We start from the raw sequence: 144179 nt of genomic DNA, 5'->3' as shown, positions 1-144179 counted from the left end.
AGGGATCTGTACTTTCAGGGAGCTCCTTTTCTTCAAGGTGTACAGAACAGTCTGGCCGCAAATGTGAAAAATGACACTCTGTCCAGGTTCTTTTTTTTTAAGTCAGTTTATTGAGGTATAATTTATAGATAGTAAAATTCAGCATTTTTTGTATATAGTTCTGAGTTGGTTTTTTTTTTTAAGATTTTATTTATTTATTTGACAGAGACACAGTGAGAGAGGGAACACAAGCAGGAGGAGTGGGAGAGGGAGAAGCGAAGCAGGCTTCCCGCAGAGCAGGGAGCCCAATGTGGGGCTCAATCCCAAGACCCTGGGATCATGACCTGAGCCGAAGGTAGATGCTTAAAGACTGAGCCACCCAGGCGCCCCTATAGTTCTGAGTTTTGACAGAATGTTACCATTACCACAATTAGATGTAGAATAGTTCCATCACCCAAGACATCATCTCATGTTCCATGTGGTCAGTACATGTTGTGTGTTTATCAGTAGTGTGTTCCTTTTCACTGGGTAGTTTTTCATTTTATGGATGTATCCTGGTTTGTTTACACAGTTTAAGAACATTTGGGTTATTTGCAAGTTTTGGCAGTTTTGAATAAAACCTCTGTAAACATTCATGAATGGGTTTTTGTGTGAACATAAGTTTTCATTTCTCTTGGGTGGTGGTCATGCTGATTAATATGATAAGTCTGTCTACTTTTAACATTATTAACATTATAACATTATATTAACATATAAACTGCCAACCTCTTTTCCATACAGTCTGCACCATTTTTTTTTTTTAAAGATTTTATTTATTTATTTGACAGAGCGAGAGAGCACAAGCAGGGGGAACAGTAGAGGGAGAGGGAGAAGCAGACTCCCCACCGAGCAGGGAGCCTGATGTGGGGCTCGATCCCAGGACCCCGGGATCATGACCCGAGCCGAAGGCAGACGCTTAACCATCTGAGCCACCCAGGCGCCCCGAGTCTGCACCATTTTTGCATCTTCTTTATCTTTCATCAGTCGATGGACATTTGGGCTCTCCATAGTTTGGCTATTGTTGATAATGTTGCTATAAACATCGGGGTGCATGTACCCCTTCAAATCTATGTTTTTGTATCCTTTGGGTAAATACCTAGGAATGCAGTTGCTGGATTGTAGGGTAGCTCTATTTTTAACTTTTTGAGGAACAATCCATACCTTTTTCCAGAGTGGCTGCACCAGTTTACATTCCCACCAACAGGGCAAGAGGGATTCCTTTCTCTGCATCCTCGCCAACACTTGTTGTTTCTTGTATTGTTAACTTTAGCCATTCTGACCAGTGTGAAGTGGTATCTCATTGCGGTTTTGATTTGTATTTCCCTGATAATGTTGAGCATTTTTTCATGTCATCTCCTCCCATTCTGTGGGCTGTCTTTTAGTTTGCTGTGCAGAAGCTTTTTATCTTGATGAAGTCGCAATAGTTCATTTTTGCTTTTGTTTCCCTTGCCTCCAGTGTCTAGTAAGAAGTTGCTGTGGCCAATGTCAAAGAGGTTGCTGCCTGTGTTCTCCTGTAGGATTTTGATGATTTCCTGTCACACATGTAGGTCTTTCATTCATTTTAAATTTATTTTTGTGTGTGGTGTAAGAAAGTGGCCCAGTTTCATTCTTCTGCATGTTGCTGTCCAGTCTTCCCAATACCATTTGTTGAAGAGACTGTCTTTTTTCCATTGAATATTCTTTTCTGCTTTGTCAAGGATTGACTATAGAGTTGAGGGTCCTTTTCTGGGTTTTCTATTCTGTTCCATTGATCTATATGTCTGTTTTTGTGCCAGTAGCCTGTCTTGATTACAGCTTTGTAATATAGCTTGAAATCAGGAATCATGATACCTCCAGTTTTGTTTCCTTTTCAGGATTGCTTAGGCTATTCAGGGTCCTTTGTGGTTCCAGACAAATTTTAGGATTGTTCTAGCACTGTGAAAAACGCTGGTGGTGTTTTGATTGGAATTGCATTAAATGTGTAGATTGCCTTGGGTAGTATAGACATTTTAACAATGCTTGTTCTTCCAATCCAGGAGCATGGGATACTTTTCCATTTTTTGTGTCCTCTTCAATTTCTTTCATAAGTGTTCTATAGTTTTCAGAGTACAGATCTTTTAACTTTTGGTTAGGTTTATTCCCAGGTATCCTATTGGTTTTGGTGCAATTCTAAATGGGATCAATTCCTTTATTTCTTTTTCTGCTGCTTCATTATTGATGTATAGAAATGCAATAGATTTCTGTACACTAATTTTTATATCCTGTGACTTTGCCGAATTCTGTAGTTTTTGGTTTTTTTAAGACCTTCTAATGGATGTGTCATAGTGTCTCATTATAACTTTAATTTTTATCATAAATTGTAACTCATTTAATTTTTATTTCCCCAATGTCCAGTGATGTTAAGCATCTTTTTATATGTTCATTTGCTATCTTTGGTGAAATGAATAAACTTTTGCCCACTCCCTAATTGGATTGTTTATTTTCTTATTGAGTCTTGGGAGAAATATATATATATATTCATGTGTGTATATGTGTATGTTTGAGTCCAAAGTCTTGAGGACTGGAAACACATCTGGGGGCAAGAAAAAATAGGTGTCTCATTTTAAGTAGTGAGACCAAATTCACCCTACCTTCACCTTTGTATTCTCTCTGGCCTCCGTGGATAGGATGATATCTATCTACACTGGTGAGGGGTGAGGATGAGGGTGATCTTTACTCAGTCTACTTGGAATCATTAATCTCTTCTGGAAACACCCTCCTAGATATTCCCCCCAAATAATATTTTACCAGCCATTTGGGCATTTTTAAGCCCAGTCAAGTTGACGCTTAAAATTAACCATCACAGCTACCAGAGACATAGTTGACCTCTGTGACTGTCCCTGTCTGATAATTCCAATATCTGGGTCATCTCTAAGACTGATTCTATTGTTTGCCTTGCTCTTTACCATGGATTATTTTTCCTTATTCATTTTGTGTGTTTCATAATTTTTTTTATTTATTACCAAACATAAAGTTGAGAACAGTATACACTGAAATAAATAGTATTTATGCACAGAAAAGTTATACCCTTTCTTCTAGGCCATTAGTGCGCGTGATGGGGAGGGGAGATTCACTTAGTTTAGTCAGGAGTTGAGCTGGGTTTGGGTTTTGGTTGTTGCGATGGTGACCTTGGGTTCACCATCAGCTTCAAAATTCTCTGGACTTACTGGTATTTAGGGTGGGTATCCTTTCAAGAAAGGGTGTCTCTCCGTGTATCTCTTTCATTCTTAGTGTCCCTTCCCTATGTCTTACAATGAGTCTTTCTCCAAGCCCTTGCTCCTTCTCTCATGGTTGAGTGCTGTTGCTTTGCAGTTGGTGCTGTCTACCCTGCTGGGGAGAAGGAGTGGGATTCTCTGGTGTTCTGACTCAGCCTCAGTCTTAGGCACAATTTGTGTCCCTAGTTTGGTTGGGGGGTGGGGGGGGTTGTGTAGTGGATTTCTCAGTGATCCTGCCTCCCTCCCTGCAACATTAGGAAGTCCCTAATGGTCTGGGTCCAGGTCAGTTTCCTGCCCTACCCCCACCCCCAGGAGCACACAGTTTTATTTCTCTTCCATTTCCCCAGCTACAGTCTGCCTTCCTTTGTGCTCTAGAAAGGCCAGGGTTCGTGTTCCTTTCCCAGTGGCATAAGGCCTTCGTTCTTAGTGGGGGAGGATGCAGGGCAGACTTTGCATCTTTCCCATCAAGGAGCTTCTCTCTCCTCCAGGCCTGCCCCACTGAGGAGGTTTAGTCCAATCGTTTGCACTGACACCACTCTTCCTCATGAGTGCTTGGTGGAGATCCAAGGAGAAGAGCGGTCAGTAAGTACAAATATTCCCTGTGTCTTCACTCCTAAGAGTTCTGTACTCTCACACACTCAGCCCACGCTCAGACTTTAGCAATTCATTTTTTTAAAAAATGTAACTAAATTCTTATTACTCATTGTTCCCTCAAAAGTCAGTGTTTGTGTCCCTTTTGTCCTGGAAGTAGTCTTTCATTAGATTTTAAGTTAGATGTTTGGTCTGTGGCCCCAGTTTCTGGTAAGTTAAGCAACAGTTAGCATTTTGTAGATCATCTGGATTTTTCTTGTTTCTGTGGGAGTAATAATATTCCTGTAGCTAAATACATCCTAGGCTGAAGTTAGAAGTCCTCTGGGGTTTATGTTAAAGGATATAAAAGTGTTTTAGGGAGACAAGACCCTTGAACCAGAGAAGAAAATCCTGTTTTTGTTGTTGTTGTTGTTGTTGTTAAATTTATTTATTTATTTTGAGGGAGAGAGAGTGGGAGAAGGGGCAGAGGCAGAGGGAGAGAGAGGATCCCAAGCAGACGCCCTGCGGAGCAGAGCTGAGGGGAGGCTAGATCCCATGACCCCGAGATTATGACCTGAGCTGAAACCCAGAGTTGGACACTGAGCCACCCAGGAGTCCCAGAAGACCCTAATTTAAAGAAAACCCATGCTCAGTGAGCTGACTGAACACTGTCTACAACTAAAAGTAAGTAATTGTGTGCTTTCTTCCTTTTTGATGGAGGAAGATGATGGCATTAAATGAGACTAAGAGAAGTTTTGCTCAGAATGTAAATTTGAGACTGTACACTAATTTCTAACTGAAAACAGTATATTTATCTAAATTAATGGACAGTATATTATAGTAAGTGCTAGGACAGGGGTTCTTAATCTTTCTTTTTGTGTGTGTGTGCCATAGAACCCTTTCATGATCTCTGAACCTTTTCTGTTATTAAATGTTATTAAATGCATGAATTAAAACATATAGGACTTCAAAGAAAACCATTTATATTGAATTACAGTTTTCAAAGTATTTCAAAGTCTGACATAGACCTATATGCCCTTCTATTTACCACATTAAATAAAAATACCTACTGTTAGGTCTAATAACTACAATTTCAAAGTAGTAACGAGAGTAAATGCTGGTTCATGATATCTGCAACAACTGTGATACGATACGAAATATTTGTGATTTCTAATCATTTGAATGTTAGATATCGCTAATACTATGGCACTATTATCTATTCAAAAAAATTTTAATGCTGAATTTTAGTGAGACACTAGTGAAAATAAAATTTAATCTTTTTTCCCAGCTAAGGTCACACCCTCCTTTGATTCTTAGCTATGGATCCCCCAAGGGAATGCTGGATTAAACAGTCTCTGTGCTGAAGCAGAGAACCATCAAAAGAAATCCGAGGTAAATCTAGCACTGTATGCTAACTCTGCTGGAATTAAAATTTAAAATAAAAAAGCAATCAGAGGTAGAGGGAGGAAAGTCAGAGAAGGGCTTTAGAGAGATTCCAGGTGGAGGTCACAACATCTATAAAAATACACAGTTGAGGATGAGTGTAGTACATTCAGAGAACTGAAAGTAATTTTGTATTTTGGAACACAACTGTTAACTACTACTAGTTACCTTTTACTGAGAACTTTTTAGATGCAGAGTACTGTGTTAAGTATATTAAAAACACTTTCATGTAATTAAGTCCTCACAATACCTCTTTGAGATAAACATACTTGATTCCCATTTTACAGATGAGGAAACTGGGCCCCAAAGCTTTTTAAATAACTTTCCTAAGGTCAAGTAGCTCATATGTTGCCAAGCATCTATTTAAACTTAAATCTCTTTCATCCAAAGCTCACAAAGGGCTTTGGGTGTGTCTTTGTCTCTGTGGGAAGGAGGCCTTTCAGTCTGGAAATGCTCCGGGATGAAGTCTTGGGGGCCATACTAAGTGTAGATTATATAGTGAAAACAAACTTTCCAGCTTCATCTCCTGCCTCCTCACATGTTCCTTAGCCACCCTGTACCACAGTCATCCCCAAACATAACTTGATTTTGCTACCTTTATGCTTTGTACCTGCTTCTTTCTCTGCCTTGCATGCCCTCCTTCCAGGTATGTCTGTGTCTCTTGGTTAACTAGAACTCAGACTTTGTGGTGAGCTCCTCTCTAGCCCACAAATGTAGATGCCATCCGTGTTTAAGAAAGCTTTCTAGAGGCAGGTGGGGGAGAAAGCAGGGTAAAGGCATTCCTAACAAGAAAAGAGAATACAATATGGAGTACAAGCAGCAAAGGGTAAAATGTTTTTAAAGCTGTCTTCTCGGTCAGGAAAAAAAAAAAAAAAGTGGCATCCAAAGAGGAATCAAGAGGAAAATTAGATGGTTTACTGCCTGTATAACAAGATTGTTGAGCTTACTGAAAAAATAAAAGTGGTGTATGCTCACCAAAAAGACTACCACTTCTTGAACAATTCTGCCTGGGGGTTCGTTCAGCCTACATAATATGTTTATAATGTTTGATTCCTTTGCATCTCTAATCTTAAATTGTTAAATACCAAACAAGAAAGTTAGTTTTAAAATCCTTTCTCCAACCACTTTTATAAATTTGAAACTTACAAAATCAGTAAGTATTGGTATTTATGCTTTATGGAAAATCCTTTTATCAAAAATCCATTTAACCAATATTTAATGAGAACCCTTAAAATGTGCCAGGCACTGTGGGAAGTCCTACACAGAGGTTGCAAATTTGCATCTCACAGTCATGTTTTATGTGCTCCAGATTTTTAAGAATATAAAAAATTCAAGAGATTTCACATAATTATCTGGATTTTGTATAAACAAATAATAGATTTTGAAGTAAATAATATTTACCCCCTTCCTAAAAAGAGCATGCTCCTTCTGTCAAGTTACCAGAATGCAGGATTGAGTCAATTTAGTCTATATTGAGCTGTGTCTGGGCTTTGTTACAGCTTTACCTTGTCAGTTCATCATTGGCTTTAAAATTTTGAGAGTAACGTCAGAGCTTTCTCTCCAATAGAGCTTGGATCTGATCATGCGCAAGACTCCACAGATCCCTTCATGCTTCAGAAACCAGCCACCAAATTTCTAGTTCATGATGCTAGCTTCTTTGACTCTCTGGGGATTTCACATCTTCCATATCCATTTGTCTATTTACGGACACTTAGGTTGCTTCCACAACTTGGCTACTGTAAATAATACTACAATAATCATAGGGGTGCATATATCTTTTTGAATTAGTGATTTTGTTTTCTTTGGCTAAATACACAGTAGTGCAGTTACTAGATCATATGGTATTTCTATTTTTTAAAGATTTATTTATTTTAGAGAGCAGGGGGAGGGGCAGAAGGAGAGGGAGAGCAAATTCTCAAGCAGACTCCCTGCTGAGCACAGAGCCCGACACAGGGCTCAGTCCTGGGACCCTGAGATTATGACCTGAGCCAAAATCAAGAGTCGGCTGCTTAACCAAATGAGCCACCTAAGCACCCTGGTATTTCTATTTTTTTTTTAAAGATTTATTTATTTGTTTTGAGAGAGAGAGAGAGAGAGAGTACATGAGACGGGGGAGGATTAGAGGGAGAAGCAGGCTCCTCGCTGAGCAGGGAGCCCGATGCGGGACTCGATCCGGGGACTCCAGGATTACGACCTGAGCTGAAGGCAGTCACTTAACAGACTGAACCACCCAGGTGCCCTGGTATTTCTATTTTTAATGTTTTGAAGAACTTCCATACTGTCCTCCACAGTGGCTATGCAAGCTTTTATTCCCACCACAGTATGAGGATTCCTTTTTTCCCACATCCTCTCCAACACTTATTTTTTGTCTTTTTGATTCTAGCCATTCCGACAGGTATAAGGTGATATTTCACTGTGGTTTTGATAGACTTTCCCTGATGATTAGTGATGTTGAGCATCTTTTCAAGTATCTGTTGGCCAACTGTATGTCTTCTCTTCAAGTTATCTGTCCCCTTTTTATAAAGATTAATTTATTTTAGAGTGTGTGTGCACGTGAGTAGGGGGAGGGGCAGAGGGAGAGAATCCTCAAGTGGACTCCCTGCTGAGTGCGTATCCAGATGTGGGGTGGATCTCATGACCCATGAGACCATGAACTGAGCCAAAACCAAGAGTGGGATGCTCAACCGATTGAGCCACCCAGGTGCCACTCATCTGCCTATTTTTTAATTGGATTATTTGTTTTTCAGATCATTTGAATATCTTGCTACTTGAGCTCTCTACTCAAGGAAGTTACACGTATGTATATTATCTGTTTTTTTTCCTGATTGTTAGAATAATAGTGTGGTTTTTGCCACTTGTTACATTCTGTAGAAACAGAAGTCTTTATTGACTTATTAAAATATTACTTAATTGTGGCATATTTCACATATTATATAATCTACCCATTCCAAGTGTACAGTTGAACCCTCTTTCAAACTACATATATCCACCCATCACCCCTAGAAACCCTGCCTTCGTGATTTGTTGTAACTGAGAGGAGTGTCATAACCCTGAGGAGTATGTTTAAAACATGGCAAATGGTTGGTAAACATTATCCCAAAGGCAAAAGACTGTGCAGTGTGCAGTTAGAAAAGGCCCCTGGATCTGTCCCTCTTTTGCAATCTTATAATTATTTCCTCCTAGCTGCCTTCCTGCCCTCAGACCTCCTCCATTTCAACCTACTTTTTTTTCTGTCTGTGTACAATTACCATAAATCAGTCTTAGAAGAGTCTCATCATCCCAAGATGACCTTTCATGCCCATTTGCTGTTAACCACCCTTCCCATCTCATCCTCATTCCCAGCCCAGCAGCCACTACAGTAGTTTCTGTCTCTATAGCTTTGCCTTTTCTAGACATTTCAAATTTTTTCATATTGCAAGTGGAATCATGCAGTACAGTAGTCTCCTGTGTCTGCCTTCTTTCACTGAGCATAGTAGCTTTGAGTTTCATCCAGAGCCTAGTATATATAAGTAGTTCATTCCTTTTTATTGCTGAATACCATTTACTTACATAGATATGCCACATCCTCCAGTTAACAGACATTCAGGTTTCCTCCAGTTTGGACTTACTGTGAATAAGGCTGCTATGGACATTTGTTCACAAATCCTTGCATGGCTCATTGAATTTTTAGTAATACCTCTTTGTTTTATCATCATTGGTCACTCAACTATAGCAACTGTGGTCTGTAGGCCAAGAAATGGCCCACAGCTTGTTTTTTCAAATAAAATTTTATTGGAACACAGCCCAGCATATGTCTACATATGTGTCCACATTGCAGTACAACAGCAGAATCGAATACTTGTGAGAGAGACACTCAGGCCTGCAAAGCCTTGGATATATACCATCTGGCTCTTTATTGAAAAATAAACTCACCCTGCTCTATAGCTTATAAAGTGAATCTTTAATTTATCACAGTCTATTTTCTAATAATATACTGCTTCATGATTAATGTAGGAACTATTCAGCAGTATAATTCTATTTACTCTCTACTACCTTTGTGCTCCTGTGATCATATAGTTTTATTTCTATTTCTGCTACAAATTCCACAATACATAATATATACATATATATTTTAGGTTGCATTTCTTAGGAGAACCCTGACTAACACACTCTGTATGTTGTGTGTCTTTTTGGGGGGCTGTTAAAAGATTTCTCATCTTCACTTCTCAACAGTTTGATTCTGATATGCCTGGTTGAAGAAGTCTTTGTTTTGTTGTTGGGGTTCATCGAGCTTCTTAGATCTGTGTTTTGGAAATTTCTCAGTCATCATTTCTCCAGATATAGTTACTGCCCCATTATCTCTTTTCCTTTTTTAGGCCTCTAGTTACTTGTATCCTAGACCAGTCGATATTGCCTCACAGATCTTAAGATGTTCTCTTGGAGTTTTTTGCTTTCTTATTTTGGTTTTTTTATTTTGTGTAATTGCTATTGGCTTGTCTTCAAGTTTGCTGTTATTCTTCTGAGTCCAGTCTGCTATAATTCCAATAAAATTTTCATGTCTGCAATTTTTTCATTTTTAACATTTTCTTCTAAGTTCCATCAAAATAATTGGTTATCTTTAGTAATTTTTATCTCTCTGCTGATATTCCCATATCTATTCATGTTGTCCAATTTTTCCACTAGATTTTAACATCTTTGTCATGGTTGTGTTAAAATATCTGTCTACTGATTCCAACAAACAGACTTTGAGTCTTCCTTATGGGACTTGTAATTTTTGACTCTGTGTCAGATATTTTGTATAAACAAATAGTAGATTTTGAAGTAAATAATATTTACCCACTCCCTAAAAAGAGCATGCTCCTTCTGTCAAGTTACCAGCATGCAGGATTGAGTCAATTTAGTCTATATTGAGCTGTGTCTGGACTTTATTATAGCTTTACCTTGTCATTTCATCACTGGTTTTAAAATTTTTGAGGGTAGGGTCAGAGGTTTCTTTCCAATAGACCTTGGATCATATCATGCATAAGACTCCACAGATCTCTTCATGCTTCAGAAACCAGCCACCAAATTTCTAGTTCATGTTGCTAGCTTCTTTGACTCTCTGGGAATTTCTATTTGTTCTCTAGTCTTACTCTTGGATTATTGCATCTTCATAGAATCTTCTACATCCAGGGTCCTTGTGTCTAGCTTTTGGAGAGCACTGCAGTACACTAGATCAGTGCAGCCTCAAGTGCTTTGGAGGCATTTCTCTCAGTCTTCCCCTGTCTCACCAGCCCCCTCATTTGGGCAGGCCACGGCAACGATGAAGGCTTGGACTGCCTCCAAGTAATGTGGCTCAGCTTTCCTACCCTTTCCACAGCTTCAGCAGGCCTTGCGTGTCTCGAAAAGAATCTCTCTCAGCCTTGCTCCTAAATCTCAAGCATAATGTTAGTAAGAACAGATGTCCTAGACTTCCTCCTGGTCTTAGAATGCATTCTGTCTTGCTCTGTTAAGTATGATGCTAATATAGTTTAGATGACAACAAAGCTGACGTATATCAGAATTTGTAACACACATCTAAACAAAACTTAGAAGGAAATTTACCTTGAATACACTTAAAAGGAAAAGTTTTAATTAGATAACTCTTGAGCTTAAGAAACCAGAGGAGACACTCCCAATAAGCAAGTCAGAAAAAAAAAAAATCAATAAATTAGAGAACCAAAAAGCAATAATGAGTGTATGGTTTTATTCTGACACCAAATATGTCATTTTCCTACATACCAATCTATTCTCCAATACCAGCTAGGTGTCTAACAATTCAGTTCTATCACTAATTGTCCAGAGTTAGCACAGACCCCACAGGTTAAGCCCTGCCTCACAAGACAGCCCCCGTATCACATACTACTTGCAAGTCTCAGGGGCCATCTGTATTTCTGACCAACCAGTATCTAAAAATAAAAATGATAATTAAAGATTTTCTTCTAAGCAAGCACTAGACATAGATGGTTTTGCAAGTGACAGTTATCAGACTTTTATGTAAGAGATTATCCTATCTTACACAAGTTGTTTCAGAAAACAAAGGAAAAACCTGCAATTTATCCTATGAAGCCTTATACCAAAGCTGATAAAGACAGTACAATAAAAGAAAATTACTGGCTTATTTAACTTAGGAACATACATATGGAAATCCTAAGTGAAACATTAGCCAAATCTATCAGTATAGAGATAAATAAAATACCTGTACCGGTGATAAGTAACTGTTCAGGGTATCAGAATCCAACTTGATTAGGAATATTAAATAAAACCCTGTATGTGGCCTCATGTTGGTTTTACAAGGGTTATTTTCAACTTAGGGCACCTTGCCAACAGGTGAGTTCTATGCAGTCACCTTTCCAGGTGTGCTATTGGTGCCTTTCCTCTCAGGGTGCATGTGCTGGTTTATGGAACTCATAATCTCAGACCCAATGCCCCTTATTTGTCAATGTTTGCAGCAAGTGTGGTACAATTTGCCTTGTTGTTTCTACCAAGTTCTTCTTGTATTTTCTTTTTTCCCCTGAAAGGTTGATTGCACAAACATTGAGAATCATGTGTAACACCTCTTTGTGAGCATATTCCTAAGGGTAAGATGTGTAATAGTTTAAAAGAAAATTCCTTAATGAGAAAAGATAAAAACTACTATATAATATAGAAAAAAATGCCTTGGCAGGTTATATTCCCAAAATGAATTTTAAGTATTGAAGGAATTGTGTCTATTTTAATGGTATTTGGTATGATTATAGTAGAAATGGGTGTTATTTTGATGCTAAAAATATTTAAAGTATCGGGGGTGGGAGGGAGGGGGTGGCTGGGTGATAGACATTGGGGAAGATATGTGCTACGGTGAGCGCTGTGAATTGTGTAAGACTGTTGAATCACAGATCTGAAACAAATAACGCAACATATTTTAAGAAAAAAGAAAAAGAAGAAGATAGCAGGAGAGGAAGAATGAAGGGGAGTAAGTCAGAGGGGGAGACAAACCAGGAGAGATGATGGACTCTGAAAAACAAACTGAGGTTTCTAGAGGGGAGGAGGGTAGGGGGATGGGTTAGCCTGGTGATGGGTATTAAAGAGGGCACGTTCTGCATGGAGCACTGGGTGTTATGAACAAACAATGAATCATGGAACACTACACCAAAACAAATTATGTAATATATGGTGATTAACATAACAATAAAAAAATTAAAAAAAATATTTAAAGTATCTTCCTATTGAAATTAATAGTAACTGTATTACTTAATGAGAGTTCACTTTTATAATTCGGGTTTAAAAAAAAAAAGATAAATTCCCCTTTAAGGTGAAGTAATTTTGACCTTGGGACCAAATGTGGTTCGTTTTAGGCTCTTTATTAAAAAAAAAGTGGTGCATATTTTCATAGATTCACAGAAGTATTTGATAAGGTTATTTATGTTTATTTATAATAGCTATTTATGATAAAAACTCTCAAAAAAACTAGAAATAGAAAAGAGCATTTATCTTTTCAAAAAAACTATCTGCCAAAAATTCTGCAGCAGTCATTTTACTTAACAGTGGAAATTTAGAAATAGTTCTTTTAAGATATGGAAATGATAAGGATGACCACTGTCATCCCAGGCCAGAACATAAAGGTGAGAATTTAAAAATATAAGAGCTTGACAAGACACAAACTGTCATTATTTGCAGACCATAGGATATCTTCATTTAACCTAGCAAATTGAGAGATTTTGCTCTGAAATACTAACCAATAGATATAAACACGGGGTCAAAGGTTATGCACATATGAAATTTTACTAGAAGTTCCCAAATTGTTCTCCTAAAATTGTCACTTATATCAGCAGTGTATAAATGCTCCTTTATGTCAAATATTTGTCAAATTATAATTTTTATAATTCTAAGTTTGATATATATGGTAAGTGTGACATCTCTGTCACTTTGATTTCAGTTTTCACTTACTTGGTAACTAATAATGTTAAGCATCTTTTCACATATATTAACCATTCAAGTATCATCTTATATGAATTGACTATTCATGTCTTTTCCCTGTTTCTCTGTTTGATTGTCTACTTCTTTGCTTTGGAAAACATTCTTAATGAGCTTTGGGAAAAATTCTTTGACTTTATTGAGTGGACATATAGTTTATGCCTTGCATTTTTACTTTGTTTTAGATTATCTTTTGTTGCATTGAAATTAAAAATTTTAATAGGGTCCAAGATGGCAACATCGCAAGACCCTGAATTTACCTCCTCCATGAACACACTTAATCTACACTTACACATAGAGCAATTATTCCTGAAGAAGAACTGAGGGCTGACTGAACAGCTTCTGCATAACAAAGGATAGAGGCACCACATAGAGAACAAGCAGGAGAGAGAAAGACATGACAACAATGGAACCCCACTCCCAGATGCTGCAAGCTGTGGTGGAGAGGGATGGTACTGAGGGACCGGGAGCAGATTCCTCTGCCCTGGAGAACAGAAAAAAAGTTGTGGTTTAAATGTGCAACTAAAATATAAAAGAATAAACTCTCCACCCAGTGGGGGAAGGGTAGGAAGTGCTGGTAAGCACCACTGTTTACATTCCCCCTCCACTTTGATAGCACACATAGGAGCAGGCCTGCCCCTAGCTGGTCTGTCCCTTCAGTGAGTCCCAGGCCCCTGGTCCACACCAGCCCCAGATGCCCTGGGACCCAGGAAAAAAAAAAGCCACAGCTAAAAACAGCAACTAGAATATAAAGGAACCAGCCTCTAATTCTGCTGCAGAGGAATTGCTGGAATGCTCTTCACGGTTGGAGGGGCAGGCAAGTGCCATTGCTTACATTTCTCTTCCACCTTGATATACAGATGGAAGTCTGCCATCTCAGCCAGCCCCAAGACCATAGACCACACCAGCCTCAGCCATCCCCCAAGGAGGCCCCAGAAGGCAGCCCAGCACTACATGCCCCAGGACACCCCTGCACAGTGCCACCACAGCCTCAGCCATTTCACCAAAGCAACACAGATACAGAGCATCTTGGAACACCCCAGGCCTGTATATGTTTCAGCTACAGTTGTCCCACCAGAGCCCCCCATGTGCAGAGTTCCCCAAGACCTTCTGGCCCCCACACACCTCTGCTGCAGCTGTTCCACCAGGCGGCAACCTGCACAGAGTGCCCCTGGACCCCCTGGTCCATGCTGACTTGAGCTCCAGGCATTCTGTCAGGCACCCCCCAAGTTGAGCACACCGGGGCCACCCAGTCCATACTTGCTTTAGCTCCAGCTGCCCTGCCAGTGTGCCCCTTACATGGAGCATCCCAGGACTTACCCAGCCCCTGCCTGCTTCACTTCAGCTGTCCCACCAGGGTGCCTTCTGTGCAGAGACCCCTGGGCCTTCCAGGCCATACCCATGTTAGCTCCAGCCACCCAACCATGGCAGCCCCAGTGTAGAATATCCCAGGGCTCCCAACCCGTGCTGTCTATAATCCCAGCCAGCCAGCCAAGCCACCAGGTACACACAGTCTATGCAGGGGATATTCTTGCACAAGGCCGTTTCTTCAAATCTAGAAGAAGCAGCTGTTTTGTCCAACTCGGGGGGGGGGGGGGGAGGGACCCACAGGAATTTAAACAAAGGGGACAGAGGAATATGTTCCAAATGAAAGAACAAGACAAAACCTCAGAAGAAGAACTAAACAAAATGAAGACAAGCAACCTATCAGAAAAACAATCCAAAGTAATGGTCATAAAGACAAGAGTGGATGAACTCAGTGGGAACTTCAACAAAGAGAGAAAATATTAAAAACAAATCAACGTGAATAAATAACTGAAATGAAAAATATGCTAGAGGGAATCATTAGCAGATTAGAGGATGCAGAAGAGCAGATCAGTGGTCCAGACAAGGTAATGGAAAGCACCCAAGCTGAACAACAAAAAGAAAAAAGGATAAAAAAATTTGATGACAGGTTAAGAGATCTCTGAGACAACATCAGCTGTACCAACATTTTTGCATTTTAAGGTCCCATAAGAAGAAGAGACCAAGAAAAGGGCGGAAAACTTACTTGAAGAAATAATAGCTGACAACTTCCCTAACCTGGCAAAGAAACAGACATCTGGGTCCAAGAAGCAGAGAGCTCCAAAGAAGATGAACCCTAAGAGGTCCACACCAACACACATAACATTTAAAATTTCAAAGATTAAAGATAAAGAGAGAATCTTAGCAACAGGAGAAAAATAAATTGTTATATACTAGGGAAACTCCATAAGGCTATGAGCTGATTTTTCAACAGAAATTTTGTATGCCAGGGCACCTGGGTGGCTCAGTCGGTTGAGCATCTGCCTTCAGCTCGGGTCATGATCTCCGGTTCCTAGGATTGAGCCCCACATCGGGCTCCCTTCTCAGTGGGGAGTCTGCTTCTCCCTCTCCCTCTGCTGCTCCTCCTGCTTGTGCTCTCTCATGCATGCACTCTTTCTCTCTCTCTCTCTCAAATGAATAAATAAAACCTTAAAAAAAATTTTTTTTGTATACCAGAAGAAAGTGCTATGATCTATTCAAACTGCTGAAAAAGATAAAACCTACAATCAAGAATACTCTAACTGGCAAGATTACTGTTCAGAATGGAAGGAGATATAAAGCGTTTGCCAGACAAACAAAGGTTAAAGAGGTTCATCACCAGTAAAATAGCCTTAAAAATATAAAAGGGACTTCTTTAAGTGGAAAAGAAAAGGCCAGATCTAGAAGTAAGAAAATTATGAAAAACACTCTCATGAGCTAAAGTAAACCTACAATAAAGGTAGTAAATCAATCACTTATAAAGCAGATTAAAAGACCAAAGTAGCAAAGTAAACCTAATTAAGGAACTCACAAAATAAAAAGATATAAAATACAACATCATATATATAAAACAGAGAGTAAAATAATTTTTATAATGTGAACAAATTAATCAACATGAATTTAATATACACTGCTATATGTTTAGGATATTATGTATCAACTTCATGGTAACCACGAACCAAAAATCTATAACAGATACATGATAAAGAGAAGGGAATCCAAGTATAGCACTGAAGAAAGCCATCAAACCATGAAGGAAGAGAGCAAGAAAAGAGAAAAACTACATAAACAACCAGAAAACAATTAAGAAAATGGAAGTCATCACATTACCTATCAGTAATTACTTTAAATGTAAATGGTTTAAAAGCTCAGATCTAAAGAAATAGGGTAGCTGAATGGATAAAAAAAAAAAAACAAGACCCATCTATACGCTGTCTACAAGAGACTCACTTCACACCTAAAGACACAGACAAAGTGAAGGTATGGAAAACACATTCCATGTAAATATAAGTGGGGGGGGAAAGCTGAAATTGTAATACTTAGACAAAATAAATTTTAAAACAAAGGCTATAACAAAATCAAAGAGCATTACATAATTATAAAAGGATCAGTCCAACAGGATATAACAATTGTAAATACCAGTGTACCCAAAATAGAATCACCTAAATACATAAATATTAGCAGACATAAAGGGAGAAATTGACAGTGATACAATACTAGTAAGTAACTTTAACATAGTACTTACATCAATGGGAAGATCACACACACAGAAAATCAGTAAGAAAACAGTGGCTTTAAATAGCACATCAGACCAGATCACTTAGTAGATAGATACAGAACATTCCATCCAAAAAGAGCAGAATACACATTTTTTTTCAAGTGCACATGGAACATTCTTCAGAATAGATCACAAGTCAGGCCACAGAACAAGTTTCAATAAATTTAAGAAGATTGAAATCCTATCAAGCATCTTTTCCAAACACAATGGTATGAAACTATGTCAGTTATAAGGAAAAAAACTGTATAAGTGTGTGTGTAGATAGATAGATACCTGTATTTATATATACACACAATGGAGTGTTAGTTATAAAAAAGAATGAGATCTTGCTATTTGCAACAACACTGGATGGGCCTATGAAGGTATTATGCTAAGTAAAATAAGTCAGAGAAAGACACCCTGTGGTTTCACTTACATGTGGAATATAAAAAGGAAAATAAACAACATAAAACAGAAACAGACTAATTTATGGAACAATCTACTGGTTCCCAAAGGGAAGGCTACAGTGGGAATGGGTGAAATAGGTGAAGGGGATTAAGAGGCAAACTTCCAGTTATAAATAAGTCATGGGGATAAGTACAGCATAGTCACCATAGTCAATAATGTTGTAATAACGCTGTATAGTGACAGATAGTAACTACACTTACCATGGTGAGCACAGTGTAATGTATGGAACTGTTGAATCCCTATATTGTACGCTTGAAGTTAATATAACATTGTATGTTAACTGTACTTCAGTAAAAAATAGAAAAAGAGAATGCCAGGCATGTCAACAACTTAAAAAAGATCACTGATCCTAGATCATCACAACAAATATAGTAATAATGAAAACATTTAAAATATTGGAGAATTACCAAAATGTGACCTAGAGACACAATGTGAGCAAATGCTGTTGAAATCACAGCACTAATAAACTTGCTTGCCACAGGGTTGCCACAAAACTTTAATTTGTAAAAAAAAAAAAAATTAAAAGCAAAGCACAATAAAAAATTTTAAATATAAACATTAATATTCATTAGTTTGTGTTTTTGTTTTAGTGGGTTTTTTTTTCTTTTTTGTCTTTACGAAATCATTTCATACTACAAGGTCACAAATATGTTCTTTTACATTCTCTCCTAAAACTTTTAAAGTTTGGCTTTTCACAATTTAGTAATGAACCTACCTGGAATTTGCATAATGTGGTGTAGGAATCTTATGGTATTTTCCCTCCAGTATGAGCAATCATTTATGAATTGTGCATCCTTTCTGCCAATTTGCAATGACACCTTCTTATTTATCAAACTTTCTTAGTAAGTTGGTTTATGGGCTTTTTATTCTATCATGGTGGTCAATTTGTTTATAGCTGTGCAAATGCCACACGGTCTTAATTATAATTGCTTTTTAATAAATTGATGTCTGGCAGGATAGGCCCTTTATTTTTATCTTTTTCTGCAGATTTGGTTATTTTTGTCCTTGTTGCTCTTCTATATAATAATTAGAATCAGCTTATAAAGGTCTAATAGAATTTGGGGGAGAATTACAATCTTTCTAAACCTTCCTACTGATAAACATGACATACTATTCCATGTATTCCTGCCTTTTATGTCCTTTAACATTTTATAATGTTGTCCCTAAGAATCTTTTATATCTTGTGTTAATTTTATGTGTTACTTTCAATACAGTTTTTACTAATATATTTTCAGTTAGTCTTTGTTACTGCTTTAGAATACAACTGATTTTTATACGTGGATTAATTTCCTAGGGCTACCATAACAAAGTACCACAAACTGTGGCTAAAACAACCTAAATTTAGTCCCTCATAGTTTTGGAAGCCAGGAGCCTGAAATCAAGGTGTCAGAAAGGCCACGTTCCCTCTGAAGACTTAAGGGAAGAATCCTTGTTTGCCTCTCTCATCTTATAGTGACCCCCGGCATTCCTTGCCTTGTGGCAACGTAACTCCAATCTCTACTTCCATCTTCACAGGATCTCCTTTCTGTGTCGCCTTGTCTTTTTTGAAGACATCAGTCATTGACTTTGGGACATCACCTAAACTGAGAATGATCTCATCTTGAGATCCTTAATGAACTACCTCCGCAAAGACCCTATTTCCAAACAAGGTCACCATCTGAGATTCCAGGTGGATGTCAATTTTGGGGAGACAAAACTCAACTCATAATCTTATATCAAACAATTTGACCAAACTTTATTACTTCTAATAATTTGTGGATTTATCTATGTGGACTTTTATGTTATGAAACAGAAAATTTTCTGATTTGTCTCTTCTGTCATTTTTTCCCCCCTTTTTAGGTCTTCTTTCTTTTGCTACACTCCAGGAAAATGTTGAATAAAAGTTGTGGTGACAAACAATTTTAATTTCTTCCTAACTAGTGTAAATTCTTCTAAAATTTTACAAGTAAGCATAATGTATTGGATGTAGGATTTTAAATAAATATCCTTTATTATACTAATCAAGTTTCTATTTCTAGTTTACTGAGAGGTTTTTACATTGTTTTATTTTTTAATTATAAACGAGTCCTGCATTTTATTGACATTTTTTCAGCATCAAGTGAAAGGTTCACCTTTCCTTCATCTAAATGTTAATGTGGTTGTCAGGGAGGAAAAACTGTTCCTCTATTCCCTCCTGCTTAGTAACGGGAGTCCTGTGAATTACACTGACAAAAGACAGAGTAACATGAAGAAAAAAAGGTTTATATAAGTGCATATGGAAGCCAACAAAAAAGTAGCTGTCTTATTAAATGTTTAAAGTTGGAGGCTTATCCATCTAATTTACTAGGGAAGAGGGAGGAGGGAGAAAAGCTCTTGGGGAAGAACAAATAGAGACAAAAAATAGAGACAAAAAAAGACAATCTGTTTTTTTTAGAAGAACAAGTAGGATATAAGAAAGTTTATGATAAAGTTGGTTTATGCAGGTGCCATTGGTCGTTTTCATGGCCATGAAACTCCCAGAGGGACATTTATGGTAGCCTCCTTTCCCAGAAGTTGCTGCTCTTCGGCAGATAAGGGATGTTCCAAGAAGGCTTCTATCCGCATCTACTGAATGTCAAATGTCTTCGGCTTAAAATAAGCTCTGTATGAACCCTTGGGTTCTGAGTTGGGTCCCTCATGGCAAAATACGATGGACGTCCATCGTTGTCTTCCTGGGACAAAATGAAGCCATGATGGTTTTCTTCCCCCATATATTACGGAATTCAATTGAGTAGTCATCTATTTAGGATTATTCAGCTCTGTCCTGTGGTAAAATTAATTTTTCCTTTCTTTACTTTCCTCACAAAATAGTGTGAGGAATTTTCAGCCTTTTTTTTTTTTTTAAAGATTTTACTTATTTGACAGAGTGATAGCAAGAGCAGGAACACAAGCAAGGGGAGTGGGAGAGGGAGGAGAAGCAGGCTTCCCGCCAAGCAGGGAGCCCGATGCGGGGCTCGATCCCAGGACCCTGGGATCATGACCTGAGCTGAAGGCAGACGCTTAACGACTGAGCCACCCAGGCACCCCTCAGCCTTTTTTTTAATTTCTAAATAGTTTATATAACATAGGTAAAAAGAGTAGAAATCAGGCAAAACTTGTGCTTTGTCGTACACGTTGGAGAGTTTTTTTTAATGAATTTATATTCTTTAATGTACTTCAAATTTTTTAATAAATTTAATTTTTTAAAGGTTTTATTTGGGAGAGAGAGAGAAAGAGAGCATGAGCGGGGGGGGGCAGAAGGAGAGGGAGAAGCAGGCTCTCTCTGGAGCAGGGAGCCTGATGTGGGATTCAATCCCAGGACCCTGAAATCATGACCTGAGCTGAAGGCAGACACTTACTGGACTGAGCCACCCAGGCACCCCTAATAAATTTAATTTTTTAAAACAGTTTTTGGTTTACAGAAAAATGGGGAAGATAGTAGAGTTCCCAAATACTTTTGCATTCTTGTATTATTAACATATTATCATCAAACATTTATATTATGGTATAAACATATATGTAGTATATATTACTATGATAACACATTTGCTATGGTATATTGTTATAATTAATGAGCCAATATTGATACATGGTCATTAACTAGGAACTATATTCAGATTTCTTTAGTTTTTAATCTAATGTCCCTTTTTCTGTTCCAAGATCCTGTGTTACATTTAGCTGACATGTCTTTTTAAATTCCTTTTGGCTATAATAGTTTTTCAGACTTCACTTGTTTTTGATGACATGATTTTGAAGAGTACTGATCAGGTATTTCACATAAAATGTTTAGCAATTGGGATTTATCTGGTATTTTTCTCATGGTTAGGTTGAAGTGATGGGTTTGGAGAAGACTACAGAGGTGAAGTGTCATTTTTATCACTGTATATCAAGGGTACATCTTATCAGTATGATTTGTCACTATCGATGTTGCCTTGGTCACCTGGCTGAGGATCTTTGTCAGCTTTCTCTCCTGTCCGGTTACTCTTCCTGCCCCACCGCTGTTCCATATTCTTTCGAAGAAAGGTATTATGCATAGAATAATTACGTTTTTTGAGTTTATTTCTTCTCCCATCAATTTTATTGTCATATATTTTGAAAATAGTTTCTGTCTCATGCTTTGCAAATGTATAGATATAGTTATTTTAGTATTCTCATGATTTCAAAAGTCTTTGTGCCAGCTATAGTAAACCCTTTTTTATTCCCCAAATTATTTGTATATTTTCCCTTTCTATTGATCACATTTATTGGAAAGTTGCACACTTTCTAGTTTTGTTCTAAGAATTAGCTTTTTATTCTGTTGGTTATTACTTCTTTGTTTTAGCTCCTTTTAACACCTGCTATTTTACTTACGATTCCCTTACTTTAAGTTCACCATGCTATTCCTTTACTATTCCTGACATGGACATTTAGCTCATTTGGTCTTAATTCTTACTGCTATTTGATAGCTATATTTACAGTTATAAATTTCCCTCTCAGTATAATTTGGTGGCATTCTACATCATTTGATAAAGGGAATCTCATTAAAATTCGCTGTCAAAATCTTGTGATTTCATTGTGATTTACATTTAAATAATGAATTTAACAGTTGTTGACGTTATCCTTGTGAGCCAGTACGTGGTCTATTTTTTTTTTTATTTTCGCATGTACTTGAAAGTAATGTAGTCTCTGCTGGTTTGTTTGGATTTTACCTTGCCTTCCTGGAATTCTTCTGGATGTCGACCTATTTATTCCTTTGCTCTGTATGTTTTAACTTGTCTTTCCATATTTTTTCAACTCTTTTTTTTTTAAATTTTTTATCATAACAGTTAATCATCATACATTACATCATTAGTTTCTGATGTAGTGTTCCATGATTCACCGCCTGTGCACAACACCCAGTGCTCCATGCAGAACGTGCCTTCTTTAATACCCACCACCAGCTAACCCATCCTCCCACCCCCCTCACCTCTACACCCCTCAGTTTGCTTCTCAGGGTCCATTGTCTCTCATGGTTCATCTCCTCCTCCGATTTCCCCCCCTTCATTCCCACAACCTGCTATCTTCCTCTTTTTTTTTTTTTCTTAACATATATTGCATTATTTGTTTCAGAGGTACAGATCTGTGATTCAACAGTCTTGCACAATTCACAGCACTCACCATAGCACATGCCCTGCCCAATGTCTATCACCCAGCCACCACATCCCTCCCACCACCCACCACTCCAGCAACCCTCAGTTTGTTTCCTGAGATTAAGAATTCCTCATATCAGTGAGGTCATAGGATACATGTCTTTCTCTGATTGACTTATTTCACTCAGCATAACACGAGTTCTATCCACATCGATGAAAATGGCAAGATCTCATTCCTTTTGATGGCTGCATAATATTCCAGAGTGTGTGTGTCTGTGTGTGTGTGTGTGTGCGTGTGTGTGTGTGTCTGGGTGTGTGTATATATACCACGTCTTCTTTATCCATCCATCTGTTGATGGACATCTTGGCTCTTTCCACAGTTTGGCTATTGTAGATATTGCTGCTATAAACATCGGGGTGCATGTACCCCTTTGGATCCCTAGATTTGTATCTTTGTGGTAAATACCCAGTAGTGCAATTGCTGGATCATATAGTAGCTCTATTTTCAACTTTTTGAGGACCCTCCCTACTGTTTTCCAGAGTGGTTGCACCAGCTTGCATTCCCACCAAGAGTGTAGGAGGGTTCCCCTTTCTCCACATCCCCGCCAACATCTGTCGTTTCCTGACTTGTTAATTCTAGCCATTCTGACTGGTGTGAGGTGGTATCTCATTGAGGTTTTGATTTGGATTTCCCTGAGGCCGAGCGACGTTGAGCACTTTTTCATGTGTCTGTTGGCCATTTGGATGTCTTCTCTGGAAAAATGTCTGTTCATGTCGTCTGCCCATTTCTTGATTGGATCATTTCTTCTTTGGGTGTTGAATTGGATAAGTTCTTTAAGGATTTTGGATACTAGCCCTTTATCTGATATGTCATTGGCAAATATTTTCTCCCATTCTGTCGGTTGTCTTTTGGTTTTGTGGACTGTTTCTTTTGCTGTGCAAAAGCCTTTTATCTTGATGAAATCCCAATAGTTCATTTTTACCCTTGCTTCCCTTGCCTTTGGTGATCTTTCTAGGAAGAAGTTGCTGTGGCTAAGGTCAAAGAGTTTGCTGCCTGTGTTCTCCTTTAGGACTTTGACGGACTCCTGTCTCACATTGAGGTCTTTCAACCATTTGGAGTCCATTTTTGTGTGTGGTGTAAGGAAATGGTCCAGTTTCATTCTTCTGCATGTGACTGTCCAATTTTCCCAAAACCATTTGTTGAAGAGACTGTCTTTTTGCCATTGGACATTTTTCCTGCTTTGTCGAAGATTAGTGGACCATAGAGTTGAGGGTCCATTTCTGGGCTCTCGATTCTGTTCCATTGATCTATGTGTCTGTTTTTGTGCCACTATCATACTATCTTGACGATGACAGCTTTGTAATAGAGCTGGAAGTCCAGAATTGTGATGCTGCTAGCTTTGCTTTTCTTTTTCAACATTCTTCTGGCCATTTGGGGTCTTTTCTGGTTCCATACAAATTTGAGGACAATTTGTTCCATTTCTTTGAAAAAAGTGGATGGTATTTTGATGGGGATTGCATTGAATGTGTAGATTACTCTAGGTAGCATTGACATTTTCACAACGTTTGTTCTTCCAATCCATGAGCATGAAACGTTTTTCCATTTCTTTGTGTCTTCTTCAATTTCTTTCATGAGTATTTTATAGTTTTCTGAGTACAGATCCTTTGCCTCTTTGGTTAGATTTATTCCTAGGTAGCTTATGGTTTTGGGTGCAATTGTAAATGGGATCGACCCCTTAATTTCGTTGTCTTCTGTCTTATAGTTGGTGTATAGGAATGCCACTGATTTCTGTGCATTGATTTTATACCCTGCCACTTTACTGAATTCCTGTGAGTTCTAGCAGTTTTGGGGTGGAGTCTTTTGGGTTTTCCACATAAAGTATCATATCATCTGCACACAGTGAGAGTTTGACTTCTTCTTTGCCGATTTGGATGCCTTTGATTTCTTTTTCTTTTCTGATTGCTGTGGCTAGGACTTCTAATACTATGTTGAATAGCAGTGGTGAGAGTGGACATCCCTGCCGCGTTCCTGACCTTAGGGGAAAGGCTCTCAGCTTTTCCCCAATGAGAATGATATTTGCTGTAGGTTTTTCATAGATGGCTTTTATGATATTGAGGTATGTACCCTCTATCCCTATACTCTGAAGAGTTTTGATCAAGAAAGGATGCTGTACTTTGTCAAATGCTTTTTCTGCATCTAGTGAGAGGATCATATGATTCTTGTTCTTTCTTTTGTTAATGTATTGCATCACGTTGATTGATTTGCGAATGTTGAACCAACCTTGCAGCCCAGGGATAAATCCCACTTGGTTGTGATGAATAATCCTTTTAATGTACTGTTGGATCCTATTGGTTATTATTTTGGCGAGAATTTTTGCATCCATGTTTATCAAGGATATTGGTCTGTAATTCTCCTTTTTGATGGGGTCTTTGTCCTGTTTGGGGATCAAGGTAATGGTGGCCTCATAAAACGAGTTTGGAAGTTTTCCATTTCTATTTTTTGGAACAGTTTCAGAAGAATAGGTTTTAATTCTTCTTGAAATGTTTGGTAGAATTCCCCTGGGAAGCCATCTGGCACTGGGCTTTTGTTAGTTGGGAGATGTTTGATGACTGCTTCAATTTCCTTAGTGGTTATAGGTCTGTTCAGGTTTTCTATTTCTTCCTGGTTCCGTTTTGGTAGTTGATACATCTCTAGGAATGCATCCATTTCTTCCAGGTTATGTAATTTGCTGCCATAGAGTTGCTCATGATATGTTCTTATACTTGTTTGTATTTCTTTGGTGTTGGTTGTGATCTCTCCTCTTCCATTCATGCTTTTGTTGATTTCAGTCCTTTCTCTTTTCTCTTTGATAAGTCTGGCCAGGGGTTTATCAATCTTGTTAATTCTTTCAAAGAACCAGCTCCTAGTTTCGTTGATCTGTTCTACTGTTCTTTTGGTTTCTAGTTCATTGATTTCTGCTCTGATCTTTATTATTTCTCTTCTCCTGCTGGGATTAGGACTTTATTTGCTGTTCTTTCTCCAGCTCCTTTAGGTGTAGGGTAAGGTTGTGTATTTGAGAATGTTCTTTTTCTTGAGAAAGGCTTGTATTGCTATGTACTTTCCTCTCAGGACTGCCTTTGCTGCATCCCAAAGATTTTGGACAGTTGTGTTTTCATTTTCATTGGTTTTCATGAATTTTTAAAATTCTTCTTTAATTTCCTGGTTGACCCATTCATTCTTTAGTAGGATGCTCTTTAGCCTCCATGTATTTGAGTTCTTTCCGACTTTCCTCTTCTGATTGAGTTCTAGTTTCAAAGCATTGTGGTCTGAAAATATGCACGGAATGATCCCAGTCTTTTGGTACCGGTTGAGACCTGATTTGTGACCTAGGATGGGATCTATTCTGGAGAATGTTCCATGGGCACTAGAGAAGAATGTGTATTCCGTTGCTTTGGGATGGAATGTTCTGAATATGTCTGTAAAGTCCATTTGGTCCAATGTGTCATTTCAAGTCTTTATTAACTTGTTGAACTTTTGCTTAGATGATCTGTCCATTTCAGTCAGGGGGGTGTTAATGTCCCCCACTATTATTGTATTGTCAATGTGTTTCTTTGCTTTTGTTATTAATTGCCTTATATAATTGGCTGCTCCCGTGTTAGGGGCATAAATATTTACAACTGTTACATCTTCTTGTTGGATAGACCCTTTAAGTAGGATATAGTGTCCTTCCTCATCTCTTATCACAGTCTTTGTTTTAAAATCTAATTGTCTGATATAAGGATTGCCACCCCAGCTTTCTTTTGGTGTCCAGTAGCATGGTAAATGGTTTTCCACCCCCTCACTTTCAATCTGGAGGTGTCTTTGGTTCTAAAATGAGTCTCTTTCAGTGTCTTGTTTTTGAATCCAATCTGATAGCCTGTGTCTTTTGATTGGGGCATTTAGCCCATTTACATTCAGGGTAACTATTGAAAGATATGAATTTAGTGCCATTGTATTGCCTGTAAGGTGACACTTACTGTATACTGTCTGTGTTCCTTTCTGATCTATGCTGCTTTTAGGATCTCTCTCTGCTTAGAGGGCCCCTTTCAATATTTCTTGGAGGGCTGGTTTCGTGTTTGCAAATTCCTTTAGTTTTTGTTTGTCCTGGAAGCTTTTTCTCTCTCCTTCTATTTTCCATGAGAGCCTAGCTGGATATAGTATTCTTGGCTGCATATTTTTCTCGTTTAGTGCTCTGAAGATATCTTGCCAATCCTTTCTCGCCTGCCAGGTCTCTGTGGATAGGTCTGTTGCCAATCTAATGTTTCTACCATTGTAGGTTACATATCTCTTCTCCTGAGCTGCTTTCAGGTTTTTCTCTTTGTGTCTGAGACTCGTAAGTTTTACTGTTTGATGTCGGGGTATTGACCTATTTTTACTGATTTTGAGAGGGGGTTCTCTGTGCCTCCTGGATTTTGATGCCTGTTTCCTTCCCCACATTAGGGAAGTTCTCTGCTATAATTTGCTCCAGTGTACCTTCTGCCCTTCTCTCTCTTTCTTCTTCTTCTGGGATCCCAGTTATTCTAATGTTGTTTCATCTTATGGTATCACTTATCTCTCGAATTCTGCCCTCGTGATCCTGTAGTTGTTTATCTCTCTTTTTCTCAGCCTCTTTATTTTCCATCATTTGGTCTTCTATATCCCTGATTCTCTCTTCTGCCTCATTTATCCTAGCAGTTAGCACCCCCATTTTTTATTGCACCTCATTAATAGCCTTTTTGATTTCGACTTGGTTAGATTTTAGTTCTTTTATTTCTCCAGAAAGGTTTCTCTAATAACTTCCATGCTTTTTTCAAGCCCAGCTAGTATCTTTAAAGTCATGATTCTGAACTCTAGGTCCAACATCATACTAATGTCCATATTGAGTAGGTCCCTGGCAGACAGTACTACCTCTTGTTCTTTTTGTTGAGGTGATTTTTTCCATCTTGTCATTTTGTCCAGAGGAGACTAGATGAATGAGAGAACAAAATGCTAACAGGGTAACAATATCCCCAGAAAATATACTCTAAACAAATCAGAAAAGATGGGAAGCCAGGGGAAAAGAAAGGGAAAGAAAGAAAAAAGAAAAAGAAAAAGATAAAAACAAACAAAAACAGAACAAAAAAAAAGAATATGATCACATATGATCAGGCTGGTGCATAGATCAGTGTCACACACTAGATTTTGGGTGTATTTTCGTCTGTTAGAAGAAAGCACCTCCCAAATTTTTAAAGAAAGAAAAACATATATGTACACAAATAAGGGTTGATACGATGAAGGGATGCAATATGACTGTAAAGATGCAAATTATAAAAAATTTTATAAAAGGAATTGATAAGAAGTTGTTTGAAAAATGAAAGAAGAGGTTTTAAAAAGGAAGGGAGAGAATGTGATTAGGCAGGAGACTAGAACAAAGCCATACACTAGAGATTTAGGTTATATTTTGATCTGTTAGAAGAAACTGTATCTCAAAATTTTAAAGAGAGAACAACTTATATATATATATATGCCAAAAATAAGGGTAACTACTTTGAAGGGATAGAATATGACTCTAAAAATGAAAAATAAACATGTTTTTTAAAAACGGAATGATAAGTTGTTGGTTGAAAAAGGGAAAAAGAAAAATTCAAAAAAAAGGAGAGTTAAAAACAATTAACTTTGAAAAACTAAAGAATCATGGTAAAAAAGCCATGAATTCTATGTGCAGTATTCCCCTAGCGCTGGAGTTCAGTTCTCATTGATCAGTAAATTTGGTCTTGGCTGACTCTTCTTGCTGATTTTCTGGGGGAGGGGCCTGTTGCTGTGGTTCCCAAATGTCTTTGCCGGAGGCGGAATTGACCCTCCCTTGTTGGTCCGGGCTAAGGAATCTGCTTGGGTTTGTTCTCAGGAGCTTTTGTTCCCTGCAAGCTCTCGGTACAGCTTTGGAGGACGAGAGTGAAAATGGTGACCTCCCAATCTCCGCCCAGAGGAGCTGAGAACTCGGGGCCCCGCTCCTCAGTGTGCCCCCAGAGAAAAGCAGTCAATCACTCCTGTCTCCCCGGTCTCTGGCCGCACTCCGTGCTCACCCGGCCTGTGACCGAGCGTTTCTATCTCTGGCACCCGACCCCGTGTGGAGTCTCCAAACCCAGCAGATCCCTGCAGTGCGCTGCCGCGCGGCTCCTCCCAGGGGAGGAAGGGGAGTCTCCCCGGATCTGCCGCCTGTTGGGTCCCTGCTGGAGGAGCAGTGGCCCGACTGGGCTGCGGATCACAGTTTATGGCAACCCTGAGCTGAGAGCCCGCGCCTCAGCTCGGTCTCTGCAGCCGGCTTCCCTGCTCTGATCCCTGGGAGCTCTGCCGCACTCAGGCACCCCCGGTCTTCCTGTGACCCCCAGGGTCCTGAGACCACACTGTCCCACGAGGGTTTCCCCTGCCCCCCTCCCCCCCCAGCTTAGCCACTGGAGTGATGTCCCTCAGCGGAGCTGACTTCTAAAAGGTCCGATTTTGTGCTCCGCAGCTCTAGCACTTGCCAGAAGCGGGAGACGGAGGCCCCCTCCCCCATCGTCTATCCTCCCAAATATCGCCTCTGATTCACTTCTCCGCACGTCCTCCCTTCCAGTATGTGGTCGCTTTTCTGTTCAGAGAGTTGTTGCTATTCTTTTCTTTGATCTCCTGTTGAGTTCGTAGGTGTTCAGAATGGTTTGATTGCTATCCAGCTGAATACCTGAGACCAGAGGAAATCCAGGTCTCTTACTCCTCCGCCATCTTGCTCCGCCCTCCTCTTCTTCATATTTCTTAATCACCAAAACTTTTCAAGACGTCATTGTCTTTCCTTTAAAAAAATACATTCATCTGACTGGAAGGGAGCATGTGTAGGAAAGGTTTATTACATCCCTATCCCTATGCATACGTCAGTATGTAGCCAGCATGCTCACAAAAGCACTGAAAGAGCTGAAAATAATGTAAAATTTTATACTGTCATTTTCTACAGTTGGCATGATGCTTAAGGGTATGAATTCTAGATCCAGATGCCCTGCGAGCAAAATCTGGCTTCTCCCTGTCCTATCTGGGTAATCACGGGCAAGTTACATAACTACTGTCCCTCTAAGTTTCTTCATCTGTAAAACTGAGAGGAAAATAGTAGCCACCTGGTAAAATGAAGTAATATATACAATGCCTTTAGAATTGTTTGTTACATAGGTGAGTCCTCTTTGGTGTAACCTATCATCCGTATTATCATTACATGAAAAGAGAGATTCCAGGAGCAAGACAATGACTTTGCATCAGTTAGAAATAATACTTAAAAGCACAGGCTGTGTTGTCTAATGTACATAGCCTGTGCACTTAGAAGCTATGGCCTTTGGCATGTTACTTATTTTCTGTGCCTCATTTTCCTCATCCAGCTACAAATAATATTATCTGGTGGTTGTTATGAAGACTAAGTGAGATAATCGTTATCAAATACTTAACACATGTTGCCCAGTGAACAAGAGCGACTGCAGCTGTGTCCCATGTCCAAGTTGGGGCTGGAATCCAGTGGCTAGAATGCTAGTCCAGTTGCTCTGTTTACTAAACCAAGGATGCACCAGTAATAATACAGAATTCACTAGTAGATCTTAGCACTATTAACTGGCAAACTGTGACTGCCTGCCTACTGGGTCCTGGGTCCTGGCTGTCATCACTGAGAATAGTGCACCCTCTGTGGCTCCATTATGACCTTTCTGACATGATATCACTCTTGTGATCTCAAACTTAGAAGGTCAGCTGATCCTCCCAATAAAAAGAGAAAATAGGGGACTTGTCTCCAAGAAATAGGTAGAATTCCCAACAAAAGGGGGAGAGTTGTAAATTATGACCTCTGAACTCCTCCAGACCTCAGTTTCCTCATCTATAAAATTCAGGGTCCGATGGTAATCTTTAGCATCACTTTCTATAACAGTGAGTCTCTTAGGCTATAGAAAGCACAGAATTTAATGAGTTACCTCCTTCTTTGTCTAACCTTTTAAATTGTAGCAAAATGTCTGTTGCACATTTTCTTAAAAGTTAAATTTTATAGCAGGCTTTGTAAAAGGAAATTGAAGTAAATTAGAAGCAGAATGAAGACAATGATACTGCCATTTTCCTTCAACTAATGCTCCAGAGTCTATTTTCAAATGCTGTGGGTGAAAACTTTAAATGTAGCCCTTTACTTCAAAGATGGCACTTGTTACAAAGCATTAATAATCCTTTTCTACATATTTTCCTCAGAACTTCTAACTACAAAGCAGCTGGCCCCAATAGTCTGATAAAGGCCTAATTTATAGGATGAAAAGTGGAAGGACTTAATTTTATTCATATTATACTCATATTTTCATGAGTTCTAAGATTGAGTAGACAGTTTTCATAAGAATTGGGAGCAACTTCAAATTGAGGTGCAGATTCTGTCACTAACTGTGTAATCTTGAACAGGTCATTTCATCTCTTGATTTTCTACAACATGACAATTAAGTGTATGTGTGTGTGTGTGTGTGTGTGTGTGTGTGTGTGTGTGTGTGTGTAGCAGTTGGTTTCACTTTCCACAGTTTGAGTTACTGTCAATGACAGCCTGGAAGCAGATCATCCTCCTAACTGAGGATGTCAGAAGGTCAGTAGTAGCCTCAGTCAATGTCACAGTGCCTACATCACTCACTTCAATTCATCTCATCACGTAGGCATTTTATCATCTCACATCATCACAGAAAAAGGATGTGTCCAGTACAAGAAGATATTTTCAGAGCGATCACATTTACATAACTTTATTGCAGTATATTGTTATAATGGTTCTATTTTATTTTCATTGTTAATCTCTTACTTTGCCTGATTTATAAATTAAATTTTATCATAAGTATGTATATATAGGAAAAAACATTGTGTGTGTGTATATATATACACACACACACCCTATATATATATATATACCCTATACACACACACACACATACATACATATATATATTTTGCTATCTGCATTTTCAGACATCCACTGGGGCTCTTAGAATGTATCCTGAATGGATAAGGAGGACTAGTGTGTGTGTGTGTGTGTGTGTGTGTGTGTGTGTGTGTGTGTGTGTGTGTATAGAGGGAGAGGAGCATGATTTGAGGTATATGAATATATCTAAATAAATGCTTTGTAAACTATGAAGCCCTTCACAAATGAATAGTAATACCATTATAGATGAGATGCTCAGTAACGTTCTAAGCATATGTAAAGGAAACACAAAAGTATAGAATATAATTCCAAGGATGCCAGAGTGGCTCAGGTCATGATCCCAGGGTCCTGGGATGGAGTCCCCCATTGGGCTCCCTGCTCAGGGGGAAGCCTGCTTCTCCCTCTGCCTGCCACTCCTCCTGCTTGTGCCCACTCACTCTCTCTCTGATAAATGAATAAAATCTTATATATATATATATGTATATATATATATATATATATATATATATATATACATACACACACACACACACACACACACATACATACATACATACATATATATAATTCCAGTCTTAGGGAAACTTAGAGTATTTGGAGAAATAGGTTTACTTGGTTTTTTTAAAATGTAAAAACACTAATTAGTACTTTATCTATCCTCAAGCTATTAAGCTCACAAGATGTACAAAATAATACCTAAAAAGTTAACTACATCATGCTCCAATGAAGTTGCTTCAGTGATTACCATCCCCACTCAATTTGCTTCTACGTGATTCTACAAGGGAGCATATATAACTTCTTATCTGTAGAACACTTTGGATTATTCAAATAATTTTCACAACTATTCCTTCATTTAAGCCTATAATCAGTCATGATTAACTTATTATAAACACCAAAACTTTTCTTCTGTCTTTATGATCTTTATAACTTTATACTTGTTTCATTTTGGGATTGCCTATTTGTCATCAGCACGGAAGTCAGTGGATCTACATGAATCTGGAAAACTTCAACACCAACTTGCTGTGGACTTGGACGAGAAGATCAACATCCAGTGGCAAAAACATGGTTACCCTTTGGTTGGCTCATTGAGCTATTCAGTGAAAGAAATTGAGTACATCGCACGAGTCATTGACAGAACTGGAGGAGGAAGAAACATTATCGTTGTAATTTCTCTGGGCCAGCATTTCAGACCCTTCCCCATTGATGTTTTTATCCGAAGGACCCTCAATATCCACAAAGCTGTTCAGCGTCTTCTTCTGAGAAGCCCAGACACTATGGTTATTATCAAGGCAGAAAACATCAGGGAGATGCACGGTGATGTGGAAAGATTCAGTGACTTTCATGGTTATGTCCAGTATCTTGCCATTAAGGATATTTTTCAAGACCTCAGTTGGGCATCATTGATGCCTGGGATATAACAATTGCATATGGCACAAATAATGTCCACCCACCTCACTCTGTAGTCAGAAATCAAGTTAGTATATTGCTAAAGTATATTTGCTAGATAACACCTCTGAAATCCATTCACTTAATTAAAAACATTTATAAAGTGTTTGCTATCATGCCAGTTCCTATATTTGGCTCTGAACTCCCAATTAGCATGAGAGAATCTGCACTATGGCTAATCCATAAACCACCAATTCAACCAAATAAATTATTTCTAATTGGGCCTCCACTTAAAAATAAAAACTAAAAGTGCCCATGAAAAGGACCTACACTTCTTGATCAGAGTCCTGCTACTCTTAACAAATGAGAAGTCAAGACCTAATGGTTAAAAGTTGTCTCTGGTTCATGGAAATCCAGTGCAATAAAGTTATTCTAAAATATTTGGAGAAAGCAGTCCCATTTTCTTGTTTCTGCTGCTAAAGACAAGCTCAAGATGATTTCCAAGTGGCAAGAGCAGTCCTGTAAGGCAGTTCTCCATGTCCGCAGTCCTAGCGGAGCAACAAAATTCTAAGCAAGGCTCCCTGGATACTGAAAATCTCTGACTTTTCTCTCCCTGTAAGAACTCCCACTGCTGGAAGCTAATCTGATTTGATAGAATTTATCTTCCAGGAATACAGAACAATACAGGTAAAGACACAGTTCCCTAGAATTCAAGAAGCTGAGCTTCAGTCCTTTTGTTGACAGTAATTTTACAACTTTGGATAAAGCACTTCAGATCTCTGGGCCTATTTCCCAAAATAAGGACTCAGTTTAAGACTTGTGATTTTTTTTCAAACCTTGGTCTGTGCAGATCTGGGTGCTGTAGGTGGTACTTCAGGTACTGCCTGGAGGGCAGGACTTGGGTGCCTGGTGGGCAGGGTACAAGTTCTGCCGCACATTTCAGCCAAGCTATCAGCCAGGTTAACCTATAGGTGTGTTGAACTTGTGGGAGGGCTTTTGATTTGAAGAGAGCTCCACTGCTTAAAACATGTTGGAAAACCATGATGTAGATAATCAACAACATTGGTTTCTCTTATCTACACATGTAGGTTAACATTTTAATCTCTTTCTCTTGCATTTTAACAGACCTTCCCAAAACTTGACCAAACAAGAATGATTGATAGAATTTCAGTTGAAAGAGGCAGTATAATTATTATAAAACAATTTGGCATCCTATTCTTCCTTAATTTTTCACTCTAAACCATGCCCCAGATGCCACCGGGCCTCTGACCTACTCTTGATGCTTCTAAGAAAGAACAATTATAATAGAAACATAATCTATTTATCCAGTTTCCTCTGGGTAAGGGATAATAAATTTTCTACTTATTTGCCATGTTCACGGTTCAGTGCCCAGTAAACATTCAGATGGTCAAAAAATATTATGTGCCAGGAACTGTTCTAGTCTTTAGAGATAAAGTGGTCAAAAAGACACATGAATTCTCTGCCATCAAAGAATTTACACTGTAATAAAAAAGATAAAGATATAAATTCCAACCTGCTAAAGTAGTATCAACAAAGTGTATGATGTAATATAGCGGGCAGTGATGGCATGCTGGTGATGGAGGTGACAAGTATAGTTGAGAAGGCATCCCAGAGAGGAAGGCATTTCAAATGAGATCAAATTAGTGGAAAGGAGTCATCCATGAGAGAAAGAGACAGAAAAAAATGACGATTGCAAAACCTCTGAGATATGATGGGGCTTGGTTTATTTAAGGAACAGGAGATCATTATGCCTGGAGTATTGTCAATGCAGGAAATATGGAGGGAGGAATTAGAGGAAGGCAGGGGCCAGATCATGTATGGCCTGTGTGGCCTACGGCAAGGAGTTTGAATTTTATCCTATTTACAATGGGAAGGCAGTCGAGGGAGGAGAAAATAGAAGGAGTGGGAGGATAAGAGGAGGAGAGTGCAAGGGAGGGAGGGACTGGTTACCTGAACCAGGGCATCACTCTAGACTCTTGTAGTTGCTAAGGTCAGAATGAACAAGAGTTGTGAAACCAAGGAAACCCAGCACAGCATGTGTTCTGTTAATGAAGTGACTTTCCATGACCACTCTTCAGCTGGGGTGAGATGGATAAGGGGCATTGGAGGTCTTGCTAAAGGGACAGATTTTTTAAAAAGACACACAGAGGGCTATAATTTTAGAACAGAGACTAAAAATTAGAATGTGTCCTAGAGTTTTTAAGAAAAGAAAGAGAAATATGTTTTTATATATCCCAAGAGATGTATAAATGTATAAATCCTAAGAGAAAGTATAGGCTCAGATAGGATCATACATCCAGAATAGCTCTCAGAAGTTAGCACTTCTGGTTCTTCCAAAACCTGAATCATCATAAACACAGAGGTAACAGTCTCTATGTCTCCTTGACATTTGGCTTGGTCATTTCCCGTCTGAGATGATTGCCAAGTGTGTACACAGCAAATGCAAGTTGGTTTTCTAACAGGAGGAAAAAGTGAAAACACCTGGCACTCAGCCTTTTGGGCAGGATGGATTCTTACAGATGGATAAATACTCCTAAAAGAAACAAAGAGGTAAATGTTTCCAAGGAAAACCATTATCAAGAGGCAAGGACGTTAAAAAATATACTGAGAAGAAACTAAGAAGGTGAGTGTTTTTTACATAAATGAGGATCTTGCCAAGGAGAATGTTTCAAAAACTGGTATATTCTACATATCAGGTATTGCTGAATTCCTGCAGTTATGATTTCTCGTCATTGTATCACTCTGGATCCAATTAGAAGGTAGAAACCACACTGTGAACTAAACCAAGGAAGTCTCATAGAATTATTAAACCCTTGATAAAGGAGTGATTGTAATATATAAGGAAACCATGTGGTACACTTATGGTAGAGGGAGGGAATCCAAGGAAGGAGCAACATGGAAGGGGCCCTCCCAAGGCAGAGGGTCAGACCGTGTTGGTGAAAGTAGCAGAGGTTGATGGTTGGTCCAGGCCACAGCTGGTGTGCAGTTGCTGGGCAAGCAAAAAACATCCTCTGTGGTGTGGGCAGGGTGCAGCTGATTGGCAAGCAGGGGCACGGGCATGCAGAGGGGGCGGGAACTTGGGACGCAGGCAAACTCTGCAAGAGGCCTGCCGAGGGAATGGGTGCCCAAGCAAACAGTGAGGCCTTCCCAGGCAGGAAGCTTTGTAGTGACTTTTCCCTGTTGCAAAGGCCAGGGAATATTATCACTAGTCCAGGACAAGGCTGCAAGGTCACCAAATCATGGACAGGTTAGATGGGAGGAGCTCCACCAGATAGCCCCATACCCACAACACCAACCCACTGCAGAGCCACTGGACAAAGCAGCACAGCTCCTTCCTCCTGTAATGTCCCTCCAGTGCCCTCTACTGAGAACATTTGACAATGTGCAGAAGAGATGCCTAAGAGAATTCGGTCCATTATTTCAGAGAATATATTGAAGGGTGAGTTTGGAGCTGAGAGACAATAAGTTAACTGTTATAGTCATCAGCCTACTCCTTTTTACTGGGTCATTTCTTTAGGAAACAAGACCATGCTCTAATAATACTCTATATCTTTAAAAAAATTTAAAACATATATCTAAAAAACTCTATAGATCCCTGATATTACATTTCTCTTCAGTTACTGTCACACATCTCCCCTTTGAACAAAACCTTCTTGAAAATGTGATTCTATATTCACTGTCCTCATTGCCTCCTATTCTCTGTTACAACACATTCCACATTGGCTTATGTTCTCTGCTGCACCTGTTAAGGTCACCTTTGTGTTGTCAAATATAATGGCCACTTGTCTGTGTTCATCCAATTCAGCCTCTCGGTGGCATTTAAGTTGAATATGCCTTCTTTATTCAGACCCTCACTTTCCTTTGTGTGACATGACTCTTTCAGTGTTTTCCTCTTGCCTGCCTAGAGACTTCTTTCCCCTCTCCTTTCGCCATTCTACCTCTGCTACTTGGCCTCTACATTTGGAATACCCTGGGGTTCAATCCTATTCACCTGCTTTGCTCTATAGTCTCGTTCTGGGTGATATCCACCCTTTGATTTAAATACCGCCTATAGTTTCACTGACTTCTAAATATTTGGCTCCAACTCTGATCTCTCTATTGCATTTAGGAATTGCATATCCAATTGCCTACTTAACTCTCTATGTTCCTGTCTAGGCGGTGTCTCAAACTCACCATGATGAAAGTAGAATTCTTGATTTATATTCCAAAACACATTTGTCCCTAGTCTTCTCCAATTCAAAAAATGTTAGCAAGACCCACACAGTAGCCAGGAGCTATCCTTTATTCATCCATTTCTTTCCAAGTCCTGCCATATTTTCTAATATGTAGACAATCTCTCTCCTCTACTTTCATTCCTGCCATCCTGATTCAGGCTATACCTCCTCTCTCCCAGAGGTAGGCAACAACTGGTGTTTCTGCTTATAATCTTGAAACCTCTGTAAGACATTCTCTACACAGCAGCCAGACTGATCTTTTGAAACTGCAAATTGGATTATTTCACACCCTTAGATAAAAATCTTTCAGTGGATTCTAAATTCTAAATCCAGCCTCAGGGCAAGTGTCTCCTAAGAGATAATTCTTCCTGACCACACAATCTAGATGTAGGTCCCTCCATCTCGCTTTATCTTTATCATGTTCCCTTTTTATGTGACTATGTATCACTATCCAAGATGATCTCATTAAGTTAGTTTTACATGTGATTTTTACCTGTTCTACTTAATGCTAGATTCTAAGCTCCCTAACTGTAAGGGTCTTGTGTTGTTCACTAGTTGTTTTACCCACAGGATCTAGAAAATGCCCAGAATGTATTGGTTCATTCTGTACATGTTGAATAAAATAAAGACTCTTCTTACATTTGCCAGGGAGAAAGCTAGATGCAACCGTGGCTAACAGTCACCTGTTTGGAATTACAGAGCCCTTTATGTGTAGAATGGCATGGCATGTAGTAAGGACATGTTCTCTCTCAGGAGAACATATCCGTGATTATTACAGAAAGACTCCAAGATTCATCCAGTCTGCAAAAGCCCATGAGATGTGTATCACAAAGTATTTTCATGTTATAACTCAGAAATGAAAAATTTAGGGACGAAGATTATAGTTTTCATTATTACCTATCGATGACTGAAGTTTTAAAAGAGAACAGAGAGTACGGGCACATGTTAATAGTTGTATCTTTGTGTTGCCAGGAAAGATTTGCTCTTTTGGAACATGAACAATGATACTGATCCACGTGCCTCCTGCAAAGGGCTTGGCACACTTAGAAAAACAAGGAAGAAAAAGATTTGGTCTCTGACCAGAAAGTATTTATAATCCAACTAAAGAGATAAACTTGTATAGAAATAACTTAGAAATGAAACCAGGGGCCTGCCTGCATAGCCTAAACTTCTAGATCTCATACTAAATTAGGCTCTAAAAGTGTCCCTTTGATGGGTTTCCCACTTCCAGAACTAGGTAAGGATCATATTGACTATATATTCCTGCCTTAAATCCATCATCCAAGCTGTTCCTTTTTAATGGGTAGAAAACCCTTCCTAGCATTCTCTAATTAAAGAGAACTGTCCTCCTTCAACTCCCAGATCTATATAGGTATACTCAACCACGCCCTCTCCTGTGCACTCATGGCACTATTTTCATATGACTGTAATGTAATATTGTATTAGAAATAATTCTATATGTGTCTGATAACATAACATGGAAACTAAATCACATATTTCATGAGGACAGGGAATATATCTTTATCACTTATAAACAATGCCAGAGCTTCAGCGCTGAGAGACCATCCATGGATTCCCAGTTACTTCCAAGTCTGCATCTGCAGGCAATGCAGTACATGATTGAGACTAAATAAATGAATGGTTAAATAAGTAACTTATATGACTCATGGGGATAAAGCAAACTTTCAGATAAAGCTTCCCTAGAGAGAAAGGATTAATGACAGGAAATATGACTCCCTCTCTTATCTGCCTTCAACTGTACTGCCTTCTGTATTAAAGGTCTGTTGTTTCTGCCCTGACCAATACTCCCCCCTTCTAGTAACAGAGCCCCTCTTTTCCTAGAGAACTGCACTTACTCCACTTTATAGCATCCTGATGGAACTGTCAACCATGTGGTTCTGCCTCTCTTTGGATCCTACTCATCCCTTAAAGCACTGTCCCCCACGCTTAAGTGGTTGGTCCTAGCAGAGTCTACCAGAGTGTTATTTTTGGAGTTTTTTCTGTGATCTATAAATTCTGGATCTCTCACTGAGAGATCTTGAACACTGAAGACCACGTATGGCTTAAGTTTTTGGGACTACAGTGTGAAAAGGATCAGTCTGAGAATGGATCCAAGGAAAGAGGACAGTAGACCTAGAGGCTTAGAGAGTTGGCTTACCTTATTTGACCCCCTAGATGAGTCATTCAGTTTCCTTTCTCTTTTTCCTTCAGCTGTCATGGAAACTACTAGCATGAGTTGGAAACTACAACTGGAAGAGTCCTGGATAATGTGTTTCTGTAAGGTCAACTTGCCCCTGGAGAGTAATAGAGATTGCAGATGCAGTTGTAAAAGTCATTACAAACCATAGAAAATCAGCAGAATTCAACAGTCCTAGGATCTGTGATTGATACTGAAAAAAATTTTCTGGATGCCCTGATGGGCAGTAGTTGAAATGATAGTATTTCTGTCTTTTGCTGTGAATCTTCTTGAAGTAAGGTGGACACAAAGAGTTTGTATGGAGACTGAATGGTTTTATTTCACATATTTCTCCCGAAACAAATAATGAAAGAAACAGATTAAGGGAACTACCAAGTGCCTGCATATGTTTTTACGCTTAATCCTCACAAACCCTAAGAAATTTGTGCTATTAATATCCCACTTTATAGAGGACTAAATTCAGCCTATAGATGAGTAGAAAGTTAAAAAATTGTCCAGGATCCTAAAGCCAGTCTATGAGAAACTTTTGTTTATCAGTATCTAGTGATAAAAGATAAGTAACTCACAATATAAAGGAATAACAAGATGGTAACAGTAGAAAGTAGGAAGCTGATGATAAATAAGAAAAGCTATGGAATTTATTCAAAATGGTGGACTTGGCACACACTGTAGCCTTCCCTCTAAAATAAGTCCACAGAAATGTCTGGAAGGAGATTTATAAAACTTCATTGCCATGACAGAAAAGAAGAATTTCCTTAAAACAGAGAATGTGAGAAAATCCAAAGACTAATATCAGAAGGGATGAGATTAAACTTGAAAACTCCTGTCCAAGACGAATTTGTGTCTGGACTGCCACAAAAGTTTCATATGCCAGGATCAGGAGAGAGCCCTGAGAAGATTGTAGTCTCCTAAGTGTGCAGTAATAGCATTATATCTAAAAACCAATGTGTATACCTTAATTTAAAAATAATTTATTGCTAATTTTCCAATGAATCATAATCACTGATCATGGATTACCATAACAAATATGATAATGAAAAAGTTTGAAATATTGCAAGAATTACCAAAATGTGACAGAGACACAAGGTGGGCAAATGCTATTGAAAAAAAAAATGGCACCGATAGATTGCTTGATGCAGGGTTGCTACAAACCATCAATTTGTAAAACAAAGCAAAACAAAAATGCAGTACCTGCAAAGCACAATAAAGTAAGGTATGTCTCTACAAGTAGGCCAGTAGTGAATCTCAAATTCAAAGATGAATATATAACCAAAACTTACCAATCATTTGAAAAAGGTGAATATTTGAAAGAAAAAGCATCAAGCACAACAATGAGAAGAAATTTGCAAGTCAAGGAAGCATTAAGTTACATTGGACATAAAATATAATTCGTCTCTGGAGTGACATGAGAAGATAATTGCAGCCATACTTAGCTAGGTATTTGCTAAACTAAATGTGTGATAGATGAAATAAAGGAAAACTTGAAGGACACACTGAAAATCAAAATGAGAACAATACACTGGGTAAGACGAAATATTAATTCAAGAATTCATCCAGAATATAGAATAAAACAAAAATGAGATCAAAATTGTGAACGGAAAGTTAGCAGGTATTAGTTCTCAGATTTAAAGGGTCATGAGCCATTAAAAGTGCCAAGCAAGATAAAAAGATTTGCATAAATTTCATAAGACCAAGGATAAAGAGAAAATTTTTAAAAATTCCAGGATATTAACTTTGATATCTGATATTTCATCAGCCACATTAGATGCAAGAAGGAAATAGTGTCTTCAAAGCTATGAGACTAATTATTTTTCATCTTCTAATTCTATACCACATAAACTTAACTATTTGTGGAGGCAAAACAAAAACCCGTTCAGTGTTATGTTGCCCCTTTCTGAAAGCACTAAAGATTTTACAAGATGAGAAATCACTTTAGTAGATAGGAGTAGATTTTAGAACTAATATTGTTGAGGAAAACAGGAGCATGACAATATTGCTATAATTGTGAGCTAATATGTAATATATAAAATATTTAAACTTAAATAGCCAACATATAGTACATCATTAGTTTTTGATATAATGTTCAATGATTCATTAGTTGTGTCAACACCCCGTGCTCATCATATCACGTGCCTTCCTTATTGCCCATCACCCAGTTACCCCATCCCCCCCCACCTCCCTTTCCACAACCCTCAGTTTGTTTCCCGGAGTCAAGAGTCTCAAATGTAAAACTTATTCTTAAGCATAAAGATTAGTATTACGGGTGGTGATGATAGTAGTTGATAATCGCTGAGTTTTAAAAAGTGTAAAACACGGTTCTAAATATTATACATGTATTAATTGATTTAATCTTCCTAACAATCCTGTGAGCTATACACCTGGAAAATGATAATACTGAGGCACGGAAAAGATGAATAATTTGCCATTTGTCACAGAGCTAGTAGGTGGTAGAGCCAGGATGTGAACGTATAAATAACACTGAGATTCCAGATGATATTAACATGTGTCATGTACTAACTGAACTGTGTCTCTCCCAATTCATATGTTGAAGTCCCAACCCTCAGTACTTCAGAAGATAAACATACTTGGAAATAAGGTCTTTAAAGAGGTTATTAAGATGAGGACTTTTGTGTAGGGCTCTAATCCAATAGAACTGCTGTCCTCATAGGAAAAGGAAGAGACACCAGGGAGGCACGTGCACAGAGGAAAGCATGTGAGGACACACCACAAGAAGGGGACCATTTGCAAGCCAAAGAGAGGGGCCTCAGAAGAAACCAAACTTGCCAACGTTATGATCTTGGATTTACAGCCTCCAGAACTGTGAGAAAATAAATTTCTGTTGTTTACACCACTCAGTCTGTAGTATTTTGTTATGGTAGCTCTAGCAAACTAATACTGATTTGAGTGATAACAGTGTAGCAATAGAAAAATTTTACATGCTAGTAATTTCTAGATGCATCTTTTAAGGTAGAAATTTAAGCTTACTGTTTTTTTTTAATTAAAAGCAACTCATAAATGTCTAATTTTAAACCAGAAAAGGCAAAAATGTAACAAAGGAAACACGTTTTTAAAAAGGAAAATGAGAAGAAAGAAACCAACCTGGAAATTGGATTTACAAAGTAAGATAGTAGAACAAAGTCCGTATATATCAGTGATCATACTATATTTAAAAGTAAAATTCCTAATCAAAAGACCGTTCAGCTTAAAATAAAAGACTAAGCATACACTTAACATGCAACTCAGGAATCACCTTCCTGGACATTTATCTCAGGGAAAGGAAAATTTATGTTCACATAAAAACCTGTACACAATTGTTCATAGCAGCCTTATTTGCTATACACCAAGCTTGGAAACAATTAAACGTTCCTCAGTAGGTGAATGGTCATGCAAACTGCAGTACATCCATACAATCGAATGCTATTGGCAATACAAAAGTGTTATATGCAACTGATAATTTATTGAAAACTACCCCTGAAACTAATGATGTACTATCAGTTGGCTAATTGAATTTAAATTTAAAAAAATACGAAGGAGCAAACTATTGGTATATACAACAGCTTGGATGGATCTCTATGCTATAAATAAGTGAAAAAGCCAATCTCGAAATATATATGGTATAATTCCATTTATGTAACATCTTTGAAATGACAAAATTATAGACAGAATGGATTCGTGATTACCAGAAGTTAGGAATGGTGGGAGGAGAGGATGGGTGTGACTACAGAGGGCTAGATGAGGGAGATGTTTGTGGTACTGGAACAGTTCTGTATCTTGGTTGTAGTGGTAGTTACACAAATTTATATGTGGGATAGAATGATAGAGAACTATACCCATGCATTGTACCAAAGTCAAATTTCTGGTTTTGCTCTTGTACTATAGAGTTATGTAAATTGTAACCATTGGGGAAAACTAGATGATGAGCACAGAGGATCTCTCTGTACTATCTTTGCAACTTCCTGTGAATCTGAATTTTAAGTGCAAGGCACTGTTCTAAATATTGTAATGTATTAATTTAATCCTCATCGCAATCTTATGAGCTGCATACCTGGAAACTAATCATAGTAAGGCACTGATAAATTGGGTGGTTTGTTTTTTTCTCTGTAAAGTGAACAATGGCACTCGGTAAACATGTAAAAAAACATTTCTTCATTGAATAAATGCCATTAGACAATTATAATCTTGAATAACTAGAGGAATTAAAAACAAAGTTGAAATAAATACTAGATAAAATAATATATACAGAAGGAGATAATGGGAGCCAAGCATTTCTTTGCATAAAGGGAGCAGCAAAAGATAAAGATCAATTTTAAGATTTGTTAAATATGCATATTAAAATTTTTAATTCATAAACTGGATATACATACCTATATATATGATTAAACTTCCAAAACTATAAAGGGGAGGGAACGAGAAAAAGTATAATCATCAAAATATAAGAAGATAAGCCAGAGAGTGGCAGAAAATATTTTCAAGAGACATATGAGTATTATCCAAAATATACAAATAATTCTTAAAATAACGCAAAAAAATGGGCAAAAGACTTGATCACTTGCCTCACTAAAGATACACAAATGGCAAATAAGCGTATGAAAAGATGCTCAACCTCCTATATTAGGAAACTGAAAATTATAACAAGAATGAGATATCACAACATACTATTAGAATGGCCAAAATCCAACACATTGGCCATACCAAATGCTGGGGAAGATGTGGAGCAACAGGAACTCTCATTCATTGCTGGTCAGAATGCAAAATGGTACAGCCACTTTGGAAAATAGTTCAGTAGTTACTTAGAAGACTAAACATCCTCTTACCATATGATCTGGGAATTACGCTCCTTGATATTTCCCCAAATGATCTGAAAACTTATGTACACACAAAAACCTGCACATGGAGGTTTGTAATGGCTTTATTCATAACTGCCAAAACTTGGAAGCAGACAAGATGACCTTCAGTAGGTGAATGGATAAACTGTGGTACATCCAGACACTAAAATTTTATTCAGAGCTGAAAAGAAATGAGCTATCAAACCATGACAAGACATGGAGGAAACTTAAGTGCATAATACTGTTAAGTGGAAGAAGCCAGTCTGAAAAGTCTACATACTATACAATTCCAACTACATGACTTTCTGGAAAAGGCGTACTGAGGCAGTAAAAAAAAAAAAAAAAAAAAAAATCAATGGTTACTAGGAGTTAGGAAGGAACGAATAGGTGAAGCACAGGGGATATTTAAGGCAGTGAAACTATCTTGCATAATAGTATAATTGTGAGTACATATTGTTATACAATTGTCAAAACCCAGAGAATGGGTGGAGCAAGATGGTGGAGGAGTAGCAGACCTAGATTTCGTCTGGTCCCAGGAATTCAGTTGAATAGGGATCAAACCATTCTGAATACCTACGAACTCAACAGGAGATCGAAGAGGAGAGTAGCAACAACTCTCTGAACAGAGAAGCGACCACTTACTGGAAGGTAGGACGTGTGGAGAAGTGAATCCGAGGCGATATTCGGGAGGATAGACGGCGGGGGAGGGGGCCTCCATCGGCCGCTTCCGGCAAGTGCTAGAGCCGCGGAGCACAAAATCGGAACTTTTAGAAGTCGGCTCCGCGGAGGGACGTCGCTCCAGTGGCTAAGCGGGGGTGGAACCCTCGCGGGACAGTGCGGTCTCAGGACCCTCGGGGTCACAGGAAGACTGGGGGTGCCTGAGTGTGACAGAGCTCCCAGGGATCGGAGCAGGGAAGCCGGCTGCAGAGACGGAGCCGAAGCGCGGGCTCTCGGCTCGGGGTTGCCATAAACTGTGATCCGCGGCCCAGTCGGGCCACTGCTCCTCCAGCAGGGACCCAACAAGCGGCAGAGCCGGGGAGACTCCCCTTCCTCCCCCGGGAGGAGCGGCGCGGGAGCGCACCGCAGGGATCTGCTGGGTTTGGAGACACCACACGGGGTCGGGTCCCAGAGAAAGAAACGCTCGGTCACAGGGGTCACAGGCCGGGTGAGCACGGAGTGCGGCCAGAGACCAGGGAGAAGGGAGTGACTGCTTTTCTCTGGGGGTGCACTGAGGAGCGGGGCCCCGAGTTCTCAGCTCCTCCGGGCAGAGATTGGGAGGCCACCATTTTCACCCTGGTCCTCCAAAGCTGTACCGAGAGCTTGCAGGGAACAAAAGCTCCTGAGAGCAAACCCGAGCAGCTTGCTTAACCCGGACCAGCAAGGGCGGGGCAATTCCGCCTCCAGCAAAGACATCTGGGAACCACGGCAACAGGCCCTTCCCCCAGAAGATCAGCAGGAACAGCCAGCAAGCCAAGACCAAGTTTACCGATCAAGGAGAACGGGAGAACTCCAGCGCTAGGGGAATACTGCACATAGAATTCATGGCTTTTTTTTACCATAATTCATTAGTTTTTCAAAGGTAATTTTTTAACTGTTTTTTGAATTTTCCTTTTTCCCTTTTTCAACCAGCATCTTATCAATCCCTGTTTTAAAAAAAACATTTTTTATTTTTCATTTTTAGAGTCATATTTTATCCCTCCATAGTAGTTACCCTTATTTTTGGCATATATATATAAGTTGTTCTCTCTTTAAAATTTTGAGATACAGTTTCTTCTAACAAATCAAAATATACCCTAAATCACTAATGGATGGCTTTGTTCTAGTCTCCTGCCTGATCACATTCTCTCCCTTTTTTCTTTTTTTTTAAATCTTCTTTCTTTTTAAAAACATCTTATCAATTCCTTTTATAAAATCTTTTATAATTTTCATCTTTACAGTCATCTTCCATCCCTTCATTGTATCAACCCATATTTTTTGTACATATATGTCTTTCTTCCTTTAAAATTTTGGAGACACTTTTTTCTAACAGACCAAATACGCCCAAAATCTAGTGTGTGGCACTGATCTATGCACTAGCCTGATCATATTTGATCATATTCTGCTTTTTTTGTATTGTTCTGTTTTTGTTTTTATCTTTTTTTAATCCTTTTTTTTCTCTTTCTTTTTTCTTTCCTTCCCTTTCTTTTCCCTTGGTTTCAGGTCTTTTCTGATTTGTATACAGTATATTTGCTGGGGACGTTGTTAACCTGTGAGCATTTTGTTCTCTCATTCATCTATTCTCCTCTGGACAAAATGACAAGACGAAAAAAATCACCTCAGCCCAAAGAAAAAGAGGTAGTACCGTCAGCCAGGGACCTACTCAATACGGACATTAGTACGATGTCAGACCTAGAGTTCAGAATCATGACTTTAAAGATACTAGCTGGGCTTGAAAAAAGCGTGGAAGTTATTAGAGAAACCCTTTCTGGAGAAATAAAAGAACTACAATCTAACCAAGTCGAAATCAAAAAGGCTATTGATGAGGTGCAATCAAAAATGGGGGCACTCACTGCTAGGATAAATGAGGCAGAAGAGAGAATCAGCGATATAGAAGACCAAATGATGGAAAATAAAGAGGCTGAGAAAAAGAGAGAGAACCAACTACAGGATCACGAGGGCAGAATTCGAGAGATAAGTGATACGATAAGACAAAACAACATTAGAATAATTGGGATCCCAGAAGACGAAGAAAGAGAAAGTGGCAGAAGGTATATTGGAGCAAATAATAGCAGAGAACTTCCCTAATGTGAGGAAGGAAACAGGCATCAAAATCCAGGAGGCACAGAGAACCCCTTTCAAAATCAATAAAAATAGGTCAACACCCCGACAACTAAGAGTAAAACTTACGAGTCTCAGAGACAAAGAGAAAATCCTCAAAGCAGCTCGGGAGAAGAGATATGTAACCTACAATGGTAGAAATATTAGATTGGCAACAGACCTATCCACAGAGACCTGGCAGGCGAGAAAGGACTGGCAAGATATCTTCAGAGCACTAAACGAGAAAAATATGCAGCCAAAAATACTATATCTAGCTAGGCTGTCATGGAAAATAGAAGGAGAGATAAAAAGCTTCCAGGACAAACAAAAACTAAAGGAATTTGCAAACACGAAACCAGCCCTCCAAGAAATATTGAAAGGGGTCCTCTAAGCAAAGAGAGAGCCTAAAAGCAGCATAGATCAGAAAGGAACACAGACAATATACAGTAACAGTCACCTTACAGGCAATACAATGGCACTAAATTGATACCTTTCAATAGTTACCCTAAATGTAAATGGGCTCAATGTCCCAATCAAAAGACACAGGCTATCAGATTGGATTCAAAAACAGGACCCATCAATATGCTGTCTGCAAGAGACTCATTTTAGACTTAAAGACACCCCCACATTGAAAGTGAGGGGGTGGAAAACCATTTACCATGCTAATGGACACCAAAAGAAAGCTGGGGTGGCAATCCTTATATCAGAAAAATTAGATTTTAAAACAAAGACTGTAATAAAAGAAGAGGAAGGACACTATATCCTACTTAAAGGGTCTATCCAACAAGAAGATCTAACAATTGTAAATATCTATGCCCCTAACATGGGAGCAGCCAATTATATAAGGCAATTAATAACAAAAGCAAAGAAACACATTGACAACAATACAATAATAGTGGGGGACTTTAACACCCCCCTGACTGAAATGGACAGATCATCTAAGCAAAAGATCAACAAGGAAATAAAGACTTTAAATGACACACTGGACCAAATGGACTTTACAGACATATTCAGAACATTCCATCCCAAAGCAACAGAATACACATTCTTCTCTAGTGCCCATGGAACATTCTCCAGAATTGATCCCATCCTAGGTCACAAATCAGGTCTCAACCGGTACCAAAAGACTGGGATCATTCCGTGCATATTTTCAGACCACAATGCTTTGAAACTAGAACTCAACCACAAGAGGAAAGTCGGAAAGAACTCAAATACATGGAGGCTAAAGAGCATCCTACTAAAGAATGAATGGGTCAACCAAGAAATCAAAGAAGAATTAAAAAAATTCATGGAAACCAATGAAAATGAAAACACAACTGTCAAAATCTTTGCGATGCAGCAAAGGCAGCCCTAAGAGGAAAGTATATAGCAATACAAGCCTTTCTCAAGAAACAAGAAAGTTCTCAAATACACAACCTAACCTTACACCTACAGGAGCTGGAGAAAGAACAGCAAATAAAGCCTAAACCCAGCAGGAGAAGAGAAATCATAAAGATCAGAGCAGAAATCAATGAACTAGAAACCAAAAGAACAGTAGAACTGATCAACGAAACTAGGAGCTGGTTAACAAGATTGATAAGCCCCTGGCCAGACTTATCAAAAAGAAAAGAGAAATGACCCAAATCAACAAAATCATGAATGAAAGAGGAGAGATCACAACCAACACCAAAGAAATACAAACAATTATAAGAACATATTATGAGCAACTCTATGCCAGCAAATTAGATAACCTGGAAGAAATGGGTGCATTCCTAGAGATGTATCAACTACCAAAATGGAACCAGGAAGAAATAGAAAACCTGAACAGACCTATAACCACTAAGGAAATTGAAGCAGTCATCAAAAATCTCCCAAGAAACAAAATCCCAGGGCCAGATGGCTTCCCAGGGGAATTCTATCAGACATTTAAAGAAGAATTAATATGTATTCTCCTGAAACTGTTCCAAAAAATAGAAATGGAAGGAAAACTTCCAAACTCATTTAACGAGGCCACCATTACCTTGATCCCAAAACCAGACAAAGACCCCATCAAAAAGAATTACAGACCAATATCCTTGATGAACATGGATGCAAAAATTCTCACCAAAATACTAGCCAATAGGATCCAACAGTACATTAAAAGGATTATTCACCACGACCAAGTGGGATTTATCCCTGGGCTGCAAGGCTGGTCCAACATCCGCAAATCAATCAACGTGATGCAATACACGAACAAAAGAAAGAGCAAGAATCATATGATCCTCTCAATAGATGCAGAAAAAGCATTTGACAAAGTACAGCATCCTTTCTTGATCAAAACTCTTCAGAGTACAGGGATAGAGGGTACATACCTCAATATCATAAAAGCCATCTATGAAAAACCTACAGCGAATATCATTCTCAATGGGGAAAAGCTGAGAGCTTTTCCCCTAAGGTCAGGAACGCGGCAGGGATGTCCACTCTCACCACTGCTATTCAACGTAGTATTAGAAGTCCTAGCCACAGCAATCAGACAACAAAAAGAAACCAAAGGCATCCAAATCGGCAAAGAGGAAGTCAAACTCCCACTGTGTGCAGATGTTATGATACTGTATGTGGAAAACCCAAGACTCCACCCCAAAACTGCTAGAACTCATACAGGAATTCAGTAAAGTAGCAGGATATAAAATCAATGCACAGAAATCCGTGGCGTTCCTATACAGCAACAACAAGACAGAAGAGAGACAAATCAAGGAGTCGATCCCATTTACAATTGCACCCAAAACCAGAAGATACCTAGGAATAAATTTAACCAAAGAGGCAAAGGATCTGTACACAGAAAACTATAAAATACTCATGAAAGAAATTGAAGAAGACATAAAGAAATGGAAAAATGTTCCATGCTCATGGATTGGGAGAACTAACACTGTGAAGATATCAATGCTACCTAGAGCAATCTACACATTCAATGCAATCCCCATCAAAATACCATCCACTTTTTTCAAAGAAATGGAACAAATCATCCTCAAATTTGTATGGAAGCAGAAGAGACCTCGAATAGCCAGAGGAATGTTGAAAAAGAAAAGCAAAGCTGGCGGCATCACAATTCCGGACTTCCAGCTGTATTACAAAGCTGTCATCATCAAGACAGTATGGTACTGGCACAAAAACAGACACATAGATCAATGGAACAGAATCGAGAGCCAAGAAATGGACCCTCAACTCTGTGGTCAACTTATCTTTGACAAAGCAGGAAAGAATGTCCAATGGCAAAAAGTCTCTTCAACAAATGGTGTTGGGAAAATTGGACAGCCACATGCAGAAGAATGAAACTGGACCATTTCCTTACACCACACACACAAATAGACTCCAAATGGTTGAAAGACCTAAACGTGAGACAGGAGTCCATCAAAATCCTAAGGGAGAACACAGGTAGCAAACTCTTCGACCTCAGCTGCAACAACTTCTTCCTAGAAACATCGCCAAAGGCAAGGGCAGCAAGGGCAAAAATGAACTATTGGAATTTCATCAAGATAAAACGCTTTTGCACAGCAAAAGAAACAGTCCACAAAACCAAAAGACAATCAACAGAATGGGAGAAAATATTTGCAAATGACCTATCAGATAAAGGGCTAGTATCCAAAATCTATAAAGAACTTATCCAACTCAACACCCAAAGAAGAAATGATCCAATCCAGAAATGGGCAGAAGACACGAACAGACATTTTTCCAAAGAAGACATCCAAATGGCCAACAGACACATGAAAAAGTGCTCAACGTCGCTCGGCATCAGGGAAATCCAAATCAAAACCTCAATGAGATACCACCTCACACCCGTCAGAATGGCGAAAATTAACAAGTCAGGGAACGACAGATGTTGGCGGGGATGTGGAGAAAGGGGAACCCTCCTACACTCTTGGTGGGAATGTAAGCTGGTGCAACCCCTCTGGAAAACAGTATGGAGGTTCCTCAAACAGTTGAAAATAGAGCTACCATACAATCCACAATTGCACTACTGGGTATTTACCCCAAAGATACAAATGTAGGGATCCGAAGGGGTACGTGCACCCCAATGTTTATAGCAGCAGTGTCCACAATAGCCAAACTGTGGAAAGAGCCAAGATGTCCATCGACAGATGAATGGATAAAGAAGATGTGGTATATATACACAATGGAATATTATGCAGCCATCAAAAGGAATGAGATCTTGCCATTTGCAACGACGTGGATGGAACTGGAGGGTGTTATGCTGAGTGAAATAAGTCAATCAGAGAAAGACATGTATCATATGACCTCGCTGATATGAGGAATTCTTAATCTCAGGAAACAAACTGAGGGTTGCTGGAGTGGTGGGGGGTGGGAGGGATGGGGTGGCTGGGTGATAGACAGTGGGGAGGCTATGTGCTATGGTGAGCACTGTGAATTGTGCAAGACTGTTGAATCACAGATTTGTACTTCTGTAACAAATAATGCAACATATGTTAAGAAAAAAGAAAAAGAAGAAGATAGCAGGAGGGGAAGAATGAATGGGAGTAAGTCAGAGGGGGAGATGAACCATGAGACGATGGACTCTGAAAAACAAACTGAGGGTTCTAGAGGGGAGGAGCGTAGGGGGATGGGTTAGCCTGGTGATGGGTATTAAAGAGGGCACATTCTGCATGGAGCACTGGGTGTTATGCACAAACAATGAATCATGGAACACTACATCAAAAACTAATGATGTAATATATGGTGATTAACATAACAATAAAAAAATTAAAAAAAAACAGAGAATATATGATACCCAAAATGAACTTAACATAAACTATGGACTTTGGATGCTAATCATGTGTCCATGTAGGTTCATTGATTGTAACAAATGTGCCACTCCACTGCATGATGTTGACAGGAGAGACTGAATGAGGGGGATGAGGGAGGAAATCTCTGTACTTTCCAATCAGTTTTGTGAACCTGAAAATGCTCTTAAAGTCTATTTTAAAAAGAAATCATTCCAGTAAGAGGACAGGAAAAAAGGTGTGTGGGGAGTGGGGAGGAAGAACATGGTAAATATAAAGCAAAAAAAGAAGATGGTAGAAATAAATTCAAACATATCCATAATCAAAGTGACTTTAAGTGGACCAAATTCTCCTTAATGTTAAATACCTGTGATTTATAAATTAGAATTTAAAAAATTTAAATCCCTCTTTAAGCTGTTCAAAAGATACATCTAAAACATTATGTCACAAAAAGGTTGAAGGTCGAGGAATGGGAAAATAGTAAATATAAACAAAAGGGATGCTGTAATATCAATTTTAATATAAAACAACTCTTGGGAGAGCATAATGACTAATTAATTTTTCTATTCCGTAACAGCTTCTTCTACTTAGACCATATTCCTGGATCAAGAACCAAGAGTAGTACATCTCCATTCTGAATCTGGCACCTGAAAGGTGAGTCACCAGAAGGGTATATTGTCCTCAGGGAATGTCTAGGCATAGGAATACCATGCCTGGGAAGGCAAATAAACCTCTGGGTAGGATATGTTCTAAGAATAAGTTTGTTAATGCCATAAAGATTATAACCTTAGGACAACTAGATTATGAAATTCTTAAGATCAAGGATAGTGTTTTATTATTCATGTTTGAATCACTAGCACTTAAAACATTAAAGGTATAAGACAAATGTTGGGTGAATAAATTAGTGAATTAATGTATCATGTATATTATGATTTAGTTCTTCATTATCATGCACATACCTGAATTATCAATACAGTAAATGTTGCTGTAGCTTATGCCAAAGGCCCTATAATATGCAAAAGGGCTATCAGGATATCAGAATGCTCAGATAAACCCTGTCCTCGCTTCTCATGCTCCCTTGTGAAGACTTTTCTACTGTAACCTCCTGGCCTATGGTGTATTTCTACCACCTCTTTTCTTGCATAGCCTTTCCTTTACAGCTGTGATTCTCAAAGTGTGGTCCACAGACATACATATACAGTCCACATGCCAGCCCATTGACTGCTTTTACTGGTCCTCATCAAGATATATACAGAAATTGAGAGTAAGCATTTGAAACATTCTAGACAGTTTCAATTACCATGACAGTTATGCAGATTTTTATTGTATTTTCCAAAGTCATGGTAGCTGACAGTTTGGAAATAAGTAAATAACTTGTCTTTCAGCACAGATAGTTCAAGAGGCCTTCTGCCAGGGCTGTTGGCAGAATATAAGTCACTTGGGATCTTCAAAACTAAATCTTAGGAATTGGCACAGGGTTTAGGCATCCAGGCATAAAAAGACAAATGAAGTGGGAGTTATGTTTCAGAGCTAATGTAATAGTCACATGACAAAACCGAAGGTGTTAGGAGGGAAGGGCCTGAAACACAGAAGAGCCCCCTCAGCAGAGATATGAATTGCACCCCCTTTCCCTATCCTACAGAGCAAATAGTCCTTCCTGTTTTATTATCTGAACCACCCATCATTTCTCAACAACCCACCATTTTTCTGCATGGTGTTCACCAACAATGTGTCCTAAGTGGAGTTATCTTCAGACCCCAGGTTTTTAGAGCAATGGCTACACATAAAGTAGAGCCACCGTGGTATTTTCACACTATGACCACAAGGACTTAGGTATCTTAAAGCTAAGAAATTTCTATTCCAATAATTTCTGGCCACATATGGGGAGAGATACAAAGAGTCTCAAAGATTTTCTGGGACCCATCCAGTTAGCAGAGCCTGTAGAATTCTGTCACCATCCAATTGCACTATTCTTTATTGCCTTTTCAAATTTATGCCCTGGTTAATCATAAACCAAGTGACAATGAATACAGATAGATGAAAATAAATGTCTTCAGGGACAATAAAAAATAAGTTCTGTACAGCCACAAGAGACAGTTAAGAACCCAGGTACTTTTCCAACTATCCAGATGAAGAAATCATTAAAACAGGTGAGTAAGCAAAACTATAAAGACTTCACTATCTCTAATCTTGCCTGTGGTGAGTAGGGGAGAGAAAAAGCAAAGCAGAAGAAATTAGAAAGACTGTGTCCATGCCAAAATCTTTTTTTGAGTAAGAGAAAGGAAGGAAAAAAGGGGAAAGTTCAGAAGAAAAATGTAGTAAACAAAAATGATTGCAAGAGCCTCTCTTCATGACAAGAACAGGCTAAGTTGTCCTGACATGGCATGAAAATAAAATATTTTTCTAATAACCACTGATCCAAAATACCCAGTGCTCCATGGAGAACAAGCATTTATACAGTCACTCCACCTAACATCTAGCTGGAGAAAGAAAGATGTCAAAAATACCTGCTTACAGCTGATAATATTTTTCGCCTTGTTTCATGTGTTACATTGACTGGGTGGAAAAATGTATAAATATGTCACAGGAATTTGGAATGTGGGAGAGATCAATGTGGTCTAGAATTATTCTGGAAAGATTTCTGTAGAGTTGGGTCCTAAAGTGGGGAAGACTGCCTATCAAGTTTGGATTGGTCCAGGGCAAGCCATCCCAGGTGGGAAGTAGGGTGTGTTAAAAAGTCAAAAAGCAAGATAATTCTTTTGATTTGTGGTCTTTGAATATGTAAGTATCCTTATACTGTATTTTATGTGTATGTTTTTAATTCATATAAATAATTTTGTGATAAATACTATGTCTTTCTTCACTTAGCAATGTGTTGAGCAACCCTCCGTGTTGTATGTAAATGTAAGTTGCTTCTGACTGCTGTATCATGTCCCACATTACACATCCACTGCATATGTCTTAACCATTTCATAATACGTACTATAGTCCATCTAATTCCCTACAATGACCCACACAGATATACAGGAAACTGAAATAAAATTTTGAAAGTGATTTTTTTTTCATGGACCTGACTGAAAAGTCTTCTGATATACTCAAATTGGATTGCTTGGACTTAGGACATAGGTATATACAATTTCAGAAAAAGAAACTACCATATTACTTTCAAACTTTATTATACTCATTGGTGCACTCACCAAGAGTACAACAGACTTATATATAAAAATGCAATATATATTATGACCCAGTTGGGTTTAAGTGAGCAAGGTAGTGCAGTTTAGCTTTAGAAAACATTTAAAGATAAAGGAGAGGCATCATATAACCACCTCAATAATCAGAAAAAAAGCCTATGACAAAATTCAATCTCCATTAATTCAACTTCCATTAAACACTTAGCAAACTGGTTTTTAGAAGATAGCTTCCCTTTTTATTAAAGGATACATGACATACAATGTTATATTAGTTTCACATGTACAACATAGTGCTTCAACAATCATGTACATTACACAGTGCTCACCGCAATAAGTGGTGACCATCTGTCACCATACAAAGTTATTACATTATTGATAGTCTCTATGCTGTACTCAACATCCTTGGGACCTACTCATTTTATAACTGGAAGTTTGGACTTTATAAACCCATTCATCTATTTCACACCTCTCCCCCACATTCCTCCCTTCTGGCAACCACCAGTTTCTCCTCTGTATTTATAATTCTGTTTCGTTTGTTCATTTGCTTTGTTTTTTGGACTCCATATATGAGTGCAAATACATATTTGTCTTTCTCTGTGTGACTTATTTCACTTAGTACAATACCCTTTAGGTCTATCCATGTTGTCATGAATGGTAAGATCTCATTGGTAATATTCCATTGTTTGTGTATATGTGTACCACATCTTCTGTATCTATTCATCTATCAATGGATGCTTTGGTTGCTTCCATATTTTGGGTATTGTAAATAATGCTACAATAAACATAAGGGTGCATATATCTTTTTGAATTAGTTTCTTCATTTTCTTAAAGTAAATACCCAGTAGCAGAATTATTAAATCATATGGTATTTTTATTTTTAACTTTTGAGTAATCTTTATACTGTTTTGTAGAGTGACTGCACCAGTTTACATTCCCTCCAACAATGTATGAGCTTTCCTTTTTCTCCACATCCTTACCAACACTTGTTACTTCTTGTTGATACCAGCAATTCTGACAGGTGTAAGGTGATATCTCATTGTGGTTTTGATTTGTATTTTCTTGATAATTAGTGATGTCGAGCATCTCTTCATATGTCTGTTGGCCATCTGTATGTCTTCTTTGGACAAAGTGTCTATTCATGTCCTCTGCCCAATTTTAATCAGATTATAGGGATGTTTTGCTATTGTACGAGTTCTTTATATGTTTTGTACATTAACTTCTTATTAGATACTATCATTTGCAAATATTTTCTCATATCCAATTTGTTGCCATTTTTGTTTTGTTGATGGTTTCTTTCAATGTTCAAAAGCTTTGTATTTTGATGTAATCCCAATAGTTTATTTTTGCTTTTGTTTCCCTTGCCTAGGAGATATATCTAGAAAAATGTTGCTAAGGTCAAGGTCCAAGAGATTACTGCCTATGTTTTCTATTAGGTGTTTTATGGGTTCAGGCATGTCTTTAAACCATTTTGAGTTTATGTTTGTGAATAAAGAAAGTGGTCCAGTGTGATTCTGTCCAGTTATTGAAAAGATATCTTTTTCTCACTGTAAATTCTTGCCTCCCTTGTCATAGATCAATTGACCATATAAGAGTAGATTTATTTCTGGGCTCTCTGTTCCATTGATCTATGTATCTGTTTTTGTGTCAGTACCATACTGTTTTGATTACTATTCCCTTGTAGTAGCATTTGAACCTGGGATTGTGATACCTCCAGCTTTATTCTTCTTTCTCAATGTTGTTTTGGCTATTCAGGTCTTCTGTGGTTCCATACAAATTTAGGATTATTTGTTCTAGTTCTGTGAAGAGTACTATTGCTATTTGGTAGGAATTGCGTTGAATCTATAAAATGCTTTGGGTAGTATGGACATTTTAATGATACTAACTTTTCCAATCTATGAGCATGGTATATCCTTCCATTTGGTTTTGTCATCTTCAATTTCTTTCATCAATGTCTTATATAGTTTTCAGAGTATAGGTCTTTCACCTCCTTGGCTAAATTTATACCTCGGTATTTTACTCAATTTTTATTATTAATTAATTATTATTATCTTGATGCATTTATAAATAGGATTGTTTTGATTTCTTTTTTTGGCTACTTTATTATTAGTTTATGAAAATATAAGAGACTTACATATTTAATTTTGTATCCTGAAACTTTACTTAGTTCTTACAGTTTTTTTGGTGGAGTCTTTAGGGTTTTCTCTATATAATATCTTGTCATCTGCAAATAGTGACAGTTTTACTTCTTCTGAGAAGAGAGTTTCCTTAATAGAAAGCATTTAAAACAGCAAATATCATACATCAAACATTATGTGTTTAACCAAATACAGGAAAATTTGAAATTAACAATGGGAACAAGTCAGAGCTGCCCAATATGGCCACTTCTAATTATCTTTGTTCTGGATGTGTACTGAAACAAATACACTATAAAAATAACAAAGCACAGTAGCTGGGAGTAAAGAGGGGGTGGAATTGACTGGGAAATGGGACAAGGGAACTTTTTGGGGTAATAGTAAAATTTTATATATTGACTCATTTTTTTATTAGTTTCAGAGGTAGAATTTAGTGATTCATCAGTTGCCTGTAACACCCAGTGCTCATTACATCAAGTGCTCTCCTTAATGCCCATCACCCAGTTATCCCTTCCCCCCACCCACCTCCCCTCAAGCAACCCTCAGTTTGATTCCTAGAGTTCAGCATCTCTTATGGTTTGCCTCTCTATTTTCATCTTATTTTATTTTTCTTTCCCTTCCCCTATGTTCATCTGTTTTGTTACTTAAATTCCACATATGAGTGAAATCGTATGGTATTTGTCTTTCTCTGACTTATACACAAGTGTATACATTTGTTAATGCTCATAAAACATTCACTTAGAATGAACAAACTTATTCTTACTGCATACAGGTTATACCTGAAAGTTACAGAAAAACACCTATTATAATTCCTAAGCAATACCTCAGCAATAACTGTACCAGGTAACAATAGTAATGATGGAAAAAAGACTGCAAATTGAAAAGATACTTAATAGTAGTTGTAGGCAGGCTGAACTGCTAGGGGGAAAAAACTCCCAAAATATGATAACTCAAACAGGATAGGGGTTTGTTTCTCTCTCATGTAATTGTTCAGGCAGGTACTGCTCCTTGAGGTCATCTGGGAAGCCAGGTATCCATCATGGAAGCTCTATCACTCATTACCAGTGGTCTTAACCTAAGGCCAACGGACACCCAAATGGTCCAATAGACAGAATTTAGGAAGTCTGTAAACTTTAATGGGACAAAATATATCTTTATGTTCACTAGCTTCTAAATGAAGTTTAGTAATCTCTTTAATTTTAAATAATGACAACAAATCATAGTGGCATTGACAGTACCTGTGGCCCAGTCACCAATTGAAATCACAGATATTTTCATATCACAATTCAGTTATTACAGAATCTGGAAATATCACACAACATCATTTTTAAATTATTATAAAATATTAGACTTGGTTGCTAAATATTATTTGGTGTGTTAGTAAAGACTTGCTATACAACTATATAATGAATTAGATTATTTAAAATGTTGATAACTGTACTTCAACAGAATTTTTGTTATAATTCTATACATTTTATGTATTTAAAAACATTATCTGCAGAAGAAGTCCAAGGGTTTCATTAGACTGCCAAAGGGGCCCATGTTACAAAGAAGTTTTAAGAACACCCCTGTTAGGATATTTTCATCTCCCCCATGGTCAAAGCCAGGCTGCTGCCCTATTCAGTTTGCATAAAGTAGGAAGAGAAAAGAGAGCATGGAGGAGCCATATCATGGCCTTAAGGGAAAGGCCAGGGTATGGCACACATCCCCTTTGTCTGTATTCCACTTCAGACAACTCAGTCCCATGGCCACACCCAAACACAGTGGAGGCTGGGAAACACAAATATTGTGCTTTTCATGGTGTCAGAGAGGAAAAAGTTTTCCTCAACCCTCCTTGAGTCACTGATTTCATGTGAAAATTAAACTGACAGAGTAACAGAACAACATATACATTTCACTGAATTTTTATTAGTACGTGGGAGTCTTCACAAGAGAATGAACACCCAAAGAAGTAACCAGAAGAGAAAACTTTGACATCTTTTAGACAATAAATTTGTGAAGACATAGGCATTTGGGCTAGTGCTAGTTGAACTAGGGCTAGGTACTTATCTCCCTTAACTAGTTAACTTCTTTAACTTCCTAATTGAGGTAAGTAAGAGTTAGTTCAACAGGTTTGTTTGCAGAATACTCTGGTGCCATCTCTGGGCTCTTAAGTCTATTGCCAGTAAAATAAGGGTTGGGTTGGGTTTTTTGGGTTTTTTGTTTGTTTGTGGGTTTTGTTTTGTTTTGTTTTGCATTTACTGTTTCTTAATTGCCTGCAGCTCAAAATAATTTTTATGTGAAAGAGGCAAATTTGGGGGTGACATTCTATTTCCTTCATAGGCACTGTGATAGGGCACTAGGCATGCAACCCTAAGATAAACATTCCATTACTTAGCTACCTTTCTGTTATTAGTGATGAAAGGGACAACTATGGTCCCTGCACATTGACTCAGTTATGTCCGAGGATGACTTAGTATAAACATAAGGGAATTAAATGAGTCAAAGACAGTGACCAGTTTTCTGATTAGTGATCATTCACAAAGAGAGGAAGAGGAAAAAAACAGAAGAACAGAAAATATTCCACTGGACAAGTTGACTTTGAGATTTCTGTGAGCTGTAGTGTACCGATAAACCTGCTCTCTGAGGAGTAAGGGTTAGGAGAAACACCTGTTCACAGCATTTGCTGATTCCCATCATATAAATCTACCCATCATGACCACTTTAAAGCTACCAAGATGATATCATGGCACAAGGAGTTGGAAAAGATGAGCACAATAAACTCTCACAAGCTAGTATGAGCGAGTGTACCTCTGCTGGTGAGGGTGAGGACTTACAAGTGGAGACATTCTGAAGAAATTTGCATATGCAGAGCTCAGGTTTAGGAGTAGAATTGGTGAAATGTTGATTTGGGAATCAATAAAATTATCTAGCAATAAGGTTCTTTTTAAATAACAGCAAAAAAAGAGAGCCTGGGTCGTTCAGTCAGTTAAGTGTCTGACTCGGTCTGGGGCTCTGTGCGGGGCTGGGTGTGGAGCCTGCTTGAGAGTCTCTCCCCTCTCCCCTCCTCCACTCTTTTCTCTCTCTCCCTCCTTCCCTCCCTCCCTCTCTTTCTCTCTCTCTCTCTAAAAAACAAAAACCCTAACAACAACAACAAAAGACAAAGGGCCCAAAATGGAGTCGTTTATGCTAATCCCCATGTCAGGGAACCAATACTTAAAGTTTCAGCTCTCCCAGAAATGAAATCTTAAATGATTCAGTTAGTACTCACCTGATCAGCACTTAGGTAATCTGCCTAAAAGACCCTTGCCATCTCTGAAAGAAAGGTAACCTTGCAAAAACCAAACTTCTTTTTTGCCTAGTATAGTAACTTCCTGTTCCCACTCCTTTCTGTTTATAAAAGTTTTTCATTTTCTATACCTCTTCCTGCAAGATTCAAATTAATTTTTGCTCAAATAAACTCAAATATTTAATATGTCTCAGTTTACCTTTAACAGTTTTAGTATCAGAAGAGGGAATTGAATGAGACCCCTGACAGCCCTCAGGAGCAATGAGCAACCAAGCAAACCCCTTGAACTTACTGCTTTCTCGCCTCTGAAGGCTGTAGGTAAGTCCTTTTCTCATCCTAGCTCTGCAGTTTTTTGTTCTAAGCTTTCAGACTTTGAGCATTTCTTTCTCCAGACTGGTTTCAGAAACTGGCCAGAGTTGAACTGGCTCTGACTTAGGAACTGAACTGTGTCTGGGGCTGGACAGCATACAACTTAAACTAGACTGGGTCTAGTGTGAGGTCTTAGGTGAATAAAATTTTGTTTTAAGGCTGAACAAACAGGTTAACCTTATCAGAATCATTTGAAATTGCAGTGGCCACAATGGAGAACTTTTAACCTATATAAACTGGATTTAGAAGGTACCCTAGGAAAAAAGGAGTCTCAGGGAAGCACTCACCATAAAGGGTAGAGAGAAAATTATTTTTCTTCTAAGTTTCTGGTAACCAGAATGAGACCTGCTGGGACATCCTACTTCCTCCAGATCCTGCAGATGGAATCCTGAGAAAACTAGCAGAATCTGACAAAGGGTAATTCTTATCAGAGGCAGCTCTCCCAGATCTCTACCTATGGTGCCGTATTGAGAGTAAAGGCTAAAATTTCACATTATCTCTTCTTTTTCAGATTCAGATTTACAGGTAAAAAACATTCATAAGAATTAGATCTTGAGTTATGACTTACGAATTTGCTTTTCAGTACCCACTAGTTGTATATATTTTCTCTTTCAGAGAAAGCTACTGACTTCTTGTTTATCTCATTTTGTGTCCTGAGAACTTGGTTTGACAACCATGAGGTTGAGGGCCCCATAAATATGGCTGGATAGAAATGTGAGTCACACCCCACTTTCAGCTAGATATGGCTGAATAGAGATGTGGGTTGTATTCCATTTGCTGCTAGGGTCCTACCGACAATTTCAGCTCTCAGAGGAACTGTCTGTCTGTCTTTTGGTTATCTTTTGGTCTTGGGAAAGTAGTATATTTTGTACCCTCTTTGGGGACATGTCTTGTGTCTATGAAATTCTTTAATACTGCCAGGAATATTTACTGTTTGTCCTCGAAGAAACCTGGCAAGATACTCACAAGGATTTCTCTTAAGTAGCTTTTTGGTCAAAAGTTTGTCAAATTGGCAGCTGCTAGAGCCTGAGAGGAACTTTTTTAAAGACCTTCTTCCCTATGCTAAGATGAAACTATGTCCCCAGAGGGAAAGAAAAATATTCTGAAACTTTTGTGGGAAGACTTACTAAACCATTCCCAAGACAAACAGCTCTAAATCTAGAACATAGGAATCTTTTTATTTCCATCTTATCATTCAGGTTGCAACCCAATTCTTTGAGGAATTAAAAATAACTGTCCTAAAAATTGAGGACAACTTGTACAACTCATCTTACAAGTTGAGTTTTTACAGAACAGAAAAGCCTACCTATCCTTTTTACCAGTCTGCAAACCTCCCCTATTTATCTCAAAAGGCTTGTAGATATTGTAAAAATTCTGGTCTTAGGAAACAAAAGTCCTTCTTGGAGGAACTTTCATTTTTTTGTGTGTGCCTTTGAGATATAAATATTCTACCCTGTTTTCTCTCAGAAAGAGAGAGGGCCAACTCTTTGAAATGAAGACTTCAGAGAAGTAATTTTTATCAGAAGGAAAAAAAGAAAATGAAAGGCTTTTGGGACCTAAGCAAATAAAAAAAATCTTAAAAATCTTCAACACAAATAGTGAAAAGTTTAAGCCATCTGGGCAATTAACCTGAACTTATTCCATCTGCCAGAAACATAATTTGGATCCAACTTTTCAAAAATAAACTAGTGCGTTTTACATTATCACACCTGTCTTATGGTTAAAATTTTAAAACAAAAGCTATAAGATCTATGTTTGTATCTTTCTGTACACTTATGTATGTCTGTTACATACACATAGGAATGTATTTATGTTATATAGATGTGTGACTTTTTTTAACCTCTGGATGATATTACCAAAATTACTTTGTGAATAGCTCTATTTGATTGGCTTAAATTAAATATACTCTCAGGAACATAGAAACTACCCAAATGTTTTTCAAGTTCATGTGAACTAGAATAATCTTCAATAAATAAAGTTTGACAAACTAGTTTAAGTTTGTCAGTTTAATTAAAACAGTCATATCTTTACAGTTATCAGCATTAAATACAATGCAAACATACTAATTCTACCTAGGTTTACTAAAAGTTAAATTAACTCATGTTATCTCTGTTACAGAATTTATCAGCAAGAAAAATAACTCAACATGATTTAGCTGTTTAATATCTCATGAAACTTTCAGTAATGTAAACATAATTGCTAAGAATAAGTAAATCGGTAAGTAAGATAAAAGTTTATAAATGAACTTTCAACAATAATTATGTTTTATGGTATGTCTACTTAAAAATAGTTTCCAAATCTTTCTAGTAACTTGAAATCTTCCAGTTATATGGAGATAATTTAAGTGATGGGTATTCATTAAATATCTAGATTATTTCTGAATATAAAATATTGAAACATTACTGAACTAATAGATTTATCCACTTTGACGTCCTTTTACAGAAAAACTAAAGATATTTGGATCTGTTAATAAACACGTTTTGTGCCACATTAAAAAGTTTACTCTGAGGACAGATATATTTCTAGAAATTATAAAATGCATAAATTTGCCAGTCCACTGAATGCTAGTGTAACAGTCTACAACTGCTTATTTCTTAGTTTTCACTAGGATTTAAGAGTTCTAAGGGTTAAGAATGCTAATCAATATATGTAACTAAAACTACTTCAAAATAATAAGGGTGAAAGGAAACAGCTGTGTATGAAAAATAGGTAAGGCAAGTAAAATTATTGATTGTTCCAGAATTAGAAAAAGGAAAAAAAAACATAAGACAAAATAAGAATGGATCTAAAAAAATTGTGTAAGTATTGTGAAAAAAGAATCTGGGGAAAGGAGTGTTATGTGTGGTCAAGCTGGCTAAGATTGGAATGGACTGAAAGTTTTTTTAATGAGTTTTTTTAATATTTATTTATTTATTTTAGAGAGAGAGAGAGAGAGAGCATGCACTCGAGCAGTGGGGGGGGGAGAGGTAAAGGGAGAAAGTTCCAAACAGACTCCCTGCTGAGCACAGAGCCTGACATGGGACTCAATCCCATGACCCTGAGATCATGACCCAAGCTGAAATCAAGAGTAAGATGCTTAACCAACTGAGTGAGCCATCCAGGTGCCCCTTTAATGAGTTTTAATATCAAAACTACACAGCAAAAATAGAATTTATTTTATTCTCTTGTTCATAACACAAAGTTTTCTTAGACTGTTGGTCTACTGTAGATAACATATTGTGAAAAGTTTTTCTTTTTAACATTTTGGATAATCTACTTGGAAAGCAATGATGTTATATCTTATCAAAATGATTTACTATGCTTCATGTTATCTTTATCAGGTCTTTTACTACTTAAGAAAACCCAGTCCTTACAATATTAAAAGAGCTAAGTTTTGTTCACAACTATATAACCTTCTGTATCTGCCTTTAAAAATCTTCTATTGTCACTTGAATTAAATAGATAACTGAATATTATTTTACAAAGGTCTGTGATCCTATTAGTCAATGTTCAAACCTTTTGACATTTTGACAGCTTCCCAAAATTAAATTCTAAATGCAGTCCTTTTGACCTCACAGTAACCTTGAGATTTCCCAGAAGGTCCCTGGAAAATCTCAAAGGATTTGTATTTCACCCTCTAAAAGAGGAATTTAAACATTAGGTTTATTTGGTATGTGAATTTACATGGGAAGCATTGCCAAACAAGTGATGATAAACCCTTTAGGTTATATTTGTATGGATGCATATTAATGTTATTAATATAATAGTTATAAAAATTGTATAAAATTTCTAAAAATCAGATATGTCCTAGTATAATGTTATCAGTCATAATTCCAATTATCTTAAAATGCTTATGTCACAGAAATAACCAAATTTCCTTGTTAATTCCATTATAATGAACTCTCAACAGGTCTTTCAACAGAGTCATTTACAGGCAGTTATTGCTTTACTCTAATGCTTTTGCAAAAGTGAGGTTCAGAGAAAGGACATTACCAAGTATTCTTGACCACTAACAATGCTGCCAAATCACAATGTGTTAAATCTTGGGTGCATATTTCACAGCTGAAGGAGGATCCTCCTGATACCTGGTCCTGTGCAAATGCTGGATACTTCAAAAATCACATTGACTAGGGAGACAAGTAACTGACACTGAAGAAGACTGACTGCCTCCTTTCATGATATGAGATCAAAAGGTTTCCTTCCATTTCTCTTTCACTCTCTGACCACCATTTACCAAATTCTAACACCATGAAGATCTTTATGATTCTTCTGTCTACCTTTGGCCTTGCTCTGGCCTGGAAAGATAATGCCATGTAACACATCTCAGGTCATTGCAAGGGAGGTAATTTAATCTCCAAATACTGTTAGATTTGCCACAATGCAGTTGAACCTATAGTTCTACCTATCACAAACAACTCCCTAATTTCCAACACCAGAGTTTCTCTGGAACAAATTCAGCCCTCTCTACCATGTTAGGTTCCCTAACCCTGGAGGTCCATCTCTCTGTCACTGGTTAACAACCCCAAACCCAGAGAAACTCGCACCAAGGCTCTATACAAAGGGACATAAGGCAAGGGCGACTAGAATAAAACCATCTATGTAGTCTACAGACCCTAAAGTTTTACTGGCTCTGATGGCTATCACCTTCCTAGTCCTAAGCCACAGACTCAAATAGGAATTACCAGGAGGCATTTGAAATTCAAAATCTGCTTCCTTTGGCAGATACATATGCCCCTGGCTAGGAGTAAGTGCAAATGAGGCTATGATCAGGAGCTTCTCCTTAACTCTTAAAGATACTGCAGAACCTGATGCTAAATCAATAGCTGTCCAACAAAATCCTTGGACTCTCTGGCCAAAGTCGCACTTGATTTTCTTTTAGCTGAGCAAGGAGGTGTTTTTTTCTATGCCAACATCATTTGCAATACATGGATTTATACTCCCAGACTAAGAAAAGGAATAAGGGGTCTGAAACTTAGGCCAAAACATATTTTGGAATGGCATAATCTGATACTCTTTATTCTCACCTTTGAAACATTCAAGAATTTTCACAGTTGAAAAGATGAGTTGGCACAATGCTCCATATCTCACTGAACCAGTCTCTTAGTCCTGAGAATAGGTCAGTTCAGTTAAAGGGTTTTGTCTCATCAGGATGTGGTGATGCAAGTGGACTCCCAATTAGGCCTATATGGTGTCAGCAATTAATATTTAAAAAGAGACATTCCATGAAAACAAATGAAAAACAATGCTTAATGGTTGGAACAGACTATAAATCTTCCCTAATCCAGGGAAGTCAATCAGGAAGATTTCTAGATGTTGGGCTGGAAGCCTCTTCAAATGGGAGTAAGGGCAGCCAGTGACAATTGGAGAGATTCTCCTGGTTTGCAGTTTGAATGTCTCTGGTGATCTTTCTGAGTGGCTCACACAGCAAAAGGCACAAAAATTGCCCACACATGAGCTGTTGTGGTGATTTCTCTTTAGTTTATATAAAGTTGTCCTGCTTTAGTTTGCAGGGAAAAAAAGCAAACTTTGTTCCTAGTAATTTCAAATCACAAGGGTGGAGGGGAAATTGGAAATGTTACTTTGGAGACACGTAGCCAGATATTTGAGGAAGCCAGAAGAATTTAGGCTCTGTGCTTGTAGGTAAATAACAAAATCTTAAAAACAATGAATAAGTCTAGAATCTAATATCCACACAGGTGCACTATAGTTTCCCATTGAAACAATTTTTTCTTTCTATAGTCAACCCTACATCTATCAGAGATATAATATGAGACTAATTTGTTTGCAAAATCAGTCTAGTCTCCTTATACTTGGCCTGATTATTTAGGTAACTGCAGCAAGAATAGTGATTAACCATATAGGTTCTTTTAAAGTTTGCTTTTATAAGGCATCTCAAATTAGACTTTTAAAAGCCTCTTGAGGCTAGAAATCCAAGTTAAGGACTTGCCATTAGACTTTGCTAAATACCTAAAGATTTGGGATGATTCTTCTCTTCCTGAGGTCCCCAGAATATCCTGAGGTATCTGATGTTACCAGGAAGTGAACTTCCTTACTCACCTAGTAAGGATTTCAGGAACCAAGTAAGTAAGGAGCCAGGGCAATTTTCCAAAGGGGATTTATTGGCTTCATAAAGTCTACCTTAATTCTTTAAAACTGATTATATAATATTCTATGCCCATTGTTCTCAAAGAGAACATGCCAATCAAAGCCTTGGTAATATAACCACTGTTTCCAAGTGTGTCCTGCTATAGAAAGAACATATTTTTATTGAACTTACACAAATAACTGTATTGCTGTAGAAATAAGACTAGTCTCTAAGAGCTTCTGAACTCTGGAGGAACTAGGTAGGGAGAGAAAGGAATTGTTTCATTTTTGTTCACAAAGGTAAAATTTTCCAAATTACTGTTAAGTCATAGAGAGCTTAAGAGAAAAGAGGAAAAGATTTCCTTAAGTCTGGAAAAACAAAACATTACAAACCAGTAAATGTTTCAAAGAAAAAGTCATAAAAATTACAATTAACCTCATGAATATATTCAGTTCCATGCAATTAATTCATGCCAATCTTGATCTTTTGTTAGCAGTTGTGTAAAGCCATCGGTTTCACTATTAAAGTTCTATAAATTCTTACTCAGTTTAGTGGTATGAATGGAAAGTTACCCAAACTCTGTACTTGTCACAGTCCTTTCCATGAATCTCCTTGAAAAGTATCAAACAATAATTGTGTTGAATGACAAAAGAAAAAATGGACATGGTTAAAAAAAAAAATGCCATAAGACTGTCAGGTGATTTTTCAGAAGAAACTGTGCAAGTCAGAAGACAATGGCTGATATATCAAAGTGCTGAAGGTAAAAACCTATAATGAAGAATACTCTGATCAGCAAGATTATCATATAGAATTGAAGGAAAGAGGGAGTTTCCCAGACAAATAAAAGTTAGAGAAGTTCATCACCACTAAACCAGATTTAAAAGAAATGTTAAGGGGCTTTTTAAGGGGACAAAAGGCCATAATTAGAAGTGAGAAAAACATTTTTAAAAATTTCATGAGTAAAAGCAAACATACAATAAAGGTAGTAGATCAATCACTTGTAAAGTTAGTATGAAGGTTAAGAGACAAAAGTAAAATGAATTATATCTAACACTTAGATAAGGGTACTCAAAATAAAAAGATATAAAATATGACAACATATATAAAACATGGAAGGGAAGTTAAAATGTAGTTCTTTTAGAATGTGTTCTAATTTAAGTGACCATAAACTTAATATAGACTGGTATATACGGAAGATATTATATATAACCTCATGGTAATCACAAACCAAATCCTGTAACAGACAAAAAAATTAATAGGAATCCAAGCATGACACTAAATAAAGTCATCTATCACAAAGAAACAGAGCAAAAGAAAAACAGAGAAAAACCTGCAAAAGCAACCAGAAAACAACAAAATGGCAGTAAGTACATACCTATGAATAATTACTTTAAATGGTCTGAATGCTCCAATGAAGTCAAAACTGATAGGGTGGCCATATGGATAAAAGAAAAAAAAAAAGATCCACCTATATACTGTTTACAAGAGACTCACTTAAGACTTAAAGATATATATACAGACCAAAAATGAAGGCATGGAAAAAGATATTTCATGCAAATGGAAGCAAAATTTTAAAAAGTCCAGGGTAGCAATACTTATTTATAACAGACAATATAGACTTTAAAAGAAAGACTGTAGCAAGAAACAGGGCATTACATAATGATAAAAAAGGATCAATCCAACAAGGGAATTTAACAATTATAAATATCTATACACTCAACACAGGAGCACCTAAATACATAAAGCAAATATTAATAAACATAGAGAGAGAAGTTGATATTAATACAACAACAGTAGGAAACTTTAACACCCAACTTATATCAATGAATAGATTATCCACATAGAAAACTAATAAGGAAACAGTGGCTTTGAACAAAACGTTAGACCAGATGAACTTAACAGGTACACACACAAAATGTTCCATCCAAAAACAGAATACATATTCTTTTCAAGTACATGAAACATTCTCCAGGATAGATCATATGTTGGGCCACAAAACAAGTCTCAATAAATTTAAAAACATTGAAACAATGTCAAATATCTTTTCTGAGCACAATGTCAATAAAGAAATCAAAGAGGAAAAACACATGGAGACGAATGAAAATGAACACACAATCCAAAACCTTTGAAATACATCAAAAGCCTTTCTAAGGGGGAAGTTTATAGTGATACAGGCTTACCTCAAGAAACAAAAAAGAAACCTCAAACAATCTAACTTTAAACCCAAGAGAACTAGAAAAAGAACAAACAAAACCCAACATAAAATGGAAGGAAATAGTAAAGATCAAAGCAGAAATGAATGAAATAGAGACCAAAAAAAACCACAATAGAAAATATGAAACCAAGAACTGCTTCTCTGAAAAGAGAAAAAATTGATAAACATTTAACCACACTCATCAACAAAAGAGGACTCAAATGAGAAATGAAAAAGGGAAAGTAACAACTGACATCACAAAAATACAAAGGATTACAAGAGATTACAGTGAAATATTATATGTCAACATATTGGACAACCTGGAAGAACTGGATAAATTTCTAGAAATATACAATCTTCTAAAACTGAATAAGGAAGAAATAGAAATCTGAACCAACCAACTATTAACAAAATTGAATTAGTAATCAAAAAACTCCTAAATTACAAAAAAAGCAGGATCAAATGGATTCACAGATGAATTCTACCAAACAAAAAAGTTAATTCCTATTTTTCTCACATTTCCAAAAAAATAGAAGAGAAAGGAATTGTTCCAAATTCATTCTATGAGGCCAGCATTCCAAAGATGCTACAAAAAAATAGAACTATCGACCAATCTCCCTAGTGAACATGGATGCAAAAATCCTCAAAATATTAGCAAACTGAGTTCAACAATACATTAAAAGGACCATTTACCACAATCAAGTGGGATTTATTCCAGGGATGCAAGGATGGTTCAACATCCACAAATCAATGTGATATATCACATCAATGAAATAAAGGATAAAAACTATACAATAGATGCAGAAAAGCATTTCACAAAAATACAACATTCAGTTATGATTAAAAATTCTCAAAGTAGTTTTAGAACATACCTTAACGTAATAAAAGCCATATATGACACACCCACCACTAACCTCATACTCCATGGTGATGAACTGAAGCTTTTCCTCTAAGATCAGAAACAAGACAAGGATTCCACAGTTGCCACTTCTGTTCAACATAGTACTGGAAGCCCTACCTACAGCAATCGGACAAGAAAAAAAAAGCATCCAAATTGATAAGAAACAAATTAAACTTTCACTGTTTGCAGATAACATATTACATAGAGAAAACCCTTAAGATTCCACCAATAAACTATTGGAACTAATAAATGAATTCAGTAAATTTGAAGGATATAAAATATATAGAAATCTGTTGCATTTCTAAACAGTAATAAGTAGCAGGAAGAGAAAGTAAAATAATCGCATTTACAATTGCATCAAAAAGAATAAAATACAGACTGGCACATATAACCCTAAAATTTGGTTGGAATCACAAAAACACCTGAATTGCTAAAGCAATCATAAGAAAGAAAAAGCTAAAGGTATCAAAATCCCAGATTTCAAGATACAAAGCTACAGTAATCAAAAATAGTATGGTACTGACATGGATACATAGATCAATGAAACAGGATAGCCCAGAAATAAACTGGTGTTTATATTGTCAATTTATAATAAAGGTGGCAAAAATATAAAATAGAGAAATGACAATCTTTTCAAATACTGATGTTGGGAAAGCTGAATACCTACATGCAAAAAAAACTGCAACTACACCACTTCATTACACCACACACACACACACACACACACACACACACACACACACACACACACAGACACACAACAGAAACTGGATTAAAGACCTATGTGTGTGACCTGAAATCATAAAAGTCCTTAATGGTAATATAGGCAGTGGACCGTAATCTCTTGGACATCAGCATTAGAAACTTTTTCTAGGTATATCTCCTCAGGCAAAGGAAACAAAAACAAAAATATTGGGACTACACCAAGCAAAATAAGTCAGTCAGAGAAAGACTAATACCACATGTTTCCAGGTATATGTGGATTCTAACACACACACACACACACACACACACACACAGGAATATTAGAAAAAAAGAGATCTTGCCATTTCCAAATACATGGATGAACCTATAGAGTTCTATGTTAAGTGAAATAAGTCAAAGAGAAAAACATACCATATGTTAACACTTAAATGTGGAATCCAAAAAACACAATAAATGAGCAAACCAGAAACAGAATTATAAGTTCAGAAAAAAACTAGCAGTTACCAGTAGGAAAGGGCTTGGGGGATGCACACAATAGGTAAAGGAGATTAAGAGATAAGAGGTACAAATTTCAAGTTATAGGTCATACAGATAAAAAGTATAGTATAGGGAGTAGGCCAAAGATATTGTAGTAACATTGTATGGTGACAGATGGTAAATACACTTATTGAGGTGAATATGTAAATATGTAAATAATTGTCAAATCACCATGTTGTATACCTGAAACTAATATATTTCAGCTATACTTCAATTTTAAGAAACAGCCATGGCTAAAGATCTGATGAGAGTTTAGATTAATGCAATTGATGAGGGAATTTGGTTGTTTTTGTGACATAGATTTTAAGATAAGAACTAGAATTGCAACTGGTAACATTATAGCAAGAACAATCAGATTTCTAGGAATTTTATATAATTTCTGGAATACTAATATTAATCCATACAAATATAACCTAAAAATTGTTTAGCATCACTTGTTTGATGATGCCTCCCAAGCAATTTAAATATCAAATAAGCCTAGTGTAACAACTTTCTTTTCACTTTTTATAAAGAGAAATAACAAATACTTTGAGATGTTTCAGGGATCCTGTAGAAAATCACAAAATTAGTTCAGAAGCCAAAAGGACAAAATGAGAAGTTTGAGAAGTTTGTTAAAATATCAAAAGGTTTTGTACACTTGACTAAATAAGACACAGATCACTATGAAACAATACTTAATTATGTATTTAACCAAAGCGACATACGATTTAAAGGCAGATATTGAAGTTTACATAGTTGTGTGCAAAACTTAGCTCTTTTCATTTTGAGAGGACTTGGTTTAGTTTTTGGTTTTTTTAGTTTCTTTTTGTTGGTTTGTTTTATTTTTTAAGTAAACAAAGATCTGATAAAGACAACATGAAACATAGGAAGTTATTTTGGTTAGACACACATTTTTGTGTTATGGATTTGTTACTTCAGATGTACAGAAAAACTTCCACAATCTCAGCAAAACCAGACCAATGGTTCAAGAAAGCTTTGTCCTCTTAGCAGAAGATAATTTTTAGTTTTACAGAAGTACACTATTGATATTAAATCTTAGTATTCAAAACCTTATAATAAAATTATTCACTTATACCCAGTGTGACTATACAAGATTGCCTCTCTTCCCAAATTACTATATCCATTTATTAGCCTTTATTCTCCTCTTTCTCATTCTGAAATAACCAGTTATTCAACTTTAGAATATTTTTTCTTTTATACAACTAAACACATCTCCATATTTCATACCTTTTCTCAGCTAAAAACACATCCATTCCTCGCATACAAAGTTGTTCCTCTTGTTAATTTTAGTTTTAATTACATATATTAATTAGAATGCTTCACTTTCAAAAACCTTAATTTCTAATGAAAACTAAGCAATTATGAACTGTCTGTTATATCAGCATTCTTTAGATTGGCAAATTTAGGAATATATTTCACAATTTCTAGAACCATATGCATCCTCATAGTATAATTTTTTAGTGTGGTACATGACATGTTTATTAACGGATCCAAATATCTTTAGTGCCTCTGTAGTTGGAAGGCCAAAGTGGTACACTTATGTTCAATTAATAATGTATTTGTATTTTCTGTTATTTAGAAATGATCTAGATATTCAGTGAATTTTTATCATTTAACTTAGCAAAATTCTAAGGGTGTAATTGCCAAAGGGGAAATAGTTAAGTAGACATACCTTATTGTTGAAAAGTTTATTTATAAACTTTTATTTTACTTTTGTTTAATTCACTTGCTCTTAACAATTATGTTTAGATTACATGTGAAAATTTTATGAGACATTACACAGTTAGCCATAAACAATAAACTTTGAAAGTTGACAAATTTTGTAACAGAGATAACATGACTTTATTTGATTAGTAAACCCAGTTAGAATAAAAGTTGGATATCTGAATTATATTTAATGCTGATAACTCTGAAGACATGCCTATTTTAATTAAACCAACTAATTTAAACTAGCTTTTTTACTGAACACTATCCCAAATCATGTGAACTTGAAAAGCATTTGGGTTAGCTTCTATATTTCTGAGAGTTTTAGGAATATTTAATTTACATAAGTGCTTACATTTCTTTATGCCAGTTAAATAGAGCTTTTTTACAAATTAATTTTGGCACTACCATCCAGAGTCAGAAAAATATCATGTATACATAACACACATCCATAGATGTACATAAACGTATAGACAGATACAGAGACCTTATAGCTTTACATTCAAAAATTTTAGCCATGAGTCAAGTAAAATAATACAAAACTCACTACTTTATAAACAACAGTTGAATCCAAATTATGTTTCTTTTTTTAATAATTTTTTATTGTTATGTTAATCACCATACATTACATCATTAGGATTGATGTAGTGTTCCATGATTCATTGTTTGTGCATGACACCCAGTGCTCCACGCAGAATGTGCCCTCTTTAATACCCGTCACCAGGCTAACCCAAGCCCCACCGCCCTACCCTTGAGAACCTTCAGTTTGTTTTTCAGAGTCCATCGTCTCTCATGGTTCCTCTCCCCTTCCAACTTACTCCCGTTCATTCTTCCGCTCATGCTATCTTCTTCTATTTTTTTCTTAAAATATATTGCATTATTTGTTTCAGAAGTACAGATCTGTGATTCAACAGTCTTGTACAATTCACAGCGCTCACCATAGCACATACCCTCCCCAATGTCTATCACCCAGCCACCCAATCCCTCCCACCCCCCAAAACTCCAGCAACCCTCAGTTTGTTTCCTGAGATTAAGAATTCTTCATATCAGTGAGGTCATAGGATACATGTCTTTCTCTGATTGACTTATTTCACTCAGCATAACACCCTTCAGTTCCATCCACGTCATTACAAATGGCAAGAGCTCATTCCTTTTGATGGCTGCATAATATTCCATTGTGTATATATACCACTTCTTTATCCATTCATCTGTCAATGGACATCTTGGCTCACTCAGTTTGGCTATTGTGGACAGTGCTGCTATAAACATTGGGGTGCACGTACCCCTTCGGATCCCTACATTTGTATCTTTGGGGTAAATACCCAGTAGTGCAATTGCTAGATCATATGGTAGCTCTATTTTCAACTGTTTGAAGAACCTCCATACTGTTTTCCAGAGTGGCTGCACCAGCTTGCATTCCCACCAAGAGTGTAGGAGGGTTCCCCTTTCTCCGCATCCCCGCCAACATCTGTTGTTTCCTGACTTGTTAATTTTAGCCGTTCTGACTGGTCTGAGCTGGTATCTCATTCAGGTTTTGATCTGGATTTCCCTGATGCCGAGCGATATTGAACACTTTTTCATATGTCTGTTAGCCATTTGGAAAAATGTCTGTTCATGTCTTCTGCCCATTTCTTGATTGGATCATTTCTTCTTTGGGTGTTGAGTTTGATAAGTTCTTTATAGATTTTGGATACTAGCCCTTTATCTGATATGCAATTTGCAAATATTTTCTCCCATTCTGTCAGTTGTCTTTTGGTTTTGGGACTGTTTCTTTTGCTGTGCAAAAGATTTTTATCTTGATGAAGTCCCAATAGTTCATTTTTGCCCTTGCTTCCCTTGCCTTTGGCGATCTTTCTAGGAAGAAGTTGCTGCGGCTGAGGTCGAAGAGGTTGCTGCCTGTGTACTCCTTTAGGATTTTGATGGACTCCTGTCTCACGTTTAGGTCTTTCAACCATTTGGAGTCTATTTGTGTGTGTGGTGTAAGGAAATGGTCCAGTTTCATTCTTCTGCATGTGGCTGTCCAATTTTCCCAACACCATTTGTTGAAGAGACTGTCTTTCTTCCATTGGACATTCTTCCCTGCTTTGTCAAAGATGAGTTGACCATAGAGGTGAGGGTCCATTTCTGGGCTCTCGACTCTGTTCCATTGATCTATGTGTCTGTTTTTGTGCCAGTACCATACTGCCTTGATGATGACAGCTTTGTAATAGAGCTGGAAGTCCGGAATTGTGATGCCGCCAGCTTTGCTTTTCTTTTTCAATATTCCTCTGGCTATTCGGGGTTTTTTCTGGTTCCATACAAATTTTAGGATTATTTGCTCCATTTCCTTGAAAAAAGTGGTTGGTATTTTGATGGGGATTGCATTGAATGTGTAGATTGCTCTAGGTAGGATTGACAACTTCACAATGTTCTTCCAATCCATGAGCATGGAACGTTTTTCCATTTCTTTGTGTCTTCTTCAATTTCTTTCATGAGTATTTTGTAGTTTTCTGAGTACAGATCCTTTGCCCCTTGGTTAAATTTATTCCTAGGTATCTTCTGGTTTTGGGTGCAGTTGTAAATGGGATCAACTCCTTGATTTGTCTCTCTTCTGTCTTGTTGGTGTATAGGAATGCCACTGATTTCTGTGCATTGATTTTATCTCCTGCTACTTTACTGAATTCCTGTATGAGTTCTAGCAGTTTTGGGGTGGAGTCTTTTGGGTTTTCCACATACAGTATCATATCATCCCCAAAGAGTGAGAGTTTGACTTCCTCTTTGCCGATTTGGATGCCTTTGATTTCTTTTTGTTGTCTGATTGCTGAGGCTAGGACTTCTAATACTATGTTGAATAGCAGTGGTGATAGTGGACATCCCTGCCGCGTTCCTGACCTTAGGGGGAAAGCTCTCAGCCTTTCCCCATTGAGAATGATATTCACTGAAGGTTTTTCATAGATGGTTTTTATGATATTAAGGTAGGTACCCTCTATCCCTATACTGTGAAGAGTTTTGATCAAGAAAGGATGCTGTACTTTGTCAAATGCTTTTTCTGCATCTATTGAGAGGATCATATGACTCCTGTTCTTTCTTTTGTTGATGTATTGTATCATGTTGATTGATTTGCGGATGTTGAACCAACCTTGCAGCCCAGGGATAAATCCCACTTGGTCGTGGTGAATAATCCCTTTAATGTACTGTTGGATCCTATTGGCTAGTATTTTGGTGAGAATTTTTGCATCCATGTTCATCAAGGATATTGGTCTGTAATTCTCCTTTTTGATGGGGTTCTTGTCTGGTTTTCGGATCAGGGTAATGGTGGCCTCATAAAATGAGTTTGGGAGTTTTCCTTCCATTTCTATTTTTTGGAACAGTTTCAGGAGAATACGTATTAATTCTTCTTTAAATGTCTGATAGAATTCCCCTGGGAAGCCATCTGGCCCTGGGCTTTTGTTTCTTGGGAGATTTTTGATGACTGCTTCAATTTCCTTAGTGGTTATAGGTCTGTTCAGGTTTTCTATTTCTTCCTGGTTCCATTTTGGTAGTTGATACATCTCTAGGAATGCACCCATTTCTTCCAGGTTATCTAATTTGCTGGCATAGAGTTGCTCATAATATGTTCTTATAATTGTTTGTATTTCTTTGGTGTTGGTTGTGATCTCTCCTCTTTCATTCATAATTTTGTTGATTTGGGTCCTTTCTCTTGTCTTTTTGATCAGTCTGGCCAGGGGTTTATCAATCTTGTTAATTCTTTCAAAGAACCAGCTCCTAGTTTCGTTGATCAGTTCTACTGTTCTTTTGGTTTCTAGTTCATTGATTTCTGCTCTGATCTTTATGATTTCTCTTCTCCTGCTGGGTTTAGGCTTTATTTGCTGTTCTTTCTCCAGCTCCTGTAGGTGTAGGGTTAGGTTGTGTATTTGAGACCTTTCTTGTTTCTTGAGAAAGGCTTGTATTGCTATATACTTTCCTCTTAGGACTGCCTTTGCTGCATCCCAAAGATTTTGACAGTTGTGTTTTCATTTTCATTGGTTTCCATGAATTTTTTAAATTCTTCTTTAATTTCCTGGTTGACCCATTCATTCTTTAGTAGGATGCTCTTTTGCCTCCATGTCTTTGAGTTATTTCTGACTTTCCTCTTGTGATTGAGTTCTAGTTTCAAAGCATTGTGGTCTGAAAATATGCACGGAATGATCCCAGTCTTTTGGTACCAGTTGAGACCTGATTTGAGACCTAGGATGGGATCAATTCTGGAGAATGTTCCATGGGCACTAGAGAAGAATGTGTATTCTGTTTCTTTGGGATGGAATGTCCTGAATATGTCTGTAAAGTCCATTTGGTCCAGTGTGTCATTTAAATTCTTTATTTCCTTGTTGATCTTTTGCTTAGATGATCTGTCCATTTCAGTCAGGGGGGTGTTAAAGTCCCCCACTATTATTGTATTGTTGTCAATGTGTTTCTTTGCTTTTGTTATTAATTGCCTTATATAATTGGCTGCTCCCTTGTTAGGGGCATAGATATTTACAGTTGTTAGATCTTCTTGTTGGATAGACCCTTTAAGTAGGATATAGTGTCCTTCTTCATCTCTTATTACAGTCTTTGCTTTAAAATCTAATTTGTCTGATATAAGGATTGCCACCCCAGCTTTCTTTTGGTGTCCATTAGCATGGTAAATGGATTTCAACCCTCTCACTTTCAATCTGGGGGTGTCTTTGGGTCTAAAATGAGTCTCTTGCAGACAGCATATCGATGGGTCTTGTTTCTGAATCCAATCTGATAGCCTGTGTCTTTTGATTGGGGCATTGAGCCCATTTACATTCAGGGTAACTATTGAAAGATATGAATTTAGTGCCATTGTATTGCCTGTAAGGTGACTGTTACTGTATATTGTCTGTGTTCCTTTCTGATCTATGCTGCTTTTAGGCTCTCTTTTTGCTTAGAGGCCCCTTTTCAATATTTCTTGGAGGGCTGGTTTCGTGTTTGCAAATTCCTTTAGTTTTTGTTTGTCCTGGAAGCTTTTTATCTCTCCTTCTATTTTCCATGACAGCCTAGCTAGATATAGTATTTTTGGCTGCATATTTTTCTCGTTTAGTGCTCTGAAGATATCATGCCAGTCCTTTCTGGCCTGCCAAGTCTCTGTGGATAGGTCTGTTGCCAATCTAATGTTTCTACCATTGTAGGTTACATATCTCTTCTCCCGAGCTGCTTTCAGGATTTTCTCTTTGTCTCTGAGACTCGTAAGTTTTACTATTAGATGTCGGGGTGTTGACCTATTTTTATTGATTTTGAGAGGGGTTCTCTGTGCCTCCTGGATTTTGATGCCTGTTTCCTTCCTCACATTAGGGAAGTTCTCTGCTATTATTTGCTCCAATATGCCTTCTGCCCCTCTCTCTCTTTCTTCTTCTGCTTCTGGGATCCCAATTATTCTAATGTTGATTCGTCTTATCGTATCGCTTATCTCTCGAATTCTGCCCTCGTAATCCTGTAGTTGTTTCTCTCTCTTTTTCTTGGCCTCTTTATTTTCCATCATTTGGTCTTGTTTATTGCTGATTCTCTCTTCTGCCTCATTTATCCTAGCAGTGAGTGCCCCCATTCTTGATTGCACCTCATTAATAGCCTTTTTGATTTCGACTTGGTTAGATTGTAGTTCTTTTATTTCTCCAGAAAGGGTTTCTCTAATAATTTCCATACTTTTTTCAAGCCCAGCTAGTATCTTTAGAGTCATGATTCTGAACTCTAGGTCCGACATCGTACTAATGTCAGTATTGAGTAGGTCCCTGGCAGAGGGTACTACCTCTTTTTCTTTGGGCTGAGGTGATTTTTTTCGTCTTGTCATTTTGTCCAGAGGAGAACAGATGAATGAGAGAACAGAATGCTCACAGGTTAACAACGTCCCCAGCAAATATACTCTATACAAATCAGAAAAGACCTGAAACTAGGGGACAAGAAAGGGAAAGAAAGAAGAAAGAGAAAAAAAAAAAGGAAAAAGAAAAAGGTAAACTAAAACAGAACAAAATAAAACAAAAAAAAAAAACAGAACATGATCAAATATGATCAGGCTAGTGCATAGATCAGGTGCCACACACTAGATTTGGGAGTATTTTGGTCTGTTAGAAGAAAGTGCCTGCTAAAATTTTAAGGGAAGAAAAACATATATATGTACAAAATAAGGGTTGATACAATGAAGGGATGGAAGATGACTGTAAAGATGAAAATTATAAAAGATTTTATAAAAGGAATTGATAAGATAAATTCTTTTTAAAAAGAAAGATTTTTAAAAAAAGAAAAAAAAAGGAAAAAAAAGGGAGAGAATGTGATCAGGCAGGAGACTAGAACAAAGCCATACACTAGTAATTTAGGGTATATTTTGATTTGTTAGAAGAAACTGTATCTCAAAATTTTAAACAGAGAACAACTTATATATATGCCAAAAATAAGGGTAACTACTATGAAGGGATAAAAATATGACTCTAAAAATGAAAAATAAAAAATGTTTTTTTAAAAAAGGGATTGATAAGATGTTGGTTGAAAAAGGGAAAAAGAAAAATTCAAAAAAAACCAGTTAAAAAAATTACCTTTGAAAAACTAATGAATTATGGTAAAAAAGCCATGAATTCTATGTGCCGTATTCCCCTAGTGCTGGAGTTCTCCCGTTCTCCTTGATCGGTAAACTTGGTCTTGGCTTGCTGGCTGTTCCTGCCGATCTTCTGGGGGAGGGGCCTGTGGCCGTGGTTCCCAAATGTCTTTGCCGGAGGCGGAATTGCCCCGCCCTTGTCGGTCCGGGCTAAGCAAGCTGCTCGGGTTTGCTCTCAGGAGCTTTTGTTCCCTGCAAGCTCTCGGTACAGCTTTGGAGGACCAGGGTGAAAATGGCGGCCTCCCAATCTTCACCCGGAGGAGCTGAGAACTCGGGGCCCCGCTCCTCAGTGCGCCCCCGGAGAAAAGCAATCAGTCACTCCCGTGTCCCCGGTCTCCGGCCGCACTCCGTGCTCACCCGGCCTGTGACTGAGCGTTTCTGTCTCTGGCCCCCGACCCCGTGTGGAGACTCCAAACCCAGCAGATCCCTGCGGTGCGCTCCCGCGCCGCTCCTCTCGGGGGAGGAAGGGGAGTCTCCCCGGCTCTGCTGCTTGTTGGGTCCCTGCTGGAGGAGCAGTGGCCCGACTGTGTCACCGATCACAGTTTATGGCCACCCCGAGCTGAGAGCCCGCGCCTCGGCTCCGTCTCTGCAGCCGGCTTCCCCGCTCGGATACCTGGGAGCTCTGCCGCACTCAGGCACCCCCAGTCTTTCTGTGACCCCGAGGGTCCTGAGACCACACTGTCCCACGAGGGTTCCACCCCTGCTTAGCCACTGGAGCGACGTCCCTCCGCGGAGCCGACTTCTAAAACGTCTGATTTTGTGCTCCGCGGCTCTAGCACTTGCCAGAAGCGGCCGGCGGAGGCCCCCTCCCCCGCCATCTATCCTCCCGAATATCGCCTCGGATTCACTTCTCCGCACGTCCTACCTTCCAGAAAGTGGTCACTTTTCTGTTCAGAGGTTTGTTGCTATTCTTTTCTTCGATCTCCTGTTGAGTTCATAGGTGTTCAGAATAGTTTGATCCCTATTCACCTGAATTCCCGAGACCAGATGAAATCCAGGTCTACTCCTCCACCATCTTGCTCCGCCCCCGCCAAATTATGTTTCTAACAGGTAGAACAAGTTAAGTTTACTTGCTGAGATGGTTAAAGCTTTTTTATTTACGTTTATGGAGAAGACTTTTAAAATTTATTTTCACCCTTGACAAGTAATCTTATGGAGGCTGTGAATTAGATTTGGGGCAAAGGAACTTTCATAGGAGTTTATATGTTTATTTTTATTTTTATTTTTTTTAAAGATTTTATTTATTTATTTGATAGAGAGAGACACAGTGAGAGAGGGAACACAAGCAGGGGGAGTGGGAGAGGGAGAAGCAGGCTTCCCGCTGAGCAGGGAGCCTGATGCAGTCTCGATCCTAGGACCCCAGGATCATGACCTGAGCCGAAGGCAGACGCTTAATGCCTGAGCACCCAGGTGCCCCAGGAGTTTATATTTTTAAAAGCCTCTATTTTTTCCTTCAGTCTCAGGCAATTGCAGGCAGTGTTTAGTTATCTCTTGGAATGTTTACATTTCAAAGACATGGTAAAACTTAAATCTTCAAGGGACAGAGAAAGAATATATTTTCTCCTAGGGTCTTTGGGGTATATTTGTCTACTATCAGAAATCCATGGCAGTTACTATTTAAAGTTTTCTTTCTTTTCCTTAAGTGTAAGAAAGTTCCATTTCCACTGTCCTGATCTTTTAAAATATTTATAACATTTTGAGATTAACAGGGGAGGTTTGGCGTTGGTAAGCCTAGGAGGACTTGAAATTGCCTCTAGAGCCACATTTCTGGTTATTTAAAGACTCAATTGTAAGGTAAGGACAGTTGTTTTTAATCCTCAAAGAACTGGATTACAGCTTGAAAGATACCAGAGGGCTGACCCACCCCTTCAAATACACTTTTTTCTCTTTGCTTCTTTATATCAGGGAGATTTCCAACTAAGAAATTTTAAAAGATTCCTATGTTCTAGATTTAGAGCTATGTATCTCTGGAATGTTTTGATAAATCCTTCTATAAAATTTTCAGGATTTTTTTTCTCCTCAGAGTATATATTTCATTTTGGTTTAGGAGAGAAGGCCTTTAAAAACTGTTCCTATCAGGCTCTGAATATTAGTCTCTAATTTGGACAATTTCTGACTACAGAGCTCCTTAAAAAAAATATTTTCAAATATCTTATTAAGATTCAACTGGGACAAACAGAAATATTCCTGGCAGTATTGAACTCCTCCCAACTGCCCATTTCTTTTAAAACAAAGACATACCCCAGTGACTCAGCCAAAACCAGTAAACCTTTTGTGACTTAACTGCTAACTCAGGAGGCATCCCCAAAGAGGGTACAGAGAGATATGTTCTCCCGAGATCCAGAGCCATTCCCAAAGAGAGCCAAAAGGAAGACTTAGTTCCCCTAAGAGCTGGCAACAGTCAATAAGACAGTAACTGTAGATGATGTGGAACCCACATTTCTGTCTGGCCATATTTTCAGGGCCCCCAACGTGACAATAGCTGAGTTGCCTATACATGCAGAACCAACAACCTGCGTACCCCAGGCAGGCAGAAATCCAAACCAAGTTCTCAGAACATAAAACAAGGCAAACAGGAAAATAACAGCTGTCCCTGGGAGGGATAAAAGCAATAACCAGTGGATACCCAGAAACAAATTTTAACCAGAGTCACAATATAAAGAAAAAATTCTCACAAATATTTTTCTCCTGCTAATCTGAATTTGGAAAGTAAAAGACAATACAGAACTTTCACCCTCCTTTCTTGAGTAGGCACTACAGACAAAGATCAAGGAGAGCTAACTTTGATAAGAATTCTTACCCTTTGCTGACTCCTGCCAGTTTTCCAGGATCCCATGTACAGGCTCCAGAGCAGGTAAGGTGTCTCAGCAGGTCCCATCATGGTAACCAAACTTTAGAGGAGGAAACATAATTTTCCATCTACTCTTCTAAGTTCTTGGTTGAGATCCCCCTATAATAAAAAGACAAACTAACATGATGAAAATTTTGATTACATATTTTATCAGAGCTCCACAGAGATATGAGACTCAAAAGTCAGGCAATTGAGGTTTATATACCATCCTGAGCCAAAGGAAAGAGATAGGGGTGTGGAGCTTCAAAGTGGGCAAGGTAAGAGCTCTTTCTCATACAGTCCTGCTCCTGTGTCAGCAGTTTCTCAAAATAATCAGCTGAAAAAAATCTTTATGCAAAAGAGGCATATTTTGGGGTGGCATTTCTGCTACCTTTTAATAACAAAGGTATGCATAATGGTCTGTAGGAGCACAGAGAACTAACTTATTAAAACTATTGAGGAAGGAACACTTGGTAATCAAATTCAAACTCAAATGATCAATGGGAATTGTCAGAGTTTACCTGGGGACACGGTGGAGATTGGGATTCTCAATGTGCAGTGAGGGAAAAGGTGATGAGAATTTGAGGCAAAGACTCAGGAGCATGGAAGAGTAAGGTTTATTCAGAGACCAAAAAGAATTTGGTATTTCTACTACTGTATACTAATCCTACATAAATGTTTACTTTGTTGATTCTCTTTGTCTCCAGTACATTCCATGGTACCTGACACTTACTTAGGAAGTACTCAATATTTTTTAAATAAACAAACAGAATATGCTTGAAGATCTATGACAAGGAGGTTAAGACTCTAAGATTCATAAGTGCAATTGTAATTGTACTTTTTTTTTTAAAGATTGCTGACCATAGCACATACCATCCCCAATGTCTATCACTCAGCCACCCCATCCCTCCCTCCCACCCCCCACCACTCCAGCAACCCTCAGTTTGTTTCCTGAGATTAAGAATTCCTCATATCAGTGAGGTCATATGATACATGTCTTTCTCTGATTGACTTATTTCACTCAGCATTACACCTTCCAGTTCCATCCACGTCGTTGCAAATGGCAAGAGCTCATTCCTTTGGATGGCTGCATAATATTCCATTGTGTATATATACCACCTCTTCTTTATCCATTCATCTGTCGATGGACATCTTGGCTCTTTCCACAGTTTGGCTATTGTGGACATTGCTGCTATAAACATCGGGGTGCATGTACCCCTTCGGATCCCTACATTTGTATCTTTGGGGTAAATACCCAGTAGTGCAATTGCTGCATCATATGGTAGCTCTATTTTCAACTTTTTGAGGAACCTCCATACTGTTTTCCAGAGTGGTTGCACCAGCTTGCATTCCCACCAAGAGTGTAGGAGTGTTCCCCTTTCTCCGCATCCCCGCCAACATCTGTCATTTCCTGACTTGTTAATTTTAGCCATTCTGACTCGTCTGACGTGGTATCTCATTCAGGTTTTGATCTGGATTTCCCTGATGCCGAGCGATGTTGAGCACTTTTTCATGTGTCTGTTGGCCATTTGGATGTCTTCTTTAGAAAAATGTCTGTTCATGTCTTCTGCCCATTTCTTGATTGGATCATTTCTTCTTTGGGTGTTGAGTTTGAGAAGTTCTTTATAGATTTTGGATATTAGCCCTTTATCTGTTATGTCATTTGCAAATATCTTCTATTCTGTCGGTTGTCTTTTGGTTTTGTGGACTGTTTCTTTTGCTGTGCAAAAGCTTTTTATCTTGATGAAATCCCAATAGTTCATTTTTGCCCTTGCTTCCCTTGCCTTTGGTGATGTTTCTAGGAAGGAGTTGCTGTGGCTGAGGTCAAAGAAGTAGCTGCCTGTGTTCTCCTTTAGGATTTTGATGGACTACTGTCTCACATTGAGGTCTTTCATCCATTTGGAGTCTATTTTTGTGTGTGGTGTAAGGAAATGGTCCAGTTTCATCTTCTGCATGTGGCTGTCCAATTTTCCCAACACCATTTGTTGAAGAGACTGTCTTTTTTCCACTGGACATTCTTTCCTGCTTTGTAAAAGATTAGTTGACCATAGAGTTGAGGGTCCATTTCTGGACTCTCGATTCTGTTCCATTGATCTATGTGTCTGTTTTTGTGCCAGTACCATACTGTCTTGATGATGACAGCTTTGTAATACAGCTGGAAGTCCGGAATTGTGATGCCGCCAGCTTTGCTTTTCTTTTTCAACATTCCTCTGGCTATTCAGGGTTTTTTCTGGTTCCATACGAATTTTAGGATTATTTGCTCCATTTCTTTGAAAAAAGTGGATGGTATTTTGATGGGGATTGCACTGAATGTGTAGGTTGCGCTTGGTAACATTGACATCGTCACAATGTTTGTTCTTCCAATCCATGAGCATGGAATGTTTTTCCATTTCTTTATGTCTTCTTCAATTTCTTTCATGAGTATTTTATAGTTTTCTGAGTACAGATCCTTTACCTCTTTGGTTAGATTTATTCCTAGGTATCTTCTGGTTTTGGGTTCAAGGGTAAATGGGATCGACTCCTTAATTTCTCTTTCTTCTGTCTTGTTTTTGGTGTATAGAAATGCAAATGATTTCTGTGCATTGATTTTATATCCTGCCACTTTACTGAATTCCTGTATGAGTTCTAGCAGTTTTGGGGTGGAGTCTTTTGGGTTTTCCACATAAAGTATCATATCAATGGCAAACAGTGAGAGTTTGACTTCTTCTTTGCTGATTTCTTTTTGTTGTCTGATTGCTGTGGCTGGGACTTCTAATACTATGTTGAATAGCAGTGGTGATAGTGGACTTCCCTGCTGTGTTCCTGACCTTAGGGGCAAAACTCTCAGTTTTTCCCCATTGAGAATGATATTTGTGTGGGTTTTTCAAAGATGGCTTTTATGATGTTGAGGTATGTATCCTCTATCCCTACACTCTGAAGAGTTTTAATCAAGAAAGGATGCTGTACTTTGTCAAATGCTTTTTCTATATATATTGAGAAGATCATATGGTTCTTGTTCTTTCTTTTATTAACGTGTTATATCACATTGATTGATTTGCGGATGTTGAACCAACCTTGCAGCCCAAGGATAAATCCCACTTGGTCGTGGTGAATAATCCTTTTGATGTACTGTTGTATCCTATTGGCTAGTATTTTGGTGAGAATTTTTGCATCCATGTTCATCAGGGATATCGGTCTGTAATTCTCCTTTTTGATGGAGTCTTTGTCTGATTTGGGGATCAAGGTAATGGTGGCCTCATAAAATGAGTTTGGAAGTTTTCTTTCCATTTCTATTTTTTGGAACAGTTTCAGAAGAATAGGTATTAACTCTTCTTTAAATGTCTGATAGAATTCCCCTGGGAAGCCATCTGGCCCTGGGTTCTTGTTGGGAGATTTTTAATTACTGCTTCAATTTATTAGTGGTTATGGGTCTGTTCAGGTTTTCTATTTCTTTCTGGTTCAGTTTTGGTAGTTGATACATCTCTAGGAATGCGTCCTTTTCTTCCAGATTATCTAATTTGCTGGCATACAATTGCTTATAATATGTTCTTATAATTGTTTGTATTTCTTTGGTGTTGGCTGTGATCTCCCCTCTTTCATTCATGATGTTGATTTGGGTCCTTTCTCTTTTCTTTTTGATAAGTCTGGCCAGGGGCTTATCAATCTTGTTAATTCTTTCAAAGAACCAGCTCCTAGTTTCGTTGATCTGTTCTACTGTTCTTTTGGTTTCTAGTTCATTGATTTCTGCTCTGATTTTTATTATTTCTCTTCTCCTGCTGGGTTTAGGCTTTATTTGCTGTTCTTTCTCCAGCTCCTTTAGGTGTAGGTTTAGGTTGTGTATTTGAGACCTTTCTTGTTTCTTGAGAAAGGCTTCTACTGGTATATACTTTCCTCTCAGGACTGCCTTTGCTGCATCCCAAAGATTTTAAACAGTTGTGTTTTCATTTTCATTGGTTTCCATGAATTTTTTAAATTCTTCTTTAATTTCCTGATTGACCCGTTCATTCTTTAGTAGGATGCTCTTTAGCTTCCATGTATTTGAGTTCTTTCTGACTTTCCTCTTGTGATTGAGTTCTAGTTTCAAAGCATTGTGGTCTGAAAATATGCAGGGAATAATCCCAATCTTTCGGTACCCGTTGAGACCTGATTTGTGACCTAGGATGTGATCAATTCTGGAGAATACTCCATGGGCAGTAGAGAAGAATGTGTATTCTGTTGTTTGGGGATGGAATGTTCTGAATATATATGTTAAGTCCATTTGGTCCAGTGTGTCATTTAAAGCCTTTATTTCCTTGTTGCTCTCTTGCTTAGATGATCTGCCCATTTCGGTGAGGGGGTTGTTAAAGTCTCCTACTATTATTATATTTTTGTCAATGTGTTTCTTTGATTTTGTTACTAATTGGCTTATGTAATTGGCTGCTCCCGTGTTAGGGGCATAGATATTTACAATTGTTAGATCTTCTTGTTGGATAGACTCTTTAAGTAGGATATAGTGACCTTCCTCATCTCTTATTATAGTCTTTGGTATAAAATCTAATTTGTTTGATATAAGGATTGCCACCGCAGCTTTCTTTTGATGTCCATTAGCATGGTAAATGGTTTTCCACCCCCTCACTTTCAATCTGGGGGTGCCTTGGGTCTAAAATGAGCCTCTTGCAGTCAGTTTATCGATGGGTCTTGTTTTTTTATCCAGTCTGATAGCCTGTGTCTTTTGATTGGGGCATTGAGCCCATTTACATTCAGGGTAACTATTGAAAGATATGAATTTAGTGCCATTTTATTGCCTGTAAGATGACTGTTACTGTATATTGTCTTTATTCCTTTCTGGTCTATGTTACTTTTAGGCTTTTTCTTTGCTTAGAAGACCCCTTTCAATATTTCTTGTAGGGCTGGTTTCGTGTTTGCAAATTCTTTTAGTTTTTGTTTGTCCTGGAAGCTTTTGATCTCTCCTTCTATTTTCAATGACAGCCTACCTGGATATAGTATTCTTGGTTGCATATTTTTCTCATTTAGTGCTCTGAATATGTCATGCCAGTCCTTTCTGGCCTGGCAGGTCTCTGTGGATAGGTCTGCTGCCAATCTAATGTTTCTACCATTGTAGGTTACATATCTCTTCTCCCGAGCTGCCTTCAGGATTTTCTTTTTGTCTCTGAGACTCATAAGTTTTACTATTAGATGTCATGGTGTTGACCTATTTTTATTGATTTTGAGAGGGGTTCTCTGTGCCTCCTGGATTTTTATGCCTGTTTCTTTCCCCAAATTAGGTAACTTCTCTGCTATAATTAGCTCCAATGTACCTTCTGCCCCGCTCTCTCTTCTTCTGGAATCCCAATTATTCTTACTGTTTTTTCTTATATGTCACTTATCTCTCGAATTCTGCCCTTGTGCTCCAGTAGTTGTTTATCTCTCTTTTTCTCACCTTCTTTATTCTCCATCATTTGGTTCTATATCACTAATTCTCTCTTCTGCCTCATTTATCCCTAGCAGTTAGAGCCTCCATTTTTTATTGCACTTCATTAATGGCCTTTTTGATTTCAGCTTAGTTAGGTTTTAGTTCTTTTATTTCTCCAGAAAGAGTTTCTCTATTATCTTCCATGCTTTTTTTTTCAAGCCCAGCTAGTATCTTTATAATCATCATTCTGAACTCTAGTTTTGACATCTTACTAATATCCATATTGGTTAGGTCCCTGGCAGTTGGTACTGCCTTTTGTTCTTTTTTTTTGAGGTGAGTTTTTCCATATTGTCATTTTGTCCAAAGGAGAATAGATGAATGAGAGAACAAAATGCTAACAGGGTAACAATGGCCCCAGAAAAATATACACTAGACAAATCAGAAGAAACCTGAAACCGGGGGGAAAAGAAAGGGAAAGAAAGAAAGATAGAGAATATGATCAAATATGATCAGGCTGGTGCATAGATCAGTGCCATACACTAGATTTTGGGTGTATTTTAGTCTGTTAGAAGAAACTGCCTCCCAAAATTTTAAAGAAAGAAAAACTTATATATGTAAAAAAATAGGGTAAATACGATGAAGGGATGGAATACGATTGTAAAGATGAAAATTATGAAAGATTTTATAAAAGGAATTGATAACATAAGCTGGCTGAAAATAGAAGAGAATTTAAAAAAAAATGAGAGAATGTGATCAGGCAGGAGACTAGAACAAAGCCATACACTAGAGATTTAGGGTATATTTTGGTGTTAGAAGAAACTGTATCTCAAAATTTTAAAGAGAGAACAACTTATACATATATACCAAAAATAAGGTTAACTACAATGAAGGGATAGAATTTGACTCTAAAAATGAAAAATAAAAAAGATTTTTTAAAAAGGGATTGATAAGATGTTGCCTGAAAAAGGGAAAAAATTTTTAAAAAAATAGAAAAAAAAATGTTAAAAAAATTAACTTTAAAGACTAAAGAATCATGGGGAAAAAAGCCATGGATTCTATGTGCAGTATTCCCCTAGCACTGGAGTTCTGCTGTTCTCAGTGATCAGTAAACTTGGTCTTGGCTGGCTGTTCTTGCTGATCTTCTGGGGGAGGGGCCTGTTGCCATGGTTCCCAAATGTCTTTGCTGGAGGCGGAATTGCCCCGCCCTTGTTGGTCTGGGCTAAGTAATTTGCTCGGGTTTGCTCTCGGGAGCTTTGGTTCCCTGCAAGCTCTCAGTACAGCTTTGGAGGACCAGGGTGAAAATGGTGGCCTCCCAGTCTCCACCCAGAGGAGTCGAAAACTCGGGGCCCCGCTCCTCAGTGCGTCCCCAGAGAAAAGCAGTCACTCCCGTCTCCCTGGTCTCCGGCCGCACTCCGTGCTCACCCGGCGTGTGACCGAGCGTTTCTATCTCTGGCCCCCGACCCCGTGTGGAGTCTCCAAACCAGCAGATCCCTGCGGTGTGCTCCCGCGCCGCTCCTCCCGGGGGAGGAAGGGGAGTCTCCCCGGATCTGCCGCTTGTTGGGTCCCTGCTGGAGGAGCAGTGGTCCGACTGGGCCGCGGATCATGGTTTATGGCCACCCCGAGCTGAGAGCCCGCGCCTCGGCTCCGTCTCTGCAGCCGGCTTCCCCGCTCCGATACCTGGGAGCTCTGCCGCACTCAGGCACCCCCGGTCTTTCTGTGACCCCGAGGGTCCTGAGACCACACTGTCCCGCGAGGGTTCCACCCCCCGCTTAGCCACTGGAGCGACGTCCCTCAGCGGAGCCGACTTCTAAAAGGTCCGATTTTGTGCTCCGCGGCTCTAGCACTTGCCAGAAGCGGCCGGCGGAGGCCCCTCCCCCGCCATCTATCCTTCCGAATATCACCTCGGATTCACTTCTCCACACGTCCTACCTTCCAGTAAGTGGTCGCTTTTGTGTTCAGAGAGTTGTTGCTATTCTTTTCTTCGGTCTCCTGTTGAGTTCATAGGTGTTCAGAATGGTTTGATCCCTATCCAGCCGAATTCCTGGGACCAGACAGAATGTAGGTCTCCTACTCCTCCGCCATCTTGCTCCTCCTCCAAAACAGCATTTATTTTAAGAAAGACTTCTTTTTGTTTTATTTTTAAAGGCTTTATTTTTCATAGAAGCTTTAGGTTCACAGGAAAATTGAGAGGCAGGTACAGAGATTTCCCACCTACCCCCTGACACCCAGTGATGCACAGCCTCCCTCATTATCAACACCACTCACCAGAATGGTGCGTACTTTACCAAGTATAAACCTACACTGACACATCCTAATCACCTAAAATCCATAGTTTACTTGAGGGTTCATTCTTGATGTCAGTTCTATGGGTTTGGACAAATGTGTAATTACATATATCCATCATTATAGTTTCAAAGAGAGTATTTGCACTACCCCCAAAATCCTCTGTGTTCTACCTATTCATCCCTCCCCCTACTCCAGCAACCAGTGATCTTTTGTTGCTGTAGTTCTGCCTTTTTCAGAATATCCTATAATTGGAATCACAGAATATGTAGCATTTTCAGATTGACTTCTTTCATTTAGTAGTGTGCATTTAAGTCCCCTGCTCCCAGGTCTTTTCATGGCTTGATAGCTCATCTCTTTTTAGTGATGAATAATATTCCATTGTCCAGATGTACCACCATTTATTTATCCATTCACCTACTATAGCAAAACTTGGTTGGTTCCAAGTTCCATAAATTATTAATAAAGCTGCTATAAACACCCATGTGCAGGCTCTTGTATGGACTTGTTTTCAAGGACCATTGGTTTTTATGCATTAATTTTATTAACTGCTATTTTGCTAAATTCTTTTATTTTTTGTAGTAACTTTTCCATTGATATTTTTGAGGTTTCATGATAAATAACCATTGCATCTGAAAAGTTGTTTTAACGCTTCCTTTCCAATTCTAATGTTTCTAGTTGCTTTCTCTTGCATAATTGCATTAGCTATCTCTCCAACCTGATGTTAAATAGGAGTGGAATAGTGGGCATCCTTCTCTTATTCCTGGTTTTGGTGGCAAAGCTGCTAGTGCTTTCCCATAAGTAAGATGCTAGCTTTTGAGCTAAAGTATATTTCTATGTCCAAAGAAGATCCATCAGTTTCTTTTTGTTGAGTGTTTTTAATATGAATCAGTGCTAATTTTGTCAAAGTCCTATTGTGCATTTATGGAGATAATTGCATAATTTTTCTCATTAGCTTTATTAATATGATGGGTTATATTAAAGGATTTGCTAAAACTGATCCAAATTTATATTCCTAGTATAAAACTCTCTAGGTTATGATATTTTTTCTAATATTTGGATTTTGTTGGCTAATATTTTACTGAAGATTTCTACGTAAATATTCATAAATCTTTAGTTTTCTTTGATACACATTTTATCAAGTTTGGGGAAATACACTATACTTACTTCATAAGATGACTTTGGGAATGTGTGTTTGCTTGTTTTTCCAGTATGCTGAAATTGTTTAATATTGGGATTAATTGATGTTTAAAGTTTGATAGAATTCCTCCAATCTATTTTTGTGCTTTTCTGTGGGAATACTCTTTTACTTTTTTGTTTTTCTATGATGAATTTATCTACTTAGACTCTCCACTCAAATCAAGTTTAATAAGTTGTATTTTCTTAAGTATTCATTTTATTAAAGTTTTATATGTATTTGCTTAAAATTGTGAAAAAGTCTCTTGTGACTTTTAAGTTTTTATCTTCAGAGGTTTTCCTCATAAGATTCTAATTGTGCATATTTGTGTTTTGTTTCCCTTTGTTGTAATTAGATTAGCCAGTAGCTGGTCTCTTTTGATTATTTATTTCATACCTTGGGTGATAATCCAACACTAAATTACTTTGCTGTTCCAATTGTTACAGCTCTGGCCATTGAGAGCTCTTGCAGTTGGCTCCTGTGTTTGTTTTTTAGTACTTTTTTTCTGGCACTATAATATGCTTCAGTCTCATCTTGTATATTCCTTGCCGTGTCCTACAATCAGCCATTTACTCAAGGAGCCCTGGTTCCTTTTATTGGAGAATGGTATTATAAATCAAGGTCTGGGCACTGAGTTACTATTGTTACTATTAGAGTATCTTTGTTTCTAGACCATCTCAGAAGACAGAACTCAGAAATATATATGCTACTATAACCAATAATACACATATCTATAATTCATGTGTGTGTGTATATAAATATATAAAATCTGAATCTATACTAAGCTAAACATGAATTCATACTAATATTTCTCTTATCCATTATCCTTTGGTTCACTCAATCCTTTCTCTCTTGCTTATCTGTAACCCTTCACTCCCACAATGAGAAATCTGGTTCCCATCAGTCATTGTCCATTTGCTTATGTGTTCAATCCCATTATACATATACAATGGCTTCTGAATTGTTAACCAATAGTACAGTGCTTATATGCAATTCCTTGTATGTTTAGCCTTAAGTCTACCACTCATTTTCAAAGTTACTAGGTCACCCCATCCCCATCTCCTTCAGTAGAGTTATGTAATACATTTGTAATACGGTTAGATTGTGTCACACTCTGCATTCCATCCTTGGGTCCCTCAATCTCTTAAATGATTTTTAAAAATTTTGCATACATTAAGATTCATTGTTGGCGCTATAAGCTTGTATGGGATTTTGCATAGTGCCATGCATCTACCATTACACTGTCATAAAGAATAATCAATCTTACTGCCCTAAAAAATCCCCTGTGCTTAACATTTTTAGGGCAGTGAAACTATCCTGTATGATACTATAATGATGGATATGTGTCATCATACATTTGTCCAAATCCATAGAGCATACAACAAGAGTGAACTGTGATATAAACTATAGACAGTGGGTGACTATGTCCTATTAATGTAGGTCAACCAATTGTAACAAATGTACCACTCTGGCCAGAAGGGAAGTTTTATAATGAGGAAGGTTATGTATGTGTGGTGGCAGGGGACATATGGGAAATATCTTTACCTTCCTTTCAAATTTGTTGTGAACCTAAAATTGCTATTTAAAAAGTCAACATTTGCTAGAAACAAAAAGCCAAAAACGCCTGTACTTCACCTATTTAACCCCTTCCTCTACCCTAACCCTTGTCAATCACTGATTAGTTTTCCATCTTTACAGTATTTTTCAAGAATGTCTCATTAATTCAACCATTATAGTATGTAGCCTTTTTTCTCTTAGCAATATGCATTTAAGTTTCATCCATGTTCTTGCATGAATTGACCCCTTTTTTAATTGTGGGATAATATTCCACTGTATGACTGTACTACAATTTATCCTTTCACCTACTGAAGGACTTCTTAGTCCAGTTTTTGGCAATCATGTGCAGGTATTCATGTGCACATAAATATTAATGTGCAGGTATTCCTGTGCATGTAAATTTTCAAATTAGTTAGATAAACATGTAAATTGTGAGGTTTGTGTCTAGGCTCATTATTTGCCTGCGGACATCTAATTGTTCCAGCACTACTTGTTGAAAAGTCTATCATTTTCCCATTAAATTGCCTTTGTCAAATATTAGTTGATAATATTTGTATGTTTATTTTTTTATTATTAATTCCAGTATAGTTAACATACATTGTTATATTACTTTCAGGTGTACAATATAACAGTTTAACGATTCCATATATTACTCAGTGCTCATCAAGATGAGTGTACTCTTAATATCATTTACTTACTTCACCCATCTCATCACCCATCTCCCCTCTGGTACCCTCTGTTCTCTATAGTTAAGAGTCTGTTTTTTGTTTTCTCTCTTTTCCTTTTTTTTGTTTCTTAAATTCCACATATGAGTGAAATCATATGGTATTTGTCTTTCTCTTATTTTGCTTAATATTATACTCTCTAGCTCCATACATGTTGTTGCAAATGGCAACATTTCATTCTTTTTTATGGCTAAATAATATTCCATTGTATATATACACACATCTTCTTTATCCATTCATCAGTCAATGGACACTTGGGCTGCTTCCATAATATGCTATTGTAAATAATGTTGCAACAAACATAGAGATGCATATAATCTCTTCAAATTAGTGTTTCCACATTCTTTGGATAAATACCCAGTAGTGCAATTGATGAATCATAGGATAGTTGTATTTTTAATTTTTTAAGGAGCCTCCATTCCATCTTCCACAGTGACTGCACCAGTTTGCATTCCCACCAGCAGGACACAAGGGTTCCTTTCCTCCACATCCTCACCAACATTTGTTCTTTCTTTAGTTAACAGGTTTGAGGTGATATCTCATTGTGGTTTTGAGGTGATATCTCATTGTGGTTTTGATTTGCATTTCCCTGATGATGAATGATGTTAAGCATCTTTTCATGTGCCTACTGGCCATGTATGTCTTCTTTGGCGAAATATCTGTTCATGTCTTTTGCCTATTTTTTTTTCTACAGAGAGCAAGCATGTGCGAGTGGGGGGAGAGAGGCAGAGAGAGAGGAGATAGAGGGAGAGAGAATCTTGAGCAGGCTCCACACTCAGCACAGAGCCTAACAAGGGACTTAATCTCACTACCCTGAGATCATGACCTGAACCAAAATCAACCGACTGAGCCACCAGGTGCCCCTGCCCATTTTTTAATTGGATTATTTGCTTTATGGTGTTGAGTTGCATGTGAGTTGTGGTGTGTGTGTGTGTGTGTGTGTGTGTGTGTGTATGTGTGTATGTATATGTATATGTATATATATGTATATGTTAGTTTATATATACATATATATATGATACTTACCCCTTACTGGTTATGTCATTTGCAAATATCTCCTCCCACTTAATGCATTGGTTGTCTTTTCTTTTGTTGGTTTCCTTTGCTGTGAAGAACCTTTTTATTTTGATGTAGTCCCAATAGTTTATTTTGATTTTGTTTTCCTTGCCTCATGAGAGGCAAAGATATTACAGCCAATGTCAGAGAAATCACTGCTTGTGCTCTCTTCTAGGATTGTTATGGTTTCAGGTCACACATCTAGGTCTGTAACCCATTTTGAGTTGATTTTTGTGTATGGTGCAAGGAAGCAGTCGAGTTTCATTCTTTTGCATGTAGCTGTCCAGTTTTTCCAGCAGCATTTGTTGAAGAGATTTTCTTTTTCCCACTGTATATTCTTGCCTCTTTTGTTGGAGGTTAATATACCAGGCAATTGTAGATTTATTTCTGGGCTTTATATTCTGTTCCATTGATCCATGTGTCTACTTTTGTGCCAATACCATACTGTTTAGATCACTAAAGCTTAGTAATATACTTTGAAGTCTGGAATTGTGATAATTCCAGTTTTGTTTTTCAAGATTGCTTTTGCTATATGGGGTCTTTTGTGGTTTCATACAAATTTTAGGATTGAGGAAACTAATATTACACTGTATGTTAACTGGGATTTATATAAAAACTTCAAAAAATTTTAGAATTGTTCTAGTTTTGTGGAAAATACTGTTGGTATTTTCATAGGATTGTATTGAATCTGTAGATTGCTTGGGCTAGAATGGACATTTTAACAATATTTGTTCTTCCAATCCATGAGTATGGAATGTCTTTCCATTTCTTTGTATCATTTTCAATTTCTTTCAGCAAAGTTTTACAGTTTCCAGAGTACCAGTCTTTCCCCTCTGGTTAAGTTTATTCTCTAGGTATTTTATACTTTTGGTGTAATTATAAATGGGATTATTTTCTGAATTTCTCTGCTTCTTCATTATTAGTGTATAGAAATGCAACAGGTTTCTGTACATGGATTTTGTATCCTGAGACCTTAATGAATTTATCAGTTCCATTAGTTTTTTGGTGGAGTCTTTAGGGTTTTCTACATATAGTATCATATTGTCTGCAAATAGTGAAAGTTTTATTTCTTCCTTACCAATTTGGATGCCTTTTATTTCTTTTTGTTTTCTGATTGCTATGGCTAGGACTTCCAGTACTATGTTGAATAAAAGTGCTGAGAGTGGACATGACTTTCTTGTTCCTGACCTTAGCAGAAAAGCTCTCACTTTCCCCATTGAGTATGATGTTAGCTGTGGGATTTTCATATAAGGTATTAATTGTGTTGAGGTATGTTCCCTCTAAACGTACTTTATTTAAGGCTTTTTATCATGAATGAATGTTGTATTTTGTCAGATACTTTTTTGGCATCTATTGAAATGACCATATGGTTTCTACTCTTCCTTTTATTGATGAGATGTATCAATTGATTGATTTGCAAATATTGAACCACCTTTGCATCCTAGGAATAAATCCCACTTGATCATGGTGAATTATTTCTTTCAATGTATTGCTGGATTGGGTTTGCTAAGATTTTGTGGAGGATTTTTGCATCTGTGCTCATCAGAGGCATTGGCCTGTAGGTTTTTTGTGGTTTTTTGGGTTTTTTTGCTTTTTAGTTTTGTTTTGTTTTGTTTGTGATGTCTTTATCTGATTTTGGAATCAGGGTAAAGCTGGCCTCATTGAATGAATTCAGAAGTTTCCCTTCCTCTTCTATTTTTTTTGGAAAAGTTTGAGAAGAATAGGCATCAGCTCTTCTTTCAATGTTTGGTAGAATTTACCTGTGAAGGCCTCTGGTCCTGGACTCATTCGTTGGCAGTTTTTTTTATTACTGAATCAATTTCATTGCTGGTAATCAGTCTGTTCAAATTTTGTATTTCTTCCTGCTTCAGTTTGGATAAGAGTTATGTTTCTAGGAATTTATCTATTTCTTCAAGCTTGTCCTATTTGTTGGCATATAATTTTTCATAATATTCTCTTAAAATTCTTTGTATTTCTGTGGTGTTGGTTGTTTCTCCTTTTTCATTTCTGATTTTGTTTACTTTAGGTATACATTGTCATACTTTATATCCTTTTATATCGTGAGTCCCTTGATTAATTTTTCCAGATATACTTATTTTTACTGCTTTTATGCTTCCTATTTTTCTCACTCTTATTTATGGTCTTTCCTTTCTACTCACAAACTTCCCTTTAACATTTCTTGAAGGGCTGGTTCAGTGATCATGAATTCTGGTTTTTATTTGTCTGAGAAACTCTATATCTCTCTATTCTGAATGATATTGCCTTTGTTGGATGGAGCATTCTTGGCTGCACATTTTTTCCTTTCAGCACTTTGACTTTATTATGGCACTTCCTTCTGTCCTGCAGTTTCTGTTGAAAAATCTGCTGGTGGCTTTCTGGTGTTTATCTTGTATGTAACTGTTTTCTTTGCTCTTGCTGTTTCTTCCTTTTTTTTTTAAAGTAGGCTCCACTGTAGCCCAATGCAGGGCTTGAACTCATGACCCTGAGATCAAGACCTGAGCTGAGATCAAGAGTCAGATACTTAATCAATTCAGCCACCCAGGCGCCCCTCTCTTGCTGCTTTTAAAATTCTTTATCACAAGTTTTTGCCATTTTAATTACTGTGTGTCTTTGTATGGACCTCCTTGGGTTGATTTTGTTGGGGAATCTCTGTGTCTCCTGGATTTGAATTTCTATTTCCTTCTCCAGATATCAGAAGTTTACAGGTATTATTTCTTCAAATAAAGTTTCTGCCCCTTTTTCTCTCTTTTTGCCTTCTGAGATCCCTATAATGCAAGTGTTATTATGCTTGATGGAGTCACTGTGTTCCCTAAGTCTATTCTCATTTTGCATAATTTTTTCCTCTCACCTGCTCAGTTTGATTAGTTTCCATTACTCTGTCCTCTAGATCACTGATTCATTCTTCTTCTTCCAGTCTGCTATTTATTCCATTTAGTGTGTTTTTAATTTCAATTATTGTATTCTTCATTTCTGTTTTTTTTTAATCTCTTTGTTAAGAATTTCACTGTTGTCCTCAACCCCTTCTCAAGTCCAGTGAGTACTTTTATGATTATTACTTTACATTCTCTATCAGGAATATTACATTTTTCCATTTCACTTAGGTGTCTTGCTGTAATTACATCCCATTCTTTTATTTGGGACATATTCTTCTGTCTCTTCATATTGTCTAATTCTCCGTGTCTTTTTCTGTGTGTTAGGAAAATCAGCTACATCTCCTGCTCTTGAAAGTAGAGGGCAGGGCATGAACTTATGATAAGGCACACATGTTCTCCACAGGAGGTGACTGGCCTCCCATATAGTGCAAAGTCAGAAGACACGGTGTTGGCAAGGTTTGCACTATTTTTCTGGGGGAGGAGACCTGCAGCCACAGGGCTGGAACAGTCCCAGCTGGAGGGGGCATGGCAAGATGTAAGCAAGTTAAGTAGTGAATGTCCATGTCATGCTGGTTCCTGAAGGGGGGCATATGTTTATGCTGGGGGGCAGGAGAGAGATGGCAACTGCAGTTCCTTTGTTCCTGGTCAAGTCTCTTAGAGAACCCTGCACCCCAGGACATGCTCTGAGATTAGTAAATAACTCCCCTCCCATGTAACCCTGGCATTTTTCAGACTGCTGCTTTAATGCTATATCTCCAGAAGCTGTTTGTCGTGCTGTCTCTTCAAGCGTGGGGACCCAGTCTCCTATGGCCCTTCCAGCTCTCCCAGAACTAAGCCCGCTGATTTTTCATCTTCTAGGCTTTTAGTCCTGCTGGTTTTAAGAACTCACAAAATTTGGCCCCTCTAGTTTTCAAAGCCAAATGCTATGGAGATTCATCTTCCCCATTAAAGCTCCCCAGTGTGATAGTCTTTTTCTCTTCCCTCTCCATGTCCTCAGCTCCCTCCCACTCATGGATGGTCACCATTGGTTTAACTTCCCACCGTGTCTCCACTCTTCCTACCCTCTTTGATGTGGCCTCTTCTCTACCTTTAGTAGCGGAGTTTGATCTGCCAGTCTTCAGGTCATTTTTCTGGATTATTTACACTGATGTGAGTGTTAACTAGTATCCATGGGGCAAAGTGAGTTTAGGGTCCTCCTATTCCACCACCTTCTCCAGAAGTCCTATATAAGTTTACTTTTGGGCTCTCTCTTCTGTTCCCTTGATGAATGTGTTTTTGTTTTTGTTTTTTACGAATACCACATTGTTTGATAACAGTAGCTTTATAGTAAGACATGAAATAGAATACTGTGAGTGCTTCAACATCACTTAATTCTCTGTATTTATATATCTGATTCTGCTTTATGTTTTTTAGATTCCACATATGAGTGAAATCATGGTATTTGTCTTTCTCAGTCTGACTTATTTCACTTATCATAAATATCCTAGGTCCATCCATGTTGTTGGAGATGGCAAGATCTTATCCTGTTTTATGGCGACATAATAGTGCAGTGCATGTGTGCATGTGTGTGTGTGTCACTTCTTTATCCATTCATCTATCTATTGACACTTTGGTTGCTTCCATATTTTGGCTATTGTAAATAATGTTGCAATAAACATAGGGGTGCATATATCTTGTTGAATTAGTGTTTTCATTTGCTTTGGGTAAATACTCAGTAGTGGAATTACTGGATCATATGGTATTTCTATTTTTAGTATTTTGAGGAACCCTCATACTGCTTTGCACAGTAGCTGCACCAGTTTACATTCCTACCAACAGTGCACAAGAGTTCCTTTTTCTACACATCCTTGCCAACAGTTGTTATTTCTTTGTGGTTTTTATTTTAGCCATTCTGACAGGTGTAAGGTGATATCTCATTGTGATTTTGATTTGCATTTCCCTGGTGGTTAGTGATATTGAGCATCTTTTCATGTGTCTATTGGCCATCTGTATGTCTTCTTTGGAAAAATGTCTATTCAGGTCTTCTGTCCATTTTTGAATCTGATTGTATTTGGTGTCAAGTTGTATAAGTTCTTTATATGTTTTGGATATTAACCCCTCCTTGGATATATCATTTGCAAATACTGAACAATCTGAAAATTGTTTTTAATTGGTAGGCTAAATCCATTTATATTTATTGATGTGATAAATATGTTTGGTGCCATTCCAGCATTGTTTTATGTTATAAACATCTTTCATTTTTGAATATTCTGTTACTTAATGAAGTTTATATTTTTGTTCTAATGGTTTCTATTCTAATACTTTTGTATAACCCTCTCTTTTTTTGTCTCTTGCTTGATACAAAGCAATTTGTCCATTATCATGAAAAATATTGAAATTAGCTAGTAACCCCGGCTCTTCCTCATCTCACTTGAAGTAATATCATTTTACTCCAGTTAATGACTCTCAGACAATCAGCAAGCTAATTCTGCTCTTTTCATCTCTCCCCTTTCTCCAACCATTTTTATAGTTTTACTGAAATTACACTGTCAGAACACACAGCCATTGTATACCATACCTTCTACCATATAAGCATTATTTAGATTTATTTCTGTAAGTAAATATATATTATTTCCTAACACAAATCCTTATTTAAAACTTTCCAGTCATTTTGGTTGTTTCAAGTTCATTCTGCTTAATAGATTGCTTAGGAAGGTCTCAGGGGAAATAGTTCCTGAATTTTAATGTGTTCATAAGAATTTGTGGTTTTTAAATTGAAGGTCAGATTGTCTTATTATAAAATTTCTGGCTCATATTTTCTTCCTTTGAATTTCTTAAACATTTTATACCATTGACTTCTGGCACAAATTGTTGATGTTCAAGAGCAAAGAAAAAGACATGAATAAGCACAAAATGAGATGCTACATAAGGAACAATCTACAAAAAATATGTAATCCTACATTTGGGTGATTCTAGCAAAAAAACTCAACATATAAAAGCAAAAACAGAATTACAAGCTAAAATTGATATAGGCACAGTCATAGTGGGAAATTGTATTACATCGTTCAGAAACTTATAAATCAAACAGACCTAAAATTAAAAAATGGATATAAGGTCTGAATACAATTGATAAGCATAAGCTTGATCTAATAGATAAACACTGAGAAATAGGGAGGCAATTTAGCAAACTGGATTAAGGAATATATTTTTATTTCAGATACTGTTTTGTTCTGTTGTAATTCTGTTTGGTTCTTTAATATTTCTCTATCTTTACTGAGATTTCTTATTTTTCCATTCATTACTTTTTTTTTTTTACTTCATTGAGCATAGTTATAATAGCTGTCTCAAAGTCTTTGATCATACCAACATTTAGGTTATCCGAGGGTTGGCTTCCATTAATTGTCTTTTCCTTTGGGAAAGATTACTTTTTTTCTGGCTCCTCCAAGCTGTGTAATTTTGAATTGTATCCTGGACATTGTGACAGTTATGTTATGGAGACCTTAGATTCTGTTTTACTCCTCAGATTTTGTTGATATTTTTGTTGTGGCAGGCAATTAACTTGGTTCAACTGAAACTGCAAATTCCATCTCACCTGTGTTTGGAGTAACTCAAATCTCAGTTGAGTTTTTTGACTTTAGCTGCAAATTGCTTTGTGTCTACCCCATAGGTATGCTTCAGGGGTCAGTAGAGATTTGAGTAGTGTGTTCATACTCACAATTTGAGTCATGCCCTCCTCTGGTTCTTACTGATCTGGGATTTCACCCTCTTTCCAGTGACTGTGGCTGCTGCAGACTCAGCTCCCAAATTGTTGAAGCCATTTTTTAAAAAGGGTAGGTTTCTATTGCCTTTTAGCTACTCGAGGCTTCTCTGTAAAATGTTTTCAGGTTAAAGCTTCAAAAACCGAAAACTTACCTCTTCGTGGCTCCTTCTTCCAAGTTTCATCTTTCAGAATTTGCCTGTCTTTGTTCACTCTCCATAGCCTTCAAGTATTTGTTTTTAGTATTTTGTTCAGAGTTGCTTATTGTTATGTGAGGAAGAGTCAATCTGTCACAAGCTACTCGGCCATATATGAAGCAGATCTTTTTTCTTAACTGTTTTTCCTTCATTCTCCACCCATACTCATACTCCGTTCCCTTTTTCCTATAGTCACCCATTCCATACTACTGTTCCCCATAGGAGTCCAGTTCTTATTCAATACATATACTTAGGCATGTATGTGACCTTGAAAGGCATATGGTATTGTGTTAGTGTATTTATCTTACTTTACATAAAGGCTTTTTTTATTCAAAAGTATTTTTATGTCTAATTTACATTGTTGTATGTAAATCTAATTCATAATCTCTGAGAGCTGCGTGTATTCTATTTTATAAACAAAGTTTCACTTATCCATTCTCCTAAATTAATTGCATCCATCTCTTTCCTAATGTGCCTAATAAAGTCATAAACATTTTGTATGTTTTAATTTACATTTTTGTCTATTTTTCTATTGAGCTTACTTTTTCTTTTTTATTTTCAGTAGTAACTTTTATACTCTATCTCCGAATTCTTTATTTGTTTTAAATGTTCCATACATATTATTCCAGTCTGTCACCTGTTAACTTGATTATGGTGTCCTTCACTTGAATAAAACTTTTATTGTGACTAACTGAATAAACACTTTTTCTTATAGTTTCTGTTTTGAGATCTTTTTAAGAAATACTTCCTGATTTGAGGTCATAAAGAAATTATAAATTTCCTCATATTGCATTTTCAGTTATAACATTCATATTTAGGTCTTTAATTCATTTGGGCTTTTCTGTATGCAGCATGAGATAGGAATCTTTGCTTTTTTAAACTTGTCACAAGTGAGACAATTTTCCCAATACAATTTACTAAATATAATTTTCTGACTTGTGATGTTACCACTGACATATAACCAACTGACATATATAAGCAGGTCTGTTCCTAGAGTATCTATTCAACTTGATTGGTTTATTTGATACTACAGTTGTATAACACTGTTTTGTTATGATAATTTGTGCTAGGGGTAGTCCTATTTTTTAAATGTTTCCCAGGTATTCACAGACTATTATGTTCCACAGAATTTTACAATCAGGTTTTCTCTCCCTAACCCAAGAAAATCTTCGCAGGAATTTAATTAGAAATAATTAAAATTAAGGGAATTTTAAAATTAAGGGAACATTAACAATTTTATAATATTAGGCCATCCTACTTTTCAAAGTCTTAGAGCTTTTCACTCAGATCTTTTAAAAATGTCCTTAAGAGAGTTTTCAAAATGCCTCCATGAAGGTCAGAGCTTATCTTCTATTGTACTTTCTAATGATTAGATAAATGCTATTCTTTGTTTTTCTCTTTTGTGCATTTTTATTGAAATTCTAGTTAACATGCTGTGTAATGTTACTTTCAGGTGTACAATATAATGATTCAACACTTCAAGACAACACCCTGTGCTCATCAATCACAAGTGCATTCCTTAATCTCCATCACCTATTTAACCCATGACCCCACCCACCTCTCCTCTGGTAATAATTGGTTTGTTTGCTATAGCTGAGAGTTGGCCTAAGTTAACCTCTTTTTATTTTTTTAACCTTTGTTCATTTGTTTCTTAAAATACATATATGAGTGAAATCATGGCATTTGTGACTTATTTCACTTAGTATAATATTCTCTAGCTCCATCCTTGTCATTGCAAATGGCAAGATTTTTTTTTTTTTTTTCCGAGCAATATTCCATTGCACATATATACTAAATTTTATGTCTCATACCTAGGGACAAGGTAAGTGTCTGGCATGGGGTTAGGGCCAAAATGCTATTGGTTTTTACAAATTTATTTTGTATACAGCTCCCTACTGACCCCCTAATGCTCATAATTTGCTAATTGTGTTTTGTCTTCTTCGTGCACAAGCACAATATCTGCAAAAAAAAAAAAAAAGGATGGTTTGCTTTTTCCCTTAGAATTCTCATAACCTCTGTTTTTGTTTTTGTTTTTTTCATTTTATTGTTCAGGATTTCTAAAGTGGCTAACTTTAGAAGTTAAGACAAAGGTCTTTTTCCTGACTTCAAAAAGAAAGTAACTTTTTCCATTTATTGAGTTTTAATGCTAAATAAATATTGAAATATATCAAATGTTTTTGACAACTGTGCTCCTAATCAGATAAATTTGGGAACAGTGAAAAACCATGAAATATTTGTCTTTAAATAACTAAAATACAAATTATACTGCAAGATTTTTCTCTCTGGGGCCATTTTTTAATCCTGAATTAATACATAATCGACCATGACTAATAAATACACACATACATACACATAGCTACATCTTATATTTAGGTTGATAGATATAAAAAGAAGAGAATCTTAAAGCCACGTTCAACATATTTGAAAGGGAATAGGCTTATATATTTTTCTTATATTGTGCTCATAAAGTTTTAGTTTAAAACATTTCTATCTCTTAAAAATAATTAGACAATTTTTTCCTGTTATGTAAACTAGGGATATCTGCACCCACTGATAAAACAATCTCAGCCTGTGAGATCTTTCCCCTTCTAGAAGTGGGGAAAATGGTAACATGTTTATCATCATTATTACATTATTATTACTGTGATTATTACTTATTTGTATTGAGTGGCTATTTTCTGTCCAATTTTTCTATTCCCTTTAGTGCAAATTAAGGTTTTTAAATTTTCCAGAAGTACACTCAAAGACTCTTATTTGGAATTTTATTAATTTGCATCTATTTCTTGGTTGATGTTGTCAGAGGTTTGTCAATCTCAAGTTTTTTTCAAAGATTCAACTTGGGTTCTTTTAATCCTTATTTCTTATTATATCTCATTTCTTTGTTTTTTGTTCCCTTTGGTTTGTTCTGCTTTATACCATGTGGGCTTTATTGATTGATGCTGGGGTGCAGTGGAGCCATTTTTGGTTAAGCTTTATGTGTGTTCTAAAGTTTACAAGGTTCAACAACTACTGGGCTATAACCATTATTCTCAATTATTCAGTAGTTAGACTGCCTGTGAGGTTTTTGAAAAACATACTCCTGAGCAAGGCTATTAGTGATTATGATTCAGTTGAGGTGGGCTGCAGAGTTGGAATCCATATTTTTAGAAAAGTTTGCAGGTACCCTATTGGGGCGCCTGGGTGGCTCAGATGGTTATGCAGGTACCCTATTAAGAAGACTTGGAAATCACTGAATTTGAGTCACTATAAAACACAGTCCACTGCTAAAAGGATGATAAGAAGGGACCTTTAAGGTTCTAATGATTTTTAAGTTAGAAGTTAACCCGTGTTTAGGTAGATTTGGGCAAAATGTGAAGGTGGTAAGCAATCCAGGAAGAGAAAACAAGTGTAAAGAGCAAAAGCTGAAAGAAAGGAAGGTCAGCTCCTGAAAAGAAAAACTTCCTCTTATTAAAATGTGGAATGAGGGCACCTGGGTGGTTCAGTCATTAAGCGTCTGCCTTCGGCTCAGGTCATGATCCCAGGGTCCTGAGATCAAGCCCCGCATCGGGCTCCCTTCTCCACAGGAAGCCTGCTCCTCCCTCTCCCACTCCCGCTGCTTGTGTTCTTGCTCTCACTGTCTCTCTCTCTGTCAAATAAAATCTTAAAAAAAATAAAATGTGGAATGAAAGAAAAGGAGTGGCAGAAACAAGAGAGGTGAAAAGAAGCCACAGCATAAATTCATATTAAGATTGGATTTTATCCCAAGGGTAATGATAAGCCATGAAAGGGGAGAAGACAGGAAGAGTTTTGCTTGAGAAAAAACAAAAAAACGGAAAAAACACAAAACTCTGTTTGAGCTACAATGGAGAAAACTAATTGGAGAGAAAGCAGGAGTGAAGAGGTTTTCATCCTAGGAATGAGTATTATAATCCAGGCAAGAAATGATGGTGGCTTGAACAACTGGGAAAAGAAAGACAATTTTTAAAATTTATTTTAAATTGAAGTATGATTGACATGCAATATTTAGTTTCAGGTGTAGAACATAGTGTTTCAACACTATGAAATACTCAGCACAGTAAGTGTAGTTACCATCATCACCAAAGTTATTACAAATTACTGACTATATTCCCTAAGCTGTACTTCCCAGTGACATTTATTACTGGAAGTTTGTAACTCTTAATCTCTTTCCTGTCTTACCCATACCCCCATACTCTCCTCTCTCGCAACCACCAGTTTGTTCTCTGTATTTATAAGTCTATTTCTGTATTATTTTTTGTTTTTTTTTAGATTCCACATATAAGTGAAATTATGTGATATTTGTTACTCTCTGATTATTTCACTTAGTGTAATACACTCTACACCCACATATCTTGTTGCATATTGCAAGATTTCATTCCTTTTTATGGGCTAAGTAATGTTCCATTTTATACACACACACACACAGCCCACATTTTTATCCACTCATCCATAAAAAGATATTTAGGTTGCTTCCATATCTTGGCTATCATAAACAATGCTACAATAAAAATAGGGGTACATATATCTTTTCAAGTAAGTGCTTTCATTTTCTTTGGGTAAATACCCAGAAGTGGGATTACTAGATCATATGGTAGCTCTATTTTTAATTCTTTAAGACACTTCATAGTGTTTTGCATACTAGCAACACAAATTTACATTCTCACTGACCAGGCACAAGGGTTCCCTTTCCTCCACATCCTCACCAACACTTGTTATTTCTTGTTTTTTTTTATACTAGCCATTCTGACAGATGTGAGGTGATGTTTCATGTGGTTCTGATTGCATTTCCCTGATGATTAGTGATGTTGAATATCTTTTCATGCGTCTGTTGACTATCTGCATGTCTCCTTCAGAAAAATTACCACTCAGGTCCTCTGCCCATTATTCAGATTTGTGTGCATGTGTGTTAAGTTATATGACCTCTTTAAAGACTTTGAATATTAACCCCTTACCAAATATATCATATGAAAATAATTCTCCCATTCAGTAGGGTTTTTTTCACTTTGTTGATGTGTCCTTCACTATGCAAAAGGTTTTTAGTGATTTATTCCCAATTATTTATTACTGCTTTTGTTGCCCTTGCCAGAGGAGACAGATTTTTAAAAATATATATTTCTGGGGTGCCTGTGATGAGGGAGCAGAAGGTAAGCTGAGGACAAAGCATAAACTGACACCCTGCAACCTCCTCTCCCCCGCCCCCCCCCCCCCCCACTTTACACTCCTGGGTGGAACATGTGTGACATTCTTCCAGGAATCTCCCAAGTGTCGTAATGTTAATACCTTGCTAGAGGGGGAAACAACCTTAACTTGACAATAGCAAGGCCTCTGGTATCTTGTAGGTTGGTCCTCTTTAGCATATGAAAGTTCTTTTGAAACCTCCCTTTTCCTTACTTCTCCCACTTCCTGAGTATATAATCAGCTACTCCTCAAGACCCCAGTGCAGCAGCTTTCTGCTTTAATAAACCATCATTTATTTACTTATTTGTTTGTTTGTTTGGAATATATGTTTTACTTTTGGGTGAGGGTTTTTTTCTTATGATTTTATTTGTCAGAGAGAGAGAGCACAAGCAGGGGGAATGGCAGGCAGAGGGAGAAGCAGGCTCCCCACTGAGCAAGGAGCCCGATGCGGGTCTCAATCCCAGGACCCTGGCATCATGACCTGAGCCGAAGGCAGATGCTTAATGACTGAGCCACCCAGGCGCCCCAATAAAGCACCATTTTGCACCAAAGACATCTTAAGAATTCTTTCTTGGTCGTCAGCTCCGGACTTCACCCCACCAAACCTCACCTCTGCTCCAAAACCACATCACCTGGGTGGCTCAGTTGGTTAAGCATCTGCCTTTGGCTCAAGTCAAGAACTCGGGTTCTGGGACTGAGCCCCGCATGTTGGGCTCCCTGCTCAGCGGGGAGTCTACTTCTCCCTCTCCCCCCTGGCTTGTGCATGCTGTCTCTTTCTCAAATAAATAAATTTAATAAATATATATATTTATTTGGATTATTTGGAATATATATAATATATAAGCACATATATATATACATATATATATGTATATATATATAAGCAATATTGCTAAGAATGTCCAAGAGTTTATTTTCTATTTCCTTTTGGGTCTTTAATCCATTTTGAATTTACTTCTGTGTATGCTGTAAGAAAATGGTCCAGTTTCATTCTTTACATATAATTGTCTGGTTTTCCCAACACCATTTATAAAAAAGACAGTCTTTCTTCATTGTATATCCTTGCCTCCTTTGTCATAGATTAATTGACCATATAAGCATCAGGTTAATTCTTGGTTCTCTGTTCCCTTCCATTGATCTATGTGTCTGTTTATGTGCCAGTACTATAATGTATACAGTACACTTTGAAATCTGTTAGTTCTACTTTTGTTCTTTTTCAAAATTGCTTTGGCTCTTTGGGGTCTTTTGTTGTTTTATACAAATTTTAGCATTATTCTAGTTCTGTGAAAAAAGAATTAGTGTTTTGATTGGGATGCCATTGAACCTGTAGATTACTTTATGAGGTATGGCTATTTTAACAATACCAGTTCTTCCAGTCAGTGAGCATGGTATATCTTTCCACTTGTTTATGTCATCTTCAATTTGTTTGATAAATATCTTGTAGTTCTCAGAATACAAGTCTTTCACCTCCTTGGTTAAATTTATTCCTAGGTACTTTTTGATGCTATTATAAATGAGATTGTCTCATTAAATTCTCTTTCTGCTAGTTCATTATTAGTGTAGAGAAATACAACAAATTTCTGTAATTTTCTATCCTGCAACTTTTATGAATTTATTAACTCTAATAGTTTTTGATGAACTCTTTAGTATTTTCTCTATATAGTAACATGTCATCTGGAAATAGTGACAGTTGTACTTCTTCCTTACTAATTCTTGGAATGCAGTTTATTTCTTATTCTTGTCTAATTGCTGTGGCTAGGATCTCCAGTACTCTCTTGAATAAAATTGGTTATAATGGACATCCTTGTCTTATTCCTGATCTTGAAGCAAAAGTTTTTTCACCACTGAGTATGATGTTCAGTGTAGATGTGTCATATTTGGCCTTTCTTATGTTGAGGCATGTTCCTTCCGTACCTACTTTATTCAGACTTTTTATCATGAACAGATGTTGAATTTTATCACATGCTTTTTCTGCATCTGTTGAGATGGTATTTAGTCATTGTATTAATGTGGTGTATCACTTTGATTGTGGCTGTTGAGTCATTCTTGCATCCATGGAACAAATTCCAGTTGATCATGGTGTATGATGCATTTAATGTACTGCTGAATATAGTTTGCACATATTTTGTTGATGATTTTTGCATCTATGTCATCAGGGATATTGGCCTGTAATTTTCTTCACTTACACTGTCTGGTTTCATATCGGAATAAGTCTTACCTTATAGGATGATGTAGAAGCATTTCTTCCTCTTCTATTTTTTTTAAACTGTGAGAAAGATAGTTATTAACTATTTTTTTAATGTTAGGTAGAATTCACCTGTGACTCTATCTGGTCTTAGACTTTTGGGGAGAGTTTTTATATTACTGATTCAATTTCATTGCTGGTAATTAATCTGTTCAGATTTTCTATTTCTTCCTGATTAATCTTGGAAGATTGTGTTTCTAGTAATTTATCCATTTATTGTACTTTGTCCGATTTGTTGGTGTATAATTTTTCACAGTAGTCTCTTATAATCCTTGTGTTTCTGTGGTTGTGTTGTAACTGTTCTTTCACTTCTGATTTTATTTAAGTCCATTCCCTCCCTCCCTCTCTCTCTCCTTCTCTTCTGGGAAAGTTTTATTTAGTTAACACCAATTAATAAAATCATTGAGTTATTGTAGTAATAATTATAATCTATTAAAGACCATTTTAATATTGCTTATCATAATTACAATCCTTTCTTATAGCATTGCCTTTTAAAAAATGTTTGAGTATACTTGATACACAATGTTACATTAGTTTCAGATGTACAACTTCTCTATACATTATGCTATATTCAACACGAGTCTGGCTAATGGTTTAAAAATTTTGTTTCTTTTCAAAGGGCCAGCTATTGGTTTCTTTGATTTTTTTTCCTATCTATTTCATTTAGTTCTGCTGTAATCTTTATCATTTCCTTCCTTCTACTACAGGCTTTGTTTCTTGTTTTCTAATTTCTTTACATCTAAGGTTAGATTAAGATTTTCGTTTCTTGTGGTAGGTTTGTATTGTTATAAAACTTCCTTTTAGAACTACTTTTGCTGCATCCCAAAGATTTTGGAACACTGTGCCTCCCTTTTCATTTGTCTCCAAGTTTTGTTTTTTTGTTTTGTTTTTCATTTTCTCTTTTGATCTCTTCCTTGACCCATTAGTTGTTTAGTAGCATGTTGTTTAGCCTCCATGTGTTCTGATTCCTCCCAGGTTTTTTTCTTGTAATTGATTTCTAGTTTCACAGCACTCTGTTGGGAACAGATGTTTGATATGATTTCAATCATCTTGAATTTATTTTTTTCAAGATTTTATTTATTTAAGAGACAGCGTGAGCACAAGTGGTGGGGAAGAAGGGGAGAGAGGTAGAAGCAGATTCCCCGCTGAGCAGGGAGCCTGACCTGGGGCTCGATCCCAGGACCCTGAGATCATGACCTGAGTCAAAGGTAAACGTTTGACTGAGCCACCTAGGCACCCCTTTAATTTATTTAGACTTGTTTTGTAGCCTAACATATTATCTGTCTTGGAGAATGTCCCACGTGCCCTTGAAACAAATGTGTATACAGTTTTGGATGGAATGTTCTATAAATCTTAAGTTCATCTGGTCTAACGTGTCATTTAAACCCATTGTTTCCTTATTGACTTTCTGAGTGATCTATCCATTGACGTAATTGGGGTATTAACCCATTAGTACTGTATTACTGCCAGTTTCTCCCTTTATGATTATTAATAGTGCTCTACATATTTAGGTGCTCCCATGTATGTAGATGTTTATAATTGTTATAGCCTCTTAGAATGATCACTTATCATTACGTTATTCTCCTGTCTTTTGTTACATCCTTTGTTTTAAAATTTATTTGGTCTAGTGGCACCTGCATAGCTCAGTCAGTTGAGCATCTGACTCTTGATTTTGTGTCAGGTCATTATCTCAGGATCCTGGGATTTAGCCCCTCCATCAGCTCCACACTTAGTGGGGAGTTTGCTTGAGGATTCTCTCTCCCTCTGCCCCTCCCCACACCTTGTGCATGCTTGCTCGCTCTCTCTCAAATAAATAAATAAGTCTTTAAATTCTATTTTGTCTAGGTATTCCTACCTCAGCTTCCTCCCCCCTCCACACACACACACACACACACACACACACACACACACACACACTCTCGTTTACATCGAAAATCTTTTTCTATCCCTCTACTTTCAGTCTGTGTGTCTTTAAATATGAAGTGGGTCTCTTTTAGGCAGCATATAGAGCTTCCTTATTTTTTATACATTTAGTAACCCTATGTTTTTTTATTGGAGCATTTAGCCCATTTGCATTTCATGTAATTATTGATAAGTATGTACTTATTGCCAAATGTTTGTTTTCTGGTTGTTTTTGTAGTTCTTCACTGTTTCATTTCTCCCCTTGCTCTCTTCCCTTGTGATGTGATGAATTTCTTTAGTGTTATGCATGGATAACTTTCTCTTTTATATTATAGTTATTTTGCTTTATTGTACTATGTGGTTCATATATAACCCCTATGTATACAGTAATCTATTATAGGTCGTGCTTGCTTAACTTCCAACACATTCTACAAACACCATTTTTACTCCTACCCGTGTTTATGTATAAAACGTATTTTACATCTTCTTTATCCTCATTCTGTTTTAATTATTGAAATATAGTTGACATAAAATGTTATATTAATATCAGATGTACCACAGTGATCAACAATTCTATACATGATGCAGTGCTTCCCATGATAAGAATAGTTACCATCTATTACCATGCAACATTACATTATTCACTATATTCCCTATACAATTTTCTTCATGTAACTTATAATTGGAAATTTGTACATTTTAATCTGCTTCACCTATTTTGCCCATCCACACAGCCCCCACCTCTTTGGCAACCATCAGTTTGTTCTCTGTGCTTATGAATCTGTTTCTGGTTTTGTTTTGTTGTTTAATTCATTGTAAAGTGAAATCATGTGGTATTTCTTTTCCTTTGAGTTATTTTACTCAACATGGGATGGATCTAGGGTGTATTCTATCATGAATGGCAAGATTTCATTATTTTTTATGGCTGAGTTACACTCCATTGTATATACATTTAACACATCTTCCTTATACATTCATCTATTGATGGACACTTGGGTTGCTTCCATACCTTGGTTTATGTAAATAATGTTTCAGTGAATATAGGAGTGCATATATCTTTACAAAGTATGTAATTTTTTTCCTTTGGGTAAATACCCCACAACGAGTTTACAGGATCATATGGTATTTAATTATTTGAGGCACTTCTGTATTGTTTTGTACAGTGGTGGCTGCAGCAATTTACATTTCTACCAACAGTGCACAAAGATTTTTTTTTTTTTGCATTCTCACCAACACTTCTTGTCTTTTTGATGACCGTCTGACAGGTGTAAATTGATATCCGACTGTGGTTTGATTTGCATTTCCCTAATGATTAGCAATGCTGAGCACTTTTTCATGTGTCTGTTGGCCATCTATATGTCTTTTTCAGAAAAAATGTCTACTGGGTCCTCTGCCCATTTTTTTAATCTTTGTGAGGAGTGAGTGTATGAGTTTTTTACATATTTTAGAAATTGACCCCTTTTCAGATAGAGCCTTTACAAATAACTTCTCCAAGTCAGTAGGTTGCTTTGTCTTTTTTCTTGATGATTTCCTTCACTGTGAAAAATCTTTCTGCTTGGTGTAATGCCAATACACCAAGTATTTGCTTGGTTTTGCTTTTGTTTCTCTTGCCTGAGGAGATGTAATTAGAAAATTGTTGCTAATGCTAATATTCAAGAGAATACTGCCTATGTTTTCTTCTAGAAGTTTATGGTTCTAGGCCTCAAATGTAGGTCTTAATATGTTTTGAGTTTATTTTTGTGTGATGTAAGAAAGTGGTCCAGTTTTCCAACACCATTTACTGAGGAGACTGTCTTTTCTCCACTGTACATTTTGTCTCCTGTGTTGTAGACTAACCATATGAGTTTATTTCTATGTTCACTATCCTGTTTCATTCATATATGTGACTATTTTTGTGCCAGTACCATACTGTTTCAATTACTATTATGTTTTCATTATATCTTGAAATTTAGGATTATGATACCTCCAGCTTTGTTTCTCAAGATTGCTTTGGCAATTCAGAGACTTTTATGCTTCCAAAGTACTATTGGTATTTTTGTTGGGATGCCACTGAATCTGTAAATTGTTTCAGGTAGTATGATCAGTTCTCCTGATCCATGAGCATGGTATGTCTTTCCACTTGTGTTGTTTTCAATTTCTTACATAAGTATCTTATAGTTTTCAAAGTATGGATCTTTTTGCCTGCTTGATTTTATTCATTCATACTTTATTCTTTTTTAGGCAGTTGTAAATGGGATTGTCTTAAATCTTTTTCTCCTACTTTGTTATTAGTGTATAGAAACGAAACAGATTCTGAATTTCTATCCTTCAACTTTAATAAATTCATTTATTCTAATGGTTTCCCCCCCCGTGTCTATTTCCTTTATATAGTTATATGTCATCTAGAATTAGTTATGGTTTTACTTCTTCCTTACCAATTTGGATGGATTGTCTTTTTCTTTTCTGATTGATATGAGGACTTCCAATATTCTTTTGAATATAAGTGGTGAGAATGGACATTTGTGTCTTCTTCCTGATCTTGGAGGAAAAGCTTTCACCATTGAGTATGATGTTAGATGTGGGTGTGTCACATATGACCTTTATTATGTTGAGGTATGGTCCCTCTGTACCCGCTTTGTTGAGAATTTTTATTGTGAACGAATGTTGAACTTTGTCAAATGCTTTTTCTGTATCTATTGAGATGATCATATAATTTGTAATGGGTTTGTTGTTGTTCTTAATGTGGTGTATCACATGGATTAACTGTGGATTTTAACTCATCTTTGCATCCCTGGAATAAATCCAACTTGTTCATGGTGTATAATACTTTCAATGTATTACTGAATTCAGCTCATATTTTGTTGAGAATTTTGGCATCTAGGTTTATTAGGGGTATTACATCGATTTGGGATTTTGTAATGTCTTGGGTTTTGGTATCAGAGTAATGCTGGCATCATAGAATAAATTTGGAAGCATTCCTTCCTCTTTTATTTTTTGGAATATTTTGTAAAGGAAGTATTAACCCTTCTTTAACTATTTGATAGAATTAGCCTGTGAAGTCATCTGGTTTTAGATTTTTGTTTTGGGGGAGATTTTTTTAATTACCATTTAAATTTTGCTACTAGTAACCAATCTGATTGTCTCTTTTTTCCTGAGTCTTGGAAGATTGTATTTTTATAGAAAATTTTCCATTCTAGTTTCTCCAATTTTTTGGCATGTAGTTTCTCATAGTAGTCCCTTATACTCCTTTATATTGCTGGAGTGTTGGCTGCTCCTTCTCTTTATGATTTCATTTATTAACGTTCTCTTTTTTCCTGATGAGTCTGGCCAATGGTTTGTCAATTTTATCTTTTTCCAAAGAATCAGCACTTAGTTTATCTTTTCTATTTTTTTTTCAGTCTCTATTTCATTTATTTCAACTGGATTCTTTATTATTTTCTTTCTTCTAACTTTGGGTTTCTCTTTTTTCTTTTTCTAATTCCTTTAGGTATAAGGTTAGATTGAGATTTTTCTTGTTTCTTGCAGTAACTAGGAACTGTTCCATGACTAAAACATTTTGTTTTCATTTCTCTTTGATTTCTTTCTTTACCTATTGGTTATTTAGTAGCATGTTGTTTAGCCTCCGAGGTTTTTCCTTATGTTTCATCAATGTTTTGGTCTGGAAAGATAGTTTATGAGATTTTCAATTTATTGAGAATTACTTCATAGCCTAACATGTGATCTATCCTGGATAATGTTCCACATGCATTTAAAAAGAAAGTGTACTCTTCTGTTTTGGGATGGAACATCCTGTATATATCTCTCTCAAGTCCATCTGGTCTAATTTGTCATACAAAGCCACTGTTTTTTTTTTTTAAATTGACTTCTTGTCTTGATCTATCCATTGATGCTGGGCTGTTATAGTACCCTACTATTATTACTTTATTTAGGTGATTTTACATTTGGTGCATAAATATTTACAACTGTTATATATTCTTGTTGGCTTGATCATTTTATCATGTAATTTTCTTCTACCTCTTGTTACAGTCTTTGTTTTTAAAGTCTATTTTGTCTGACATAAATATTGCTACCCTTTTTGTTCCATTTGCATGGAATATATTTTTCCATTCCTTCATTTTCAGTCTATAGGTGTCTTTAAGTCTGAAATTAGTGTCTTGTAGGTGGCATATAGATGGGTCTTGGTTTTTTTTTTTTTTTTGATTGGGGAATTTTGTTCATTTAAAGTAATCATTGATAGGTATGTATTTATTGCCATTTTGTTAATTATCTTCTGATTGTTTTTGTAGTTCTCTATTCCTTCATTTCTTGGTTTCCTTGTGATTTGAAGACTTTTTTTTTGCTGTTATGTATGGATTCCTTATTTTTTTCTATACCAATTGTAGGTTGTGTTCGGTTATCATAGAGTTCATATATAACCCCAAGTATAGAGCAGTCTATTTTAAGTGGATCGTGATTTAAGTTTGAATACATTTTTTTCTACTTCTCTCCAATTTTTATGTATATGATACCATATCCCTTAACTAGTTATTGTAGATATATAATTTTGCCATTCTTGCTTTTGACCTTCCTTATAGCTCTTTATTTTCCCCTTTAAAAAGTCTTGAACATTTCTTGTAAGGTCAGCGTAGTGGTGATAAACTAGGTCTCCAATTCTGAATGATGTTCATTTTTGTTTGTAGCTGTTTCCCTTTAAGCACAGTGAATATGTCACTCCATTCTGGTCTGCAACATTTCTGCTGAAGAATCAGCTGATACCCTCTGGGAGTTCTTTGTAAGTAACTAGTTGCTTTTCTCTTGCTCTTTTTAAGACACACCCCCCCCTTTTTTTTACATTTTAATTATTATGTGTCTTTGTGTGGACATCTTTCTATTCATCTTGAGATATGTTTCATTCCCCAGTTTGACATTTTCAACTATCATTTTTTTTTTGAGTACACTTTATTCCCTTTTTTCTCTTTTCCAGGGAGCTATAATATGAATGTTACTATGCTTGATACATTGTCCAAAAGATCCCTTAACCTATTCTTTTTTTGTTATTCAGCTTGGGTGCTTTCTATTACCTATCATCTTCCAGATCACTGATTCAGTCTTCATCCTCTAATCTGTTGATTCCTTCTGCTGCATTTTTCATTTCAGTTATTATATTCTACAGCTCAGATTTTTAAATTTTCTCTTTAGTAAATTTCTGAGATCATCCACCCTTTCTTGAGTCCTGTGAGCATCTTTTTGACCATTATTTTGAACTCTTTTTCTGAGGTTTTATCTTATTTGGAACAATTGTATTAGGTTAGGTCAGCTACATCTCCTGGTCTTGAAAGCATCAGCCTTCTGTAGAAGGTGTCCTGGGGGGCACCGGGGTGACTCCTGGAGGGGCTAGATGCAATAGGGGGGGTTAGCTCCCAGCACAGCAGGCTGAGAGGCCTTACCACAACTGCTGTGGCCATGCTGTAGGCAGAGCCGGCTGCCCTCCCCAACCCATAAGGTAGATGGAAGGTGGCTGAACTGGCTCCTGCCAGGCTAGGGTGAGAAAAATGGCACTCCCCAAGAAAGTGCCTATAGATTTCTGCCCCCGCCCCTAGCACATGCCCTAAAATTAGTGAATCTCCTTCATGTATAATCTAGATCTGCTTCAAACTGCTTCTTCTTGGACCATGTGATATAATGTTTGTCCTTCAAGAGAGGAGTCTTTATTTCCTATAGCTCCCTCAGGCTCTCCCAGTGTTAAGCCCTAATGATTTTCAAAGCAGCTTTTTAGTGAAAGGTTCCAGGGCTGTGGGCACTCCTCAGGGAGTAACTCCTCCTCAGGGAGTAACTCAACACCTGTGATGGGGGGTCACCACACTGGGAGTTTAGGTCACAATATATGTGACTGTCTCTTCATGTTTTTAGTTGTGGAGATCTATTCTGCCAGTTACAGGTTATTTTCAGTGCGTTGCATTATATGTAGTTGTTGCTTCAAAGTATCCATGGGAGGAAGTGAGCTCAGGATCCTCTTTTTCTACTATTTTCCAGACCTATAAACATTTTTTAGAAGGCCTGAACAGTTGTGGGCAAGTAGATTGAATCCAAAATACATCCCTCAAAGAATGCTTATGATTAATTGATTCAGGTGCATTTACTCTTCCTTTACTGATACACCTTAAATCTGTCATAACTATGTTAGACTATTAGATATAGGTAAAATATATATTGAAGTAGAACTTTTACTCCCCAAGAAGAGAGGGGAAGACAGTGAAGTAGGAAGATTCTGAGCTCACTTCGTCTCGCAGATACAAGGCTGCAACTCACTCTCAAATATAGAGAAAAAGCAACATCTAAAAAGATAAGATGGGCAGAAATGCAGCCAGGAACGAAACCTACAGTGACCCAGAAGCAGGAGGGATAACACAGGTGTGGAGGTACACTGCAAGGAATGAGGGGTTTAAGTCCCTCACTGAGCACACTCAGTCGTTGGGATCTGCAAGAACATCTGGCTTTGAAAATCAGGAAGAGTAGAGGGCTACAGGAAAGAAGATTGTACTCTTAAAAAGCCCATGCACAATGAGACCATTGAAAAGTGCCTGAGCTACATCGAGGCCATTTGTAAACTAATTTTAAGACATGTGCTCGAGGGACAGGGATCTATAGGACTTTCTGCAGGAGAAGAAATGCTGGCAGGTACTTTTCTTGTACTCCTTCAGCCTGAAACAGGTGGGTGCCATTTTGTCACTTTGCATCTACCCTGCTAGCACCATTCCCCCTGCTCAAGTCTTCCCTGTGGACTTACCGTGGTAGGTGCTCCTGAAAAGAGACTACTGCCTTGCCACATCTAATGGTCAATCCTGTCCAGAACCGGCAGCCCTGCATAATACCACCAAACCTGTGGCAAGTTGTAACCGACCTAATACATAGAAACAAGCACAGAGAGACAAAAATATAGAAGGAATCAACAGTAGATTAGAGGATATAGAACAGATATAGAAGAAACCTCAAGGAGAACATGAAGGATCATATAATTCAAAATATATGAGTTTCAGAAGAAGAAACAGAAACCTTAACTAAAGAAACAATCATTGAAAACTTCCCTAACTAACTTCCAGGATCCACAGAGAGCCCCAATGTGAACCCAAAAAAGGTCCGCACTAGGACACATACTAATTATGACATAAAAATTAAAGAGAATTTTTAAAAGAGCAACAGAACAACACTTACCTACAAGAAAATCCACATAAGGCTACAAGCTGATTCTTGAGCAGAAACTTTGGTATCTTGCAACCAAATATACTCTAACTAGTAAGGTTATCATTCAGAATTGAAGGAGAGATAAAGAGGTTCCCAGATGAACAAAAGTTAGAGTCTAAAACCACTTAAACAGCCATATAAGAAACTTCTTTGAAGGGGAAGGAAAAAATTTCACTGCTATAAGCAAACATATAGAAAGGGCAGATCAAAAATTTACAAAGCTAGTAGTCCTAATACATGAAACATGGAAGAGAGAGTAAAAAAAATGTAGTTTTTAGAATGTGTTTAAACTTAAGCAACAGTCACCTTTATATGGACTGCTATATACATAGGATGTTGTATATAAACATCATGGTAACCACAAATAAAAAACCTATAAAAGAAAGGAATCATGCATGACAAGAAAGGTACAGAATGACTAAACAACTAGAATAAAAATAACAAAATGGCAATAAGCACATACCTATCAATAATTAAATGTAAATAAATTAAACACTCCAATCAGAAGACCTAGGGAGACTAAATGAATTTTTTAAAAACAAAAAGACCCACCTATATGCTGTCTATAAGAGACCCACCTCAGACCTAAAGACACAAACTGAAAATAAAGGACGTGAGGGAAAAAAGGAGCCAGTGCAGCTCTACTAGACTAATAATAGAAAGAAAAGAAAGACTAAGCAATAGACAACAGCATTAAATAATAGAGATGGATCAAACCAGAGGATATATAACAATTATAAATATCTATGCACTTATCATAGGAACACCTGAATCTATAAAGCAAATATTAACAGACATAAAGGAAGAAGCTGTAATACACGAATAGTAGGGAACTTTAACACCCTACTTACATTGAATAGTGGCTTTAAATGACATTAGACCAGGTGAACTTACACTGATATGAACAGAACATTCCATCCACAAATAGTATACACATTCTTTTCAAGTTCACATAAAACACTCTCCAGCATAGATCACATGTAGGAACACAAGTTTCAATGAATTCAAAAATTTTTTCCAAACACAATGGTATGAAACTATAAAAAGACACAAACACATGGAGGCTAAACAAAATGCTACTAAACAACCAAGGGGTTGATGGAGAAAACAAAAAGGAAATAAAAAAACACCAGGACACAAATAAAACTAGAAATACTACGGTCAAAAATCTTTGGGACACAACAAAAACAGTTCTGAGAGGGACGTTTATGGCAATGGAGGCCTACATCAAAAACAAGAAAAATATCAATCTAACACAGCACTTAAAAACAAAACCCAGGGGCACCTGGGTGGCTCAGTTAAGCATCTGCCTTCAGCTCAGGTCATGATCCCAGGGTCCTGGGATTGAGTCCCACATCAGGCTCCCTGCTCAGTAAGGAGCTTGCTTCTCTCTCTCAAATAAATAACTTAAAATAAAATAAAAACCCAAAATTAATAAGAGGAAGGAAATAACAATAGAAAAGATAAATAGCTGGTTATTTGAAAAACCTGATAAACCTTTAGTCAGACACATTAAGAAAAAGAGGACTCAAATAGCATAAATGAAAGACAAAAAATAACCAACAGCACAAAAATAAGGGACTACTGTGAAAAGTTATATGCCATAAAGTTGGGCAACCTAGATGATTTCTTTCCAGAAATCCTGGAAACATACAGTCTTCCAAGATGGAATCAGAAAATTGGAATACTGTTTACTTGTGATGAAATTGAGCTGGTAATCAAAAATTCTCCCAACAAGCAAAAGTCCAGAACCCGATGGATTCACAGAATTCTACCAAACATTTAAAGAGTTAACCGATTCTTCCCAAACTATTCCAAAAAAATAGAAATGGAAGGAAAACTACCAAGTTCATTTTATGAGGCCAGCATTACCTTGATACCAAAATTAGACAAATACACAACAAAAATATAGGCCAATATCCCTGATGAACATAGCTGCAAAAATCCTCAAAATATTTGTAAACCATATCCACAAACAGTAAGAGCTTCATTCACTATGTTTAAGTGAGATTTATTCCAAGGATTATTCAGTACAGCAAGTCATCAATGTGGTATACCACATTAACAAAAATGAATGATCGGGGAGCCTGGGTGGTTCAGTTGATTAAGAGTCTAACTCTTGATTTCAGCTCAGGTCATGATCTCAGCATTGTGAGATGGAGCCCCACATTGGGCTCCATGCTGAGCATGGAGCCTCCTTAAGATTGTTTCTCCCTCTTCCTATGCCCCTCCCCCATCACTTGCACTCTCTTAAAAAAAAAAATCCATATGATCATCTCAATAGATGCAGATAAAGCACTTGACAAAATTCAACATCCGTCCATGATAAAAACAAAGTAGGTTTAGAGGAAATATACTTCAACATAATAAAGGAAATACATGACAAGTTCTCAGCTAATATCACACTCACTGTTGAAAAACTAAAGCCTTTCCTCTAAAATCAGGAACAAGACAAGGATGTCCAGTCTCATCTCTTTTATTCAACATACTACTGGAAGTACTAGCTGCAACAATTAGAGAAGAATAAGAAATAACAGTTATCTAAATTGCTAAGGAAGAAGCAAAACTGCCACTATTTCTAGGTGACATGATACCATATATAGAAACCTTAAAGATTTCAACTACTAAAATAAGTGAATTCATCAAAATTGAGGGTACAAAATTGATATATAGAAATCTGCATATCTATACACTAATAACAAACTAGCAGAAAATTTAATATAATCCTACTTATAATTGCATTAAAAAGAATAAAATACCTAGGAAAAAATTTAACCAAGTGAAAGACCTATACTTGAAAACTATAAGACACTGAGGAAGTAATTAAAGGTGACACAAACATGAAAAGATAAATCATGTTAATGGATTGGAAGAGTATTTTTAAACCATGCATTCTACCCAAAGCAATCTATAGTTTCCATGCAATCCTAATCAAAATACCAATAGTTTTTTTCATAGAACTAGAACATACAATCCTAAAACTTGCATGGAACCACAAAAGTCCCCAAACTGCAAAAGCAATTTTGAGAAAGAACCAAGCTAGAGGTACCAGAATTCCAGATTTCAAGATATATTACAAAGCTACAGTAGTCAGAACAGTATGGTACTGGCACAAATATAAATACATATATCAAGGGAAGAGGATCTAGACCCCAGAAATAAATCTACACTTTCATGGTAAATTAATCTATGAGAAAAGAGGCAAGAGTATACAATGGGGAAAACAGTCTCTTCAATAAACGGTATTGGGAAAACTGGACCACTTTCTTACACCATACACAAAAATAAATTCAAAATGGATTAAAGACCTAACTGTAAGATCTGAAACCATAAAACATCTAAAACAAAACAAGCAAAAACATCTAAAACAAAACAAGCAACATTTTATGGATATGTCTCCTCAGGTAAGGGAAACACAGCAAAAATAAACCACTGAGACTATGTCAAGCCAGAAAGATTTTGCCCAGTGATGGAAACTATCAACAAAATGAAAAGCAACCAATTTAATGGGAGAAGATATTAGCAAATGATATATCCTACAAAGTATTAATATTCAAAATATATAAAGAACTCACACAATACCAAATATGATAATCTAGTTAAAAATGGGCAGAGAGGGGTGCCCAGTTGGCTCAGTCCGTTAAGTGTCTGCCTTCAGCTCAGGTCATGACCCTGGAGTCCTGGGCATAGGGCTCCCTGCTCGTGCACATGCACACACACATGCTCTAATAAAAAAAAAAAAAAAAAATCTTAAAAAAAAATTAAAATTAAAAAAAAATGGGCAAAGAACCTGAATAGACATTTTTCAAAGAAGACATATGGATGGACAGTGGACACAGGAAAAGATGCTCAATATCACTAATCATCAGGGAAATGCAAACCAAAACCACAATGAGATATCACCTCACACCTATCAGAGTAGCTAGTATCAAAAAGACAAGAAATAAGTGTTGACAGAGATGTGAAGCAAAAGGTAGTTTACTGCACTGTTGGTGAAAATATAAATTGGGTGCATCCACTACACAAAACAGTAGGGAGATTCCTTGAAATTTAAAAATAGAAATACTATTCTGTAATTCCACTTCTGGTTATTTACCTGTAAAAAAAAAGAAAACCTTAATTCAAAAAGATGTATGCACCCCTACGTTTATTGAAGCATTATTTACATGACCCAAGATATGGGAGCAACCTAAGTGTCCACCGACTGATGAATGGATAAAGGACATATGATGTACATACAAAAGAGAGTATTACTCAGTCATGAAAAAGAATGAAATCTTGCCATTTGCATCAACATGGATGGAACTAGAGGGTATTATGCTAAATGAATTAAACCAAACAGAGAAAGACAAATATCATATAATTTCATAAACAAATGAGCAAACTATTTATTGCCTTGTGGAGAGGGCAGAGTAAGGATAAGTGAAACAGATAAAGGGGATTAAGAAGTACGATCTTCCAGTTATAAATAAGTCATGGGGATGAAAAGGACAGCTTAGGGAAAATGGTCAATAATACTGTAATGACTTCATGTGTTGACACATGATTATACTGATTTTGGTGAACATTTTGTAATGTAAAGAATGGGTAAATCACTATGTTATATACCTGATGGTAATATAATATTGTATATCAACTACAATTAAAAAATAATTTTTAATTTACAAAATGTTTACATGTCATTCAACATTATCAGAGTTTAAATAACACGATGATAGGTAAATAAACATTCAAATTCATAAGTAAAATGACTTGGTTCATTTCATTATGTCACATACCTTGTAATTTCAGTTTTGGTCTGGTCTAAACTTACCTATCTCCTTCCATCACTGGAATACCTCCATGAAGTCCTCATACCCTAAAATATCACTGAGCCCATTAAAGCCACCAATAGAGACTGAGCAAAGAATAAAGGGAATCATGGAGAAACTAAACCAGCTGATCCCACCCAGACCTTTCACCCACATGAACACCACTACCAGTGCTGCACACAGCACAGCCAACATCCTCCAGCCTTGAGACACCTACTGTAGGGGGAGATCAGCTAGACATCCGACTAGAGGGGAGGGACCACTTGGGATGCAGGAAGGAAAGTAGGTGGTGTTTACCGAGGGCCAGGATGTCGTCCCCATCTCTAAAAGCAGACACTGCAGGAAAGGTGACAGACTTAACACAATGGCACCTACCTTGTCAGGCTCACTCTGTTCTGGGAAGGCCAGGTCTCTGTCCTCCTGATCATCCACCCCAGTGAAGGAGTATCTGCTCTCTGGAGGGCAAGGAACCAAGGCCATGACAGGGTTATTTTCAAAGGTAAATTTGTTAATGGCACCACTCATGTCTTCACTGAATATGGCCTGACCCTAAACTCAAGTGCTGAACTGCGTGAGACCTCAGCACACACCCTGTGAGGCCCTGATTCACATGACCATCCAGAATTGAGAGATTCTTATCTTACTGTCAAGGAATAAAGCCTTTTTCACACATAAATATACTTTTAAACACTCTGAGAAGTTCCCATGGGCAGAGCTATATTGCCCATCTCAATTAATATTGAACATGACATTTTCAGATGCCTCTTCTACTCAAGGTCTGGTGAGACCTGTGACGTGTTTGTGAGATCCCTTTTTATGACTCCCACTGCCAAGATCGGCATTCTCACCAAAATGTTCACTAACAGAGGACTGCCCAAAGTGGAACTCTGTGTTATATGTACTTTTACTTTCCCATTATGATCAGTATTCTCAGATTCAATCATGTCTTTTACTGTAGACCTAGGTTTACAAAATATGTTCAGGGTGAAAGTATTCTGATATGTGTTTAAAATGTTACACCAAAAAAGGATTCTCTGATAAAATGGACATCCATGTGCCTTCATCCCCATGTCCTATTATGTAGATTCCACCTCTTAAGTATCTTTTGCATTCATTCATTTCTCTCCATGCCTAGTACTGCTGAGTTCAGATCATTATCACCTCATTTAGACTACTTGTCATAGCTTCCCTCCCAACAATCCTACCATCTCTAATCCGCTGTCCACAATGCATCCTGAGTAATCTTTCCCAAAAGCCAACTCCTACTGGTCATCTCCAGTTGATCTCAAGATCAGACTCTCCTCAGCATGTGCTGCTCAGGTTGAAGGAGTCCATAGTCACCAAATTGTGATGTAGTGATTCTTAAAAGCCCCCAGTTAACAGGCCTCCACAAACTGGGATATAAGCATATTTCTCTCATCAATCATGGCTGCATCAATTCTATATCTTTCTTCCCTTGCTCACAAACAGATGCTCACTCCTTGGTCTACCAGTTCTCCGTTAAGCTGGAAAACTTCATTGCTTAGAACGAACTATCATGATCTCTTCATGAGCCATTTTGCAAAGGGTAACTCTCTACCACCACAAATGCAGAACCCGTGGGCCAAGCCCTGAGACAATTTATCAGCTCCAGATTCTTTTGCTCCTTTGCTAACTTTAAGTTTCAGAAGCTCAGTCCGATTCCTCTTCCTTTCCATTCTGCTACCATCCATTTTGATCCTGAGGACTCATTTTCCCTAAGCTTGACAACAGAGTGGAATGCTACCTTCTTCCCTTAAGCTTTCAAAAAATATGCCAAGAGGAAGTAAAATATGGATAGCAAATATGGAAAAAATAACATGCATTCCAAATTTCATGTAGCTACCCAAGTGTTGATCTGTAGTCCCTGACTCCCTTCTGAAATAAGTAAAAGCTCAGTTGGGTTTCTGTTCTTTCCCTTTGATCTCTGATGGTGCATCTCACCAAATCTTTTCCTACCCACTAGCCATTCTTATGCCTAAAGTCACAGTAAGGATGAAAATGTGATCTCTTCCTTTTTTCCTGAATTGAACCTGAGAGTCATGTACAGCAGAGAGTTAAGTACCACTTATATTTGTTATACCTGGAACCTGGATCCCCATTCCTCCTACATCCCTTTTACATATACACATACACAGGTTTGAAACAGTGAGTCAAAAGGAGGATAAGAGCTTTGAAGCAGGAAGAGTCATCAGCTGGAGGAAAGAAATGCAAAGTATATTTATTCATGCATCAGACTAAACATGACTTTTTGCCAGCCTCTCTGAAGATATTAGGGAGATAGCCGTGAATCAGGCAAATGCACTACCTTCCTTGATATAGTTCACAATCATCAGAAGGTGAGTTTCTAGGAAAAATAGAAGGTAAGCATAGCAAGAAATGTAAATAAAGCAGCAGGAACCCTGTGGAAAAAGGTCTGCATACTATGCTAAGGAGCCTGAAGTCCTTAAGTAAGTCACTGGGATTTTAAATAGTAATGAATGCAGTTGCATTTGCAATTAGAAAGGGTGTTTAGGCAGCTGTATGGAAGAATGTAGGTGGGATAAAACTGAGACAGCTTGGTTAATTAGAGGCTCACAGTAATCCAAGAAAACTATTACATGAACTTCACTAAGTGATGCAGAAACAATGAAAGAAGAGAACTTGCTTATTAAATATTTTGAATTGAAAATCCCAGGACACACTGATCGCATGGGGCAGATAAGCAGAGTGGCCCTGGACTTCAAGTGCTCTCAGAAAGGTAGACAGTTTTCCAAAATGCTAATCCATATACAATGCCCAATACATACAAAATTCACAACATTTTTCACTCGTAGAAAATTTTAAATTAATTTTTCCTCACAAGCAAAAGACTTCTATTACCTGTATTGTATGGACAGACAGAAGGCTAATTTGTTATCTTATTTTCTGAAGGTTCAGTGTGGGAGTTGAAATGGTGAAACCTCCTAAACTCAAGGACATCTCCAATGTAATAGTAAGTTTGTTCTGTCCTGTGGTGGGTGGTGCTTGGCATGGGTCTTCCAAGAGACATTCTTATGCAGGGGTAAGTTTATCAATATGAATCCTAGTAATCGTGGATTTCCTGGAGCACAATTCCTAGCAGGTATTTGTGATGTCAGTCACTTTGGATTTTAAAGAGAGAAATCAGCTCAAGGAAATTATTTCAATTTCTTTTTATAACAGATTTTTATAGTTGTTTATCCAAAAGGGTAAAGCGTTAGTATTCTACATTCATATTTAAACATGGTAGTCCATCTCCTAGAGTCAGTGATCTGTCTGGGGCACTGTGCAAATGTCTTTGATGGTTACCCACAGCTTCAGAATAGGAACACTTTGGTTTGGTTATCCTAATTCTCTGTTGGCATAACTTCCTAACCTTTAGTTTATGCACTTAGCAATTTTATATGGAGTGTCCTTTTTATTAAATGTGTTTTAGTGGCAAATGCAAAGCCATGTTTCTTATGAAAGAATAATGTTTATACTTGGCTTTAAAATAACTTTCTACAAAGCCTATCTGAGTTTACCAATAACATTCATTTTGAGATTTATTTCAACTAATGATTAATTGCCTAATATTTAGTCATGTATTCTTCAAATGTTTATTAAGGTTCTAATAGGTATGATGAATTACGGGCAAATGGAGAAAAATAAATGTTCAGCAAGGTTGCAATCCGAAAGACATTCAACCTACCAATTCTATGAAGAAAGTAAAAAGGCAAGGGCTTATGTTAAAGTTGATATTTGACTTAGCCCTGAAGGATATCTGTAGACAGAGAATGAAGTGAAAGAGAAAACTCATAAAGATCACGAGTAGGGTTGCCAGGTTTAGCAAATAATCATCAAGGGTATAAGTTAAATTTGAGTAATTTCAAATTGTTTATGCATATTACATAAGATAAAGAGTAAATACTGCATGGAAAATACACTAAGTTATTCCTCATTAGAAATAATTCAAATTTAATTTGGTATCCTGTATTTTTTTTATCTGATAACTCTACTCGTAAGCAAAATCACCATGAACTTTGTTCAGTAGGCCAATGGAGTGAGAGTATTTAGTGGACCATAGCAAAAGAGGAGGCTAGAAAGAAAGGAAGAAACTAAATGACCATGCTGAGAATTTTAGGGTTCATTCAGTAAGCTTTTGAAAGCTACAAAAATCAACTAAGGAAGAGAGTGATATGATCCACTTTGTGCTCTGAAAAGCTATTTCACAAATTTAACAAAATGTGTATGATCTAGGGGCGCCTGGGTGGCTCAGTCCATTGTCTACCTTCAGCTCAGGTCATGATCTTGAGGTCCTGGGACCAAGCCCTGCATCGGACTCCCTGCTCAGCCGGGAGCCTGCTTCTCCGTCTGCCCCTCCACCCTGCCTGTGCTCTCTCTCACTCTATCTCAAATAAATAAATAAAATTTTTAAAAAAATTTAAAAAATTTTAAAATGTGCATGATCTACAGAAAGAGATGTTTAATGTTACTAAGTGATAAACTAAGGGGCTTTTTTCTTCTATTTCTATAAAAGTTGTTGGATGGGATGACTTGATGTTGAAAGGTGTGAAAATGGCTTAAAACAATAAAAATATATCATCTTGCAGTTCTGTGGTTTAGTAGTCAAACATCTGTCTCACTGAGCTAAAATAAAAGTATTGGCAGCACTCTTTTCTGGAGATCAAAGAGCCATGTTAGGGCAGAATCTGCTTCCTTGCCTTTTCCAGCTTCTAGAGGTGCCCTTGTTCCTCCTCACAGCCCCCTCCACCATTTTACAAAGCTACAACAATAGGTCAAGTTCCCACATCACATCCTTCTGACCCACTCTTCTGCCTCCCTCTCCCACTTTTGAGGACACATGAGATTTAGATTGGTCCCACCTGGATCATCCAGGATACTCTCCCATCTCAAAATCCATACCTATGATCATATCTGGAAAGTCCCTTTTGCCAGGGAAGGTAACATATTCACAGGTCCCAGGGATTAGAATGCAGGTATCTTTGGGGGGACATTAGTCTCTCTACTGTAATCTTTAATCAATAAATATAATGGAATCTTATTATTAATATACTGTTAAGTAAGCGTTAATACTAATCATAAGACAATTTGTTATATATCTGATGGTCTTTCAGAGCACTTAGCTTGACACTTGGCAAAATGAATACCTTGACACATAAATATTGTACAAGATATGGTTTACAATAATAAGCTTAAAGGCTCTCTTCTCACCAAAGCATGCCACTATATTATTAGGATGGGTGTATGGATCTTAAGATTCCAGGATAACAAGATCCAGTCATCCAGGGTGCAATGCTATCAAACCTCACAGAAACCCAACCATGTCACACTAAAATTTTAATATAATTATAGGATTATGGAAACTCTCTTTAGCAAACCAGATCACCAGGACTTAGCTATTCCAGGATTACCTGAAAAATTCTTATTTCAGAATTTTCCAATTCTTCCACCATCACTATTTTTCCATTTTGTCCACAGGTTACAAACACAGTACAACCATGTGTATGACTATTCTGTGGATCTAGACAGCCAGGGAATGCAAGGTTTATGGGGGACTAAGCATGGAGAGTAAAGCAGAGACTGGGTGTGGTCTCCCGGTATCCATTCTCCCTTCCCTCGTTGGTAACAAAACACCATTATGTTATCTGGGCCCATGGTCACCCACCTAAAGGCTATAGTCTTCCTTGCAGCTAGTGGTGACCGTAACTATATTTTGGCCAGGATTATGAGTGGAAGTGCTATGGGAAACATCTAGGTCATGCCTTAAGAGTAAAACAACTTGCTCTCCCCTTCCTATTGATTAAACTCTAGATATAATGCTGAGAGATCAAAGAGCCATGTTAGACCATGAGATTGATATCATATGTTAAGAATAGCACCACGGGGTGCCCGGGTGGCTCAGTCGATTGGGTGTCTGCCTTCAGCTCAGGTCATGGTCCCAGGGTCCTGGGATTCAGCCCCGCGTCAGGTTCCCTGCTCAGCGGGGAGCCTGCTTCTCCCTCTCCCTCCACCTCTCCCCCCACCCTCCCACTCATGCACGCTCTAATAAATAAAATCTTAAAAAAAAAAATAGTCCCTTGTGATGATGGTATCATGGGTATAAGCATATGTTCAAATTTACCCAACTGCATACATTAAATACATGTAGTTATTTGTCAGTTATACCTCAGTAAAGCTATAAGAAACTAATAAAGTTAAGATTATCATACCTTCTCCAAAAAAAGAGTGGCAGAACAAGGCAGAAGGAACTGGAGCCCTTGAAACCATGGAACATCATATTGGCCTCGGCCTGCTTACTTTAGGACTGTTATGTGAGGGATAAATAAATTTATATTTTTAAGTCATTATTGTTTGCTTCCTGTCTAATACAGAATATGGTATCAGTACAGAAATGCTATGTAACAAACCTAAAATAGAAGGCATTCACTCAGTGGGGATGGGGAGGGGCATAGTGAGTTAAAAGGAAACTTGATGGGTGAGAAATCTGATGATTTTCATTATGCCATAGCAAAACTTTTGGTGCATTGCTACATATAATGCCTTGGAAGGCAGACATGTGCTAACAGAGCCTGTAATTCTAATGGAACTTGATGTACAATCTCAAAATATTAGTTTGTGTTGTCTGCTGTATGTTACTTTTTGTGAAATCCTATTTTTAAAATAGGATTTCACAAAACTACTCAAACTAGGTATTTTACTGTTTGGGTATTTTTTAAAATATGGGTGTATTATATTTTTAAGCTAGGTTTTAACAAAAATATTCCTATGGAAAAAAATTTCATAGAGAAAATAAAACTGCTTCATTAATGGAACAAAGGTAAGTAGCTTGGTGCAAGGACACCAATTTTTTAGAACACTAATATTCAACTTACAGACAAAGGGCTAACTATGGGAGAAAATGGACAAGAAGGAGTCAAAATGACTCATCTCTCAAATGAATGAGTAGAAGTGGCTAAAACAAAGCTGGTGATCAAAAAATAGTAAGAGGAAGGGAAGGAATTAGGAAATAGGAGTTTGAGGAAGAGAGAAAGAAATCAACAAAGGGAAGGACAAAGAAAGGTTAGATATTTAATTTATGCCAATAAAATCACTTACCACAAGTGTTTCTGTTACTAGAGAGTGAAAAAATAAAAGACAAGTACCAAGTCAGAATGAAGATTCCTGTCCCTGGTAGGTATACTTCAGAAAGAAGGTAGATTACAATATTTTATAACCAGATTCAGATAAATACAATTGAAATAAATGACTGTTTGAAAATTCTTTTACCTCCTGGGAAACTCTACACTGCACCAGTGGATCGAATACTTACCCAAACTTGCAAAAAGTATGTAATTATTTTACATTCTTCAGAAATTCAGGCTGATATTAAAGGACTTTTAATGAGATCTCTATTCTCTCATTTTTGGTTATTTTATTTTCAACTTCATTTAGATTTCTAGATTTGAGCCTTTTAATTTAAAATAAGTTTTATTCCCTTTTTCACAAGAAATGTTCCTTTTTATAAATTCCAATGAAACCTTTACATTTGATATTTCATATGAACAGATAACCTACCCTAAAGTGTAAGATGTTCCAGTCAAAAATAATCTAGATGGATGAGTATTTTAAATGATAGAATATTCTTTTTAAAAATATTAATCATTGCCTTTGAGTTAAAAATTTTTTTATTAGCACTAAACTTTTTTGATCTTCATGGAACTGGAATTTTTTTGAGTATTTATTCATTTGAGAGACAGAGAGCATGAGTGAGGGGGGAAAAGGAGAAGCAGACTCCCCGCTGAGCATAGAGCCTGATCCCAGGACCTTGAGATCATGACCTGGGCCGAAGGTGGACCCTTAACTGACTGAGCCACCCAGGCGCCCCATGCAACTGAAATTTTTAAGAAACATTTGCTTGTGGATGCAGACAGACACATTTAGATTGGGTGGAAAAAACATAGCTACTCTTTTGTCACTCTTTCAGCTCTACTCTGTGCTAGATGAGGGTTATATCCCTCAGGAAATTGACTGGATATCAGGTGACAAAAATGAAAAGATTATCATCACACTTGGCCAGCACTTCAGGCCCTTCCTCATTGACATTTTCATTCACAAGGCCATCAGTGCCTAAAAAGCTTCTCAAGTACTGTTCCTAAAAAGCCCAGCCACTAAAGTAATCTTTAAGACAGAAAACATCAGGGAGACACAGAAAGGTTTGGAAAGTTTCATGGTTATATTAAATATCTTACCATGAGGACATTTTCAAAGATCTCAGTGTGTGTGTCATTGCATATGTGACATGACCATTTGCATATGGCATGAAGTGTCCACCCACATGATCATGTACTTGGAAATCAGATTAACATGTTCTTTAAAAAAAAAAAAAAAGAATTTATTTGAGAGAGAGAGAGAGAGCAAGAGCATGAGTGGGAGAGGGGCAAAGGGAGAAGCAGACCCCCACGGAGCTGGGAGCCTGATGCGGGACTTGATCCCAGGACCCGGGGATCATGACCTGAGCCAAAGGCAGACGCTTAACTGACTGAGCCACCCAGGTGCCCAGATTAACATGTTCTTAAACTACATTTGCTAAAGCATAAATATACAAAATCCCTAGAAACCAATCCCTGCAAATAATTCTACTTGTGTTGTCAGAGAAATTTTATTTTAGAGACAAAGAAAATCAAAATCAAAAGAATCTGTCTGGGCAGGGAGGACATTTAAGAGCAAAGACAAACAACATTGGATGCAAAGCCAGGAGAATAAGACATGAAGAATGACTATACCATCCCTAGAGACTGTCTACATGTGATAATAAATGTTCATATTCCTTAAACAAGTTTGGGTCATAATTTCTGTTACTTGCAGCTGAAAGCATCCTACCTGATAATTAGTAGGGTAAAAGAGAATAAACATGTGATCATCATGTCATCTAACATTTTCTGTAAAGGTCTAGATAGTAAATGTTTTACACTTTGCAGGTCATTCATCTCTGTTACAACTGCTCTGCACTGTAGGGTGAAAGCAGCCATAGACAACATGTAAATGAATCCGTATGGCTATGTTCCAATAAAACTTTATGACACTGAAATTCAAATTTCATATAATTTATTCTTCTTTTGGTTTCCTCCCAGATTTTAAAAAATACAAAAACTAATCTTGAACTTCCAGGGAATATGGCAGAGGAGGAAGGTCCTAGGCTCACCTTGTCCTATGGATACACCCAGAGAACACCCACATCAATATAAATAACTCAGAAAATGACCCAAAGGCTGGCAGAACAGACTCTCCACAGCTAACTGTAGAGAAGAGGGTAGGAAGGGTGGAAACAGAATCAGGAGCCAAACTGACTCATGGGATTGTCCCTGGGAGAATAGGACATCATGGGCATGGAGAGGGGAGAGGAACAGACCACATACTGGTACCTCAGACCCAGGGAACTACACTGGGAAGATGACTTTTCATAACATTTGGCTTTAAAAATCAGAAGGGTCTAAGTTTGTGTGTTCTTACAATTAGTGGGTTTAACACCTGGAACTTTAAAAATCAGCAGACTCAGCTCTGGGAGAGTCACAGGGTGATAGGAAACTGAGTCCCTGCTCTTAAAGAGACAGCATAACAAACAGTCCTTTCGAGATACGGCACAGAAGCAGCAGTTTGAAAAATGTCTGGGGTGTACAGGAGAGAGATTTATTTACTAATCTCAGAGTGTGTGCTGAAGGGACAGAGAAGTCTTTGGGAGACTTCTCCAAGAACAAAAGAACTGACATGATATTTCTCTCTCCTACTTCCCAACCTAGATACAGAGACATCTGCCAGAACCAGCACAGTTCAAACACTCTCCACCTAGCTTGCTAACAGTATGCCCTATCCCACATGCTCTTCTGTGGATTCACCCCCTCCAACCCAGCATCAGTGGGATTTTTTCCCAGGCAACTGCAGATCCCCTCCTGCACCTTGTTGGTACCATGCACCCTGCCCCTATGTTCTCCAATGGACCCATCCCCCTCCAATGTGCCCTTGGCAGTCCATCCAAAGCAATGCTACAAACAAGGCAGTGTGCAAGCAGCCCCAAAAGGAGCCAGCACCACACCAAAGTGACTCCTGCCCCAAGGAGAGGGGAAGAGAACCATACACACCTCTCCAACTGTGGACCCAGCAGTGGGCTGGGGGCAGACATCTGGTCTGACAGCAGTCCCCACCCATCAACAAACCCTTCTTAGGAGGATGACACAGGAACCACACACTGCAGTTTGGTGCTACCACAGCTCTGGCAAATGCCTGGTTTGACTCAACCCAAGCCCAAGGCAGCCCCATACTGGCCCACTAACAACACAGGGACCAAACCCTGCTCAAAACAAGCAAAGAAAGCCATTGCAGATAACTGAACTAAAGGCAAATGCAGCTCAGCCACAACTGTAAGGTGCACATAACACACACAAGAGACACGACTGAAGTGCCAGGTTCTAGTGAACAGGGGTTGTTGCACTGAAGGGCACTACAGAACCTCTTCTTCATGAGGCCGCTACTTTCAAGAGCAGATGTAGCTGATTTTCCTAACACTTAGAAACAGTGAGTTAGAAAAAATGAGGAGATGGCAAATATGTCCCAAATGGAAGAACAGGACAAAATCACAGCAAGAAGCTAAATGACACAGAGATAAGCAATATGCCTGATAGAGAATTTAAAGTCATGGTCATAAAGATACCCACTGGACTTGAGAAAAGAGTGGAGGATCTCAGTGAGAACTTCAACAAAGAGAAAAGAAATATAAAAAAGAACCAACCAGAGATGAAGAATTCAATAGCTGAAATTTAAAATACACTAGAGGTAATAAATAGTAGACTAGAAGAAACAGATCAGATCAGTGAGGTGGAAGACTGAGTAATGGAAAGTAACTAAGCTGAACAGGAAAAAGGAAAAAGAATAATAAAAAATGAGAATAGGTTAAGTGAACTCAGAAACACCATCAAGTGTAATAACATTTGCTTTATAGGGATCCCAGAAGGAGGAGGAGAGAGATAAAAGGGGGCAAACATTTATTTAAAGTAATAATAGCTCAACACTTCCCTAAACTGGAAAAAGAAACAGACATCCAGATCCAGGAAGCACAGAGAGACCCTAACAAAATCAACCCAAGGAGGTCCACACCACAACATATAGTAATTAAAATGGGAAAAAGTAGTGAAAAAACAGAGAATTTTAAAAGCAGCAAGAGAGGGGTGCCTGGGTGGCTCAGTCAGTTAAGCATCTGCCTTCTGCTCAAGTCATGATCCCAGGGTCCTGGGATCGAGCCCAGCATCAGGCTCCCTGCTAAGCAGGGAGTCTGCTTCTCCCTCTCCTCCCCACTCATGCTCTCTGGCTATCTCTGTCTCTCTCTCTCTCAAATAAATAAATAAAATCTTAAAAAAAAAAAAAAAGCAAAGAAAACAGTTACATACAAGGGAAAACCCATAAGGCTATCAGCTGATCTTTCAGCAGAACTTTGCAAGCCAAAAGGGAGTGGCGTGACAGTCAAAGTGCTAAAAGGGAAAAACCTACAACCAAGAACACTCCGTCCAATAAGGCTATCATTCAGAATAGAAGTAGAGATGAAAAGGTTCCCAAAGTTAACGGAATTCATCACCACTAAACCAGCCTTATAAGAAATGTGAAAGGGGATTCTTTGAGTAGAAAGGAATTCCATAAGCAGGAGTAAGAAAAGTGGGAAAGGAAAAAAAATTCACAGGTATGCATAACACAAAGGTAGTAGATTAATCACTTATAAAACCAGTATGGAGGGGAGGGGGCGCCTGGGTGGCTTGGTCAGTTAAGCGGCTGTCTTCGGCTCAGGTCATGATCCCAGGGTCCTGGGATCAAGCCCCGCATCGGGCTCCCTGCTCAGCAGAGAGCCTGCTTCTCCCTCTCCCTCTGCCTGCTGCACTGCCTACTTGTGCTCTCTATCTCTGTGTCAAATAAATAAAAAATATCTTTAAAAAAAAAAACAAACAGTATGGAGGTTAAAGCACAAAAGCAGTACAATCAAGTATATCTGTAAAAATCAGTCATTGGATTCACAAAATGAAAGGATGTAAGGTATGACACCATATACGTAAAACATGGTTTGGGGGGAGAGTAAAATTTCAGTGCTTTTAGAATGGGTTCAAACATAAGTGACCATCATCCTAATATAGACTGCTATATGCACAAGACATCATCTATAAACCTACTGATAACCACAAATCAAAAACCTGTAACAGATATGCAAAAAATAAAAAGGAAACCAAGCATACCACTAAAGAAAGCCATCAAACCACAAGAGAACACAGCAAGAGAAGAAAGGGGTAGACTAAAGAAAGCCATCAAACCACAAGAGAAAACAGCAAGAGAAGGGGTAGAGAAAAAGAAAAAAAGCCATAAAACAAGTAACAAAATGGCAATAAATATATAACTAACAATTATTTTGAATGTAAATGGATTAAATGTCCCAATCAAAAGACACAGGGTGACTTCATCAATTAAAAAAAAAAAACTAGACCCATCCATATGCTGCCTACAAGGGCCTCATTTCAGACCTAAAGACACATGCAGATTGAAAGTGAAGGGATGAAAAATATATATCATGCAAGTGGAACTGAAAAGAAAGCTGGGGTAGGAATACTTATATTGGACAAAATGGACTTTAAAATAAAAAACTAATGATGTATTGTATGGTGACTAACATAATAAAATTAAGTTGAAAAAAATAAAAATGAAAAAAAAAATAAAACAAAGACTGTACCAAGAGGCAAAGAAGGACACTACATAATCATAAGAGAACAAGCCAACAAGAAGATATAACAATTGTAAATATTTATGCACTCAACATGGGAGCACCTAAATATATAAAGCGCCGTTAACAAACATAAGGAAACTGGTAATAATACAATACTAGTAGGGGAATTTAACACCCCACCTATATCAGTGGATAGATCCAAACAGAAAATCAACAAGGAAACACTGGCTTCGAATGACACATTGAACAGATGGATCTAACAAATATATTCAGAGCATTCCATCCAAAACAGAAGAATACACATTCTTTTCAAGTACACATGGAACATTCTCCAGAATAGATCATATGCTGGCAACAAAACAAGTCTCAACAAATTTAAAAAGACTGAAATCTTTTTTTTTTTAAGATTTTATTTATTTGACAGAGAGACACAGCAAGAGAGGGAACACAAGCAGGGGGAGTGGGAGAGGGAGAAGCAGGCTTCCCGCTGAGCAGGGAGCCTGATGAAGGGCTCGATCCCAGGACCCTGGAATCATGACCTGAGCCAAAGGCAGACGCTTAATGACTGAGCCACCCAGGTGCCCTAAAAAGACTGAAATCTTATCCATATTTTCCAACTACAATGGTATGAACCTAGAAATCAACTGCAAGGAAAAATCCAGAAATAACACATGGAGGAAATAATACATGGAGGTTCAGTAACATGCTACTAAACAATCAATAGGTCAGTGGCGGAGCAAGATGGCGGAGGAGTAGGAGACCTGGATTTCATCTGGTCTCAGGAATTCACCTGAATAGGGATCAACCATTCTGAACACCTACGAACTCAACAGGAGACCGAAGAAGAGAGTAGCAACAACTCTCTGAACAGAGAAGCAACCACTTACTGGAAGCAGGGACCCAACAAGTGGCAGAGCTGGGGAGACTCCCCTTCCTCCCCTGGGAGGAGCAGCGCGGGAGTGCACCGCAGGGATCTGCTGGGTTTGGAGACTCCACACGGGGTCGGGTGCCAGAGAGAGAAACGCTCGGTCACAGGCCAGGTAAGCATAGAGTGCGGCCGGAGGAAAAAGTAAAACTTTACCGTGGCAAGATACCACATACAGAAAACTCTAAAGACTCCATCAATAAAAAAAAAAAAAAACCTATTAGAACTGATAAATGCATTCAGTAAAGTCACAGGACACAAAATCAATATACAGAAATATGTTGCATTTTTGTACACTAATAATTAAGTAGCAGAAAAGTTATTTTTTTAAAGATTTTATTTATTTTTGAAAGGGGGGAGAGAGAGTGAGCATACGAACGAATGAGGGGCAGGGGCAGAGGAAGAAGCAGACTCTCAGCTGAGCAGGGAGCCCAATGCAGGACTTGATCCCAGGACCTTGGGATCATAACCTGAGCCAAAGGCAAACGCTTACCCAACTGAGCCACCCAGGTGCCCTAGAAAGAGAAATTAACAAAAACGATCCCATTTATAATTGTGCCAAAAAATAATAAAATATCTAGAAATAAACTTAACCAAGGCGGTGGAAGACCTATACTCTGACAACTATAAAACAATGATGAAAGAAATTTAAGATGACACAACAAATGGAAAGACATACCATACTCATGGATTGGGAGAATTTTGTTAAAATGTCTCTACTACCCAAAGCAGCTACAGATTTAATGCAATCCCTAAAAACTAACAACAGCATTTTTCACAGAATTAGAACAAATAATCCTAAAATTTGTATTGGAACCAGAAAAGACCCCAAAGAGCCAAAGCAATCTTGAAAAATAAGAACAAAACTGGAGGTATCACAATTCCAGGCTTCACAGCCATATTACAAAGCTGTAGTAATCAAAACAGCATGGTACTGGCACAAAAATAGACACATAGATCAATGCAACAGAATAGAGAGCCCAGAAATAAAGCTGTGATTATATGGTCAATTAATCTATGACAAAGGAGGCAAGAATGTGCAATGGGAAAAAGGCAACCTCTTCAATAAGTGGTGCTGGGAAAAATCAGCTACATGGAAATGAATAAAACCGGACCACTTTCTTACACTATACACAGAAATAAACTGAAAATTGATTAAAGACGTAAATGTGAGACTCGAAACCATAAAAATCCTAGAAGATAGCACAGGCAAGTAATTTCTCTGACATTGGCCACAGCAACATTTTTCTAGATACGTCTTCTGAGGCAAGGGAAACAAAAGCAAAAATTAACTATTGGGATTATATCAAAATGAAAAGTTTTTGCACAGCAAAGGAAACCATCAACAAAATGAAAAGGTAGCCTATTGTATGGGAGAAGTTATTTGCAAATGATATATCCAATACAGGGTTAATATCCAAAATGTATTAAGAACTTGTACAACTCTACACCAAAAATTAAAAAAATGAATAGAAGATTTCAACAGACTTTTCTTTGAAGAAGACACACAAATGGCCAAAAGATATATGAAAAGATGTTTAATTAACATCACTAATCATCAGAGAAATGAAAGTCAAAACCAAAATGAGATACTACCTCACACCAGTCAGAATTGGCTAAAATCAAAACCACAAGAAACAATAGGTGCTGACAAGGATGTGGAGAAAAAAGAACCCTCAGGCACTCTTAGTGAGAATGCAAACTGGTACAGTCAATATGGAAGTTCCTTAAAAAATTAAAAATAGAATTATCTTATGATCCAGTAATTCCACTACTGGGTCTTTACCCAAAGAAAATAAAAACACTACTCCAAAAAGATGTATGTACCCCAATATTTATTGTAGCATTATTTACAATAGCCAACATATGGAATCAGCCCAGGTGTCCATCCATGGATGAATGGATAAAAAAGAGGTGGTATGGGGGGGGGGGGCGGAGCAAGATGGTGGAGGAGTAGGAGACCTGGATTTCCTCTGGTCTCAGGAATTCAGCAGAATAGGGATCAAACCATTCTGAACACCTACGAACTCAACAGGAGATCGAAGATAAGAATAGTAACACTCTGAACAGAAAAGCGACCACTTTCTGGAAGGTAGGACGTGCGGAGAAGTGAATCCGAGGCGATATTCCGGAGGATAGACGGCGGGGGAGGGGGCCTCCGTCGGCCGCTTCTGGCAAGTGCTAGAGCCGCGGAGCACAAAATCGGACCTTTTAGAAGTCGGCTCCGCTGAGGGACGTCGCTCCAGTGGCTAAGCGGGGGTGGAACCCTCGTGGGACAGTGTGGTCTCAGGACCCTCGGGGTCAAAGAAAGACCAGGAGTGCCTGAGTGCAGCAGAGCTCCCAGGTATCAGAGCGGGAAAGCCGGCTGCAGAGACGGAGCCGAGGCGCAGGCTCTCAGCTCCGGGTGGCCATAAACTGTGATCCGCGGCCCAGTCGGGCCACTGCGCCTCCAGCAGGGACCCAACAAGCGGCAGAGCCGGGGAGACTCCCCTTCCTCCCCCGGGAGGAGCGGCGCAGGAGTGCACCGCAGGGATCTGCTGGGTTTGGAGGCTCCACACAGGATCGGGTGCCAGAGATAGAAACGATCGGTCACAGGCCGGAGTGCGGCCAGAGACCGGGGAGATGGGAGTGACTGCTTTTCTCTGGGGGCACACTGAGGAGCGGGGCCCTGAGTTCTCAGCTCCTCCGGGCGGAGATTGGGAGGCCACCATTTTCACCCTGGTCCTCCAAAGCTGTACCGAGAGCTTGCAGGGAACAAAAGCTCCTGAGAGCAAACCCGAGCAGCTTGCTTAGCCCGGACCAGCAAGGGCGGGGCAATTCCGCCTCCGGCAAAGACATTTGGGAACCACGGCAACAGGCCCCTCCCCCAGAAGATCGGCAGGAACAGCCAGCAAGCCAAGACCAAGTTTACCGATCAAGGAGAACGGGAGAACTCCAGCGCTAGGGGAATACTGCACATAGAATTCATGGCTTTTTTTTTACCATAATTCATTAGTTTTTCAAAGGTAATTTTTTTAACTGTTTTTTGAATTTTCCTTTTTCCGCTTTTCAAACATCTTACCAATCCCTTTTTTTTAAAAAAAAACATTTTTTATTTTTCATTTTTAGAGTCATATTTTTATCCCTTCATAGTAGTTACCCTTATTTTTGCCATATATATATAAGTTGTTCTCTCTTTAAAATTTTGAGATACAATTTCTTCTAACATATCAAAATATACCCGAAATCACTAGTATATGGCTTTGTTCTATTCTCCTGCTGATCACATTCTCTCCTTTTTTTCTTTTTTTTTTCATTTTTCTTTTTCTTTTTAAATGTTCTTCTTTCTTTTTAAAAACTTCTTATCAATTCCTTTTATAAAATCTTTTATAATTTTCATCTTTACACTCATCTTCAATCCCTTCATTTTATCAACCTTTATTTTGTACATATATAAGTTTTTCTTCCTTTAAAATTTTAGCAGGCACTTTCTTCTAACATACCAAAATATGCCGAAAAGATAGTGTGGGGCACTGATCTATGCACTAGCCTGATCATATTTGATCATATTCTGTTTTTTTTTTGTTTTTTTCTGTTTTTGTTTGTTTTTATCTTTTTCTTTTTCCTATTTTTTTTCTCTTCTTTCTTTCTCTTTCTTGTCCCCTGGTTTCAGGTCTTTTCTGATTTGTATAGAGTATATTTGCTAGAGATGTTGTTAACCTGTTAGCATTCTGTTCTCTCATTCATCTGTTCTCGTCTGGACAAAATGACAAGACGAAAAAAATCACCTCAGCAAAAAGAACAAGAGGTAGTACCGTCAGTCAGGGAACTACTCAATAGGGACATTAGTACGATGTCGGACCTAGAGTTCAGAATCATGACTTTAAAGATACTAGCTGGGCTTGAAAAAAGTGTGGAAGTTATTAGAGAAACCCTTTCTGGAGAAATAAAAGAACTAAAATCTAACCAAGTCGAAATCAAAAAGGCTATTAATGAGGTGCAATCAAAAATGGGGGCACTAACTGCTAGGATAAATGAGGCAGAAGAGAATCAGCGATATAGAAGACCAAATGATGGAAAATAAAGAAGCTGAGAAAAAGAGAGAGAAACAACTACGGGATCACGAGGGCAGAATTCGAGAGATAAGCGATATGATAAGACGAAACAACATGAGAATAATTGGGATCCCAGAAGAAGAAGAAAGAGAAAGGGGCAAAAGGTATATTGGAGCAAATAATAGCAGAGAACTTCCCTAATGTGAGGAAGGAAACAGGCATCAAAATCCAGGAGGCACAGAGAACCCCTCTCAAAATCAATAAAAATAGGTCAACACCCCGACATCTAATAGTAAAACTTACGAGTCTCAGAGACAAAGAGAAAATCCTGAAAGCAGCTCGGGAGAAGAGATATGTAACCTACAATGGTAGAAACATTAGATTGGCAACGGACCTATCCATAGAGACCTGGCAGGCCAGAAAGGACTGGCATGATATCTTCAGAGCACTAAACGAGAAAAATATGCAGCCAAGAATACTTTACCCAGCTAGGCTATCATTGAAAATAGAAGGAGAGATTAAAAGCTTCCGGGACAAACAAAAACTAAAGGAATTTGCAAACACGAAACCAGCCCTCCAAGAAATATTGAAAGGGGTCCTCTAAGCACAGAGAGAGCCTAAAAGCAGCATAGATTAGAAAGGAACACAGACAATATACAGTCACAGTCACCTTACAGGCAATACAATGGCACTAAATTCATACCTTTCAATAGTTACCCTGAATGTAAATGGGCTAAATGCCCCAATCAAAAGACATAGGCTATCAGATTGGATTCAAAAACAAGACCCATCAATATGCTGTCTGCAAGAGACTCATTTTAGACCCAAAGACACACCCAGATTGAAAGTGAGGAGGTGGAAACCCATTTACCATGCTAATGGACACCAAAAGAAAGCTGCGGTGGCAATCCTTATATCAGACAAATTAGATTTTAAAACAAAGACTGTAATAAGAGATGAAGAAGGACACTATATCCTACTTAAAGGGTCTATCCAACAACAAGATCTAACAATTGTAAATATCTATGCCCCTAACACGGGAGCAGCCAATTATATAAGGCAATTAATAACAAAAGCACATTGACAACAATACAATAATAGTGGGGGACTTTAACACCCCCCTGACTGAAATGGACAGATCATCTAAGCAAAAGATCAACAAGGAAGTAAAGACTTTAAATGAAACACTGGACCACCAAATGGACTTCACAGACATATTCAGAACATTCCATCCCAAAGCAACGGAATACACATTCTTCTCTAGTGCCCATGGAACATTCTCCAGAATTGATCACATCCTAGGTCACAAATCAGGTCTCAACCAGTACCAAAAGATTGGGATTATTCCGTGCATATTTTCAGACCACAGTGCTTTGAAACTAGAACTCAATCACAGGAGGAAAGTCGGAAAGAACTCAAATACATGGAGGCTAAAGAGCATCCTACTAAAGAATGAATGGGTCAACCGGGAAATTAAAGAAGAATTTTAAAAATTCATGGAAACCAATGCAAATGAAAACACAACTGTTCAAAATCTTTGGGATACAGCAAAGGCAGTCCTGAGAGGAAAGTATATAGCAATACAAGCCTTTCTCAAGAAACAAGAAAGGTCTCAAATACACAACCTAACCCTACACCTACAGGAGCTGGAGAAAGAACAGCAAATAAAGCCTAAACCCAGCAGCAGGAGAGAAATCATAAAGATCAGAGCAGAAATCAATGAACTAGAAACCAAAAGAACAGTAGAACAGATCAACAAAACTAGGAGCTGGTTCTTTGAAAGAATTAACAAGATTGATAAACCCCTGGCCAGACTTATCAAAAAGAAAAGAGAAAGGACCCAAATCAACAAAATCATGAATGAAAGAGGACAGATCACAACCAATACCAAAGAAATACAAACAATTATAAGAACATATTATGAGCAACTCTATGCCAGCAAATTAGATAACCTGAAAGAAATGGGTGCATTCCTAGAGATGTATCAACTACCAAAATGGAACCAGGAAGAAATAGAAAACCTGAACAGACGTATAACCCCTAAGGAAATTGAAGCAGTCATCAAAAATCTCCCAAGAAACAAAAGCCCAGGGCCAGATGGCTTCCCAGGGGAATTCTATCAGACATTTAAAGAAGAATTAACACCTATTCCCCTGAAACTGTTCCAAAAAATAGAAATGGAAGGAAAACTTCCAAACTCATTTTATGAGGTCAGCATTACCTTGATCCCAAAACCAGACAAGGAGCCCATCAAAAAGGAGAATTACAAACCAATATCCTTGATGAACATGTATGCAAAAATTCTCACCAAAATACTAGCCAATAGGATCCAACAGTACATTAAAAGGATTATTCACCACGACCAAGGGGGATTTATCCCTGGGCTGCAACGTTGGTTCAACATCCGCAAATCAATCCACGCGATACAATACATCAACAAAAGAAAGAACAAGAATCATATGATCCTCCAATAGATGCAGAAAAAGCATTTGACAAAGTACAGCATCCTTTCTTGATCAAAACTCTTCAGAGTATAGGGATAGAGGGTACATACCTCAATATCATAAAAGCCATCTATGAAAAACCTACAGCGAATATCATTCTCAATGGGGAAAAGCTAAGAGCTTTTCCCCTAAGGTCAGGAACGCGGCAGGGATGTCCACTCTCACCACTGCTATTCAACATAGTATTAGAAGTCCTAGCCACAGCAATCAGACAAGAAAAAGAAATCAAAGGCATCCAAATCGGCAAAGAGGAAGTCAAACTCTCACTCTTTGCAGATGATATGATACTGTATGTGGAAAACCCAAAAGACTCCACCCCAAAACTGCTAGAACTCATACAGGAATTCAGTAAAGTAGCAGGATATAAAATCAATGCACAGAAATCAGTGGCATTCCTATACACCAACAAGACAGACGAGAGACAAATCAAGGAGTCAATCCCATTTACAATTGCACCCGAAACCAGAAGATACCTAAGATTAAATTTAACCAAAGAGGCAAAGGATCTGTACTCAGAAAACTATAAAATACTCATGAAAGAAATTGAAGAAGACACAAAGAAATGGAAAAAAGTTCCATGCTCATGGATTGGAAGAACAAACATTGTGAAGATGTCAATGCTACCTAGAGCAATCTACACATTCAATGCAATCCCCATCAAAATACCATCCATTTTTTTCAAAGAAATGGAACAAATAATCCTAAAATTTGTATGGAATCAGAAGAGACCCCGAATAGCCAGAGGAATGTTGAAAAAGAAAAGCAAAGCTGGCGGCATCACAATTCCGGACTTCCAGCTCTATTACAAAGCTGTCATCATCAAGACAGTATGGTACTGGCACAAAAACAGACACATAGATCAATGGAACAGAGTCGAGAGCCCAGAAATGGACCCTCAACTCTATAGTCAACTCATCTTTGACAAAGCAGGAAAGAATGTCCAATGGAAAAAAGACAGTCTCTTCAACAAATGGTGTTGGGAAATTGGAGAGCCACATGCAGAAGAATGAAACTGGACCGTTTCCTTACACCACACAGAAAAATAGACTCCAAATGGTTGAAAGACCTAAACGTGAGACAGGAGTCCATCAAAATCCTAAAAGAGAACACAGGCAGCAACCTCTTCCACCTCAGCCGCAACAACTTCTTCCTAGAAACATCGCCACAGGCAAGGGAAGCAAGGGTAAAAATGAACTATTGGGATTTCATCAAGATAGAAAGTTTTTGCACAGCAAAAGAAATAGTCCAAAAGACAGGCGACAGAATGGGAGAAAATATTTGCAAATGACATATCAGATAAAGGGCTAGTATCCAAAATCTATAAAGAACTTATCCAACTCAACACCCAAACAACAAATAATCCAATCAAGAAATGGGCAGAAGACATGAACAGACATTTCTCCAAAGAAGCCATCCAAATCGCCAACAGACACATGAAAAAGTGCTCAACATCGCTTGGCCTCAGGGAAATCCAAATCAACACCTCGATGAGGTACCACCTCACACCAGTCAGAATGGCGAAAATTAACAAGTCAGGAAATGACAGATGTTGGCGGGGATGCGGAGAAAGGGGAACCCTCCTACACTGTTGGTGGGAATGCAAGCTGGTGCAACCACTCTGGAAAACAGTATGGAGGTTCCTCAAACAGTTGAAAATAGAGCTACCGTAAGACCCAGCAATTGCACTACTGGTA

The 144179-nt window shown here is 37.7% G+C and overlaps 2 protein-coding genes across 2 annotated transcripts; both read left to right on the top strand.

The window, feature by feature from the left end:
* Positions 1-8026: 8026 nt before the first annotated feature.
* NXPE4 (neurexophilin and PC-esterase domain family member 4) lies at positions 8027-32945 on the top strand (the record flags this gene model as incomplete). Its single annotated transcript, XM_027577953.1, is given in 3 exon segments — positions 8027-8060; positions 32258-32677; positions 32680-32945. Coding segments are annotated over 3 exon segments (567 nt in total), but the record flags the coding sequence as incomplete, so codon positions are not given.
* A 27340-nt stretch (positions 32946-60285) lies between these two features.
* Positions 60286-130861, top strand: NXPE1 (neurexophilin and PC-esterase domain family member 1). The gene is given in 16 exon segments (XM_035722839.1): positions 60286-60370; positions 60933-60946; positions 122252-122491; positions 122493-122630; positions 122632-122837; positions 122839-122970; positions 125209-125267; positions 129409-129544; positions 129546-129616; positions 129964-129994; positions 130167-130248; positions 130250-130472; positions 130475-130522; positions 130525-130591; positions 130593-130635; positions 130838-130861. Coding segments are annotated over 16 exon segments (1599 nt in total).
* The last annotated feature ends 13318 nt before the right edge of the window (positions 130862-144179 follow it).

This window comes from Zalophus californianus, chromosome 11, assembly GCF_009762305.2.
Source record: "Zalophus californianus isolate mZalCal1 chromosome 11, mZalCal1.pri.v2, whole genome shotgun sequence".
NCBI lineage: Eukaryota > Metazoa > Chordata > Mammalia > Carnivora > Otariidae > Zalophus > Zalophus californianus.
The sequence above is the reverse complement of the archived record's forward strand: the minus strand, read 5'-3'. Positions and strand labels throughout refer to the sequence as shown.